The sequence below is a fragment of the Taudactylus pleione genome, unplaced genomic scaffold (genome assembly GCF_031769625.1).
Source record: "Taudactylus pleione unplaced genomic scaffold, aTauple2 ptg000184l, whole genome shotgun sequence".
In the NCBI taxonomy this organism is placed as follows: Eukaryota; Metazoa; Chordata; class Amphibia; order Anura; family Myobatrachidae; genus Taudactylus; species Taudactylus pleione.
This window is the reverse complement of record NW_028284586.1, coordinates 5,410,093-5,554,271: the sequence shown is the minus strand read 5'-3', so window position 1 is coordinate 5,554,271 and position 144,179 is coordinate 5,410,093. Positions and strand designations below refer to the sequence as shown.

The 144,179-nt window shown below is 43.4% G+C and overlaps 1 protein-coding gene across 1 annotated transcript; it reads right to left on the bottom strand.

The window, feature by feature from the left end:
- Positions 1 to 29,688: 29,688 nt before the first annotated feature.
- ANKS4B (ankyrin repeat and sterile alpha motif domain containing 4B) lies at positions 29,689 to 111,803 on the bottom strand. The gene is made up of 2 exons (XM_088476211.1): positions 111,640 to 111,803; positions 29,689 to 31,179 (listed from the first exon to the last, which is right to left on the bottom strand). The coding sequence occupies exons 1-2, from the start codon at positions 111,801 to 111,803 to the stop codon at positions 30,102 to 30,104; spliced, it is 1,242 nt and encodes a 413-aa protein (XP_088332337.1). The 3' UTR covers positions 29,689 to 30,101.
- Between the last annotated feature and the right edge of the window lie 32,376 nt (positions 111,804 to 144,179).

Here is a 144,179-nt window from a genome sequence, read left to right as displayed (position 1 = left end):
GCCCCCACCATTAGCTCATGCTGATGGAGCAACTTTCCCTGCTGCTATCGTGGCCAGTGTTGCCAACTCTGAAATGAAAATATAAGCAACCAATAAGTAAAGAACAAGCCCAAACCAATCATAAAAAGCCCAATAAAAAGCCCAATTTATGGGGGTGTCTCTTTGTCCTCACTCTCTACCTGCCTAACTTCCTTTATTCCCCCCTTCACTAATCTAAATATATTTTAGTGTATGCATTATCTGCCTATAATGCTTTTCTCCCTCTACCCCAGCCTCCATATTTTTACCTCCTCCCTCTTTTCATACCTCATTCCCTTGCCAGTCTTCAGCTGGGTACACACTTGCCGATATGTGTACCCAGAAATGCGACTCCCGACCACGCAATATATATCGGGTGGTCGAAACATACTGAGCAATGCAGTGACCGAACACCCGATATGTCGGACACCGGCTCCATCCACTATGTAAGCGTCGGCATCTGGGTCGTTCCATCTACCCTACATGCAGGCCAATGGAACGACCCCGATGGATGACCCGTGGGAGTGCGCAGGGTTGTGCATAGTGGGTACACACTGGCCGATGTGGACAATACGTCGGCCCGATCAGCAGGATCGGGTGACATATCATCTAGTGTGTGCCACGTTTCCTTTACCTGACTCACCATTCCTCTCACCACTCCTTCATTCCTGTCACCTGTCTAATGCCATTATCCCCTCTCTTAACAGCTCAGTAGTTTTTAACTCACCCAGAGGTACCTGCCTCATTTCCATCATCTAAGATACCTCTCCCTCTTGCCTGCCCCCTCCAACTTCACCCTGTCCACTGGCTACTGCTCTCTATTCCCTAGACACAACCTTCCCCCCTCCCTCAGTCACTACACACACACCCACACACACACACACACACACTAACCTCCAGTGGTGCCTCAACAATGCACAAAAAAAAACCAAGCCCAAAAACAAGCTACCTTAAAAAAACAAGCCCAAAAACAAGCAACAAGCAACCATTAAAAAACAAGCAACTCGGGTAAATTAAGAGGCCCAATTCCGCTTATTATAAGCGGACTTGGCAACTATGATCGTGACCGAAGTGGGCGCGGAGCCAATACGGTAACCCCCGTCCCCATATGACCCGCGAATTGCTGGATTACGACACGAGGGGCGGAGCCTAATGAAGGGAACAGCAGCTGCATAAAATGTAAGTGTATATGTGTTTTATTGTTTATATAGGTGTATGTATGTGTTTATGTGTATATATGTTGTGTATATGTGTTTTTGTGTACATATGTTGTGCATATGTGTTTATGTGTATATATGTTGTGTATATGTATTTATGTATATATATGTTTTTGTGTATATATGTGTATGCATTTGTTTATGTGTATATATGTGTATGTATGTGTTTATATGTTGTGTGTATATATATGTGTTTTTGTGTATATATGTGTTTATGTGTATATATGTGTATGTATGTGTTTATGTGTTTTTGTGTATGTATGTGTTTATGTGTATATACAGTATGTGTATGTGGACCCTGTTCCCGGATGGGGCCTGATTCAGAGCCGGACGCTATTTGCGCTCGCTCGTTCAGAAAAAGGGGCCGGCTATTTAAAGTGAGTGCTCGCTCTTTGCGGTCTGTTGACGCCTCTATGTCTGAGCGAGCGAACGAAACATGCGCTTGCTATTTTGTAAAGACGCCCCTGGCCGCTCGCATCCTACGTCATCTCCGCTATTTATTAGATTAATCGAGTACATCGAAAGGCGTCTGAACTGCTCGCAGTGCTTGTGGTTGGATTTTCCTACCGCAATCATGCGAACAGTTCAGGCTAAGAAACAACCAAGTGACGTGGTCGATGACGCTGCTTTGTTAATTATGCACACCCTTAAAACGCCCGTTTTGACCGTTTGGCACGCCTGCGTTCGGATCTCCACTCCCCGTTTTCAAGCACCTTCCCCTGTTACCACTCACAAACGCCTCATCCTGTCACTCAAATTAGCAGGCACTCGCTATTTTGCGAGCGCTTCATTTCCGACCACAATGACTGGTTGGTGCATGCGCATTGTGACCCATACGCATGCGCAGATGTGCGAACATCGCTCGGAGCGAACGAGCGGACGCTTACGAGCGGCTCTGAATCAGGCCCTGTGTTCTGAATGCAACAGCACAGTCAGCGCTGCGGCATAGAGCGCAGAGCGGCTCCCAGGTCCCCTCATCAGCATCACGTGACACATCATGTCCGTGTCGCTGATCACTGTTGTCGGGCCTCAGTAGCCGCTCTGCGCTCTATGCAGCAGCACTGACTTTGCTGCTGCATTCACAACACAGAGCCAGAAGTTAAGTATTCAGGAGGGATAGGGGTAGGCTCCGCGTGGAGGGGGAGGGAGAGTAGGCTCCATGTGGCTTGGTGGGGCCCCTATAACTTAGTTGCCCCAGGGCCCCCACAAGCCTTAATCCGGCCCGGAGAGAATGAGACTTAGGGGGCAGACAGGACAGAGAGGGGTAGACAAACGGAAAAGGAAACACACAAGGGAATAGATAGGAGAAAAAAATTGGAAGATGAAGAGGACATCCGCTAGCGTTAAGTACTTTTTTAAAGTTAGGGGTTGGATTCAATTAGCAGCGGTGCTTACCTTGGGCTTGAAGGTCCGTCTTTAACTCCCAGAGCTATTAAATTACAAGCCCATTTGCTTGTGTGGTAAGCCCTGTGGCTAACACGCATTAACCCATTGACTCCAGGTTAAGTGTCTGAAGCTATGGTTTAACGCACTTGCAGTGGCTGTGGTAAGGGCAGAAAGTCCTACTGACCGCAGATTTCGGTTTGCATCTCAGGAGGGTGAGAACAGAAATCCACGGTACAGTAAGTGCAGCCTGCAGGGTCACCGCAGGCTGCAGTTGAATAGTCCCGGGCACTTAACCCATGGTTATTTAAATCTGGCCCTTAGCATTACAAGTACCACAAAAAACCCCAGTCCAGGCAGTGGACCAAAGAATAACAATTTGGACACATTAAAAGGTTTATTTTTGGTTGTTTATCTTAGAAATTCTGGTTCTGTTACAGTATATTTTATTTGTGTTAATGATAGATTAGATAGATAGATAGATAGATAGATAGATAGATAGATAGATAGATAGATGTGCAACTTAAGATCACTGGAAAAACAACTTATTAGATAGAAAAGATAGGACTTTACTATTATACTTTGATGTTGCAAGTTGTGCACAACTGGGAAGGAAAACTAAAATTGTATATATACACTAATATTGACTGCCAGAGGTGAACTTCACTTATCTTTAAACTGCATTTACAAGTTCAGTAATGATCAAATCAATTTTAGTTTATTGTGGTGCATCACTAGTTTTGTCACATGCTGTGACACTTGCCTGAAAGTAGCTGCAATATTGCAATGTTTACTAGGGAAGGTGAGTGCCTGGCCAGCCCAACAAGTGGTTCCTCATGAAGACAGGCAGTTTCCTACTTTCAAAGGAGAATGAATGATAGCAGCAGTCATGGAGCTGCACTGATATACTAATACATTTACACTATTTATTTTAACTACCAGTAATTGAAAATAGATCTATAAAAAAGATTTTGAAAACAACTTACAGTAGTACTTAACATGTCTTGTAAAAGCATTTCTAAGTCTTATGAAACTCTACAGATTATTGTTATTGTTCCATGACATTAATTAACACGATCTGTAGTTTCGATCATCCATCCATATCTGTTTACCTGTCCAACTTCAACAATCTATCTGCTTAAACATTCTTTATTATACATTCTAAACAACAAAATAATTAATAACATTTCTTAGCATTTACACGTATGGCTGCTGTAATGAGAAGTGACACTTCAATAATGCGGCAATGACAGCAGTCATAGATAATGCACAAATTGTCTTAGTCCTGTAGGTTTTGAATCTTATTAAAATATGTAATGCAGGCAGTAATATTGCAGCTTATTTAGTGGCACCGAATACTGTGCTATATACAGTATTACTATTCCACAGACATTTCTAAAGCTTCTCTATTATTCCTCTATGGAGAAAAGGGTAAGAAAGAAAACACTGAATTCTTAATACCAGCTGTTCAGTTCCTTCATGTTCTTTATTTTATGTACATAATTTATAAAACATCATAACAAATGAAAAATGAGGCTTATTTATGTGGACATGTGTTATATGATATATACAGTACATCACATTTAGTATTGTACAATTGCACCGATCCACCCAACAGGATGTAGTCGGCATCCCGGCATGCGGGATCCCGATAGTCTAAATACCGGCACCAGAATCCCGACAGCCTCGGGATCCCGGCTTCAGTATCCCAACAGCGTTGGGATCCTAGCTCCAGTATCCCGACCGCCGGCATCCTGAAGGTAAGTTTTGGGGGTTAGGTTTAGGAACTAGGGGGAGGGTTAGGGTTAGACACTAATGGAGGGTTAGGTTTAGGGTGCGGGGAGGGGGAGGTTAGCCTTAGGCACTAGCGGGGGAGGTTAGGTTTAGGCATCGGGAGGGAGGGTTTGATGTAGAGTGCAGGGAGGGGGAGGTTAGGTTTAGGCACTAGGGGGGAGGATATATTTAGGCACCAGGGAGTGAGGGTTAGGGCTAGGGTAGGGGTTAGTGGTAGTATACTTACCTACAGGGCCAGTTCCAGGGTTAGCTGTGCCCTGTGCGGGACCGGGACCTGTCGCCCCCTAGCAGCACGTAACCAAATGTGAGGGTGTGGCTTAATTACCATAGGCCATGCCCCCTAAATGACGGTATTTGGGGGCCTGCCCATACAGCACGCCTCTCGTTAACGTCAGGTTGTGGACAAGCCCAGCACTACGTCAGTAGCTGGGCTGCCCCTAGCCCTCTTCCTGCAGTGAATGGATGATTCCTCTTCCCCGGGGCCAGTACCGCTGCACGGCTGCGGCGGTGGAGGTGCCCAATCACCCAACCACTCACGGGACACTTTGCCCCACAGGTGGTACAATGGGGCACTGCTGAAATCGGGAATGGTTGGGAGGGGTACGCCCTCTATGGGGTGGCACCCCTGTTCAACCGCACTGGTCGAACATGCCTCGAGCCAGCCCTGCTTACCCACCGCTGTTCGAGATTTTCACTGTTTTGATGCCGCTGTCGCTATTCTGACCAGCGGCATCCTGACCACCGGGAATTCATACCCAACTCCCCATCCAACAGGCGCATAATAAGAGTCATATGTCTCATTTTGGTACATGGTCCTATGCAAATGCTCTGTGTGACCTTTTGGGGAGATTTCAATTTGCAGTGGGATATACCTTAAATAGGGGTCTATTTACCAACAGGAGTTAAGGGTGCAAAGAGCTCATTAGACCTGAACATCCAAGTACATACCGCTTCTCAATATGTACTAATTGATGTTCAGATCTAACCTGCTGGTAGCGTTAAATCTGTGGGGTCTTATCGCGCTGCCATAGGCCTCAGAAGTTATTAAGAAGTTATCCTGCTTACCGAGTCCTGCAAGGCCGGACTGGCCATCGGGCAGTTCTGGCAAATGCCAGAAGGGCCGATGGCCAAATGGGCCGGTCCGCTCAGTGACGCCGAGCAGCCTTCCCCTCCAGCTCAATCACTGTTCCTCCTCCTCCTCGTTCACTAGCGGCCCGCCCCTCCTCTCACTCACCGTGGTGTGGCCTGCGTGACGTCCCGGCGGCTCCTTTTGCAGAATGACGTTTGAAACGTCATGCTGTTGCTGCCGCTGAGGAGCCACGAACGGCGCGAAGAGAAGCTGGGGCCAGGAGGGGACAGGATGCGAGAAGACATAGAAGGTGAGTGGGGCTGGCAGAGACTGGGCGATCAGGCACCAGTGGGAGTTGCTACCATACATACAGGGGAGGAGTGGGGGGAATGAGTGAGGTTGACACAGGACAGGGAGCTGGTGCTATAGGGAAGGGGGAGGGGGATCATCTGCTGGGAGAGGAGACAGGACGGGGAGCTGCTGCTATAGGGGGGGGATCATCTGCTGGGAGAGGAGACAGGACGGGGAGCTGCTGCTATAGGGGGGGGCGAATCATCTGCTGGGAGAGGAAACAGGACAGGGAGCTGCTGCTATAGGGGGGATCATCTGCTGGGAGAGGAGATAGAACAGGGAGCTGCTGCTATGGGGGGGGGAATCATCTGCTGGGAAAGGAGACAGGACAAGGAGCTGCTGCTATAGGGGGGGGGATCATCTGCTTGGAGAGTAGACAGGACGGGGAGCTGCTGCTATAGGGGGGGGGATCATCTGCTGGGAGAGGAGACACAGGACAGGGAGCTGCTGCTATAGGGGGGGGGAATCATCTGCTGGGAGAGGAGACAGGACAGGGAGCTGCTGCTATAGGAAAGGGGGGATCATCTGCTGGGAGAGGAGACAGGACAGGGAGCTGCTGCTATAGGGGGGGGGGAATAATCTGCTGGGAGAGGAGACAAGGCGGGGAGCTGCTGCTATAGAGGGGGGGATCATCTGCTGGGAGAGGAGACAGGACGGGGAGCTGCTGCTATAGGGGGGGGATCATCTGCTGGGAGAGTAGACACAGGACAGGGAGCTGCTGCTATAGGGGGGGGGGATCATCTGCTGGGAGAGGAGACACAGGACAGGGAGCTGCTGCTATATGGGGGGATCTGCTGGGAGAGGAGACAGGACAGGGAGCTGCTGCTATATGGGGGGGATCATCTGCAGGGAGAGGAGACACAAGACAGGGAGCTGATGCTATATGGGGGGGGATCATCTGCTGGGAGAGGGGACACAGAACAGGGAGCTGCTGCTATAAGAAAGGGGGGATCATCTGCTGGGAGAGGAGACAGGACAGGGAGCTGCTGCTATAGTGGGGGATCATCTGCTGGGAGAGGAGACAGGACGGGGAGCTGCTGCTATAGGGGGGGATCATCTGCAGGGAGAGGAGACACAAGACAGGGAGCTGCTGCTATAAGAAAGGGGGGATCATCTGCTGGGAGAGGAGACAGGACAGGGAGCTGCTGCTATAGTATTGGGGTCATCTGGTGGGAGAGGAGACACAGGACAGAGCTGCTGTTATAAGAATGGGGTTAGGTCTAGAACGAGATACTTCACAGGACCTTTGACATCACAACAATGTGACCGGTGACCAAAGGGGAGGGGCAAGGTTTAGAACAGGGGCCTAAAGTGTTTGCTCGTCATACTTTGGGCACGGTTTATATTTCCTCTCTATGCGCATGTGTCTAGTAACACTGGTAGCGGTCCAGCCCTGTCATGACGGTCACGTGGTTGTGACATCAGAGGTCCTTTCTGCAAGTTGGATCTAGCAACAACCGACAAGGGAGGGGGTATAATATGGTGGGAGAGGAGACACAGGGCAGGGAGCTGCTGCTATAGGGATGGGGTGGTTGGATTCTGGTGGGAGAGGAGACATAGGGACAGGAAGCTGCTGCTAGAGGGATGGGGGGTTTACTCTGGTGGGAATGGAGAGACACAGGGAGATGCTGCTAGAAGGACACATTGGGGGGGGGTCGAAGCTGCTGGTCAGAGAAGAGTCATATACACACTTCATGTGTTTTATAGGGGCATTACTGTGTGTGGCATAATGTGTGTTAAGGGGCATTACTGTGTGGCATAATGTGTTTTAAGGGGCATTACTGTGTGGCATGATGTGTTTTAAAATGCATAATGTGTGGAGACCTGACCATCGAAACCGGTTACACTCCCTTCCCAGGCAGAGGACACAGAGCTGGTATCCCGTGGACAGTGAGGGGTGTTTCAACCAGGCGCAGCTCCAGTCCGCACCATCAGCGTCTGTGTCCTTGTCTGGAGTCCCTGCTTCTCGACCCCCCCCCCGGTCAACCTCGTATTCCACCTTGATCACCCCGGGCAACGGACGCTTCACTGTGGCATCACAAGGACTAACAGCAGCTAGAGGGGTGAGTAGCGGGACACCGCTCCGGCTCCACACCGAAGTTCTCCAAGTACTGACTCATACTATTCTGCGCATCACCGTTCTATTTACATCAAACATACAGGGGTGGACTATAATCTACAGTGACTCCAGTGCTATATTTAAATTTTAATTTGTTTTTGTTTCCTACTCTGAACATGTATCCTACAGTTTATTGTTTTTAGTCACGACCATTGAACACTCCCTATTTACCCCTGACCTGATCTGATATGTAGTTTCAGTTTATCAGGTCAGGTTTGTAAATGTGTCTTGAGATTTGATTGCATAAAAGTTTCATCATTATACAATTTTGTAATAACCCTTTTTTTTGGTCAATTGCGGAGCTGACACGACAGGCCATCTAGCTGCATAGCATACTTCTTATACATATACAGTAGGGAGGGCACCCTTCTTTGTAGATGCAGCACACCCCACCTATTACATCAATCCCATGTGCGCAGTGTTATTACTCATTGTTTTCCAGAATGTGTTTTAAGGGGCATTCCTGTGTGTGGCATAATGTGTTTTAAGGGGTATTTCTTTGTCTGGCATAATGTGTTTTAAGGGGCATTCCTGTGTGTGGCATAAGGTGTCTTAAGTAGGGGTGAGAAATCCGAACCCCCCCGAGCCCCCCCGATCCGAGGCCGATCCGAGTCAGGCTCGACTTTTCCCGCCTGACTCGGATCTGAAATCGAGGCAAAACGTCATCATCCCGCCTTCCGGGTCTCGCTGGTTTTGGATCCTATATAAGGTACCCGCGTCAGCGCTATTTTCTCACTCGGCTGTGGACAGTGAAGAGGGAGGGTGGGAGTTAGGGCTGGCTGGGCAGTGTAGTGTAGTGTAGTGTAGTGTAGTGCAGTGTAGTGTTGTGCTGTGCTGCGCTGTGCTGCGCTGTACTGCTGTTGTCCATAGGGGCTGTGTCCACTACTTCAAAGTCCATAGCGGCTGGCTGGACTGTGTTGTGCAGTCAGTTGTCCATAGGGGCTGGGTCCACTCCAAAGTCTTGTGCAGTGTCCCAGTCCTAAAGGGGTGCTGTAGTGTTGTCCAGGGGGTGCTCTGTCCATCAGGGGTGCTCCCCCCAAGTGCTAAAGAAAAAATTATTTTTTCTGTGTTTGTGAATTGTGTGCACTGTGGCTGCACGTGCATCAACAAAGGAGCAGCGCCAAGCGTGCGCCTGTGTCCCATTAGTAAAGGGCCGGCTGGCTTGTCAGTTAAAGGGTGCTGTTACCCCCAAAGTACACTCCAAACAAAAAAAAAATATATTTTCTGTGTTTGTGAATTGTGTGCACTGTGGCTGCACGTGCATCAACAAAGGAGCAGCGCCAAGCGTGCGCCTGTGTCCCATAAGTAAAGTGCCGGCTGGCTTGTCCGTTAAAGGGTGCTGTAACCCCCAAAGTACACTCCAAACAAAATAAAAAAATATTTTCTGTGTTTGTGAATTGTGTGCGCAGTAGCCGCACGTGCATCAACAAAGTAGTGCCAAGCGTGCGCCTGTGTCATAAGTAAAGGGCCGGCTGGCTTGACCGTTAAAGGGTGCTGTAACCCCCAAAGTACACTCCAAACCAAATAAAAAAATATTTTCTGTGTTTGTGAATTGTGTGCGCAGTAGCCGCACGTGCATCAACAAAGTAGTGCCAAGCGTGCGCCTGTGTCATAAGTAAAGGGCCGGCTGGCTTGACCATTAAAGGGTGCTGTAACCCCCAAAGTACAATCCAAACAAAATAAAAAAATATTTTCTGTGTTTGTGAATTGTGTGCACTGTGGCTGCAGGTGTATCAACAAAGGAGCAGCGCCAAGCGTGCGCCTGTGTCCCATAAGTAAAGAGCCGGCTGGCTCATTTCTTAAAGGGTGGTGTAACACACAAAGTGCACTACTCTCCAGCAAAAATAAAAAAATATTTTCTGTGTTTGTGTGCACATTAGCCGCACGTATATATCAAATCGATAAAACATAAATGGAGGAAAAAACTTTCTCCGATAAAAATAAAATAGGGAAAGATCAAGAACCACTTCCTCATAGTGCTGAAGCTGCTGCCACTAGTCATGACATAGACGATAACATGCCATCAACGTCGTCTGCCAAGGCCGATGCCCAATGTCATAGTAGAGGCCACATACAATCCCAAATGACAAAGTTCAGGAAAATGACCTTAAAAAAAACATTTACATCATCTGAAGACAAACGTAAACTTGCCAATATGCCATTTATGACACGGAGGCAAGGAACGGCTAAGGTCTTTCCCTATGACTAGTGTGTGTCATACTAGTATGACTAGTATGTTCATGACTAGTGGTTCAGCTTCACATGACGATGGAAGCTCTCCTCCCGCTAAAAAAATCAAACGAGTTAAGCTGGCAAAAGCACAGCAAAGAACTGTGCGTTCTAAGAAGATATCACAAATCCCCAAGGAGAGTCCAAGTGTGGTGGCGGTTGCGATGCCTGACCTTCCCAGCACTGAACGGGAAGAGGTGGCTCTTTCCACCATTTGCACGCCCCCTGCAAGTGCTGAAAGGAGCACCCACAGTCCACTTGCTGATATGCAAATTGAAGATGTCACTGTTGAAGTACAACAGGATGAGGATACTGGTGTAGCTGGCACTGAGGAGGAAGTTGGCGAGGAGGATTCTGATGGTGATGTGGTTTGTTTAAATCAGGCTCCGGGGGAGACAGTTGTTGTCCGTGGGATGAAAAAGCCCATCACGGTCATGCCTGGGCAGAAGACCAAACATTCCACCTCTTTGGTCTGGCAATATTTCTATACAAATCCGGACAACAACTGTCTTGCCATATGTACCATATGTAAAGGTGAAATAAGTAGGGGTAGGGACGTTAACCACCTAGGAACATCCTCCCTTATACGGCACCTGCAGCGCGTTCATAAAAAGTTACTGTCAAGTTCAGAAACTTTGGCAAAGACCGTAAGCAGTCCAGGGACACCTAAATCCCGTTGTCCTGTTGTATACAAGCACCTGCAAACCACACCGTCAACTCCCTCCTCGTCAATTTCCTCCTTAGTCAGGATCGGAAGTAGTCCTGCAGGCCATGTCACTGGCATGACTGACTCTCCTATCCGGGATTCCTCCGGAGTATCCTGCATTGCTACGCCTCCTGCTGCCGCTGCTGCTGTTGCTGCTGCTGGGAGTCGTTCATCATCCCAGAGAGGAAGTAGGAACCCCGACTACTTTTACTAAAGCGAGGAGGAGGATGAAGTACGACAGCAGTCATCCTGAAGCAAAACGTATAACTGAGGCCTTGACTGCTATGTTGGTGTTAGACGTGCGTCCGGTATCTGCCATTAGTGCAGTGGGATTTAGACAATTGATGGAGGTAGTGTGTCCCCGGTTCCAAATCCCGTCTAGGTTCCACTTCACTAGGCAGGCGATACTGAGACTGTACAGAAATGTCAGAAAAAGTGTCCTCAGTATCCTGAAAAATGCCGTTGTACCCAATGTCCACTTAACCACGGACATGTGGACAAGTGGAACAGGGCAGACTAAGGACTATATGACTGTGACAGCCCACTGGGTAGATGTATCACCTTACGCAGCAACAGCAGCAGCGTCACCAGTAGCAGCATCTCAGAAATGCCAGCTCGTTCCAAGGCAGGCTACGCTGTGTATCACCGGTTTCAGTAAGAGGTACACCGCCGACAACCTCTTAGAGAAACTAAGGGAAATCATCGCCCAGTGGCTTACCCCACTTAGACTCTCCTGGGGATTTGTGATATCTGACAACGCCACCAATATTGTGCGGGCATTACATCTGGGCAAATTCCAGCACGTCCCATGTTTTGCTCACACAATAAACTTGGTGGTGCAGAATTTTCTGAAAAGCGACAGGGGCGTGCAGGAGACACTTTGGGTGGCCGAAAAATTTCTGGCCACTTTCGCCATTCAGCGACTGCGTGACGAAGACTGGAGCACCAGCAAACACTCTTGAACCTGCCCCGCCATCACCTGAAGCAAGAGGTTGTGACGCGGTGGAACTCAACCCTCTATATGCTTCAGAGGATGGAGGAGCAGGAAAAGGCCATTCCAGCCTATACATCCACCTATGACATAGGCAAAGGAGGGGGTATGCACCTGACTCAAGCGCAGTGGAGAATGATTTCCGTGTTGTGCAAGGTTCTCCAGCCCTTCGAACTTGCCACACGTGAAGTCAGTTCAGACACTGCCAGCTTGAGTCAGGTCATTCCCCTCATCAGGCTTTTGCAGAAGCAGCCGGAGAAAGTGAAGGAGGAGCTAAGACGGAGCGATTCCGCTCGGCATGTGGGACTTGTGGATGAAGCCCTTCATTTGCTTTGCCAGGATTTCAGGGTGGTCAATCTGTTGAAATCAGACCACTACATTTTGGCCACCGTGCTCGATCCTAGGTTTAAAGCCTATGTGGTGTCTCTCTTTCCGGCCGACACAAGCCTGCAGAGGTGCAAAGACCTGCTGGTGAAAACACTGTCAGCTGAAGTGGAACGTGACACGTCAACAGCTCCTTCTTCATTTTCTCCTGCAACTGGGGCTGCCAGGAAAAAACTTAGGTATCCTAAGCAACCCGCTGGCGGTGATGCAGGGCAGGTAGGACCAAGTTTGGACATCTGGTCCGGACTGAAGGACCTGGCAACAATTTCTGACATGTCTACTGTCACTACATATGATACTGTCACCATTGACAGAATGGTGGAGGATTACATCGGTGACAGCATCCAAGTAGGCATGTCAGACAGTCCATACCTGTACTGGCAGGAAAAAGAGGCAATTTGGAGGCCCCTGTACAAACTGGCTCTATTTTACCTGAGTTGCCCCCCCTCCAGTGTGTACTCCGAAAGAGTGTTTAGTGCAGCCGGGAACCTTGTCAGCGAAAGGCGTAGGAGGTTGCTTCCACAAAATGTGGAGAAGATGAAATTATCAACTCTTCCAGGGAGACCAGCCTCCAGAACGTACAGAGGGACCTGTGGTGGTGGATTCCAGTGGGGACAAGTTAATACTCTGTGAGGATGAGGATGTACACAACACTGAAGAGGGTGAGGAATTGGTGGATGAGGAGGATGAGGACGACATCTTGCCTCCATGGAGCCAGTTTGTGCAGGGACAGATTAATTGCCAGCTTGTTTTGTGGGAGCCCAAACGAACCAATCATTTCAGCCACAGTTGTGTGGTAGACCCTGGCGCTGAAATGATTGCTTTGTTAAAGTGTGCATCTCCTGTTTATACAACATAAGGGTGGGTGGGAGGGCCCAAGGACAATTCCATCTTGCACCTCTTTTTTTTTCTTTGCATTATGTACAGTTTGCGGCCTAGTTTTTCAAACTGCCATCCTGTCTGCCACTGCAGTATCACTCCTAGATGGGTCACGTGTTTGTGCCGCCCACTCGTGTCGCTTAGCATAGTCATCCAGCTACCTCGGTGCAACCTTTTGGACATAAAAACACTATTGTGAGGTGTGAAGTGTTCAGAATAGACTGGAAATTAGTGGAAATTAAGGTTATTGAGGTTAATAATAGCATAGGAGCTGAAAAACCAACACATTCTGTGATTTTAGCTGATTTTATGCTTTTTTTAAAAAAAATACAGATCCAAAACCCAGAACCCAGAACCCAAAACACGGAAGGGTGGTTTTGGCAAAACCAATCCAGATCCAAAACACGAAGAAAGATCCAGATCCAAAACCAAAACACAAAACACGAAAAGTGGCCGGTGCACACCCCTAGTTTTAAGGGGTATTCCTGTGTCTGGCATAATGTGTTTTAAGGAGTACTACTGTGTGGCATAACGTGAAAGGGCTCTGTGTGGCATAATGTGAATAAGGGACACTACTGTGTGGTGTAATTTCAATTGGAGGTACTATTGTGTGGTCGTGCCCCTTCCCAGCGAGACCAAACCTGTATTTTTTGGAGCGCGCCTACGGCGCGCACTCTCCCTGCTACAATTTTGGATAGCAGCACCAATGTTCTTTATGTACACAGGGCACCAAAATGTGTAGTTACGGCTTTGGTGGCACACGTCTCATCCTCTGTATTCAGCACCCCTGCACTAACAATTCCTACCGTGATACTATCTAATCTTATACAAATGCTAAGCTAGGGCTTGGTCAATTGGGAAAATGCCTTCCCTGATCTTTGTGTGTAACCTACACCAAATGAAGTGCCGGCTTTACCTAACAGAACGAACCAAATACCAAATGTCTGACTATGGCACATGTTTGAATCCCCTGCAGAATGTCTCCTGTTGTGTGTATTTTAATGTCTACTTATATGGTGTTCTAATATTAATTATATTTGTAACAGCATAGAATAAGAAGTGGGAGGAGTCAGGAATAGTAAGGGGAGGAGTCTGTCAGGAGCCATGTGTTCATGCGAGGTGGCCCTGTGTGCTTTAAATGCCAGGGCCTATTTTTAGTCCCAGTCCGGCCCTGGCGTTCTGTCATCTTCCGTGCCGCACTGCTTCCGCTGGCTGCCGGTAACTCCTGTCTTGTCTATACTTCCCAGAAGTCTCTGATGTATGTATTGTTAATGTGCGAATAAAGTTTATTTAATAAAAAAAACTGCTGCTGAGCTCCACAGACCACTCACAGGATGCCGGAGGTCACGCACCAGCTCCACAGTCAACATGTCAGCCGCTGGGGTACACCCCCCCACATGATAACATAGACATACATGCGCAGAAACTATGCTGCAGGCGGTAAGGAGGGGGCAGAAACCACTGAGGGGTGACCTTAACGTTCACCCTTTTCGTCAGGAGGGGCATTAACTCCACGTTATGTGGAGTGTTAGTAAATTGACCCATAGAGGGGTATTCAATATGAAACGTTAACTTCACTGCCGAAGTTAACGTTTCATATCGGAGTTTTTTTCTGCGTTAAGTCTGGTGCGCGCTCCCGCTTATCCCCGTATTCAATATAAAATTAACGAAAACGGGAAACTCCGAAGTTGGATTTGCGTAAAGTTACGAATTTTTCCTTAAAATAATTGTAAGAGCCCCTAAAGTTGTAAAAACATGGGGGAACACTATGGGTACCCCCGTTTTAGCCTTTAATTGAAAGTCGGGGATTTAAATAGCCGCAGCAGGTTTTTTTTCCCCGACATTGAAGAAGTGATGCAGAAGAGCACTTAGGTTATTTTTTTCGTTTTTTTAAGTGGTCCCATCAAATTTGGGGTACATGAAAATGGGTACTAGCATATTTTGATGTCCCTAAAGTCAGTTTTGAAAAATTCTGCATTTGTGCACCTGCCGCTATAATTCTATTCTTCAAAACACCTGCCGCATACTTGCAGAATAGCCCTGAACCTATTTCCCTATTGTTTAACAATTTTTCTCCATTTTTTTTTTTTGCACCCCGATTTTTAAGTTAATTTTTTGGGGTGTCCCTATTTTTTTAAAAAAAACTTTTTTTGACACAGTATTTTATTAAATGTCATTCTCAGGGGTGCAGGCTATTTTTTTTAAGCCTGCACCCCTAAACCCCAATTCTGCACTTTTTTTCGACACCTATTCAATGGTGAAAACTTATCACCGTTTTTTATCAAAGACTTGTCAAAACTGCGATATGTCTTTGAAATTCAATAGGGTGTAAAAGTAAAACCTGCGATAATGACGTCATAATTGCGATATTAACGCAAAAACGATGTTATCGCACCCATATTGAATACCCCTAATAGTCTTTTCCCCGTGTGGTAAACCAGGGGTTAGCGCACACTGGGGTAGATGTATGAAGCAGTGATAAAAGTGGAGAAGTGTGCCAGTGGAGAAGTTGCCCATAGCAACCAATCAGCTTTGAAGTAGCATTTATCAAGTACATTCTATAAAATGATAGGTAGAAGCTGATTGGTTGACATGGGTAACTTCTACACTGACACACTTCTCCACTGTTATCACTGATTCATCAATCTACCCGACTAACACATTGATTCCAAATATAGGGCCTCATTTATTAATGAGTTTTATCACCAAAACGAATGATAAATGTCACTGTGTATGATAATGGTGCTCCAGCCAATCAGCTCCCAACTGTCAACTGTTAAAAAAATGACAGTTGGGAGCTGATTGGCTGGAGCACCATTTATCATACACAGTGACACTTATCACGCGTTTTGGTGATAAAACTCGTTAGTAAATGCGGGCAAAAGTGCGGAATCAATGTATGTCCCTGTGCGTCAAAATGCACAATCTGTATTTCAACATGTATTTCTCCTCGCAGCACCTAAGTCTGTGAAGAATAATCCTTCCTCTGGTAATTAGCGTGTAGGGTTCCTGCAGCTAATTGAATCAGGCAAACAATCTTGTGGCTACATCTTCTCCAGTGTGTTTCTCATGTAATCAAAATACATGAAAAAAGGAACAATCTTTGTGTAATACCATCAATAAATGGAAGAACAATATTCTAATCAGCACACTTACTATACAAAGAAGCACCAATAAATGTGGGAATGGGTACCATAAATGATGTAAACTTGATTGATATATTTTAGTTTATTCAGCTTCTACAAAAAAAATAAAATAAAATAAAAAAAAACACACAAAACCTGTATTTACTTGTTGTTTTGTAAAGAAGAAATGTACAGTATTGGAAATGGAATTAATTACATGGTTTACGCTTAGAACAATAAAACATACATGGAGTTACAACCAGCAATTTAAAGAAAAATTTAAATGAGTAACTAAGTCATGTACTGTTAACAAAAAACATGTTGTGCTACATTAGTTGAGGCAATCAGGGTAGGCATGTAGGTGTGATGCACTCAGGGTAAGTGTGTTGGTGTGATGCACTCAGGGTGGGCATGGCAGTGTGACGCAATCAGGGTAGGCATGTCAGTGTGATGCACTCATGATGGGTATGGTGTTGTGAAGCAATTGGGGTGAGTGTGTCGGTATTATGCAGTCGGGGTGTGTGTGTGTAGGTGTGATGCACTCAGGGTAGGCATGTCAGTGTGATGCACTCAGGGTGGGCATGGTGGTGTGATGCAATCAGGATGAGTGGGTCAGTGTTATGCAGTCAGGGTGAGTGTGTCAGAGTGATGCACCCAGGGTAGGCATGTCAGTGTGACGCACTCAGGGTGGGCATGGCAGTGTGATGCACTCAGGGTAGGCATGTCAGTGTGATGCACTCAGGGTGGGCATGGCGGTGTAATGCAATCAGGGTGAGTGTGTCAGTGTTATGCAGTCAGGGTGGGTGTGTCAGTGTTATGCAGTCAGGGTGGGCATGGCAATGTGATGCACTCAGGGTAGGCATGTCAGTGTGATGCACTCAGGGTGGGCATGGCAGTGTGATGCACTCAGGGTGGGCATGGCAGTGTGATGCACTCAGGGTGGGCATGTCAGTGTGATGCACTCAGGGTGGGCATGGCAGTGTGATGCACTCAGGGTAGGCATGTCAGTGTGATGCACTCAGGGTGGGCATGGGAGTGTGATGCACTCAGGGTGGGCATGGCGGTGTAATGCAATCAGGGTGAGTGTGTCAGTGTGATGCACTCAGGGTGGGTGTGGCAGTGTGATGCAGTCAGGGTGAGTGTGTCGGCCTGATGCACTCATGGTGAGCGTGGCGGTGTGATGCAATCAGGGTGGGTTGGGCATTGTGATGCAATCAGGGTGAGTGTGTCGGTGTGATGCAATCAGGGTGGGCATCGTGGTGTGATGCGATCAAGAAGGGTGTGGCAGTGTGATGCATTCAGGGTGGGCATATTGTGGTGTGATGCAATAAGGGTGGGTAAATTGTGGTGTGATGCAATCAGGGTGGGAATATTGTGGTGACTGCTGCATCAGATCTCGCCGACCAAGATGTAATGATGTGAACTGCGTTATCCCCATATGATGATGCATTTTTAGTTAATTTGCTACAATGGCGGTTCCCTGCCCATTTCTTCAGCCATCTGGAGGAGTTGCATCCTCCCAGGTTATTCCAAAGAGATGATGTGTATGAGTTTGAAATGTATTGCTGCACTTTGTGTGACCCACAGTCCTGGATTTAACCTTTTCTGTTGCCCTTAGCTTCTGTAGCCGCCCTTTTCTCCAGCTCCTACTATCCCCACAGACTCTTTATGGCTTCAGTCGGGTTTGGTATGTTTTCTTGACATTCATGATGTCGACATTCGTTATGTAGACACCATAATGTGGATATGTTCAAAATGTCAACATAAAAAATGTCGACAGTTAGATTATGTCAACACCTAATGTTCAGCCTAACCCTAACCCTAACCTTATACCCCAACCCTATCTCTAAACACTAACACTTCTATTGTGATTGTTTTGGCTGTGTAGACAATTAATGTGTCGACATTTGGTGATGCCGACGTTTTGGTTGTCAACATTTTTACCATGATGACATTCTGACAGTCGACATTATGGTGTCAACATAATGACTGCATACACATAAATTCTCCTGTGTATATTGCAATAAGTTCCCCTATACATATCTTACCAATAAGTTCCCCTATAAATATATTACTTGTTTAGCTACGTAAATACTTTTCTTATCTACCATAGAGGCCTATTCATCATCAGAGGCTGTATGGCCCCCCCGATGATTAAGTATTGATAGTTTACACCGGAGGAATTTGGAGTTTGCTGAGAATGAGGTGGTCCTATCAGATAATATCGTTAACATGTCCGATCGCTATAATAGTGTGGATAATGCGGATAATAGTGTTTCTGCATGGTTACCGGGCCATTTATCGTTGATTAATAGGCCCCTTTGTGCTTTAACTCTTCATAAATAAATACATCAGGATGCACAGAACAATGGAAGTGCACTTGCTGAATACTAAAGTGAGAAGTGGTTCTGTTCAGGGGGCTGATTCTGAGCTGAGAGCAGTGACAGAATTTTCCCCCCTCCCTACCAACAGTAAAATCCACCACCGCCCCCAGTCTCCTAGTCTGTGCACTGGCAGCTGGCAGGCTTCCCATTGGTAGTCACACACTGGACTGTCAGTTCTCTCCCCTGGGTCTGCCAGTCTGGACTGCCGATTAGCAGAAAGTGCTTCCAATGGGAAGCCACTTCTGCGTTGAGTCTGACTGTGCAAGGACGGGGGCGCCCACTTTGTACATCTTTAGGCGCTACCAGTAGACGTACCAAAAACTTGCACCTGCCCCATTTTAGGTGCAGAATCTCCATCAGCTCTGTGCGTCTAAATAGCCAACACATGGTAACGCACAATACATTTCTGAGATTGTGCGTCACTAACGCAGCTGTGCCTCTGTGCATACACACTGCGGGACGCTTGCACTGTGACTTTTTAGCGACTTAGGGCCTGATTCAGAGGTGGACGCTATTGCAATTCGCACGCAGACTGAGCGATTGTATACCATTGCACGTGTGTATGCATGCCGTGCGATCCCGCACACCACGGAGGCCCATTGCAGATTGATTGACAGGAAGTAACCATTGGGGGTGTTGATGGGGGTGGTTAAGGAAACGCAGGCGTGCCTGGGTGTTTGAACGCCGTTTCATAGGCGTGCATAAATTAGCCAATGTACTGTAAGTGCATACGCAGCCCTGCATGGCAGAAGAGCTCCCTAGGCTGCAGCAAATCAGACCTACCGCAAGGGTAAAATGTCCGCCGATGTCCTTAGATGTTACCGATCTAAGGATGCGTGCATGCGGTCGCGCATGCAAGTACTAAGGCAGCAGTGGGCGTCTTTACGCTCGGGTGATCTTTGCTAACATTAGCATATTATCACAGCGTGGGAATGCGCGGCTGCGTACGCATTAGCGTCCACCTCTGAATCAGGCCCTTAGACACATGCTCTGTTGAAAAACATTGACTACAATATTTTCTTGAATATCAGCATTGCGTGTGACTCAGAACCGGGAGGGCATGTCCTAGCTCAAATCCAATATCCCCTCCATGACATGGACCTGTCCTCTGTCCCGATCTGCATACCTCCAGTGTCGGGAGACATACAGTAGTCAGATCTGAAAACTAGAGTTAGGCAACTAAAATGTGCATACATATAATAAAATGGTAACAAAAAGAGGCATAAAGTAAGCTTTATATTAATGTAAAATCCCAGGTGAACATTAACCTTTAGTACATAAATCTTACTATTTTACCAGAATAATACTAATCTACAACCCAATACAGCCTGCTTGCTAAATATGCTAATGTGCGAATCCGGCTTTGTATACTAAAAATCTGCCTCCCACTGTTCTCACACAGCCAGGGGCAATGAGAGGGGGGGGACGGGTACTAATTACAGCTCTTGGCTGCAGCAGTCTCCTATGCCTGTGGGGGGAGCAATCACGCTGATCGTGCCCCCCCGGCTTTGCCCCGGGCTGAGGGGCTCACAGCGCCCCCCTCCCCAGCATAGCGGTGCTGCAAAAATCTTTTTTTTTTTATTTAATCCTAAGGTGGTGTAGCCACACCTCCCGCAATTAGGCCACACTCCCTTCACCGGCCCCGGCCACCCTCTCTATGCCCCTTGCATACAGCCGTCATCGTTAGTATCACAACTCACGCCAGCCCCATGCTGGGTTGAAAAGATCTAGCACACTATGATCGAGACAACATTATTATTATTATTACCAGTTATTTATATAGCACACACATATTCCGCAGCGCTTTTACAGAGAATAGTTGGCCATTCACATCAGTCCCTGCCCCAGTGGAGCTTACAATCTATGGCCCTCATTCAGAGCCGTTCGCTATTTGCGGTCGTTCGTTTAAAAACAAGGGGTGGCTATTCAAATGATCCGTACGCACATTGCAGTCTGTTCACACCTCTAAGTCTGAACGAACGAGCAAAACATACGCTCGTTTATTTGTTAAAAACGCCCCCTGGCCGCTCGCACCATACGTCATGTCCGCTATTTATTAGATTAATCGAGTACATCGACCAGCGTATGAACTGCTCGCTATTCTTGTGGTTGGTGTTTGCTACCACAAATTTGCGAGCAGTTCTGGCTATAAAATAACCCAGTGACGTGGACAATGACGCTGCTGTTTTAAATATACACACCCATAAAACGCCCGTTTTGACCTTTAAGCACGCGTGCGTTCGGATCTCCACTCCCCATTTTCAAGCACCTTCCCCTGTTACCACCCACATACGCCTCATTCTGTCACTCAAAATAGCAGGCACTCGCAATATAGCGTACAAACGATTTTCGGCCGCACTGACTGGTTCGCGCATGCGTACTAAAAACCGTACGCATGCGCAGATGTGCAAACATCGCTCGGAACGAGCGTACTGCCGCTAACGAGCGGCTCTGAATGAGGGCCCATGTTCCCTAACACATGCTCACACACATACACACTAGGGTTCATTTATGTTTGGAGCCAATTAACCTACCAGTATATTTTTGAGTGTGGGAGGAAACCGGAGTACCCAGAGGAAACACACGCAAACACAGGGAGAATATACAAACTCCACACAGTTAGGGCCATGGTGGGAATCGAACACACGACCTCAGTGCTGTGAGGCAGTAACGCTAACCATTACACCGTCTATGCTGCCCAACATACACACGTAACAATTTTTTGAACAATTTAACTATAACGACGTCGTTATCGTTCAATCGTTGAAAAAAATTGTTCAGTTTCTGAGTTATAACAATGAACGATTATCGTTCATGCGCGTTCCCGTTTGTAGTTCATTCTGACTGACCAACTGAACGATTTTCATTAAGGGAAGTTACAAAAATCGTTTGTAGTTCAAAAAATCATTCATTACACTTTAAAAAAACTGTCAGAATTTGTCTTTTACAACAGCTGAAAATAAATCCCTCTACCTTCAAAATAAACAAGTATTGGAGGCTTTTCTATTGCAAGAGGCTAAACTTAAAACAGATTACACAAAAAAAATCAATATTTTCGTTGGGGGGGCAAAACAGGTCAACTTCTAGCATTTATGGCCAATCGACAAAAGAAAAGACATTACATCACTAGTCGCGACCCTACAACGGGAGAGACCATTACATCTCAATCTGATATATCAAACCTTTTGGAAGTGTATTTCCAAAATTTATATGCAGCTGAAACATCTAACTTAGAAAATGCAAACATTTTTCTTAATGAGACAGTTCTACCAAAGCTATCCACCCAGCAGAGGGAATGTTTAGAAGATAATATCACAGAGGAGGAAGTTCTCATGGCTATTAAATCGCTCAAATTGAATAAATCACCTGGCCCTGACGGCTTTACAGCAAATTACTATAATATCCTAAAAGACGACATTACACCTACACTTACCAATTTACTGCAACAAATCTACTCGGATAACATTGCTTATCCCTCATTTAACGAGGCAACAACAATCCTGATTCCCAAACCAGATAGGGATACCTCCTTGTTGTCTTCATACAGACCCATTACTTTGCTTAACCAGAATTATAAAATCTTGGCAAAGATCTTATCGATTAGATTACATAATATGATGCCGACAATCCTTACCCCACATCAACTAGGATTCACAAAAGGCCGCCAATAGGTGTTGGGCATTCGCTCGGCGGTTGCAGTTTTGGCCTCCCCAGCGGATCAGAGATCTTCCACTATTCTGTTGAGTTTGGAAGCTGAGAAGGCCTTTGACAAAATTCTGTGGGAATATCTGTTCCTAGTTCTGGATGCCAGAGAATTTGGTATGTCATTTATTAATATGATCAAATATCTATATTTGAATCCATTTACTAAGTTACTTGTCAATGGCCTTCTCGGCAACACATTACATATGTTTAGAGGTATGAGACAGGGGTGTCCGCTCTCACCCCTTTTATTCAATTTAGCACTTGACCCACTAATCCGTTCTCTTCAAGATTGGTCGCTGTTGCGTGGTGCTTCCATTGGAGATTACGAATTAAAGCTTATGGCTTTTGCGGATGATCTCATGCTTTTCATATCTAATCCAGTGGTTAGTTTGACCCCCTTGTTCGAAAAATTGGAACGATTTGGTTACATTTCTGGATTTACTATTAACTTTACCAAATCTACGGCACTAGCTTTGGGTAATAGACCTTTTAGACCTAGAGACAACTTAGGAGGCTTAAAATGGGCATCATCTAGCATACCTTATTTGGGTATACAATTACCCAAGAATATTCACAACCTATATTCTTTGAATGTTACCTCGAGATTAAATAAAATTTTTGAGGAAATAGACAGCTGGCAACATTTTCAGCTTTCTTACCTAGGAAGGGCCAATCTAATAAAAATTATAATTTTCCCTAAACTGCTATACCCTCTACAACTCCTCCCGATACTTCTCAATTTAACTGAAATTAAAAAGATAGATGCCGCATTTCGGAAATTTATCTGGAATAACAAAAAAACAAAACTTAGTTTGAAAATTCTTCAACGCACTAAGGAAGAGGGGGGGATTAACTTTCCCCATACTCTCCTTTATAACCAAGCTGCAATCTGTAGGTACATTCATGACTGGATTCTACGTAGAAATCATTTTGCCCACTATGAATTAGAGAGACAGTTCCTATCTGGTTTGGACTTAGTCTATTTCTTACATATGCCTAAACACGATATACCACCACATTTGCTTGATAACCCACTCCTGATGTCAATGTGGTCAACATGGCATTCGATACGTAACAAATTCAAAATTCATGCTTCCTACTCATTACATCTCCCTCTGTTGGGAAACAATGACTTTCAGAATGGGTCTGCAACACATTCTTTCCGAAGGTGGGATTCATTGGGCCTTCGTGCAGTCAGACATTTCACTAATTCTTCACTTAAATGCCCATTAACGATTGAACAGGAACATATACAATACGATTTTCTTCATTCTTGTAACTTGGCCTTCCTACAGGCACAACACTCACCAGTAAATAAGTAAGGGGGAAAGGGGGAAAGGGGGAATGCTGGAAAATCGACGCACTGACCAATAGAAATGAGATATAGATACTCATACATATAACCACTATTCCCTGTTCATATCATAACTAAACATATCGGGCAGTGGAGGTGCTCACTAGAGTAAAAACCTTATTGGAGAAAAAAAGAAGAAAAAGAAACTATTTTGTGAGCACTCTTTGTAAATATGAAATCGTTAAAACATAACTATTAATACAAGATAATATATAAATGATATCTATGACAAAGGACAAAAGACAAAACATTTAACATATAACATGAATCCACCCATAATACAACCAGTTAGGAAGGTCTATGGTCTATAGATATATACTAATCTACTGGAGTATTCTATCTAATAGAAAAGTCCCTTCAGGTCGACAATAATGAAATGGGTGGTTAATAGGAATGAATACCTCAAGGGTTAATTACAATCACATTTAATCAAAGAATTGTGCCCATATAGGCAAAATTCGAAAAATTCATAGCACAAGCGGCGAAAATATGAAGCAGGATAGTTGTCATATAATGCCTCAATAGCACTATTTGGAATCATACCAGTCTGTATAACATGCCTCCTAATAAGAATGAAGTATCAGGACAGTCAGGGTGATGATTTGACCACCTATAATTCTACTTCCCCTCACTTAGCAGCAAGCCATCAATGAGGAGTGAGAGATCATCCAGTGGCAGTTAAACCCTTAGAAACAACAGTGTAACCGCAACGTTACTCACTATTTCGCTTCTGCTGTTAAGGGTCTTACATAATGCATTGGACCCCTAATGTGAGAGTTACTCTGAATGAGATTGTCATCAGTTAATATAGTAGATAGAAAAAGAAGGCAAGTAAACTATCATTGATTTTAATTCTGTTAAACCATGATCACAAATTCTGCGACAAGGATACAAGATGTGAATCTCGTCCTATAACATTGCATGCAAAGGTCCTGTAGGGGTATTCAATATGAAAGGTTAACTTCCCTGGCGAAGTTAACGTTTCATATCGGAGTTTTTTTCTGCGTAAAGGTATGGTGCGCGCTCCCGCTTATCCCCGTATTCAAAATAAAATTAACGGAAACGGGAAACTCCGAAGTTGGATTTGCGTAAAGTTACGAATTTTTCCTTAAAATAATTGTAAGACCCCCCTAAAGTTGTAAAAACATGGGGGATCACTATGGGTACACCCGTTTTAGCCTTTAATTGAAAGTCGGGGATTTAAATAGCCGCAGCAGGTGCTTTTTTCCCGACATTAAAGAAGTGATGCAGAAGAGCACTTAGGTTATTTTTTTCATTTTTTTAAGTGGTCCCATCAAATTTGGGGTACATGAAAATGGGTACTAGCATATTTTTAAGTCCCTAAAGTCAGTTTTAAAAAATTCTGCATTTGTGCACCTGCCCCTATAATTCTATTCTAGAAAACACCTGCCGCATACTTGCAGAATAGCCCTGAACCTATTTCCCTATTGTTTAACAATTTTTTCCCATTTTTTTTTTTGCACCCCAATTTTTTTATAAATTTTTTGGGGTGTCCCTATTTTTTTTAAAAACTTTTTTTGACACAGTTCTTTTTTAAATGTCAATCTCAGGGGGGCAGGCTATTTTTTTTAAGCCTGCACCCCTAAACCCCAAATCTGCACTTTTTTTCGACACCTATTCAATGGTGAAAAGTTATCACCGTTTTTTATCAAATACTTTTCAAAACTGCGATAAGTCTTTGAAATTGAATACGGTGTAAAACTAAAACAAGTGATATTAACGCAAAAACTTTAAAAAGTGCGATATTAACGCAAAAAACGATGTTATCGCACCCATATTGAATACCCCTATTGGACTGGTAGGACAAATAATATGCTAGTTAATTAAGTCTATTCAGAATTTAGACCATTCGCATGCAAACAATACTGGAGACATAGTTACATATTAATAAATATGTCTTATTGCTCATAGTAAACCTGGACTGATGATCTATAAATGCAGATAACTGGTACTAAAAGCATATTTACACATTGATGAACATATTTTTTTGCTCATGATAGACCTGGACTGATGAAACAAATGGAAAGACCATGTGTAGATATTTATCATGTATTATATGCACACACACAATTCTAGAGGCATAACATTTGCTACCCATTTGTTATAGAGTAAACTTTATAGTTGTAGTGTTGGAGCAGCGTTTAACCTTGAAAAGGTCAACCAAGATACAATTCTGATAAAACAAACAAAACATCGGGTGCAATGGATATAAGGAGATAATGCCTCAAATATAGGAGACTCTTGGTAACCGGATACACTGTTACAGGAATTCATTTCTGGCACATTGTGACATTGTAAATTATAGTTACGGCATCCAAAGAAGTCCTGCAATAATTATAGCAATGTACCTCAAGATAATGTCCCAAGTATGAAATAAGTATCTCACTCTCAATATATATATTGAGTAGATAATCTGCTATCTGTAAACGGATGCATGATCTGTACTAAGCGATGTTCTAATCCAACTCACTACATACAATAATGTCTCACTATGTGCATATATAGCAGCCAGGAAACTATTTATAAACACGGTGCCTGGTATATATATTATAATGATCCAGATCATTAAAAGTTTGCTATCCAACTAAAGCAACTAATCATATCCCCAATACATGAACGGGGCAGTCGCCGCACAGCGACTCACCATGTCCACAGCACATGGGGTATGCAATCGCCAGGAAGGAGCAGCAAACAAACAACCCACATAGGTATATACTGACTGGTAGTTGGGGTGTCCTGTGTGGCGCCAACACAGTCACCCTCCCACCGACGCACGTTTCACTTGTAAGGCTTGTTCACGGAGGAAGCAGCTTCTGCAGAAGACATTATTGTATGGTCTTTCCATTTGTTTCATCAGTCCAGGTCTATCATGAGCAAAAAAATATGTTCATCAATGTGTAAATATGCTTTTAGTGCTCACAAGATAGAGTTTATTTTATTCTTTTTTTACTACACCAGTAAAATATTATCTTTTTTATCTCCCTTGGATTGGGATAATAGGTTAGATACTGCCTTCTTGTCCGCTGGCTATCCATATAGGGCTATATCTCTTTTCTACCACCTACAAAGAATTCCTTACTTTATGGGAACATTCTCCACTGGTATCACTAAGTGGCAGACTTGCTTTCCAAATCTAACGGAAACTAATATTTTGCGCACTCTACAGTATTCCCTCTAAACATTGACAGGTACAACTTACAGAGAAATGTTCTACAGACTATTCTATAGGGGCTATCTTTCTCCCAAACGTTGTCACTTGATTTGTATTGCAACCTCCAAAATGCGCCCATTTAGAGGCATCTTTATATCACTGCCTATGGGACTGTAGGGTCATCAAGAAATTTTGTATGGAAGTGAAGCAATATGTGCTAGCGGATCTAATCAATTATCTTCCATTAACACCAGAATGGGCAATATTGGGTTATATTCCAGGAACAACTAGAGTTTCTAAGGGTTGTAAAAATTTTTTATTAATTATTTCGCTGTAGCTAAAAACTGTATCCTGCAACAATGGATTGCTCCTACCCCTCCTTCATTAGCCATGTTCAAAGAGAAATTTTTTTATATTTTCAAAATGGATTGGGTCAACTCTTCTATCAATAAGGAAAAGAAAGCAGAACAATTCTTCTTCATTTGGGAAAGCTTTATTGAGGCTTTAAATCCTGAGATTAAAAGACAAATACAACAGTGTTTAAAATCAACACAAATGTATGAAACTAGAATACTGCTACAAGACCCCCCAATAACTTACACTTAGGGAAAAAAAAACAAAAACCCACAAACAAACAAGAGTAGAGTGGTGAGGGATTGACCCTGGGAGTGCATGGCTCACAACCCCCATCCCACTTTATTTCCTCTTTTTCTCTTTTTTTATATTATTTTTTTATCTTTTTTCTTCTTTCTCTTCTTATACTTCTCCCCCCCCCCACTACCCATCTTCTTTCTTCCCCCTACATTTCCTCTATTATGGTTGAAGTCACTATAATATATTATTGCTTAATTGTCTATTTATTGGTAAAAAGAGAAAATTGGGGCAAAATTATTACCTCAAAACCACAAGTGAACTGTATGCTATAAATTGTGACTATGTCATTGTTTTTTTTTGTCATATTTGCTTGTGTACCAGAGTGTATTTGATGACTTCAATAAAAACATTTAAAAAAAATAAAAAATATCTGACAGATAATCGTTCATAAAATCATTCATTAACTCGTTGGTAACACAATCGTTGTGTGTGTATGCAGACACACTGTCAGATTTTTCAGATGTGTCAGATAATCGATTGAACAATTTGAACGATCTGAACGATTTGACCAACGATTTGAACGATTTGAACTATGAACGATTTTTGACTGCATTCAAATTACTGAAATCGTCCCAAACTGACTGCAAACACATCAGATGTCAGATATCGTTATCTGACCAGCAGGAACACGCATCATTCATACATGTCAGATATGTCAGATTTTCCTTCAGATATGAACAATTGAACGATTTTTAAAATCGTTATCGTTCAGATCTGAAGAAAAATCTGACTGTGTGTATGCACCAGAGTGGTGCGTCGACAGACGTTTTAATCTGATTTTTAATGACAATCTGTTAGAAAGCGTATGGCTGATACTGCGCATGCGCAGTCGCCAATTTTTTTCCTTGGCACATGCGCACTATGCTGAAATTAGCTAGATTCGTCTGTATCTGCCAGTGGTGAATCCAGGGGGCCCATCAAGGCGATCGCCCCCCATAACATTTGTACACTGCTCACTACCGCTCTCCTGCCCACTACTACTGGCACAGCGACACATTGGGCAGGAGAGAGCAAAGACTGCAGCAGTCTCTGCACTCTTCCTGCCCAATGTGCAGGTGCACTTATCTTTATGTGGCAGTGTTTATAAATGTATCTCACTGTGTAAATGGTTTATTCCGTCCATCAGCCAGCCACTTGAATGGATCTCCAGCGTAAAGTGCGGCGAGGACTCCTGGAAGCAAGAGAGACAGATAGAAGAATTTGCCTCTCTAACGCAGAGCGCCAGGGAAAGAAGGTGACTGTGGGAGGGAAGTTAATTTAATGATGAGGGTGCATGCCAATTTTTTAATTGGTGGAACATATTTTATTGGTGGGGTAATTTATTTAATGGTGGGGATAATTTTACTTAATAGTGAGATATTAGTTAAACCCATTAATTTAAAATCGAGTGCATGGGACTTTCTATGTATTTCTGGGTGCTTGGGGGCAATTAATTGATGTGGGGCTGAATTTGCACTTAAATATTTAGTGCTCCCACGTATTAATGTCAGGGCAGTGTTAATTTTGAGTACAAATGTCAGGGCTATTTTTTTTTTTTTGGGGGGGTGGGGGGGTTGGTCTGTTTTCACTCTAGGGCTTGCTGCAGGTAGAGAGACCTAATTCTTTAATGTCTGTGTTATTGAATGAATGTCGGTGCTTGTTGAGAACAAGAATATACACTCATTGTTAGGCTGTCAGTATTTCATGTACCTACAGTATCTAATCTTTCCAAACAGGACCCAGACAAACACGAACTGAACATAAGACAAGAGGAGCCACAGGAAACAGCTTCCAAAAAATATAAGAGAGCAGAAATACCTGTCCTGATTCTGGCAGGGCAAACCTGAATTTGGGTGACTGACCTGCTTATTCAGGATTTTCATTTGACTGCAAGTACAGTTACGAGATATGTCCTGCTGCACGCCGTTCTGCTCGTGAAGGGGGGACTGCGTGCCTCTAATATTCGTAAAGGAGTGGCACTCCAAAAATGTTTTTGTCTTAGAAGGTCGATGGTCTAGCACCTGAAGTATAAAACATAGCCTGTACTAGACTTATTTGATATTTTAAATACACCACTGTACTTGTTTGTTTAATGTGTGTACAATATAAATATATATAAAATTATTTATATAAAAAAACATATAGCTGTTTTTTATGTACAGATGACAGGTACATTTAAAGATATAATACAAATATATTTGTTTTATTTAAATTAAACCAATGAAAGCAAATGTCCTAATGGTTGCTATGATTTGCGGTGTTTTGGCATTTTTTTTTACCATGGACTTTAAATGTTTTGCATAGTTGTCTTTTATCAAAGGCGGCTAATGACCATAAAGAGGTGGCCTCCTGCTTTTATGGTTTAACTACTCATCTAGAACTCTTGAATTTTCGAAAAACAGCACCTACCCAGCTAGGAACCGGTATATATTACAGTCCCAATCATATGGATTTCTCAACAAACTAAGACACCAGCAACACTATTCAGTTAGTGATCCGATTTATGTTTTCACGATCTTAACCTTCAGTTACTTGTACTAGTCGGTGCATCATCTGTTCTTCACTATACTATTACTAACAAATGTGTTTTACAACTTAGTGTCTGTGATCTTTCCAGATTTGTCCACTGCTCGTCTTCTTTTGTCTACTGCATTAAGCAACTTCTTTCTTGGTCCAAGTTGTATGTTTATGCTTTGCAGATCTTCATTAGAACATAGGAGAAGAGAATCTAAATCGATTTTTTCTCTTAAAAGGGTGACATGTAATTCAGATAAGCCATGAGATGCCAGGAAGACTTGAAGAGGAGAACTTTCTCCTTCATCATCCAATTCCATGTCTTCTTCATTCCAATTCACATTGTAATCATTCTCACCATCATTCTCGATGTCATTCGCGTCGTCTAGTGTAAACAATTTACTATTAACTTTGAAACCTATATTATCTTCAGCTGTGGAGATTTCACCAAAATCGGTGGTAATTCCTGCTGTTAGGTTCCTTCGGAATACTATGTTACCAAGACCTGGACGGTTAAAAATAGACTCCTTTTCTTCTTCTGAAGCCATGACTCCACCTGTGTCACCATCTTCATCATTTTCACTGAAGACATCTGTGACCTTGGTACGGTGGCCACTACTGTTCTCATCAATGTCAAACATCACGTTGTTCATTGTATCTCGATCAAGTGTGTTTTTATCTTTCCTTTTTAATTTAAGCTGCAATGTGTCCTTCAATCCCTTGGTTAAAGTGCTCATGGTAGATGGTGTTGAAAAGCGAGCACCAACAGAGCCTGATAAGGTTCCTTTAGAAGAATTTACTGTACCAGTCTTGTTTCTGTTATAGTTTTTGTTCATTTGGCTCTGATGTTTGTCTTGGAGCTTCTCGCACTCTTTGATCTTCCGTTCGGCATCTTTCATAGCTTGCTCTTTTAATCTTTCAACCTTCTTAGGGTTTAAGGATATTTGCTTGTTGGCTGCTCCATCCAGAATCCTGACACACTCTGTGCGTTCTTTCATGACAGCTACATCCAGCGGAGAACGGAGTCGGTTATCTTGTGCAAAAATATTTGCTCCAAAATTAATTAGGAATGCCACACAGTTCGCATGTCCTTTCTCTGCTGCATGGTGCAGTGGTGTGTTTCCCCATATGTCACTTTTGTTTGGATCTCCACTGAAAGACAAAGTAGTAGATAAACAATCAGTGAGGATCCAGTCATATAAAAGTCTACAGATCTAAAAATGAAGGGGTCGTAACCATCAAAGGTTTATTATTTAAACTGTACCCAGTAAACGGGACGTTATATGCTAGACATAAATTACCCTTTTTATTGGTTATAAGCAAATTCAGAGGACTGCAGGTTGCTACTTCTTTGGCTGCTCTCTGTCATACTGTCCATCCTTACTGGACCTAGTCTGACCACCAAAGACACCATACACAGTTCCCTATGATCTCATAGATATCTCATCCAACTACACCTCACCAAGATATTGTATTGTGCAAATATTGGTGGGAGAGCTTTAGAAGTAGATAAATGGATTATAGAGAGCAGAAATCAGCCTGTGGCAAGTATTCTGAATGTCAGGGCTTGAATTAGCTCTACAAAGGGGAGGAACTTATACCTTCCTGTTACTCCCACCCTGTTGGAGGGCACTTGTGCAATATTTGTAGTACAAAATGATCACCTCCACATTCTGTCTCACTCAGTGTTCTCCCCAGGCTTTATGTTGCAGGCGCAATGCCCCGGCAAGAAACAGCTACCGGCCGGCACTTCGCACTCGCCCCAATGCGCCGCGTCCCCTGTCCCCTGTGGCCCAGTCACCCTTAATGTTTCCTTGTGGTAATGGCTAGATCCCCTTCGCCGGAAAGACCTTTTCGACGTCAGGTGGTGGGATGGAGCTTAGGGTGGGGCCAAAGGCAGTGGTACCATGGCTGGAGTCTGAGTGACAGAGCGTCTAAGTGGGACTCCAGCGGGGGAGTATGCGGCAGCAGTAGTGGGACCCCAGAGAGGAGGATGCAGCAGCAGAGCAGCGGGAACCCAGAAGTGGGTGCGGCCAGTGACTTTCCGGCTGGCTGACAGTAAGGAGCTTGGGCTGCCTGGCAGTTGGGTGGAAGGATGCTGTAAGAGGAGCTTGGGTTTCCTGGCAGTGGGGTGGAGGGATGCTGTAAGAGGAACTTGGGCTGCCTGGCAGTGGGGTGGAGGGATGCTGTAAGAGGAGCTTGGGCTGCCTGACAGTGGGGTGGAGGGGTTCTAGGGCTGGCAGGGGGATTGAGGGGTACTATATCTGCCTAGCAGTGGGATGGAGGGGCACTAGGGCTATTTTCATTGGAGGCCTGGAGCTGTAGCTTCACCTGCCTCATTGTTAATCCGTTCCTGGGGACAGTGGGCCTGATTCAGACCCACTCGCAAGCGCTATGCGATCGCAAGCGGGTCGATGGCCGGGCAGTGCGCACGCCGAGCGTGCGCAAGTCCCAGAGCGAGCTACAAATCACTCGCTCCGGCGCTCGCATCCAAAAGGGGAGGCTGTCGATGCCGGGCCGGGGGGGGGGGGGTGGCTGGCCAAACGGAGGCATTCCCGAAGGAATGCCTGCCATTTGGGAGCGTCCCCACTGACCTCCAGAGTGATGCCAGTGGTGAGCTTCCGGCTTTATTAGAGCCAGAAGCTCACTGGGGCTTGCGACGGATGAGACCCTACCACAAAGGTCTCTTCACAAGCCCGATGGTCGCGACCATCATCTGGCAGCTTGCTAAAGTTGTGGGTGGTCACCCACAGCTTAGCGAGTGGCCAGGAGGCCGAACAAAAATAAACATGCGGCCGCCCTGTTTCAGAGCGAGCATTCGCTTTTTGCGAGCGCCTCTGAATCAGGCCCAGTATCTGTGGAGCTGCTGTATAAAAATATATTCTGTGTAGCCTGCAATGGGGGACAGTATCTGAGGGCTATTTAAAAAATATATTCTGTGGTGCCAGCAAGTGGAGACAGTGTATAAAGTCTTATTTCAAGTTTAAATCGTTATGAGGTGAGGATTTAAAACATTTTTTTAAAAATTCTTTATTTAGAAAGCACACAAAACAAATATGGAAGACATAAACAGAATAAGCCTTACACATGATCTCTTTTTTAAATAAAGTTATTGGCAATAAACCAAAACATATAAGGGGACTGGTAGTAGGGGAGGGCGGGAAAAGGCGTAGGTGGGGGGGAGGTGGGAAACAGGACTACAGGTTGAGTCTCCCATAGCCAAATATTCCCGAAATACTGAATATTCCGAAATACAGACTATTTTTAGCATGACTGAGATAGTGAAATGTTTGATTTTTGATGGTTCAAAGTACACAAACTGTGTTTAAGGCACAAAATTATTAAAAATAAAGTATAAAATGACTTATAGACAGTGTGTATAAGGTGTATATGAAACATAAATTAATTTCATGTATTTACACAAACTTTGTTTGAGCCACAAAATTATTGCATGTATTGTATAAAATTACCTGCAGGCTGTGTGTATAAGGTGTACATAAAACATAAATGCATTCTGTGTTTAGATTTAGGCAATATTCGTAAGACATTTCAATATACAAATATTCCAAAATACAGAATATTCCTATATCCAAAATAGCCTTGGTCCCAAGCAATTTGGATATGGGAGACTCAACCTGTACCTAGAGAAATAAGGTATCGTTAAGAATACCAGATATTGGACAGAAAGCATTAGAAGAAAGTGCCGCTCGAAGATCAAGAAAAGTATTCAGCTAGTTAGAGGAGTTTGCCACTTAGAGGTCAGAGCAGAGGGAGCAGAGCCATCCAATGCACATGAGTCATATATGGGTAGCAAGTGTGGAGATCAAAGGTAGAGCGGTGCCATCATTTAAGAGCCATGGAGCCCACACTTGAGAGAACATATGACCACTATCATGAAGATAGTAGGTGATAGATTCCATCGATTTAAAACATTTTATAATTGTGAAGGCCCCCACCCGGCTACTTCTTGATGCCACATGGCATTGTTTATGTTTCACTTGTTTGTCCCTTTAAATAAATTGCTTAAAGTACAGGTACAACTCTGAAATGAATGCTGCTTGGTACATTCAGATGTAATTAGAGTACCTATATAACCTGACATTCAAATTGGAATCAGGTTGTTTAGGACCCTACTGAAATCACCCCTTGCTAAAATGGTCAATGCATTTTTGATAACCATGGAGGATACATTAACTGTAATTTTAAAATTCAAATATTAAAAAATGATAAACTATAAAGTATGCAGGGGCGTTTCTAGAGAGGAGGGGACCCGTGTGCAGTCTCTGTCACAGGCTCCCTCCTCTTCGTTCGGCAGCCGACAGCGCTCTGAGCTATGCGCGGCCAGCGCCTGAGTTATAGACTTTAGGCACTAGAGTGTGCCCAGAGTCTATAGCGCATGCACAGGTCACTGGGAAAATGGCCACGGTGGCCATTTTCCCTGTACTGCGCATACACAAACAACATCTGCGGACATTTTCCAAACATTTTTATAGCGCTGGACCCCTGCGCCGACGCGGGACTCCGGAGAGGTAAGTATATTATGGGTGCAGGGTGTGCGGTGCAGGGCTCCCCTGGACCCAGGGGCCCGTGTGCCCCGTACACCCTGCACCCATTATAGATACGCCCCTGAAAGTATGACTGTAATAGATTTTTTACTGCATCATAGCAAAATAAATAACTAATAATATTCTTTTCCATCAAGTCAATAATTGTCTGGTACATAATACAATATTGCTTCTTAATGGGTTTGAAGAGGAAGGGGAGGTCAAGTAACCATTTATTAAAAGAAAAATTCTTAATTGATTATAGACAATCAAAACTGCCCTATAGCAAGATGATTTCTTTGTCCCAACTCTTTAATTTAGGAAGCAATTAAAAAGAGGATTCTACTACTGTAGCTTCCCATAGACAATTTGGAGAACCACCTATTCATGTAAACATGTTTCCACTCCTTTGAAATATATGGGTGTATTCAATTTAGGGCCTGATTCAGACCCGGTCGCAAGGCTGTGTTTGCACGCACTCTGCCGATTTTTGCAATCTGCGCATGCGTATAAGACTCAGTGCGCGTGCGTGAACCGGTCCATGCGATCGGGAAGCGTTTGCACCCAGTACACAGACGCTCTGCAAGCATGAGTGACAGGAGGTGCCATTTGTGGGTGGTGACAGGGGGTGGTCGGTGGTAACGGCGGTGTGGTGGTGCGAACACAGGCGTGTCTGTGCGTTGAAATGCCATTTCAGGGGCGTATGTAATTAAGACGCATCGTCAGCATACACGTCACGTGGCTGAATTACACACAGCAGCACTCGCAGTGCTTGCGGTAGGTTATGGTCAACCACAAGTGGTGCGTATGGGTCCGATGTCAGCCGATGTTACCGATTGTTTAATATACTTCCTGGAGATGACGTATGTTACTAAGGGAAAGTGGGCGTCTTGTGTCAGGCTGGTGGGCGTCTAATTTCATACCGCGATCGCACGGCAAAACATAGTGGGCATGCTAATGTCTTGCAATCACGGGATTTTCATACTTTGGATGCGGACAGCTGCGTGCGAACGTAGCCTTGCGACCTGGTCTAAATTAGGCCCTTAATGTGAAAATATCTGTCAATGGAGTCTAATCAGTAAAGGTATTTGAGCTGGCCATGTCTTGTTTCTCAAACCAGTTAGTTGAAACATCTGTGAACATGCTCTAAGCTGAGATTTATACATTTTAACTGGTAAATAGCAAACGTTGAGTGTGACCCAGGGCCGCTGCAAGGTTTCTGGGTGCCCTTGCTCCCACCAATTTGTCGAAGCTGAATAATTGGCTGAGACAAGTTCAGTTTAAAATTTAATCGCGGCGACGCCATCTTGCAACTGGCCGCAAGACGCAATCTTGAAAATGAGAACGCAAGACGCCATTTTGCGAATGGCCGCCTAAGCGCCATTTTAGATAAGCTCACCTTTTAGTACATGTGGCGATAATACTATTAGCACCATGCGATTGCATCTTTCACCATTTCTCATACACACATTAATACACACAATTGCGCTGTTAACTAGTCGCATACTAGCGAATGCATAGGACTTTGTATGAAACCGCTATTTTATGTGTTCCTATTGTGTTGAAGTGTGGAAAATGTAAAAACAGAGTAAAACGAAAGAATGAAACTATGATGGTGGTCAGTAATGACAATATGGCTCACAGCAATGAGGTCATGGGTTCAATTCCCACCATGGCCCTAACTGTGTGGAGTTTGTATATTCTCCCTGTGCTTGCGTGGGTTTCCTCCGGGTACTCCGGTTTCCTCCCACACTCCAAAAATATACTGGTAGGTTAATTGTCTCCCAACAAAAAAAATTACCCCTAGTGTGTATGTGTGTGAGCATGTGATAGGGAATATAGATTGTAAGCTCCACTGGGGCAGGGACTGATGTGAATGGCCAAATATTCTCTCTGTAAAGCGCTGCGGAATATGTGTGCGCTATATAAATAACTGGTAATAATAATAATAATAATAATATGTATACCGGGGTAAATATAGAACTGCATTACAACCCTGAACTAGGAAATACTATCGTTTGATGTATTATATTTAGACATGCATAGAATGTATTATTGAAATGTTATTTATAGAACACCTCAGATAATGGAAGGTCTCAATTCCCCTTCAAGACTGCTTTTATAAGACTGGTGCATTCCCACACCTTTCACATGATCTTCCAAGATCCGCGGTGTGCGTATAATAGTAGTTTTATGTCCCCACCCAGAGACACATTATTGATGGATTAAGAACCACCTTGTGCCATCCCATAATAACACTAAATAATATGTAAATGTAAGCCTAAATTGAATTCTAATAGCAGATTGTGATAGCATGCTGTCTGCTATCAAAGGGTTTACTGTCAAAGCTGAATAATTGGCTGAGACAAGTTCAGTTTAAAATTTAATCGCGGCGACGCTATCTTGCAACTGGCCACAAGACGCCATCTTGAAAATGAGATCGCAAGACGCCATTTTGCGAATGGCCGCCTAAGCACCATTTTAGATAAACTCACCTTTTAGTACATGTGGCGATAATACTATTAGCACCATGCGATTGCATCTTTCACCATTTCTCATACACACATTAATACACACAATTGCGCTGTTAACTAGTCGCATATTAGCGAATGCATAGGACTTTGTATGAAACTGCTGTTTTATTAGCTTTATGCGCACGCATCTGCCCCAAGTTAACTAGCGTCCTTATATCAAACCCCGAATACTCACACATTACGTATTCACACATAAGGTTTAATAAGCTTTAAAGTGTATGATTTAAGTTGGTTCAGTTAGTTTAAATGCTGAGAAATAAAGATATTTGATAACTAAGGTATTATACATGCTAAACAAGTCGTGTTTGGTTTTGTACTGATGCGTACTCTTTTTACAGTATTCCGGTGTTATCGGTGGGGAGATCGCATCATGCATTCTCGAGTTATGGATCGCAGAGCCTACAAGCAACAAAATGTATATTTCATGAACAACTGTTAGGATGTTGCAGGGGGCGGGAAGGGAAAGATCCCCAGCTGTTAGAGGCAGGGAGAGTCTATTTGAACCAGCCTGTTAAATGCCCTGTAACAGATGCTTCTCCCCTGGGAACCAATGACATCAGCAACAAACTTCTCTATTGTCCTGTTTATTCTGGGGGGTATAAATATGTGTGCTCAAATGCTGGTTTTTAGTCTTCATGCTGAATGCTGTATGACGAGGGGTCTCTTGCTGATACCTATCTTCAGGTCCGGAAGCGCTGCATATGTATACTGTACTTGGGTCCGTATAATTTTCTTTTGCGCCTAAATTGTGTCTGGATCAATTGCGTGTAACTGTCTGAACTTTTATTTGAATAACACTTGTGCTTTGGAACCACAGATTCCAGGTCTAAGTCTTTATTTACTGTATGACTGGGTACACAAATTAGCGTCATCCTTAGAGGTTTATAGGAAGGATTTTAGAAGGTACAGGCAGGGGTATATAGAGGTTCTGATCCAGTATCGTTAGTTGGGGGCTCGTAGTGAAGTAATTTACCTGCTCACACGGTACATACGGCTATCGATATTTCAGCAAAGGGTGGAGTGGCCACATGCAGGGTTTGCCTGCAACCGCTTTGTGCTGGAAGATCGCTATCCATCTCCGTGTGAATCAAGGAAGCTGACTAGAATCCAGGGACAAGAGAGGAAAAAGTTTGTTTTCTTCTGTTGATAGAACCTTACGTTTAAAGGGGTGCCGCAGTACTGAGTATGCAGCTAAGTAGCAGGTTTGCACATAGCAAAGACGCACTTTTGTGTACGCAGTTAGAAAGTCATTATACGGTTGTTTGGTAGTCGCATTATTGTGTATGCGGCTGGTCGCACAATAGCATATACACACTTCCGGTTATGCTGCCACGTGTTTGAACAAAGCCATAGAGGATTACATTTTTTTTTCATTACCAATATCTGGGTTAACGTGTATTTTTCTGCGCAGGAAAAAGTGTGTAACAGTGAGTGTATTATTGGTAGGGGTAATTTGTTCCCTACAGTTAAAGGTACCGTATGACCTTTAAGGGCTAGGTGCAAGGGTTAGTCTAGCCGCTCGGTAAGCAGCTTTACCGTTCTATACACAGTAGCAGGTGTACATGTTGTCTTTGTTGTAGAGAGGTGCGTGAGAGTAGCCGACATATAAACTCTCATAGGTGTGGAAGTTGCCTTACTAAATCTTATCCAGGTGTGTGGGCGACTTAAATCGTCCACAGGTAAGTGAAAGTATCTTGATTGTCTTTCACCAGTTTAAATCTTTATTGAAAAGCGTAGGAGTTGTCTCAGAATGGGAGCCATGCAAACAGCAGAGATGTTAGACAATGATGTGCTGCTAATGGAGGCGCTGATCGGATCGGCCCGTCGAATCATGCATACTAAGTACGGTACTTATGCAATAAGGTATTGTGATGTATGGTTTAATATGACGAGGAAGAGTGTTAGACCATTTCCCAGAATTGGTAGTTTTGATAAAAATGTGTTAGACAATGTCCGGGATCACATCAGTTTGATGCGCTCACGAGAGAAAAAGGTTAAATATTTTGAATGTTTAAAACTGTGGCAGCATGAAGGGGATGCATGGCTTAAAAATGTTCAAACGACGCAAACTAGCGTCGTGAGCACATTGCCAGAAAATACATCTGCGACGCTAAATTGCAATATGGGCGAGCCGCAAAATGGCACACGTGCAGCAGTGTTGCGTCGTGGAGAGTATTGCCAGCAGTTCACGCTCACCTACCCCACCTTATGTGGATGGAGGTGCAAGTACAGTTACCAAAAATACACATAAAAATGTAACAAGCAATTTGTACCCTCTCTTAAGCAACTATAAAGAACATGTTCATGATGTGGATGATGAGCCTATTGTAATGTCTGCCATTTCCCATGCTGTACAAATGATAGATACGGCATCACCACAATCACGAGTGGTGCCGCCATCTCCATCGGTAACAGCAAGGGAAGTGTTAATGCCCTCTGCACCCATAGAGGAAGTTGTTCATACCATACGTAGCAGCAGCAGACTAAACCCCCAGCCAGGTAATCAGGTCAAAGGTAGCAGCGCTACCGGTCTGCATCCCATTTGGACAATAACAGTTGCAAATGGAAATGCAGATGCAAACGGTATAGTGCCCACGAGGGAAGTAGTAATGCATTGTACTTGGACAAGAGCAGAACTAAATTCCATCATAAATGATTTCCCCGATCCCAAAAAGGAATTAGCCAAATGTCAAAGATTTTTGAGAAATTTGGGTAGTTCACATGAACCCACTAATAAAGATTGGCATGTGGTATCAAGGGCCTGTCTGCCACGCAATACCGACGTGACAAAATTTATCACGGATTGTGTATTGGATGCTGACGTTCTCTTAACAGACCAAGTAAACCAAGGTAACATTTCCCGCATTGTAACTCAATTGGGTATATATTTTCCAGTAGTAGTTAAGTGGAACAAAATTTTCACCATTAAGCAGAAGGAGAGTGAAACTGCAGAAGATTATTGCGATCGGGCTCTGCAGGCTACCACCCAGTACACTGGGATAGAGGATATTAAAGATAGCACTCACCACCGGGGAATGATAGTCACAGTACTTGTGGATGGTCTGAAAGAGAGTTTAAAAACTCGGGTTCAGACCTCACAGCCTGGCTGGCGGGGACTCACAATAGATTGAACATGATTGAACCGCCATTGAACATGATAAAAACATCTCCAAGAAGAGAGAAGCCCAGAGCGAAAAACTAATGGCTGTCAGTATACAAGCTCTGGAGGGAAGGACGGTAACATCACAGCCAACAGACACACTTGCACTTGCACACACACTCACTTCTGAACAAGTATGTGCTCTCACTAACCCCACACAACAACAAACACAACTCTATCCCACTAACCTGATGCAACCACAGGTCCCAGGCTACCCACCAACTTCTTATCCCCCACAATACCCTTACCCTCTCTATCCTTACCCATATCCACCACCTTTACCCTCTGCGCAAACCTCACAACACCACATGTCTTCACCCGAAGCACGAACATGTTTTAACTGTAAACAAACAGGACATTTAAGTAGAAACTGTACAGTAAAAAGAGTAGGGATCCCACATCAGGGAAGACCTGGATACCCCCATAAGGGATATGCACAGAGGCCAGCAAATGTTCAGCAGGCACCAGCTCCAATTGTAGCCGTAAATGCTTTATTGGAGAATGGTAGCCAACGCTAGGGGTCAGGTCATACCTGTAGTCTACAGATAGTCAGGTTAACGGGAAGTACTAGGGAAGAACTGGTCATGATGGTTGATGTGGCTGGTACTGAATATTCTATTCTTGTAGACACAGGGGCGACCAGGTCAGTGATAAAATCTCCCATTAATTTGCAGGTGACCAACGAGACAATACCAACAATGGGTGTAACAGGTAAAGTGGAACATTATCCTTTAACAAAGTCCACAGAGGTTACTATTTGGCCGTTGCATACCAGGCATTCTTTTCTCCTGGCTGCTGCGGCTCCTACTAACCTACTGGGCAGAGGCTTGTTATGTAAGATGGGATGTGTTATATATTGCACCCCTGATGGTGTATTTTTAGATATCCCAGAGAGAATGGTATACGAGGTGCGGGATATGTTAGACACTCCTCAAAGGATAATGTATCACTCTACAGTTTTAAATGAAACTCCATCACAAGTAGATGAAATGTTGTCCCTAATTCCAGATTCCCTTTGGACTAAGGATGGACAGGACACTGGATTAATGGCAAACATAAGCCCAGTAATGGTAAATTTAAAAAGCGGAAGGCAAGCTCCAAAAATTCCCCAGTACCCACTAAAGCAGGAGGTAGAATTAGGGGTTTTTCCAATAATTGAGCGATTATTGCAACAGGGAATTTTAGTTTGTACAGCTAGTGTAGCCAACAGTCCCATCTTTCCGGTGAAGAAGAGTGGTGGGAGGAGTTATAGGCTGGTACAAGACCTTAGAGGTGTTAATAAGGTAGTAGAGAGCCAATTCCCTGTAGTGCCGAATCCAGCTGTCATTTTGATGCAGATTCCACCAAATGCAACCCATTTCACTGTCATTGACCTCTGTTCTGCTTTCTTCTCTGTGCCTCTCCATCCTGACTGTCAGTATCTATTCGCATTTACATACAGAGGTTTACAATACACATGGACACGATTACCCCAAGGTTTCATAGACAGCACCAGTATCTTCTCCCAGGCATTGCACGACTGTTTACAATTTTTTCAACCTGCCAATGGATCTGTTCTTATTCAATATGTGGATGATTTATTGGTATGTTCTGACTCATTTATGTCATGTTTGAATGATACTAAACTTTTGTTGCTTCATCTCTCACAAACAGGACACAAGGTGGCTAAGGACAAACTACAGCCGTGCCAATCCAGAGTAAAATATTTGGGACACTGCCTAACCCAGGGGTTATGACACCTTACAACAGATAGAATCCAGGCCATACAAAACATGACACTGCCGCAGAATCAACGGCAAATTCGTACCTTCTTGGGAATGTGTGGATACTGAAGAATGTGGATCCCAGGTTTTTCTATTTTGGCCTTACCTTTACAGGAATTAGTCTCTTCCTCAAAGCCCGATCGTGTTATACACACAGAGGAATCAGAGCAGGCTTTCCTTAATCTTAAGGATAGTCTGACAAAAGCTCCTGCATTGGGAATACCAGATTATGAAAAACCTTTTGATATGTATTGTACGGAAGCCGATGGTTGTGCTGCAGGTGTCCTTACACAAAAACATGGTGATGCCAGTAGGCCCATAGCATACTACAGTGCCCAATTGGACACTGTGGCAAGATCACTCCCCACCTGTTTGAGAAGTGTAGCAGCTACCGCTTTATTGGTGAGTAAAAGTGAGGATGTAGTATTGGGCCATGATATGATTGTCTACACTCCCCATGCTGTATCTGCTCTGTTGAACTCAGCTCAAACCAGACACATCTCCTCGGCTAGGTTCACCAAATGGGAACTAGCTCTAATCGCTCCTGCAAATATTACTGTTAAACATTGCAGTACGCTGAATCCAGCAACATACCTACCATATGTACAACATGATGTACAAAGGGTGGAAGGAGAGGAGTTGCTGGCAGGAGGTGAGTTCAGCAGACATAATGATACGCACGATTGTATGACATATCTGAATCAGACCTTTACTGCTAGACCTGACATACATGACACACCTTTAGAGAATGTGGATGTAACTTTTTATACGGATGGGAGTTGTCATAGACAAACAGACACAGGTGAATTATGTACAGGTTATGCTGTTGTAAATGACACAGACATCATAGAAGCTAAACCTCTCGGTCCTCCTCACTCAGCCCAGGTGGCAGAGTTAGTAGCACTGTCTAGAGCATGTGAACTGGCAGCAGGCAAATCTGCTAACATTTACACTGACTCGAGGTACGCGTTCGGGGTGGTGCACGATTTTGGGGCTCTATGGCGTCTCAGAAATTTTATGACAGCAGCAGGCACACCAGTTGCACATTCCCGACACATAAAACATCTTTTAGAAGCAATCCAACTGCCCAAAGCAGTGGCAGTAATTAAATGCAAAGCCCACACATGTGAGGATGACCTGGTATTACTGGGCAACAACAGAGCTGATGAAGCTGCAAAATGGGCAGCAGGGTTAAAAATGTTTTCTCCAACTGAAACAATTATGTCATTTCAAACTATTGATATGCTGAAATTAATTGAGATGCAAAATTTGTGCTCAATTTAGGAAAAATCCATTTGGAAGTCCAAGGGATGTGGGCAGGAGTCCTCTGGGCTCTGGAGGGACGGACATGGTAAGCCAGTAGCCCCCAAGGCATATTACCCCAGCCTGGCTGGGGCAGCACACGGTCTGACTCATCTGGGTAAACAGGGTATGTGCAAGTTGGTGAGGGCATACTGGTGCGCACTAGGTTTTTCTTCACAAGCAGAAAAGATAGCAATGTCCCGTCTGACCTGCTTGAGAAAGAACATAGGGAAAGCGATCCCTACCAAACCATCCCACATTCCACCGACTGATGGACCTTTCCAGGTGATACAAATTGATTTCATCCAATTACCACCCTGCAGGAACCTTAAGTATGTATTAGTGTGCACAGACGTATTTTCTAACTGGGTTGAGGCCTACCCAGTGGCCACTAATACTGCTGCATTTACTGCAAAGAAAATAGTTCAGGAATTTGTATGCAGGTACGGTATCCCTAAAATCATCGAGAGTGATAGGGGTACCCATTTCACAGGTGATGTTTTTCAAAATATGTATAAGCTGATGGGTATTAATAGCCGACTTCATACCCCCTACCGACCGCAAGCCAGTGCCAAGGTAGAGAGGATGAACAGGACTATTAAAAATAAGCTAAGTAAAATCATGACAGAGACTGGATTAGGATGGCCAGAAGTGTTACCTTTGGTCCTACATAGCATAAGGACCACTCCTAGACCTCCTCTGAATCTGTCCCCATTTGAAATATTGTTCGGTAGACAACCTCATTTGTTATAAGTCCATAGGAAGACCTGAAGGGTAACAACGAGGTAACTGTAAGGTATCTTATATCAATGAGTAAGCAGTTAAAGCAACAGCAGCAGAAACTGAAATTGTTGTCTAATGATATGCCTGAAACTAACTGTCATGATGTTGAACCAGGAGAATATGTTATGATCAGAAATTTCTTGCGTTCAGGTTGTTTGACTGATCGTTGGAAGGGTCCATACCAGGTGCTGCTGACGAGTACTACATCTTTGAAGGTGGCCGAGAAAGATACCTGGGTCCATTCCACTCACTGCAAAAAGGTCAATCAACCAGTGGAGAAACAAGTCGGAGACAAGGCTGAGAGTGTGTACCTGTCGCTCGTGAGCTTGTTCCAGGAGGATTGAACAGGTTGTAGTGAGATACCTGAACTGAGAGAAATTTGCAGATCTTATTGTGACAATGGACAGGCCTGCTGTGTTCATTTTCATATTCTCTTTTAGAGTGTTCACCATCCTGGTCAGTTCGGGGATATCCGGTGTCTGTGATGGGAGACCGATTGAGGAAACGGGAGCTGATGGCAGTGCTGATGGAGTGGAGTCAGGAGGAGTGCAATGCCAATCAGGGGAGTGTCTGACCAATCTTAGTACTGTTATTGTTAAGAGAGCTGTCATTCCGGATACTCGGGGAAGGTGTGGAGGTTTTTCGTCCGAAGATTCCTGTATTTGTGAGCTTTGTGGGTCCCTAGTTGATGAGAACTGTATCCAATGGTGCCAACCTAAATATAGCCCGTACTGGGGTGGGTATCCTTTAGAGGATTATCATAGTATGGTAGGCAAAGTGTTAAATCAAACTGATTGCTGGGTGTGTTCACATGTGCCACAGGGACAGCATAATGTAGGGTTGGTGCCATTTCCGCTGAATATCACGGAAATTTTAGAATTGCAAAAAGGGAAAACATTCGATGGAAAATTCCTCTCATCCAAACCACCTCATTTCAAACTCTATCAATTCCAAGTAGATAGATCACTTTTGTGTTTAAACATAACCAACCCTAATAAACCCGGGAGTTGGGAAGTGACGGGGAATAATCAGACGATGACCTTCTCACAAAGAGCTGATGAGTCCATAAACCATGATCTGTTACGCTCCATTAAGTCTGGTGGGAAACATTTTAGGTATCGGTATACATTGAGTTCCACCAAAGAAATTATTGGTAAAGTGCCAAATGTTAATTGTGCTAAAATAATAGAGGCAAAAACTTGCATGTACCAGATGGAAGAACCAGAAATAGGATTGTTTGCAAGGGAAATGTGTTTAATGATGCATACCATTCCTTATGTTCTCCCTGATAATGTATATTTCACCTGTGGAAGAAAAGCGTATAAATGGCTCTCCCCGAGTTCCGAAGGTTTGTGTTACCTGGGAAGAGTAGTCCCAGAAGTTATGACCCTCACACATGTTGAAATGCTGGGTATACATAAAAACACACCGTCATCCTATCTTCATACACAATATGAACACAGAGGCAAAAAAAATATGGTACCTGGTGACGTACATAAAGCCACTGAGTTAATCAGTGAGACAACTGGCTTTCAAGTTCTGGTCGCATTGGACCCCACCAGGACCGCTCAGGGTACATTAAATTTTAGATATATCCAGGAACTTGCTAAATTGATAGATAATATCACCGAGATGTACGATGACACATTCAGGTATACAGGGAGAGAATTGCAAGCGTACAAGAAAGAACTGGTGCAACACAGGCTAGTGTTGAATTATTTAACTGCTGTTACTGGAGGGTATTGCGTAACATTGGCCACCCAATTTGGAGTAAAATGTTGCACCTATGTCACCAATGATACCAGCGACCCTAAGGAGGTGATAGACCGGAAGATTGATGAAATTCTGCAGCTAAAGTGTGAATTTTGTAAACACCATAACGCTTCAGTGGCTGAAGTAGGGGAGATGATAGAAGGAGGGGTTTCATGGCTGAACCCAGTGAGATGGTTCTCAGGTCTAGGGGAATGGGTCCAGGAAGTGATCACCAGCATAGGCAAATTCTTAATCCTTATACTGATTGTCATCATAATAATTGGCATATGCGTCTGGTGTGTTCCTATTGTGTTGAAGTGTGGAAAATGTAAAAACAGAGTGAAACGAAAGAATGAAACTATGATGGTGGTCAGTAATGACAATATGTATACCGGTGTAAATATAGAACTGCATTACAACCCTGAACTAGGAAATACAATCGTTTGATGTATTATATTTAGACATGCATAGAATGTATTATTGAAATGTTATTTATAGAACACCTCAGATAATGTAAGGTCTCAATTCCCATTCAAGACTGCTTTTATAAGACTGGTGCATTCCCACACCTTTCACATGATCTTCCAAGATCCGCGGTGTGCGTATAATAGTAGTTTTATGTCCCCACCCAGAGACACATTATTGATGGATTAAGAACCACCTTGTGCCATCCCATAATAACACTAAATAATATGTAAATGTAAGCCTAAATTGAATTCTAATAGCAGATTGTGATAGCATGTTGTTTGCTATCAAAGGGTGGACTGTCGAAGCTGAATAATTGGCTGAGACAAGTTCAGTTTAAAATTTAATCGCGGCGACGCCATCTTGCGACTGGCCGCAAGACGCCATCTTGAAAATGAAATCGCAAGACGCCATTTTGCGAATGGCCGCCTAAGCGCCATTTTAGATAAACTCACCTTTTAGTACATGTGGCGATAATACTATTAGCACCATGCGATTGCATCTTTCACCATTTCTCATACACACATTAATACATACAATTGCGCTGTTAACTAGTCGCATATTAGCGAATTCATAGGACTTTGTATGAAACCGCTGTTTTATTAGCTTTATGCGCACGCATCTGCCCCAAGTTAACTAGCATCCTTATATCAAACCCCGAATACTCACACATTACATATTCACACATAAGGTTTAATAAGCTTTAAAGTGTATGATTTAAGTTGGTTCAGTTAGTTTAAATGCTGAGAAATAAAGATATTTGATAACTAAGGTATTATACATGCTAAACAAGTCATGTTTGGTTTTGTACTGATGCGTACTCTTTTTACAGTATTCCGGTGTTATCGGTGGGGAGATCGCATCATGCATTCTCGAGTTATGGATCGCAGAGCCTACAAGCAACAAAATGTATATTTCATGAACAACTGTTAGGATGTTGCAGGGGGCGGGAAGGGAAAGATCCCCAGCTGTTAGAGGCAGGGAGAGTCTATTTGAACCAGCCTGTTAAATGCCCTGTAACAGATGCTTCTCCCCTGGGAACCAATGACATCAGCAACAAACTTCTCTATTGTCCTGTTTATTCTGGGGGGTATAAATATGTGTGCTCAAACGCTGGTTTTTAGTCTTCATGCTGAATGCTGTATGACGAGGGGTCTCTTGCTGATACCTATCTTCAGGTCCGGAAGCGCTGCATATGTATACTGTACTTGGGTCCGTATAATTTTCTTTTGCGCCTAAATTGTGTCTGGATCAATTGCGTGTAACTGTCTGAACTTTTATTTGAATAACACTTGTGCTTTGGAACCACAGATTCCAGGTCTAAGTCTTTATTTACTGTATGACTGGGTACACAAATTAGCGTCATCCTTAGAGGTTTATAGGAAGGATTTTAGAAGGTACAGGCAGGGGTATATAGAGGTTCTGATCCAGTATCGTTAGTTGGGGGCTCGTAGTGAAGTAATTTACCTGCTCACACGGTACATACGGCTATCGATATTTCAGCAAAGGGTGGAGTGGCCACATGCAGGGTTTGCCTGCAACCGCTTTGTGCTGGAAGATCGCTATCCATCTCCGTGTGAATCAAGGAAGCTGACTAGAATCCAGGGACAAGAGAGGAAAAAATTTGTTTTCTTCTGTTGATAGAACCTTACGTTTAAAGGGGTGCCGCAGTACTGAGTATGCAGCTAAGTAGCAGGTTTGCACATAGCAAAGACGCACTTTTGTGTACGCAGTTAGAAAGTCATTATACGGTTGTTTGGTAGTCGCATTATTGTGTATGCGGCTGGTCGCACAATAGCGTATACACACTTCCGGTTGTGCTGCCACGTGTTTGAACAAAGCCATAGAGGATTACATTTTTTTTTCATTACCAATATCTGGGTTAACGTGTATTTTTCTGCGCAGGAAAAAGTGTGTAACAGTGAGTGTATTATTGGTAGGGGTAATTTGTTCCCTACAGTTAAAGGTACCGTATGACCTTTAAGGGCTAGGTGCAAGGGTTAGTCTAGCCGCTCGGTAAGCAGCTTTACCGTTCTATACACAGTAGCAGGTGTACATGTTGTCTTTGTTGTAGAGAGGTGCGTGAGAGTAGCCGACATATAAACTCTCATAGGTGTGGAAGTTGCCTTACTAAATCTTATCCAGGTGTGTGGGCGACTTAAATCGTCCACAGGTAAGTGAAAGTATCTTGATTGTCTTTCACCAGTTTAAATCTTTATTGAAAAGCGTAGGAGTTGTCTCAGAATGGGAGCCATGCAAACAGCAGAGATGTTAGACAATGATGTGCTGCTAATGGAGGCGCTGATCGGATCGGCCCGTCGAATCATGCATACTAAGTACGGTACTTATGCAATAAGGTATTGTGATGTATGGTTTAATATGACGAGGAAGAGTGTTAGACCATTTCCCAGAATTGGTAGTTTTGATAAAAATGTGTTAGACAATGTCCGGGATCACATCAGTTTGATGCGCTCACGAGAGAAAAAGGTTAAATATTTTGAATGTTTAAAACTGTGGCAGCATGAAGGGGATGCATGGCTTAAAAATGTTCAAACGACGCAAACTAGCGTCGTGAGCACATTGCCAGAAAATACATCTGCGACGCTAAATTGCAATATGGGCGAGCCGCAAAATGGCACACGTGCAGCAGTGTTGCGTCGTGGAGAGTATTGCCAGCAGTTCACGCTCACCTACCCCACCTTATGTGGATGGAGGTGCAAGTACAGTTACCAAAAATACACATAAAAATGTAACAAGCAATTTGTACCCTCTCTTAAGCAACTATAAAGAACATGTTCATGATGTGGATGATGAGCCTATTGTAATGTCTGCCATTTCCCATGCTGTACAAATGATAGATACGGCATCACCACAATCACGAGTGGTGCCGCCATCTCCATCGGTAACAGCAAGGGAAGTGTTAATGCCCTCTGCACCCATAGAGGAAGTTGTTCATACCATACGTAGCAGCAGCAGACTAAACCCCCAGCCAGGTAATCAGGTCAAAGGTAGCAGCGCTACCGGTCTGCATCCCATTTGGACAATAACAGTTGCAAATGGAAATGCAGATGCAAACGGTATAGTGCCCACGAGGGAAGTAGTAATGCATTGTACTTGGACAAGAGCAGAACTAAATTCCATCATAAATGATTTCCCCGATCCCAAAAAGGAATTAGCCAAATGTCAAAGATTTTTGAGAAATTTGGGTAGTTCACATGAACCCACTAATAAAGATTGGCATGTGGTATCAAGGGCCTGTCTGCCACGCAATACCGACGTGACAAAATTTATCACGGATTGTGTATTGGATGCTGACGTTCTCTTAACAGACCAAGTAAACCAAGGTAACATTTCCCGCATTGTAACTCAATTGGGTATATATTTTCCAGTAGTAGTTAAGTGGAACAAAATTTTCACCATTAAGCAGAAGGAGAGTGAAACTGCAGAAGATTATTGCGATCGGGCTCTGCAGGCTACCACCCAGTACACTGGGATAGAGGATATTAAAGATAGCACTCACCACCGGGGAATGATAGTCACAGTACTTGTGGATGGTCTGAAAGAGAGTTTAAAAACTCGGGTTCAGACCTCACAGCCTGGCTGGCGGGGACTCACAATAGATTGAACATGATTGAACCGCCATTGAACATGATAAAAACATCTCCAAGAAGAGAGAAGCCCAGAGCGAAAAACTAATGGCTGTCAGTATACAAGCTCTGGAGGGAAGGACGGTAACATCACAGCCAACAGACACACTTGCACTTGCACACACACTCACTTCTGAACAAGTATGTGCTCTCACTAACCCCACACAACAACAAACACAACTCTATCCCACTAACCTGATGCAACCACAGGTCCCAGGCTACCCACCAACTTCTTATCCCCCACAATACCCTTACCCTCTCTATCCTTACCCATATCCACCACCTTTACCCTCTGCGCAAACCTCACAACACCACATGTCTTCACCCGAAGCACGAACATGTTTTAACTGTAAACAAACAGGACATTTAAGTAGAAACTGTACAGTAAAAAGAGTAGGGATCCCACATCAGGGAAGACCTGGATACCCCCATAAGGGATATGCACAGAGGCCAGCAAATGTTCAGCAGGCACCAGCTCCAATTGTAGCCGTAAATGCTTTATTGGAGAATGGTAGCCAACGCTAGGGGTCAGGTCATACCTGTAGTCTACAGATAGTCAGGTTAACGGGAAGTACTAGGGAAGAACTGGTCATGATGGTTGATGTGGCTGGTACTGAATATTCTATTCTTGTAGACACAGGGGCGACCAGGTCAGTGATAAAATCTCCCATTAATTTGCAGGTGACCAACGAGACAATACCAACAATGGGTGTAACAGGTAAAGTGGAACATTATCCTTTAACAAAGTCCACAGAGGTTACTATTTGGCCGTTGCATACCAGGCATTCTTTTCTCCTGGCTGCTGCGGCTCCTACTAACCTACTGGGCAGAGGCTTGTTATGTAAGATGGGATGTGTTATATATTGCACCCCTGATGGTGTATTTTTAGATATCCCGCACCTCGTATACCATTCTCTCTGGGATATGTTAGACACTCCTCAAAGGATAATGTATCACTCTACAGTTTTAAATGAAACTCCATCACAAGTAGATGAAATGTTGTCCCTAATTCCAGATTCCCTTTGGACTAAGGATGGACAGGACACTGGATTAATGGCAAACATAAGCCCAGTAATGGTAAATTTAAAAAGCGGAAGGCAAGCTCCAAAAATTCCCCAGTACCCACTAAAGCAGGAGGTAGAATTAGGGGTTTTTCCAATAATTGAGCGATTATTGCAACAGGGAATTTTAGTTTGTACAGCTAGTGTAGCCAACAGTCCCATCTTTCCGGTGAAGAAGAGTGGTGGGAGGAGTTATAGGCTGGTACAAGACCTTAGAGGTGTTAATAAGGTAGTAGAGAGCCAATTCCCTGTAGTGCCGAATCCAGCTGTCATTTTGATGCAGATTCCACCAAATGCAACCCATTTCACTGTCATTGACCTCTGTTCTGCTTTCTTCTCTGTGCCTCTCCATCCTGACTGTCAGTATCTATTCGCATTTACATACAGAGGTTTACAATACACATGGACACGATTACCCCAAGGTTTCATAGACAGCACCAGTATCTTCTCCCAGGCATTGCACGACTGTTTACAATTTTTTCAACCTGCCAATGGATCTGTTCTTATTCAATATGTGGATGATTTATTGGTATGTTCTGACTCATTTATGTCATGTTTGAATGATACTAAACTTTTGTTGCTTCATCTCTCACAAACAGGACACAAGGTGGCTAAGGACAAACTACAGCCGTGCCAATCCAGAGTAAAATATTTGGGACACTGCCTAACCCAGGGGTTATGACACCTTACAACAGATAGAATCCAGGCCATACAAAACATGACACTGCCGCAGAATCAACGGCAAATTCGTACCTTCTTGGGAATGTGTGGATACTGAAGAATGTGGATCCCAGGTTTTTCTATTTTGGCCTTACCTTTACAGGAATTAGTCTCTTCCTCAAAGCCCGATCGTGTTATACACACAGAGGAATCAGAGCAGGCTTTCCTTAATCTTAAGGATAGTCTGACAAAAGCTCCTGCATTGGGAATACCAGATTATGAAAAACCTTTTGATATGTATTGTACGGAAGCCGATGGTTGTGCTGCAGGTGTCCTTACACAAAAACATGGTGATGCCAGTAGGCCCATAGCATACTACAGTGCCCAATTGGACACTGTGGCAAGATCACTCCCCACCTGTTTGAGAAGTGTAGCAGCTACCGCTTTATTGGTGAGTAAAAGTGAGGATGTAGTATTGGGCCATGATATGATTGTCTACACTCCCCATGCTGTATCTGCTCTGTTGAACTCAGCTCAAACCAGACACATCTCCTCGGCTAGGTTCACCAAATGGGAACTAGCTCTAATCGCTCCTGCAAATATTACTGTTAAACATTGCAGTACGCTGAATCCAGCAACATACCTACCATATGTACAACATGATGTACAAAGGGTGGAAGGAGAGGAGTTGCTGGCAGGAGGTGAGTTCAGCAGACATAATGATACGCACGATTGTATGACATATCTGAATCAGACCTTTACTGCTAGACCTGACATACATGACACACCTTTAGAGAATGTGGATGTAACTTTTTATACGGATGGGAGTTGTCATAGACAAACAGACACAGGTGAATTATGTACAGGTTATGCTGTTGTAAATGACACAGACATCATAGAAGCTAAACCTCTCGGTCCTCCTCACTCAGCCCAGGTGGCAGAGTTAGTAGCACTGTCTAGAGCATGTGAACTGGCAGCAGGCAAATCTGCTAACATTTACACTGACTCGAGGTACGCGTTCGGGGTGGTGCACGATTTTGGGGCTCTATGGCGTCTCAGAAATTTTATGACAGCAGCAGGCACACCAGTTGCACATTCCCGACACATAAAACATCTTTTAGAAGCAATCCAACTGCCCAAAGCAGTGGCAGTAATTAAATGCAAAGCCCACACATGTGAGGATGACCTGGTATTACTGGGCAACAACAGAGCTGATGAAGCTGCAAAATGGGCAGCAGGGTTAAAAATGTTTTCTCCAACTGAAACAATTATGTCATTTCAAACTATTGATATGCTGAAATTAATTGAGATGCAAAATTTGTGCTCAATTTAGGAAAAATCCATTTGGAAGTCCAAGGGATGTGGGCAGGAGTCCTCTGGGCTCTGGAGGGACGGACATGGTAAGCCAGTAGCCCCCAAGGCATATTACCCCAGCCTGGCTGGGGCAGCACACGGTCTGACTCATCTGGGTAAACAGGGTATGTGCAAGTTGGTGAGGGCATACTGGTGCGCACTAGGTTTTTCTTCACAAGCAGAAAAGATAGCAATGTCCCGTCTGACCTGCTTGAGAAAGAACATAGGGAAAGCGATCCCTACCAAACCATCCCACATTCCACCAACTGATGGACCTTTCCAGGTGATACAAATTGATTTCATCCAATTACCACCCTGCAGGAACCTTAAGTATGTATTAGTGTGCACAGACGTATTTTCTAACTGGGTTGAGGCCTACCCAGTGGCCACTAATACTGCTGCATTTACTGCAAAGAAAATAGTTCAGGAATTTGTATGCAGGTACGGTATCCCTAAAATCATCGAGAGTGATAGGGGTACCCATTTCACAGGTGATGTTTTTCAAAATATGTATAAGCTGATGGGTATTAATAGCCGACTTCATACCCCCTACCGACCGCAAGCCAGTGCCAAGGTAGAGAGGATGAACAGGACTATTAAAAATAAGCTAAGTAAAATCATGACAGAGACTGGATTAGGATGGCCAGAAGTGTTACCTTTGGTCCTACATAGCATAAGGACCACTCCTAGACCTCCTCTGAATCTGTCCCCATTTGAAATATTGTTCGGTAGACAACCTCATTTGTTATAAGTCCATAGGAAGACCTGAAGGGTAACAACGAGGTAACTGTAAGGTATCTTATATCAATGAGTAAGCAGTTAAAGCAACAGCAGCAGAAACTGAAATTGTTGTCTAATGATATGCCTGAAACTAACTGTCATGATGTTGAACCAGGAGAATATGTTATGATCAGAAATTTCTTGCGTTCAGGTTGTTTGACTGATCGTTGGAAGGGTCCATACCAGGTGCTGCTGACGAGTACTACATCTTTGAAGGTGGCCGAGAAAGATACCTGGGTCCATTCCACTCACTGCAAAAAGGTCAATCAACCAGTGGAGAAACAAGTCGGAGACAAGGCTGAGAGTGTGTACCTGTCGCTCGTGAGCTTGTTCCAGGAGGATTGAACAGGTTGTAGTGAGATACCTGAACTGAGAGAAATTTGCAGATCTTATTGTGACAATGGACAGGCCTGCTGTGTTCATTTTCATATTCTCTTTTAGAGTGTTCACCATCCTGGTCAGTTCGGGGATATCCGGTGTCTGTGATGGGAGACCGATTGAGGAAACGGGAGCTGATGGCAGTGCTGATGGAGTGGAGTCAGGAGGAGTGCAATGCCAATCAGGGGAGTGTCTGACCAATCTTAGTACTGTTATTGTTAAGAGAGCTGTCATTCCGGATACTCGGGGAAGGTGTGGAGGTTTTTCGTCCGAAGATTCCTGTATTTGTGAGCTTTGTGGGTCCCTAGTTGATGAGAACTGTATCCAATGGTGCCAACCTAAATATAGCCCGTACTGGGGTGGGTATCCTTTAGAGGATTATCATAGTATGGTAGGCAAAGTGTTAAATCAAACTGATTGCTGGGTGTGTTCACATGTGCCACAGGGACAGCATAATGTAGGGTTGGTGCCATTTCCGCTGAATATCACGGAAATTTTAGAATTGCAAAAAGGGAAAACATTCGATGGAAAATTCCTCTCATCCAAACCACCTCATTTCAAACTCTATCAATTCCAAGTAGATAGATCACTTTTGTGTTTAAACATAACCAACCCTAATAAACCCGGGAGTTGGGAAGTGACGGGGAATAATCAGACGATGACCTTCTCACAAAGAGCTGATGAGTCCATAAACCATGATCTGTTACGCTCCATTAAGTCTGGTGGGAAACATTTTAGGTATCGGTATACATTGAGTTCCACCAAAGAAATTATTGGTAAAGTGCCAAATGTTAATTGTGCTAAAATAATAGAGGCAAAAACTTGCATGTACCAGATGGAAGAACCAGAAATAGGATTGTTTGCAAGGGAAATGTGTTTAATGATGCATACCATTCCTTATGTTCTCCCTGATAATGTATATTTCACCTGTGGAAGAAAAGCGTATAAATGGCTCTCCCCGAGTTCCGAAGGTTTGTGTTACCTGGGAAGAGTAGTCCCAGAAGTTATGACCCTCACACATGTTGAAATGCTGGGTATACATAAAAACACACCGTCATCCTATCTTCATACACAATATGAACACAGAGGCAAAAAAAATATGGTACCTGGTGACGTACATAAAGCCACTGAGTTAATCAGTGAGACAACTGGCTTTCAAGTTCTGGTCGCATTGGACCCCACCAGGACCGCTCAGGGTACATTAAATTTTAGATATATCCAGGAACTTGCTAAATTGATAGATAATATCACCGAGATGTACGATGACACATTCAGGTATACAGGGAGAGAATTGCAAGCGTACAAGAAAGAACTGGTGCAACACAGGCTAGTGTTGAATTATTTAACTGCTGTTACTGGAGGGTATTGCGTAACATTGGCCACCCAATTTGGAGTAAAATGTTGCACCTATGTCACCAATGATACCAGCGACCCTAAGGAGGTGATAGACCGGAAGATTGATGAAATTCTGCAGCTAAAGTGTGAATTTTGTAAACACCATAACGCTTCAGTGGCTGAAGTAGGGGAGATGATAGAAGGAGGGGTTTCATGGCTGAACCCAGTGAGATGGTTCTCAGGTCTAGGGGAATGGGTCCAGGAAGTGATCACCAGCATAGGCAAATTCTTAATCCTTATACTGATTGTCATCATAATAATTGGCATATGCGTCTGGTGTGTTCCTATTGTGTTGAAGTGTGGAAAATGTAAAAACAGAGTGAAACGAAAGAATGAAACTATGATGGTGGTCAGTAATGACAATATGTATACCGGTGTAAATATAGAACTGCATTACAACCCTGAACTAGGAAATACAATCGTTTGATGTATTATATTTAGACATGCATAGAATGTATTATTGAAATGTTATTTATAGAACACCTCAGATAATGTAAGGTCTCAATTCCCATTCAAGACTGCTTTTATAAGACTGGTGCATTCCCACACCTTTCACATGATCTTCCAAGATCCGCGGTGTGCGTATAATAGTAGTTTTATGTCCCCACCCAGAGACACATTATTGATGGATTAAGAACCACCTTGTGCCATCCCATAATAACACTAAATAATATGTAAATGTAAGCCTAAATTGAATTCTAATAGCAGATTGTGATAGCATGTTGTTTGCTATCAAAGGGTGGACTGTCGAAGCTGAATAATTGGCTGAGACAAGTTCAGTTTAAAATTTAATCGCGGCGACGCCATCTTGCGACTGGCCGCAAGACGCCATCTTGAAAATGAAATCGCAAGACGCCATTTTGCGAATGGCCGCCTAAGCGCCATTTTAGATAAACTCACCTTTTAGTACATGTGGCGATAATACTATTAGCACCATGCGATTGCATCTTTCACCATTTCTCATACACACATTAATACATACAATTGCGCTGTTAACTAGTCGCATATTAGCGAATTCATAGGACTTTGTATGAAACCGCTGTTTTATTAGCTTTATGCGCACGCATCTGCCCCAAGTTAACTAGCATCCTTATATCAAACCCCGAATACTCACACATTACATATTCACACATAAGGTTTAATAAGCTTTAAAGTGTATGATTTAAGTTGGTTCAGTTAGTTTAAATGCTGAGAAATAAAGATATTTGATAACTAAGGTATTATACATGCTAAACAAGTCATGTTTGGTTTTGTACTGATGCGTACTCTTTTTACAGTATTCCGGTGTTATCGGTGGGGAGATCGCATCATGCATTCTCGAGTTATGGATCGCAGAGCCTACAAGCAACAAAATGTATATTTCATGAACAACTGTTAGGATGTTGCAGGGGGCGGGAAGGGAAAGATCCCCAGCTGTTAGAGGCAGGGAGAGTCTATTTGAACCAGCCTGTTAAATGCCCTGTAACAGATGCTTCTCCCCTGGGAACCAATGACATCAGCAACAAACTTCTCTATTGTCCTGTTTATTCTGGGGGGTATAAATATGTGTGCTCAAAAGCTGGTTTTTAGTCTTCATGCTGAATGCTGTATGACGAGGGGTCTCTTGCTGATACCTATCTTCAGGTCCGGAAGCGCTGCATATGTATACTGTACTTGGGTCCGTATAATTTTCTTTTGCGCCTAAATTGTGTCTGGATCAATTGCGTGTAACTGTCTGAACTTTTATTTGAATAACACTTGTGCTTTGGAACCACAGATTCCAGGTCTAAGTCTTTATTTACTGTATGACTGGGTACACAAATTAGCGTCATCCTTAGAGGTTTATAGGAAGGATTTTAGAAGGTACAGGCAGGGGTATATAGAGGTTCTGATCCAGTATCGTTAGTTGGGGGCTCGTAGTGAAGTAATTTACCTGCTCACACGGTACATACGGCTATCGATATTTCAGCAAAGGGTGGAGTGGCCACATGCAGGGTTTGCCTGCAACCGCTTTGTGCTGGAAGATCGCTATCCATCTCCGTGTGAATCAAGGAAGCTGACTAGAATCCAGGGACAAGAGAGGAAAAAATTTGTTTTCTTCTGTTGATAGAACCTTACGTTTAAAGGGGTGCCGCAGTACTGAGTATGCAGCTAAGTAGCAGGTTTGCACATAGCAAAGACGCACTTTTGTGTACGCAGTTAGAAAGTCATTATACGGTTGTTTGGTAGTCGCATTATTGTGTATGCGGCTGGTCGCACAATAGCGTATACACACTTCCGGTTGTGCTGCCACGTGTTTGAACAAAGCCATAGAGGATTACATTTTTTTTTCATTACCAATATCTGGGTTAACGTGTATTTTTCTGCGCAGGAAAAAGTGTGTAACAGTGAGTGTATTATTGGTAGGGGTAATTTGTTCCCTACAGTTAAAGGTACCGTATGACCTTTAAGGGCTAGGTGCAAGGGTTAGTCTAGCCGCTCGGTAAGCAGCTTTACCGTTCTATACACAGTAGCAGGTGTACATGTTGTCTTTGTTGTAGAGAGGTGCGTGAGAGTAGCCGACATATAAACTCTCATAGGTGTGGAAGTTGCCTTACTAAATCTTATCCAGGTGTGTGGGCGACTTAAATCGTCCACAGGTAAGTGAAAGTATCTTGATTGTCTTTCACCAGTTTAAATCTTTATTGAAAAGCGTAGGAGTTGTCTCAGAATGGGAGCCATGCAAACAGCAGAGATGTTAGACAATGATGTGCTGCTAATGGAGGCGCTGATCGGATCGGCCCGTCGAATCATGCATACTAAGTACGGTACTTATGCAATAAGGTATTGTGATGTATGGTTTAATATGACGAGGAAGAGTGTTAGACCATTTCCCAGAATTGGTAGTTTTGATAAAAATGTGTTAGACAATGTCCGGGATCACATCAGTTTGATGCGCTCACGAGAGAAAAAGGTTAAATATTTTGAATGTTTAAAACTGTGGCAGCATGAAGGGGATGCATGGCTTAAAAATGTTCAAACGACGCAAACTAGCGTCGTGAGCACATTGCCAGAAAATACATCTGCGACGCTAAATTGCAATATGGGCGAGCCGCAAAATGGCACACGTGCAGCAGTGTTGCGTCGTGGAGAGTATTGCCAGCAGTTCACGCTCACCTACCCCACCTTATGTGGATGGAGGTGCAAGTACAGTTACCAAAAATACACATAAAAATGTAACAAGCAATTTGTACCCTCTCTTAAGCAACTATAAAGAACATGTTCATGATGTGGATGATGAGCCTATTGTAATGTCTGCCATTTCCCATGCTGTACAAATGATAGATACGGCATCACCACAATCACGAGTGGTGCCGCCATCTCCATCGGTAACAGCAAGGGAAGTGTTAATGCCTTCTGCACCCATAGAGGAAGTTGTTCATACCATACGTAGCAGCAGCAGACTAAACCCCCAGCCAGGTAATCAGGTCAAAGGTAGCAGCGCTACCGGTCTGCATCCCATTTGGACAATAACAGTTGCAAATGGAAATGCAGATGCAAACGGTATAGTGCCCATGAGGGAAGTAGTAATGCATTGTACTTGGACAAGAGCAGAACTAAATTCCATCATAAATGATTTCCCCGATCCCAAAAAGGAATTAGCCAAATGTCAAAGATTTTTGAGAAATTTGGGTAGTTCACATGAACCCACTAATAAAGATTGGCATGTGGTATCAAGGGCCTGTCTGCCACGCAATACCGACGTGACAAAATTTATCACGGATTGTGTATTGGATGCTGACGTTCTCTTAACAGACCAAGTAAACCAAGGTAACATTTCCCGCATTGTAACTCAATTGGGTATATATTTTCCAGTAGTAGTTAAGTGGAACAAAATTTTCACCATTAAGCAGAAGGAGAGTGAAACTGCAGAAGATTATTGCGATCGGGCTCTGCAGGCTACCACCCAGTACACTGGGATAGAGGATATTAAAGATAGCACTCACCACCGGGGAATGATAGTCACAGTACTTGTGGATGGTCTGAAAGAGAGTTTAAAAACTCGGGTTCAGACCTCACAGCCTGGCTGGCGGGGACTCACAATAGATTGAACATGATTGAACCGCCATTGAACATGATAAAAACATCTCCAAGAAGAGAGAAGCCCAGAGCGAAAAACTAATGGCTGTCAGTATACAAGCTCTGGAGGGAAGGACGGTAACATCACAGCCAACAGACACACTTGCACTTGCACACACACTCACTTCTGAACAAGTATGTGCTCTCACTAACCCCACACAACAACAAACACAACTCTATCCCACTAACCTGATGCAACCACAGGTCCCAGGCTACCCACCAACTTCTTATCCCCCACAATACCCTTACCCTCTCTATCCTTACCCATATCCACCACCTTTACCCTCTGCGCAAACCTCACAACACCACATGTCTTCACCCGAAGCACGAACATGTTTTAACTGTAAACAAACAGGACATTTAAGTAGAAACTGTACAGTAAAAAGAGTAGGGATCCCACATCAGGGAAGACCTGGATACCCCCATAAGGGATATGCACAGAGGCCAGCAAATGTTCAGCAGGCACCAGCTCCAATTGTAGCCGTAAATGCTTTATTGGAGAATGGTAGCCAACGCTAGGGGTCAGGTCATACCTGTAGTCTACAGATAGTCAGGTTAACGGGAAGTACTAGGGAAGAACTGGTCATGATGGTTGATGTGGCTGGTACTGAATATTCTATTCTTGTAGACACAGGGGCGACCAGGTCAGTGATAAAATCTCCCATTAATTTGCAGGTGACCAACGAGACAATACCAACAATGGGTGTAACAGGTAAAGTGGAACATTATCCTTTAACAAAGTCCACAGAGGTTACTATTTGGCCGTTGCATACCAGGCATTCTTTTCTCCTGGCTGCTGCGGCTCCTACTAACCTACTGGGCAGAGGCTTGTTATGTAAGATGGGATGTGTTATATATTGCACCCCTGATGGTGTATTTTTAGATATCCCAGAGAGAATGGTATACGAGGTGCGGGATATGTTAGACACTCCTCAAAGGATAATGTATCACTCTACAGTTTTAAATGAAACTCCATCACAAGTAGATGAAATGTTGTCCCTAATTCCAGATTCCCTTTGGACTAAGGATGGACAGGACACTGGATTAATGGCAAACATAAGCCCAGTAATGGTAAATTTAAAAAGCGGAAGGCAAGCTCCAAAAATTCCCCAGTACCCACTAAAGCAGGAGGTAGAATTAGGGGTTTTTCCAATAATTGAGCGATTATTGCAACAGGGAATTTTAGTTTGTACAGCTAGTGTAGCCAACAGTCCCATCTTTCCGGTGAAGAAGAGTGGTGGGAGGAGTTATAGGCTGGTACAAGACCTTAGAGGTGTTAATAAGGTAGTAGAGAGCCAATTCCCTGTAGTGCCGAATCCAGCTGTCATTTTGATGCAGATTCCACCAAATGCAACCCATTTCACTGTCATTGACCTCTGTTCTGCTTTCTTCTCTGTGCCTCTCCATCCTGACTGTCAGTATCTATTCGCATTTACATACAGAGGTTTACAATACACATGGACACGATTACCCCAAGGTTTCATAGACAGCACCAGTATCTTCTCCCAGGCATTGCACGACTGTTTACAATTTTTTCAACCTGCCAATGGATCTGTTCTTATTCAATATGTGGATGATTTATTGGTATGTTCTGACTCATTTATGTCATGTTTGAATGATACTAAACTTTTGTTGCTTCATCTCTCACAAACAGGACACAAGGTGGCTAAGGACAAACTACAGCCGTGCCAATCCAGAGTAAAATATTTGGGACACTGCCTAACCCAGGGGTTATGACACCTTACAACAGATAGAATCCAGGCCATACAAAACATGACACTGCCGCAGAATCAACGGCAAATTCGTACCTTCTTGGGAATGTGTGGATACTGAAGAATGTGGATCCCAGGTTTTTCTATTTTGGCCTTACCTTTACAGGAATTAGTCTCTTCCTCAAAGCCCGATCGTGTTATACACACAGAGGAATCAGAGCAGGCTTTCCTTAATCTTAAGGATAGTCTGACAAAAGCTCCTGCATTGGGAATACCAGATTATGAAAAACCTTTTGATATGTATTGTACGGAAGCCGATGGTTGTGCTGCAGGTGTCCTTACACAAAAACATGGTGATGCCAGTAGGCCCATAGCATACTACAGTGCCCAATTGGACACTGTGGCAAGATCACTCCCCACCTGTTTGAGAAGTGTAGCAGCTACCGCTTTATTGGTGAGTAAAAGTGAGGATGTAGTATTGGGCCATGATATGATTGTCTACACTCCCCATGCTGTATCTGCTCTGTTGAACTCAGCTCAAACCAGGCACATCTCCTCGGCTAGGTTCACCAAATGGGAACTAGCTCTAATCGCTCCTGCAAATATTACTGTTAAACATTGCAGTACGCTGAATCCAGCAACATACCTACCATATGTACAACATGATGTACAAAGGGTGGAAGGAGAGGAGTTGCTGGCAGGAGGTGAGTTCAGCAGACATAATGATACGCACGATTGTATGACATATCTGAATCAGACCTTTACTGCTAGACCTGACATACATGACACACCTTTAGAGAATGTGGATGTAACTTTTTATACGGATGGGAGTTGTCATAGACAAACAGACACAGGTGAATTATGTACAGGTTATGCTGTTGTAAATGACACAGACATCATAGAAGCTAAACCTCTCGGTCCTCCTCACTCAGCCCAGGTGGCAGAGTTAGTAGCACTGTCTAGAGCATGTGAACTGGCAGCAGGCAAATCTGCTAACATTTACACTGACTCGAGGTACGCGTTCGGGGTGGTGCACGATTTTGGGGCTCTATGGCGTCTCAGAAATTTTATGACAGCAGCAGGCACACCAGTTGCACATTCCCGACACATAAAACATCTTTTAGAAGCAATCCAACTGCCCAAAGCAGTGGCAGTAATTAAATGCAAAGCCCACACATGTGAGGATGACCTGGTATTACTGGGCAACAACAGAGCTGATGAAGCTGCAAAATGGGCAGCAGGGTTAAAAATGTTTTCTCCAACTGAAACAATTATGTCATTTCAAACTATTGATATGCTGAAATTAATTGAGATGCAAAATTTGTGCTCAATTTAGGAAAAATCCATTTGGAAGTCCAAGGGATGTGGGCAGGAGTCCTCTGGGCTCTGGAGGGACGGACATGGTAAGCCAGTAGCCCCCAAGGCATATTACCCCAGCCTGGCTGGGGCAGCACACGGTCTGACTCATCTGGGTAAACAGGGTATGTGCAAGTTGGTGAGGGCATACTGGTGCGCACTAGGTTTTTCTTCACAAGCAGAAAAGATAGCAATGTCCCGTCTGACCTGCTTGAGAAAGAACATAGGGAAAGCGATCCCTACCAAACCATCCCACATTCCACCGACTGATGGACCTTTCCAGGTGATACAAATTGATTTCATCCAATTACCACCCTGCAGGAACCTTAAGTATGTATTAGTGTGCACAGACGTATTTTCTAACTGGGTTGAGGCCTACCCAGTGGCCACTAATACTGCTGCATTTACTGCAAAGAAAATAGTTCAGGAATTTGTATGCAGGTACGGTATCCCTAAAATCATCGAGAGTGATAGGGGTACCCATTTCACAGGTGATGTTTTTCAAAATATGTATAAGCTGATGGGTATTAATAGCCGACTTCATACCCCCTACCGACCGCAAGCCAGTGCCAAGGTAGAGAGGATGAACAGGACTATTAAAAATAAGCTAAGTAAAATCATGACAGAGACTGGATTAGGATGGCCAGAAGTGTTACCTTTGGTCCTACATAGCATAAGGACCACTCCTAGACCTCCTCTGAATCTGTCCCCATTTGAAATATTGTTCGGTAGACAACCTCATTTGTTATAAGTCCATAGGAAGACCTGAAGGGTAACAACGAGGTAACTGTAAGGTATCTTATATCAATGAGTAAGCAGTTAAAGCAACAGCAGCAGAAACTGAAATTGTTGTCTAATGATATGCCTGAAACTAACTGTCATGATGTTGAACCAGGAGAATATGTTATGATCAGAAATTTCTTGCGTTCAGGTTGTTTGACTGATCATTGGAAGGGTCCATACCAGGTGCTGCTGACGAGTACTACATCTTTGAAGGTGGCCGAGAAAGATACCTGGGTCCATTCCACTCACTGCAAAAAGGTCAATCAACCAGTGGAGAAACAAGTCGGAGACAAGGCTGAGAGTGTGTACCTGTCGCTCGTGAGCTTGTTCCAGGAGGATTGAACAGGTTGTAGTGAGATACCTGAACTGAGAGAAATTTGCAGATCTTATTGTGACAATGGACAGGCCTGCTGTGTTCATTTTCATATTCTCTTTTAGAGTGTTCACCATCCTGGTCAGTTCGGGGATATCCGGTGTCTGTGATGGGAGACCGATTGAGGAAACGGGAGCTGATGGCAGTGCTGATGGAGTGGAGTCAGGAGGAGTGCAATGCCAATCAGGGGAGTGTCTGACCAATCTTAGTACTGTTATTGTTAAGAGAGCTGTCATTCCGGATACTCGGGGAAGGTGTGGAGGTTTTTCGTCCGAAGATTCCTGTATTTGTGAGCTTTGTGGGTCCCTAGTTGATGAGAACTGTATCCAATGGTGCCAACCTAAATATAGCCCGTACTGGGGTGGGTATCCTTTAGAGGATTATCATAGTATGGTAGGCAAAGTGTTAAATCAAACTGATTGCTGGGTGTGTTCACATGTGCCACAGGGACAGCATAATGTAGGGTTGGTGCCATTTCCGCTGAATATCACGGAAATTTTAGAATTGCAAAAAGGGAAAACATTCGATGGAAAATTCCTCTCATCCAAACCACCTCATTTCAAACTCTATCAATTCCAAGTAGATAGATCACTTTTGTGTTTAAACATAACCAACCCTAATAAACCCGGGAGTTGGGAAGTGACGGGGAATAATCAGACGATGACCTTCTCACAAAGAGCTGATGAGTCCATAAACCATGATCTGTTACGCTCCATTAAGTCTGGTGGGAAACATTTTAGGTATCGGTATACATTGAGTTCCACCAAAGAAATTATTGGTAAAGTGCCAAATGTTAATTGTGCTAAAATAATAGAGGCAAAAACTTGCATGTACCAGATGGAAGAACCAGAAATAGGATTGTTTGCAAGGGAAATGTGTTTAATGATGCATACCATTCCTTATGTTCTCCCTGATAATGTATATTTCACCTGTGGAAGAAAAGCGTATAAATGGCTCTCCCCGAGTTCCGAAGGTTTGTGTTACCTGGGAAGAGTAGTCCCAGAAGTTATGACCCTCACACATGTTGAAATGCTGGGTATACATAAAAACACACCGTCATCCTATCTTCATACACAATATGAACACAGAGGCAAAAAAAATATGGTACCTGGTGACGTACATAAAGCCACTGAGTTAATCAGTGAGACAACTGGCTTTCAAGTTCTGGTCGCATTGGACCCCACCAGGATCGCTCAGGGTACATTAAATTTTAGATATATCCAGGAACTTGCTAAATTGATAGATAATATCACCGAGATGTACGATGACACATTCAGGTATACAGGGAGAGAATTGCAAGCGTACAAGAAAGAACTGGTGCAACACAGGCTAGTGTTGAATTATTTAACTGCTGTTACTGGAGGGTATTGCGTAACATTGGCCACCCAATTTGGAGTAAAATGTTGCACCTATGTCACCAATGATACCAGCGACCCTAAGGAGGTGATAGACCGGAAGATTGATGAAATTCTGCAGCTAAAGTGTGAATTTTGTAAACACCATAACGCTTCAGTGGCTGAAGTAGGGGAGATGATAGAAGGAGGGGTTTCATGGCTGAACCCAGTGAGATGGTTCTCAGGTCTAGGGGAATGGGTCCAGGAAGTGATCACCAGCATAGGCAAATTCTTAATCCTTATACTGATTGTCATCATAATAATTGGCATATGCGTCTGGTGTGTTCCTATTGTGTTGAAGTGTGGAAAATGTAAAAACAGAGTGAAACGAAAGAATGAAACTATGATGGTGGTCAGTAATGACAATATGTATACCGGTGTAAATATAGAACTGCATTACAACCCTGAACTAGGAAATACAATCGTTTGATGTATTATATTTAGACATGCATAGAATGTATTATTGAAATGTTATTTATAGAACACCTCAGATAATGTAAGGTCTCAATTCCCATTCAAGACTGCTTTTATAAGACTGGTGCATTCCCACACCTTTCACATGATCTTCCAAGATCCGCGGTGTGCGTATAATAGTAGTTTTATGTCCCCACCCAGAGACACATTATTGATGGATTAAGAACCACCTTGTGCCATCCCATAATAACACTAAATAATATGTAAATGTAAGCCTAAATTGAATTCTAATAGCAGATTGTGATAGCATGTTGTTTGCTATCAAAGGGTGGACTGTCGAAACTGAATAATTGGCTGAGACAAGTTCAGTTTAAAATTTAATCGCGGCGACGCCATCTTGTGACTGGCCGCAAGACGCCATCTTGAAAATGAAATCGCAAGACGCCATTTTGCGAATGGCCGCCTAAGCGCCATTTTAGATAAACTCACCTTTTAGTACATGTGGCGATAATACTATTAGCACCATGCGATTGCATCTTTCACCATTTCTCATACACACATTAATACATACAATTGCGCTGTTAACTAGTCGCATATTAGCGAATTCATAGGACTTTGTATGAAACCGCTGTTTTATTAGCTTTATGCGCACGCATCTGCCCCAAGTTAACTAGCATCCTTATATCAAACCCCGAATACTCACACATTACATATTCACACATAAGGTTTAATAAGCTTTAAAGTGTATGATTTAAGTTGGTTCAGTTAGTTTAAATGCTGAGAAATAAAGATATTTGATAACTAAGGTATTATACATGCTAAACAAGTCATGTTTGGTTTTGTACTGATGCGTACTCTTTTTACAGTATTCCGGTGTTATCGGTGGGGAGATCGCATCATGCATTCTCGAGTTATGGATCGCAGAGCCTACAAGCAACAAAATGTATATTTCATGAACAACTGTTAGGATGTTGCAGGGGGCGGGAAGGGAAAGATCCCCAGCTGTTAGAGGCAGGGAGAGTCTATTTGAACCAGCCTGTTAAATGCCCTGTAACAGATGCTTCTCCCCTGGGAACCAATGACATCAGCAACAAACTTCTCTATTGGCCTGTTTATTCTGGGGGCTATAAATATGTGTGCTCAAACGCTGGTTTTTAGTCTTCGTGCTGAATGCTGTATGACGAGGGGTCTCTTGCTGATACCTATCTTCGGGTCCGGAAGCGCTGCATATGTATACTGTACTTGGGTCCGTATAATTTTCTTTTGCGCCTAAATTGTGTCTGGATCAATTGCGTGTAACTGTCTGAACTTTTATTTGAATAACACTTGTGCTTTGGAACCACAGATTCCAGATCTAAGTCTTTATTTACTGTATGTCTGCATACGCAAATTAGCGTCATCCTTAGAGGTTTATAGGAAGGATTTTAGAAGGTACAGGCAGGGGTATATAGAGGTTCTGATCCAGTATCGTTAAATTTATAATATGCCACGCATCAGAGTATCCAATTTATAATATGCCACACAGCACTGTCCCAAATTCATAATATACTATATAGACATTTGTCCCCCTCAGCAACGCTGCAAAGGGAGACAATGTCCCCCTCAGGAACTGACCTGGCCACTACTGTACAGTCCTCTCTTCCCTAAATAATAACCATATAATATTATGTTACATTTAGAATAATTTACATCAGTCAGGATGGCTCTATAACTAGTATCTCTTAAATCAAATGGCGAAGAAATACGTAGTCCTACCCCTTCATCAGTGTCATATCCAATTAAAATATCCAATTAAAATATCCAATTGTTACTTGTGTTCTGTTTATATTTTGGTTACTGTATTGTAATGTAATGTCCTGTGTACCCTTTACTGTATGTACGGCGCTGCGGACCACTTGTGGTGCCCTATAAATAAAATGTACTAATAATAATAATAATAATAATAATAAAAACAGACTATATAACAGAATGATGTAGCTGTGAGACTATAACAAAATGGCCACCAAATTGCTAACTCTAGTGTTGACTTTGGGCACTGAAGTTTGATTGGCTACTTGGAGCATCAATCATTACAATGTCAGGCATCAGACTAGCTGCAAACAAGAGCTGCCACAAGCTGCTAAGGAGGACAATGTGATCCTCAGCAGCTAACCTGGGCCCCTCTAACAAGCCTGGGCCAGCTCCCCCAGCCCCCCACACAAGCAGAGACCTGCTAGCACTGTGAGGACTGACAATGGAGTGTTGGGTACAGTGTGGTTGGGCCAGAAAGCTGCAGCTGATTAGATCTGCTGCCCACTCACTGTAAACAAAGATGTATTTTTCAGGACATCATATTTCTTTGTTTTTCAGACTCAGTGCTGCCCTCCAGGGCCCGGCACCCATAGGCAGCTGCCTAAAGCTGCCTAATGGTAGCACGGGCCTTGGTGTGACCAACAATTTAAAATTTCAAACAACAACTTTGAATCAGGGTTGTGAGAAAAATAATATTTAAGGAATGAAAAATGTCTGTTTTGTCTCTGTTTCTCACCACTGAACACCATAATGTCCTAATATTAGGTCTAAGGAATTAAAATATCTCACAGCTGAAAACCAATTGTTAGGGACATGCCTCACCTATGTGCACCTGACATTGGATGTGTCTGTAAAGGTGGCCATGCACGGTGAGATTCAAAAGTTGGTCAGATCAGTTGTACGATTTCCCTTGAAAATTCTTCCCTTCAGATACAGGACGATTTGTTTTTAAAATGCAACTATTTCACATAAGACCATACGATTTGATCAATCCCATCACATAATGTGTGTCAATTCCTACATGAACAGATGAGATCTCTCTGCAAAACCATCTGATCTGCGATCCAACGAGACGACGGCGGGGACGCGCATTGGGGGTCGCAGAAGACTCAAAATACAACTATTTTCAAATGACTGGTCTGTCCAACCTGTATAAACTGCCCAAATCGTGTGATCAATCATCCCGTGCATGGCCAGCATTAGGATTCTTCAAGTAATCACACTCTCATACTCACTAACCTATAGGCTACAGTTTTGCTGATTTACTCCCCAAAACATTAAGAAACGCCCACACCCATTTAATCATGGTACCTTCCACCATCAACTATTATCAATGTCAGTAGGAACCTAAGATGACTCACAAATGCACACACATCTCCAGGAAGTGTATGAATCATCGTAACATCGAGAGCCATCGGAGCAGCTCGCAGCCCTTGAGGTAGACCCTACACCACCGCAACCACTGCGATTAGTTCAGCCACAAAAACAACCAAGTGACGTGTACAATGATGCTTCTTTGCTAATTTTTACACCCATTAAACTCCGTTTTCAAACTCAGACAACCTGCATTCGCACCACCACTCCCCCGTTCACAAGCATCTTCCCCTGTTACCACCCACAAACGGCACTATCTGTCACTCAAAGTAGCACTCAGTCTGTGTACAATGAGCGCCCGCTTCCCGATCACAGTGACTGGCTTGCGCACGCGTACTGCGAATCATACACATGCGCAGATTTTTGCAGCTAATTACTCTAGGTTAACTACTTTGCTGTCTAAAGTTCAACAAACTCTTGTATCTTCTGAAAGCTAATAATTTTGTTTAGAGCACAAGGAGAAATCTTATTAATTTTTTTTCATATTTGAGAAAAAAACACTACAGTCCTTGGTTACAATCATTATGTTACAATAATTTATTGAAAAATAAAGTTTGAAATAAAAAGTGAATCCTAAAGAAAGTAAAAAACTAACATCCAAGATTATACAAACTGTGTCTGGGACTAGTGTGGAGAAGATGGACAGATTACATTCAATTGTGGTCCCAAAAGTTCTGATTATTTCTCAGAATTTCTATATTGATGTATATAGTAACCCAGTGGTTCTCAAACTTGGTCCTCAGGACCCCACACAGTTCACATTTCCCAGGTCACCCAGCACAGCTGTATTCATTACTCACTGACAGTCTGAAAATCCACAGATAGAGCTAATTATTTCACTTGTGATTCTGTGAGGAGACCTGGAAAACATGCACTGTTTTGGGGTCCTGAGGACCAAGTTTGAGAACCTGTATAGTAACCTAATTAAAACTATGCATGAGACTTATAGGAAAACTGATCTCAATTGATATTTATGAATTTGTTATTTTCAAATGAATAATATGTTATAATGAGCACATAAACCATTTGCTTTCAAAGGCCTTTGTTCTCTGGTTGACCAGACACCTGCTGAGAGACAGTCATAATATCTAGCAATGTGTCAAAATCATCTCTTCGGGACAAGACATGCCATGTAACTTCACCCAGCAGGTGAGAAGACTAGCAAACTTCCTGTCTATATTTTTATCCTTATCTCAGCATTCTACTTCATAAATGGTTCACTGATCATAGGGCAGAAGTCACATATTAAACACAGGCATGTGCTCAATTATAGATTAGATATACATACTGACATTTCAGGGCATCACCTCTTTTCATTCAGAATAATCAGAATATTATTATTGTAGAATATATTTCATTAATATTATTATTGTAGAATATATTTCATTATTATTTCCTCTTGACTATTCCCTGACCTTCTTTGGCTATTGTACCGCAAATATGTTTTCAAACTGGAATAACATTTTTGAGCATCTTCTGAACTACACAAATGGGCTAGTTCAATAAAGGTCTGAAATTCTGACACAATATTGAAGTTCCCATGTGAATTTCAAATGCAATTTATTTGTGTTTGTCCAAATGTAAAAAGCTCCCAGCAACATTGTTTTTTTCACATCAATAGAGATTGAGTTATCTTAATTTATGCTTTTAATATGGTGTGTTTATGAGTCCACTGCAATTGCTTTAATTAAGTAGTATTTAGCTTTTATAATGAGCACAATCAAAGTATTGATAAATAATTGTACCCTTTAATTAAAGAATTCCTAACCTCTATTGTTTGGGATAAAAACAATTGACATGATTATGGAGATCTGGAAACACACAAACACAAAAAATAAGGGATCATTTGGGATTCACCTAATTTTTCTGACAATTTTCTAACTAGTCCATATGATGAATGGCTGACAATTTCCAACTAACAGGTTTGATATTAATAAACCATTTATTTAAATTAGTGGTTCTCAAACTCGGTCCTCAGGGCCCCACACAGTTGATTGTTTCCAAGTCACCCAGCTGCACAGGTGTATTCTTTACTCACTGACACAATTTAGAAGATCCACACAGGGCTGGATCGAGGCACGTTCGACCAGTGCGGTCGAACAGGGTTGCCAATCTATAGTGGGCGCACCCCTCCCAACTATTCCTGATTTCAATGGGACAGTCCCTTTTTCGGGCACTGCCCTGCTGTTCCATCCGTGGGGCAAATTGTCCCGCGGGCGGTTGGGAGGTTGGGCACCGCAGAAGAGGAATGGATGTCGCACACATGCGCACGGCATCCATTCAGTGCAAGAAGAGGCACACCTCCAGTTAATGTCAAGCTGAGGGCAAGCTCAGCACTATTTAAGTAGGCTGCCCTCAGCCTGACGTTAACTGGAGGCGTGCCATACGGGCATGCCGCCAAATAGCGGCATTTAGGGGGCATGGCATATGGTAATTAGGTCACACCCCCATTTTTGGCCGCCTAAGTCCTGTTCTGCACAGGGTGCGGCTCCCCCTGGAGCCGGCCCTGGATCCACTGGTGGAGCTAATTATTTAAATGCGATTTAGTGTGGAGACCTGGGAAGCATGTAGTGTTTGGGGCCTGAGGACCGAGTTTGAGAAACTGTGATTTAAATATACCCATTAATTTCAATGGGTTTATTAGCTTATCTGTGGAAACAACCTTGATATGAATGGACCCATTTCTTCTTATAATTTTTTACTATTTCTGAGTGCATTAAATCCAGGCAATTAATTTTTTGATCTCCGAGACTGATCTCCTAAATCACCATTCATAGATTTAAGGCCCCCATACATCTGCAGTCAGATCTCGGTGAAATCATACATGTTAAATTTCACATATTTTGATCGTGATCGGCAAATCTGTGAAATCCAATGTTGGATATAATTGATCCTTCGACCTGACATGGCAGGATTGTGGCGATCCATTACAGATGTATGGCGGCCTTTACCTGTTTAATGCTAAGAAGGTGTCAATGTCTGTAATATTGCAAATTCTAGTGACTTTCATAGGGGGAGTTAGAAAACTGTCAGTTCATAGGTTGTTTTTTTCTTTAATAGGCTCAATGATTAGCAAATTAATCTGTAAATCCTTAAGAAATAGAGAATACTGAAGGAATAATAAAAACATAATAGCTTTACACAGGGCCGGTCCGACCTATACGCCGGGTACGCGGCTGCATGGAGCGCCAGACTGAGGAGAGCGCTGCGGCAGTCGCGGACATACTCATACTGTGGTGCAGGGGCCCATAGCCGCCACCAGTGTCCACCGGGCCCCACAGAATCGGAGTCGTTGCCGAAAGCACGGGCCCCGCACCCGGCCGGAGGCTCGAGTCCCTGCTGGAGGGCTCGAGTCCCTGCTGGAGGGGGAGAAGGGGCCGCTCTTCTCCCCTCTCATCTATAGAGTGACAAAGCGATCGGATTACCAAAGTAATGATCCGCGGCCAGCAGCTGGCTGCGGATCATCACTTTGGTAATCCGATCTGTGCAGTGCTGGCTGCACTGAGACCTACGCGGGAGGGGGCGGGGCCGGGTGAAGGGCCATATGCCTCCGGGCAGTTTGTGTCACTGTGACACAGCTGCCTGTGCAGGCGCGTTGCAGCGCTCAGGAGTCTGCCCGCCGACGTCACTGCCAGCCAGATCTGTTCCTGTCTTTATTCCTCTGCTGCCGCTGTTGGAGCCAGCAGGTAAGTCTGAGTAAGGGGCTGTGAAGGAGGGGGACTGTAAAGGAGGGGCTGTGATAGAGGGGTACTGTAATGGATGGGCTGTGATGGAGGTGACTGTGATGAGGGGGACTGAGAGGGGCTGTGAAGAGAGGATATGAGGGGCTGTGATGGAGGGGCTGTGATGGAGGGGTGCTGTAATGGAGGGGCTGTGATGGAGGTGACTGTGATGAGGGGGAGTGAGAGGAGCTGTGAAGAGGGGATATGAGGGGCTATGATGGAGTGGTAGTGATGAGGGTTATATGAGGGGCTGTAATGGAGGGGCTGTGATGGAGGTAATGTAGGTGACTGTGATGGAGGTGACTATGATGGGGGGGTGAGAGTGGCTATGTTGAGGGGCTGTGAAGAGGGGATATGAGGGGCTATGATGGAGTGGCTGTGATGAGGGTGATATGAGGGGCTATGAAGAGGGGATATGAGGGGCTGTAATGGAGGGGGCTGTAATGGAGGTGCTGTGATGGAGGTACTGGAGGTGACTGTGATGGAGATGATTGTGATGAGGGGGAGTGAGAGGGGCTATGTTGAGGGGCAGTGAAGAGGGGATATGAGGAGCCTGTGATGGAGGGGCTGTGATGAGGGGGATATGGGGGCTGTGATGAGGGGATATAAGGGGAGTGAGAGGGGCTATGTTGAGGGGCAGTGAAGAGGGGATATGAGGAGCCTGTGATGGAGGGGCTGTGATGAGGGGGATATGGAGGCTGTGATGAGGGGATATAAGGGGAGTGAGAGGGGCTGTGATGAGGTGGGTTGTGATGACTGGTGCTGTGGTGAGGGGTGCTGGGCTGTGAGGGGCTCCATGGGGCGGGATGAGTGAGCTAGGATGAAGGTCCACTGAGGGGCGCCAAAATCTATTCCCACTTACCAAAAAACCTTGGCTTTACACAGACAACTAAGGAAGCTACCTCAAATAAGCCTATGAATAGAAACAACCTTCCCCATAGATCTGTAGATTGCATTTTGAAAAAGTTGCTAAAATTATTTATGCATAATTATATGTTAATGTTGGTAACTGATATTATATGTATTCATTACTTTAGATGTATTTTTAAATTTTATAGCAATTTAGTTATTTAATATGTGAACGGAAATGAAGCACGTATGGGGTAGAGAACATATCCCGTGTGGAATATTTCTCATTTACAATAAATGGCAATGTTTTCCATCTTGACAGAAAATTAATAAGAGGAGTAACTGTTTTGGAAAGTGGGTTACAGGGGAAATTATGTATGTATGCCATAGGCAAGAGAGTCATTAAATGTTTGCAATTGATAGTTAACTGAGATTATAGAAATTCCTGATTATATACTTAGAATCAGCAGGGAATTTGGAACATATTGGTGCTGCTGTGACCATCCTGTTGACCGGATTGGTTATGCAATGAACATTTCAATGATCTGCCTGGCTAATAAACATTGTGCCTAATAGATGAGATGAAGACTGAACATAATGTGCCAAAATACAAGGAAGGCCCCCTGCTACAAGAGAGATTGATAAGGACCATTCTGACTACTGGTGAGAGCAGACAGAAGCTCCCACACTGAGCGTAGGAGGTAGCACTTGGCAGCTGGAAATATCTTTATCTTCCCAGGATGTGCTACAGTACTAGTCAAGGGAAAATAGAAAGGAAGTTGAAAGAAACCTGTCTGGCCAATATAGCTATCTTCTGCCTTCATATATTTCTTTTCGAACATAACATAAATAAATAATTGAAAATAAATATTAAAGTTGTTGGCAACTAGTCTACATACTGCAGTATAATAATATAATACCCACAGCAGGACATCGCCATCAAGCCCTGATGTTTACCGTAGTGTTTATATCTGCATGCATTGGGGGACACAGATGAACCGGTGCAGCAGGGATTTAAACAAAGCTTCTTTTTTTGGATTAGGTTCCTTCTGCTTTAATTGACTGGAGTGTAGTTAGGTTCTACTTACACAGCATAATACACATTCCAATTGCACGGCAGCAGATTGTATCTCCAATTTACCAGACAGCGGAAGTCCAGTTCCTTATGGTGCTGATGCATGATCCCTACATCTAGTCAGGACTGAATTAGTGATGATCGTTGCTGTATAGCTATCAGGATTGGCATTAGAATATGTCACTGGGCATTCATAGAGCTGCCAGTCTGTGTAAAAGCCAGTATTAATTTATTGCTACTTATTGTTTTTTAAATGCAATGAAATATATAAATGACCTTCGAAGGCGGCATGCATAATACTTTTCAGTGTAAGTGTTACTCTGAAATGTGGCCCTGATTCAGAGCCGGACGCTCTGACCAGAGTGCTCGCTCTGAATCAGGGCCCTCCTCCATTAAAATGGAGCGTCCTCCTGGACGCTCGTATAGCTGTGGGTCACCACCCACAGCATATACGAGCGTGCAAAAAGATGGTCGCGATGGTCTTGACCATCGCGACCATCGGACTTGCGAGGGAAACCCTGCGGTCGGGTTTCCCAGCCGCAAGGCCGGAGTGATTTTGGCTCTATCAGAGCCAAAATCACTCCCACTGACATCACTAGTGATGTAAGTGGGGCCGGCTTCAGACGGTAGGCGTTCCCATGGGAACGCCTCCGTCTGGCAGGCACGCCCCCGGCACGCCCACCAAAGGGGGCGTGCTGTCAATCAACATTGACAGCACGCCCTGTTTGGTGCGAGACCCTGAGCGATGGAAAGTCCGTCGCTCGCCAGGTCTCGCGCATGCGCACGACGGAGCTCCCTCCGTCATGCGCATGCGCAGTGGGGAACATCGACCCACTTGCGAGCGTACTGCCGCTCGGGAGTGGGTCTGAATGACCCCCTGTGCCAGTATTTACAAAACATTTCCACTCTACTGTAAAATATGCCATCTTGAGTGGAGTATAAATGGGTAGGGCATGCACAGACTGCCCTTTAAGCTGTCCTACTTAATAATATATTTGTATACATAATCAAAAATAAATCAAAATGTCATAGTTCATAGCTTTATTATTATTATTATTATTATATTGGCAATGATCAAATGAGGACTCATAACCAAACAGTAAAATTAATAAAAGTTGGCATTCAGGGACAGCCATTACTGTTGTGCCTAGAGGCGCCATGACCCCTAAATCCACCCCTGTCAATAACACTGTATAAGAGGCGGTACCTTTAGTTTTGTATCATTGCTTATTACAGCAACACATTTACAGATACAGCTGGGATTCATCAATACTTTCCTATTCTATGGCCTGTGGCAGTATCTCCCTTCTAGGCGGTATCCTCTTCTGGCTTGCCATCAGATTGATGCTGCCAGAGACGGGTCACTCTGTTCATGCATGGCAGTCATCTACGTGTGCGCATACCTACTAAGTAAAAGGTAAAGCCACCAGCGCTGCAAAGAACAGTCACTGAATATGCGCACACCACTTGGTGTGGTGCCAGGTATCTCACGCTGCTGTCATGGGTTGCCAACCATAGAAAAAATAAACAAACAAAAGGGAAAATAACAGCACTGTGATACACCTGAGACCTAAAGAGTGATGAAAAATAGTGAATAAAACGTAAAAATATATATATGATAAATGATGATAAATGAATTAAATAAAAATGTATATAGAATATAAATAATATATATGTGTGTGAATTGAGAATGATAAAATAGCTATGTCAGTCACAATTAGACCTATTTATTTATATGAATAAAAATATTACTCAAAACATGACAGACATCATTGACCATTGATAATAAATGTATAAAATATACAATATAATAAAAATAAAAAATGCAACAATATATTACATAAAAATATCCAACTGATGTCAATCAATATGAAAAAATGTATACAGAATTTAAGACCACCACAGTACTAAAAGACAGCTGCCGTTTAAGTCACTGATAATTCGCTTACCATGTGTGGGGAAATGATTAGCACTGTGTTGCCAACAAAGTTGTAACATAAATGTCAGAAAGAATGAAAAGTTCCACAAAGAAGACTCACTTGTAGCAACTTGAACAGGCTGATGAAACTGTAATGATCCTCAGGTTAATTCCTAAATGGATGTGGTCTCCCACAATGTAAAAAACGGCAATGTCTCGCTGTTATAGCAAGTGTTATGGGGGGTATCCACTTATCGATAAACAAACGAGAGCACGATTGCGACATTGCAATCGTGCTGTCGATTGTATAGCTAGTGATGTGCCTAGACTAAACGTTAACTCGTTCAGTCCTGGCACATCCCTCATCCCCGCACATGCAGAACCTGACAAGATCGTCAGGTTGACCTGCATGTACGGGCGATGTCGGATGTCGGAAGCGACCCGTGGGCACGCGCATCGTGGGTTGCTTCCGCCCAAAACATGCCCGATGCATGCACGATGCATGCGCGATTTGCAAGCGATTGCACGATAACGACATCGTTATTGTGCAATCGCTTGTTTAAATTACTAAGTGGATACCCTCCATTGGTGTGATAATATATCACTCACCAGCATACTCCAAATTATCCTGAGCCTTAATAGCAGGGGCATACAATGTATTCCACTACGTTCTGGCTCATCGCCGTGCTGAGCAAGAAAAGCCCGGTGTTGCCTGAGTATCTAGGCAATGTAGTTTAGGGTCAGACCGATGTAGCCTGTGCAGCTGGGCAGTAGCGTGGCATAGGCTCCACACACCGCTAGCTCAAAAGTGGGATATGCTGTGCTGCACGGTGTCCCGTCACAGTGATCACTGCAGTGCTCAGTCCAGGCGCGTGAATTATTATTATTATTATCCTTTATTTATATGGCACCACAAGGGTTCCGCAGTGCCTTACACAGTACATAAACGAATAAGCACACAAGAAAACAGATATTAACAGTACAAGCAATGCAGAATAGATACATGATTTATACATTGCTGCATAACATTTAGATAAGCAGCATGGTGTCTGTAACCAAGGGTTGGGTGCTGTTGTAAATTAGAGTATAAGTAAGTGAAGGAGAAGCACATGAGGGAAGAGGGCCCTGCTTGTGAGAGCTTACATTCTAAAGCGGAGGGGGCAGACAAACATGGGTGACACAGATTGGCTGGATACAAGGGTCACAGTAATCTAACATCTATGGAAAGGTTAGTCTAAACTTGAGAGGAAAAAAAAAAGAAAAAAAAGAAAAAAAATAAAAAAATAATAGGAGTACAGCAAAATTGCACCAAGCCTCATGATTTGGGGGCCACAGCCAAGGACCATTTGAGAGGTCATCTTGCTGCGTGGTTCGGTAAGGTATAGTTGGAGTGGAACCCGGGCAATGTCCACAATAGCCTGCGGCAGTGTGGCTCCACGTGATGAAAGGCAGCACTCCGCCTCAGGATAATTTGGAGGATGCTGGTGAGTGATATATTATCACACTAACACTTGCTATAACAGCGAGACATTGCCGTTTTTTACATTGTGGGAGACCACATCCATTTAGGAATTAACCTGAGGATAATTACAGTTTCATCAGCCTGTTCAAGTTGCTACAAGTGAGTCTTCTGTGTGGAACTTTTCATTATGTCTGACATTTATGTTACAACTTTGTTGGCAACACAGTGCTAATCATTTCCCCACACATGGGATGCTAATTATCAGTGACTTTAACGGCAGCTGTCTTTTAGTACTGTGGTGTTCTTAAATTCTGTATACATATTTTCATATTGATTGACATCAGTTGGATATATTTATGTAATATATTATTGCATTTTTTATTTTTAGTATCTTGTATATTTTATACATTTATTATCATTGGCCAATGATGTCTGTCATGTTTTGAGTAATACTTTTATTCATATCAATAAATAGGTCTAATTGTGACTGACATAGCTGTTTTATCATTCTCAATTCACACACACATATATATTTTATATATTCTATATACATCTTTATTTAATTCATTTATCATATATATTTTTACGTTTTATTCAATATTTTTCATCAATCTTTAGGTCTCAGGTGTTCACAGCGCTGTTATTTTCCCTTTTGTTTGTTTGCATATCTACTAAGTCTGCAAGGATCTAGTGAAGTCAAATATGCTTTGCTGGTCCCCATTGCCAGCTATAGGTAAGATATAGGTGACACCATCTCAAGATGGCTGCTCAGTAAATAGACTAAAGCCTCTATGAGTACCCTTTATTGGTCTATAATTAGAATACCCACGGAATACACAAAAAAATAACAATTTGTCCTGGTTGACTTTGGTGGGAGCTGCACTCAGCAAGAGGATGAATGCAGCTCATAGTTGGTGCACAATGGAGGCTGTCACCATGGAATCACTCATGTCCTACATTGTTAATTGAGACAACCAGTAACAATATGTGGCACATAAAAGTGACATATTTGTGTTTTGCTCAGCCTACATGAATATTAATGAGTCGGATCACTAGCTCGCCAAAGATTGAATGCAATAAGAAACCACACTGTCCAATTATATCAGGTCAGTGGCGATCTTTTCATACGGCCAAAAAGTATACTTTTACCTTATGTGGATTAACATACTAAAAGGCCAGTGGCATAAATCCGCTAATAATGCTGATAGCTTTGCTATGACTTAATTCTGTGTGAAGTATACAAAGTTGTAGAAACCTTTAGCACAGTCCTGTTTGAAGTAAACGTGTTACGGAGTTATAAAACACAGCATAATCATACTTTGAACCAAGTACAGTATGCAGCATTGGGAGAATATTAGCCCATATTTCATCTACCACAACCTGCTTTATGACATGTCATAAATTTCTGAGCTCTTTAGTTAAAAGTAGCTCCATGAATCTGTATTCCACATCATACAGGCCAGAAATCAGATTTCAAACAGGAGAATAAAGCAGGATATATTTATAATATATTTTAAGAATAATTCTTGTTATACCTTAGGGATGCCTTTTTCTATGTTACCTGCTTGCATGTGAATTATGTCATTCGATAAGGTTGTATACATGTTATTGTTTGCCTTTTATATAGAATGCATTCTTACAGCTGGAGCTGATCACAAACAATGGGCCGGATGCAGCAATCTGAGAAATGCGGTCCAACCCCCAAAATGCAGGTTTGACGCCATTTCTCATATGTACCAAGCCCCAGAATGCTCTGCACTCCGGGGCTTGGTTGCGGTGGGTAACACTATCTTCCTGATGGCGTTACCCATAGGAGCCTATGGGCTTCTTTACGTAGAGTGCTGTAAGAAGGATCCTCCCAGCACCCCCCACGTTGCGCATCCTTCTGCGCACGTGCAGAAGGACGCCGGGGGGGGGCTTGTGGGTCATAGACCAGGAAGTCCCTCCATCGCAAAGGGCCACTCTTACCAAGAGGGCGGTCCTTTGCTGTGATCGTCATGCATACCAGCGTTACCGTCAGCATGCATGCGAAGACAGGTGGGGTGCATCGCATCCCGAGTGCGATGCGTCATGCATCCTGCCCAATATGCTTCCCTGATGCTCCAAATGAATTCACAAGCCTGTAAATATTTGTACTGCCACTGTCCAGTGGCATCACAAGGGGGGTGTGGGTCACATCCGGGTGTAACCCGCCGAGGGGTGACACCAAGGTACAGACTCCCCCCTCAGTGACAGGAGCAGGGTGCTGCACTGTAGCATTAAGTGCAGTACTTGGCTCCTGACACTGTGAGGGAGCCGGCACTGCAAACAGGGCAGTCCGCACCTCCGGCACCCCCCTTCCCCAGTAATAACCAGGGGCGTTCGGGCTGCGAGGCCCCGTCCCTCCTGCGCGGCCCCTCCCCCTACCTGCAAAACCTTGCCCCCTTTTCATCGGCACACTGGACGATGTGTGTACGGAGCGATGTAAGTGCATCCACACTTGCCGATGCCGGCCACGATGAAGGACAGCGTGGGGGGGGAGGGGGGCCATGCTGCATTTGGCAGCATGGCATTGATAACGATATCCCCAGATTGAGTTGCATGTACAGCCAACTGGGGATATCGTTATCAACCCACGGGAGCAAGCATCATTCGTCTTTGAGTGCATACACAGTGGACGATATGAACAATATATCGTTGAACAATATTGTTCGAGGATATCGTCCAGTGTGTTTAACAATATTCAAATGGAGAAAAAGGGTTAATCAGGTTCATACTGCATAACATAAAAGTTTGGAACCACAAGCTATTTGCACTAGCTAGTCACTCCTGCTAACTCATATGGGACGGGTAAAAAATGCGGTATAAAGCCCAAAAATGCAGTTTTCATATGTACTAAGGGCCTGATTCAGAGCCGGACGCAATTAGCGCTCGCTCGTCCTGAAAATAGGGGTGGCTATTCAAATGAACCGTTCGCTCTTTGCGGTCTGTTCACGCCTCTAGGTCTGAACGAGCGAACAAAACTTGCGGTCGTTTTTTTATAAAATACGCCCCCTGGCCGCTCGCATCCTACGTCATGTCCGCTATTTATTAGATTAATCGAGTACATCGACCAGCTTATGAACTGCTCACTATTCTTGTGGTTGGTTTTTGCTACCACAATTTTGCGAGCAGTTCTGGCTATAAAATAACCCAACAAACGATTTTCGGCCGCACTGACTGGTTCGCGCATGCGTATAACGATCCGTACGCATGCGCAGTTGGGCAAACATCGCTCAGAGCGAACGAGCAGCCGCTTACGAGCGGCTCTGAATCAGGCCCTAAGCACGGAATGCAATATTATCACCAGTATGTAGGTACCCGATATTTTACCGATATGTACGGCATCGCGGATGCGATCCTTAGTATATCCCGCTCATGGTCACACTGTGTTTGAGCCCATATTATTGGCATAACCTATGTTGATAGGTGTCAGCAGTGTGTGATGGAGGTCAGTCCACATGATGAATAGCTTAACAAGTGATTGGTTTATTAACCAGGTAGAACAGAAGGATGTGAAACAACACAGGGTTAATGTAGCAAGTATGAGACAGATCCAACCAGGAGCAGGTTATTGTAGGTTGTTGGTGGAATACACAGTGCGGCCAGCGGTGGTAACACAGTGACCTATAGTAGCACCACTGTACATACATGTGGCACCACTTATGTGTCTACGGCACAGTCTCACTCTGGAAACACTCAGGGGCACAATCTTACTGTCCAGAGGACGGAGGAAGACGACACACGGTAATATCTGCATGCACAGTAAGCTCACTTGGTCGGAGGTTGTGCATCCGCAGTAGTGCACCTCTGTACAATGGGTAGCTGGTGTCGCAACTCTCGGATGGATTGTGGATGCGGCCCATATTAGGGAATTGGCTAGACCTATGCCCGAGTCGCAGAGTCTAATGTGCCGGAAGTATTCACCAGGGACCCTCGCAAGAAGGTATGGACTTGGCTGCGTCCGACACACAGGTCGCGGCCCTCAGGTTAGGTTCCCCTATACAGGTACTGGTGGACACTGGATCAGGTGCAGAAGAATAACGTAGTCGACAGGCCGGGTAAGAACCAACAGATGAGACGGTACCAGGGAGCAGACGTAAACGGGTCACAGGGAGAAGCCGGGGTCAGAACCAGATATCAGGAGCAGTACAAGGGGTCAGACGTATTTGGAGTCACAAACAAGCCAAGGTCAAGATCAGGATAACAGGTAAGTACTTTGGAATGCTGGAGTATGGTATGAAGCCTATAGTCTGGCACCTGTCTGGTGCCAGAGATTTCCTTAAATAGGGCGAGTCCAAATTCTCGTGCCAAACGTGACTGTCACTTTAAGTCCCCCTGCAGGTCGGCGAGCGCGCTCCTAGGAGAGCCGCGGCCACCCGCACTTCCAGCGTGAGAGGGACCCAAGGCGGACTTCACAGCAGCAGGTGCCGGGAACTCCCTGCCCGCTGCTTGCCGCCGACTGAGACTCCAGTGCTGCCGGACCCGGTATGTGGCAGCCGGTGTCGGGCGCACTGTGACATTACTCCCTCCTCTAGGGGTAGGCACCGAACACCAAACAAATGGTTTGTTAGGAAACTTCCGGTGGAATTTCTGAAGAAGCTGTGGTGCATGAATGTCAGAAGACTTGACCCAGTAACGTTCCTCAGGACCATACCCCCTCCAATCCACTAGAAACTGAACAGCTCCTCTAGAAACCCTTGAATCCAGAATCTGTTTCACTTCATATTCCTCCTGATTGTCTACCGGAATCGCAGGAGGAGGACTGCAAGGAGCTGAGAAACGATTAAGTACCAGGGGCTTGAGCAGAGAAACGTGAAACACATTGGGTATTCTCAGAGTGTTTGGAAGTTTCAAATGATATGCTACTGGGTTGATCACTTCTAAGATCTGAAAAGGACCAATGAATCTGGGAGCGAATTTCATTGTCGGAACCCTTAATCTCAGATGTTTGGTTGACAGCCATTCTTTATCACCAGGAGCCAGCACCGTACCCCTCCTCCTTCTCCTATCTGCAAATAGCTTGTCACTTGAAGAAGTTTTACACAAATTCCTTTTTATCATCTTCCAGATCCTAAAGAATCGATTCACTGTAATTTAGCAGATATGAGGCAGATGCAAGTCAGCTCGGGTTTTCCCGTCTGACAGATCTCAAAACGAGGCAAAACATCATCATCCCGCTGTTCAATTCTCGCAGGTTTTGGATTCTATAAAGGTCCTGCGATCGCCGCCATTTTTCATTCCAGGTGTGGAGAGTGAAGAGGAAGGGAGCTGGGAGCTGTGCTGCACTGCTGTCATGCATAATAGGTTGTCCTGTCCATAGGGGCTGGCTGGCTGTTGTCCATATGGGCTGGCTGTTGTCCATAGAGGCTGGCTGGCTGTTTGAGGTTGTCCTGTCCATAGGGGCTGGCTGTTGTCCATAGGGGCTGGCTGTTCTGCTGTGTTGTCCAGGGGGTGCTCTGTCCATCAGGGGTGCTCTTCTTTACCCCCAGTGTAAAAACAATAAAATACATTTTGTGTGCGCTTGCCACACCTCCAGTGAAAAAATAAAAACAATTTTTTTGTGTGTGCGTGTTAGCCACACCACCAGTTAAAAAATAAACCTATTTTTTGTGTGTGCGTGTTAGCCACACCACCAGTGAGAAAATAAAAACTATTTTTTTGTGTGTGCACGTTAGCCACATTTATCAGCTGCTGCCTCGTTCGGGTTCTCTCCCTCCCAAGTGCCCCCGAAAAATGAATTCCATCAATCAATCTGTTTTTTTGTGTGTGTGTGTGTTAGCCATGGCATCACAAAACGCCTCTGCTGAGATTTGCATAAACATTTTCAAAGGTGAAATTAGAGGATATGGTTTACATTTTTTTTAAAAAGCAGCTAAAACTGCGTTCTCTGATTACAGTATCCCTACTCCCAGTCCTTAACCATGGCCCCTCTACCTGAATTTCAGCGAGGCAGAGGGGCAACTCTATGCAACTGAATTCCAGAGGGGAAGCAGTCGGGAAGCCAATGGACAGAATCCCGACTGCCGGCTTCCCGACTGTCTAATCCTGGCAAGGGCTAAATGACAGGCATTAGGGTTAGGGTTAAGCACCTCCCCGGGAGGTTAAGGTTAGGCTAGGGGAAGGGGAGGCTAGGGTTAGGCACCCCCCTGGGAGACTTAGGTTTAGGCAGTGGGGAAGGGGGGATTAGGGTTAGGCACTGGGGGGAGCAGAGCCGTAACTAGACTTTTTTGTGCCCTGTGCCAGAAAGAGCATTGGCGCCCCCCTCATTTTTCAAAGGGACATAATACACAAAAAAGAGGAATGGCCTCATGGGGAAGGGCCAGGGAAGAGATAGAGGAGGCCAGGAGATGCTGGGGATGAAATAAGAGGAAGCTACAAGTGAGAATGATAATAAACAGAAATTTGACAGGCCCAAACAGCGCCCCCTGACCTGTGGTGCCCTGTGCGATGGCACCGGCCGCACTACCCTAGCTACAGCCCTGGGGGGGAGAGGTTAGGTTTAGGCACCCAAAGGGAAGGTTAGGGTTAGGGGGAGGTTAGGTTAGTTTATACTTACCTTAGTGCAGTCTGGATTTTCACCCATGTCGGGCTGCAGCTGTGCGGCCGGCGGCAAATCATACCGAATCCTTCCAGAGTACCTCCTGTAGCCCAGGTCAGATGATGTGTAGGGGGTGTGGTGATGATATGGACTAAAATGTAGCTCACATCCACTAAAGTGGACAATGAATCCCCAATCTAACAGGGAGCGCAGCTGTAATTTATACACAACACAGGATGGGATGACGATATAGGCTTGGGTGATGTATACATCATCCTCTTCACACAATATGAATTTGTCCCCTCTGGAATCCACCATTACAGGTGCCTCTGTAATTTTTGCATGTAATTGACGGTAAAGGTCTTTCTCATAGAATTTGTAGTTCATTTTGATGGGCATCATCTTTTCCACATTTTGGGGAAGTAGTCCCAGGCCGATCACTGGCAAGGTTTCCGCCTGTGCTGAAAACTCTTTCTGAGTACACAAAGGAAGGTGGGCAGCTCAAGTAAAGCAAAGACAGTTTTGTGTAAGGTCCTACAAATTGCCTCTTTTCCTGTCAGTAGTTATTTACATCTCTTCAGATCTGTGTCCATTGGGAAGAAAAAAAAATGTCTTCATCCCTTCTGGGATGATAATCCACGCCCAGCAGCAGGCATGGTGCTCAAGACACAACGTAAGACTTAAACCTTAGATCTTAAAAGTTGCATTTGCTACTCTGTTCCACTTGTCCACAATATCTGCTCCAGTTAAGTGGACAGTGGGTACAATGGCAGTTTGAACTGAAGACCACTAACTATGTTTTTTTTTAATGTCCCTGTAGAGGTTGGGGAATGCCTTTACCGAACGTTTGCAAAGGACTATTAAGTCAATTGTTTTTGGAAAGCACTCTTCCTGGTCCGCTTCTGAGATGAAAATCCACTCCTAGCCACAGAAGCAGGCACATGATTCTCAAGAAAGACACAATGTCCTTGAGAGCTACTAACAGTTCACATTTTCCAGACCACCTAGCAGGTGCACAGGTGTATTCATACTTAGTACCACATTTGAAAAGATCCACAGGTGGAGTTAATGATTCCAGTTGTGATTCTGTGAGGAGACCTGCAAAACATGCACTGTTGGTAGCTCTTGAGGACCAGGGTTGACTACCCCTGCCTTAAAACTAAGATCTTAAGCTTGTTCACATATCTGTGCTGGTTAAGTGGCACTTTGAGGCCACTAACTAACTATGTTTTTTTTAATGTCCCTATACAGATTGGGAAATGTTCAATGTGGAAGTTTTGCAAAGGATTATTTTACAGTCAATTGTTTTGGAGAGCAGTCTTCCTGGTCCCCTTCGGGGATGAAAATCCACTCCCAGCATGCAGACATGGTGCTCAAGAATTCCCAAGAAAGACACAAAGTAAGACTTAAACCATAAATCTGACATGTTGCATTTAATGCTCTGTTCCGCTTGTTCACATATCTGATCTGGTTAAGTGGACAGTGGGAACAACGGCAGTTTGAAGGCCACTAACTAACTATGTTTTTTTTAATGTCCCTGTACAGGTTGGGAAATGCCTTTACCGAAGGTTTGCAAAGGATTATTAAGTCAATTGTTTTTGGAAAGCACTCTTCCTGGTCCCCTTCTGTGATGAAAAAAATCCACTCCTAGCCGCATAAGCAGGCACAGGATTCTCAAGAAAGACACAATGTAAGGCCTTAAATCAGGGGTAGCCAACCTCAGTCCTTGAGAGCTACTAACAGTTCACGTTTTCCAGACCACCTAGCTGGTGCACAGGTGTATTCATTACTCACCAACACATTTGGAAAGGTCCATAGGTGGAGTTAATTATTTATTATTACACTTTTGATTCTGTGAGGAGACCTGGAAAACATGCACTGTTGGTAGCTCTTGAGGACCAGGGTTGGCTATCCCTGCCTTAAATCATAGATCTTACGCTTGTCCACATATCTGTGCTGGTTAAGTGGCACTTTGAGGTCACTAACTATGTTTTTTTAATGTCCCTGTACAGGTTGGGAAATGCTTTTTCATGTAGAAAGCACTGCTAGAAGTCTTCCTGGTCCCCTTCTTTGATGAGAAAATCCTCTCCCAGCAGCAGCAGGCATGGTGCTCAAGGAGTCTTCTGGGGCAAAGACTGATGTGAATGTGTCAAATATTTTTTTGTAAATGATTCCTCCCCTCCCCTTCTCCCTCGTAAATTTTCTTCGGAATCAAAAAATTAAATTACATTTATTACCAATCAATCCTTCCTCTCCCTGCCCTGCCTTCAACTACATACATTCTCCAACTCCCTCAGGCCTCTCTTGAATAATAAAAACATTGGATCCTTGACGTCAAATCTTTCGAGGTACATTGATTTCTTCCTGCAAACATTGGTATCACGACAGAGAAGTTTCCTCAAGGACACAATGAGCATCCTTCAGGTGATTGAAACATTGAATTGGGAGGATACATTCTTTTTGTTTGTCCGTTTATATTTATTTATTTTATTAAACTTTATTTAATTATTTCTACTTATTTTTCATCTTAAAGCCCTTTTTTCATCTTACTGTCTTTATCTCTGAATTTACTACTATTTATTTATTCATGCTTATTTCTTTATATATTTGATGGAATTATTCCTTTTTAAAATGGAGCCTCAAGAAAAACATGTGGATACCGCCTTTTTTGGGGACTTCCTGTTTTATCGCTTCCTGTTGGAGAATAAAGTTTTGTGTATTTAAGTCAGTCAAAATACAAACAGACTTATCCTTGATAAAGAACCTGTTAAAGGTTCGAAATGCGTTGGTGCACAGAGAGCGGCATCTAAGAGAAGTCTGGAAGCAAACATTTTAGTACAGCAGTGGGCGTCTGACGTCATCACACAGCGCAGCGAAAAATACACGTGGGATGCACGGACCCGGTGAAGTTACTCAGACACAGAATCTTAAGTGATTCACCTCAGAGACTACAAGCAAGTCTAAGGTAGGGTCAGCTAGGGCTAGCCCGAAATATCAGATTCCACGGACGGCTTCCATTAAGACTAAAAACGATACTGCCTATCTACATCTTATCCCAGAAGGGCTTTTAAACATTATAAATCTAATTTCCTACCTTCTTCCTTTTTTTCCCTTTCTTATCTTCTTCTTCTTTCTTCTTACCATTATTTACTAATTACGTTTCTATTTTTAATTTTTAATTTTTCCTTCTTTTTTAATTTTGTTCTGTTTTTAATTTCTATTTAGCATCATAAATTTTTTGCTTAATTCCTTTTATTTTTATTTCATTTTATTTTTACCATGTGTATTTCTGTACCAGTCGTTGCTTTCCCCAATAGAGTTCTCCTCCTTTCTTTTTGTCATATCTAATGTATACTGAGCAGCTCATATTTACACTTAGAGCGCAGAACACATATACCCCTTTTCTCTCGCCAATAAAAACATTTGTTTCATGATGTGCCATGTTGGAAGTTGAACTGCCACGTGTTTGTGCTGCCCAATGCTGCTGCTTAGCTTAGTCAGCCAGCTAGCTTGGAGCAAATTGTGGGCCTAAACGGGATAAAAACAATATAGTGAGTTGTGAGGTGGTCAAAATTGACTGGAATCGAGTGGAAATAAATGTTATTGAGGTTAATAATACTGTAGGACAAAAACAGGCCCATTTTATGTGATTTTAGCTGTTTTTATGATTTTTTTTTAGAAAAAATCCAGATCCAAAACCAAAATCGAAAAACAAAACACGGAGGTGAGGTTTTGGCAAAACCAGTCCAGATCCAAAACCAGGGGAGATCCAGATCCAAAACCAAAACACGGGGGTCAGCGCACATCTCTAATTGATACATCACCCCCAATGGAGCTTATGGTCACATACAGATGGGAACAGAGGAGGGTTTTTTGTAAGGACCTACACACACATAAAGAAGATACATTTTGGTCAATATAATGTTCTGTGACATCGAACCCCTGACATACACACACACACGCGCGTGCACACACACACACTTATCTTATGCATGTCATCCTCTTGTGTCTCTCTAGTGTTGCAACATCATTACATCATGTCCACAATACTGCCAAGAACTTGTGATCCAGGCATTGCTCCTGTTAAAGCAATTATTGCACTTAACCAATCCAGTAATAGCCCTGTGGGTTCCCATGGGGAACTACCCCATTTGCCACCCTCTCTCCCCAGTGTTAATCTATCCGGCGCAGCTGGAATCAGCCTAGGCCCTGGTTTTCAGCTGGGGTGTAGCCGCCGGAAACGCTACTACCTGTGTATAGATTTGACAAACATTTTTCCTTTGCTCATTATTCTTATTCAAAAGTTAGATTATTTTAAAAGGGCCTATACTTGATCACTCTGCAGGTTTATTTGAAATTCCTCAGAGTTGAGTTATATTTTTTATAAACAAAAAGTATGGTGGTCGCTCACATCAACTTAATGACATTGCACAGGTGCTCGTAAAGGGTGGGGTTTACACTGAGCTACAGAAAAAAAAGGGATTTTCCCTCCAGCACACTGCAGCAAAAACCAAAATACTTGAATCCTACATGATAATAGAAATTCAGAGGTATTGGTTTACATACATTTGCAAATATATGAATAAGCGCTCGGCCAAACGTCAAGGCTCCTCTATACCAGCGTCCCTAACATTATGGGGTTCACGTCTGAGACGCAGGGAACCCCAAAAGAATCCAGCCAAGGACCATCCCCAGGGCATCACACGAATAATAGAAAAAAGGGTGAAAGTGAAGTGTAAAGTATAGTTGTGTAAAGATAAATCAATAAGTGTTAATGGTAAGGGGTTAAAATGACATAAATAATAGACAAACAAATAGAAAGGTGATAAAAAAATATCTATGAGAATTAAGTGGTGATGCCCTGAAAAAAGGCCCAGCCAGAGCAAGCCTGGGGGCCCCACACCCAAACGCTCACCCCAAAATAATTGTTGCTACCTAATAGTAGCACCCACTCTGGGTCATATAATTACAAATGAATGTACTGCATAATAACAGTACATGTATAAGCTGAGAGCAGACTCACCTAGAAGGTACCCCAGAAACCTCCTAATGGCACTATTCAGACCAACACATCCTCCCAATGCTGGCTCCTTTCATGCCTCACAGAACTACAAACAAAAAGTATGGTGGTCGCTCACATCAACTTAATGACATTGCACAGGTGCTCGTAAAGGGTGGGGTTTACACTGAGCTACAGAAAAAAAGGGATTTTCCTTCCAGCACACTGCAGCAAAAACCAATATATACCAATGTATGTAAACCAATACCTCTGAATTTCTATTATCATGTAGGATTCAAGTATTTTGGTTTTTGCTGCAGTGTGCTGGAGGGAAAATCCCTTTTTTTCTGTAGCTCAGTGTAAACCCCACCCTTTACGAGCACCTGTGCAATGTCATTAAGTTGATGTGAGCGACCACCATACTTTTTGTTTGTAGTTCTGTGAGGCATGAAAGGAGCCAGCATTGGGAGGATGTGTTGGTCTGAATAGTGCCATTAGGAGGTTTCTGGGGTACCTTCTAGGTGAGTCTGCTCTCAGCTTATACATGTACTGTTATTATGCAGTACATTCATTTGTAATTATATGACCCAGAGTGGGTGCTACTATTAGGTAGCAACAATTATTTTGGGGTGAGCGTTTGGGTGTGGGGCCCCCAGGCTTGCTCTGGCTGGGCCTTTTTTCAGGGCATCACCACTTAATTCACATAGATATTTTTTTATCACCTTTCTATTTGTTTGTCTATTATTTATGTCATTTTAACCCCTTACCATTAACACTTATTGATTTATCTTTACACAACTATACTTTACACTTCACTTTCACCCTTTTTTCTATTATTCGTGTGATGCCCTGGGGATGGTCCTTGGCTGGATTCTTTTGGGGTTCCCTGCGTCTCAGACGTGAACCCCATAATGTTAGGGACGCTGGTATAGAGGAGCCTTGACGTTTGGCCCAGCGCTTATTCATATTTTTGCAAATGTATGTAAACCAATACATCTGAATTTCTATTATCATGTAGGTTTATATTTTTTATACACTGGGCCTGATTCAGAGCTGCTCGCTCGCGCTGTGCGTTCACAAGTGGCCCGATGTTCTGTGTACGCTCATGCTTCGTTCTGCGTGTGCGCAAACTACACACTGCGATCGCAACACTCTTGCTCGCCCAGCAAAGGCAGCCCAGGGTAATGAGTGACAGGAGAGGCCGTTTGTGGGTGGTAACAGGGGCAGGACACTAAAAACGGGGGGTTGGAGATGCGAATGCAGGCGTGCCTGACTGTTTCAATGCCGTTTTAGAGGCGTGCAAAATTAACAGGCAGCGTCATAGTACACGTCACTTGCCTTTTTTTTTACACTGATTTCCTTGCAATGCTTGTGGTAGAGTAAAGCTACCTCAAGCACTGCGTTCACATCCGATGGTGCTCAGTGTACCAATGTTTTAATACACTTCCTGGAGATGACGTGTTGCTGGTGGGCGGCTCTGCCTGTGCGATTGGGCGTACGCATACACAAAGTGGCAGCTCGCTAAGACATGGTGGACGTGCTTATGCCTTGGAGAGCGATCGCTTCCCGTGGCGTCACTTTGACAAATTTGCATACGCATCTAGCGAGCGTACGCAGATAGCGAATGAGTCTGAATCAGGCCCATTATTCTGAGGTATCTACAGTACAGTGCAAATACAGGGCAAAACCAGAACTGCTCATTTGCGCTTGATGCAAGCAATACCGTAGTAGCAACCAATGCAGGTGGCTGAATTACACACTGAACAGTGGCAAACGCAGAATTTCTAGAGGGGGGTTTCCAAATGCTTGATTTTATAGTGAGTGTGGCCGCTCCATGAAGAGTGCATAATTAGTACATATCCAGCTTTAATATGTTACATACAAAGTATATTGTGTTGCATAATTTCAGCATATACAGGACCAGCGATCACAGAATGCCATTTTATACGGCAGTAGGTCCATCATGTCTGAGGAGAATGATTTTTTTCATATGTGGGCTCCATTCCTGAGCATTGGAGCAAGTCCGGGAGTCTGAGGGAGCAGCAGAAGACCTTAGCACTGCCCTGGACATATACTGTATGTACATATCGGTTTCCTTATGTACTGGATAGTGTATTATTATACAGTATTAATTATTAACCCTATTGATGGTCTATAGCAGTGCACCCCTAACAGTGCAGGTTTTCCACATCTCCTAGTTGGTGCACAGGTCTATTTATTACTGGCTGACACATTTTAAAAGATCCACAGTTGGTGCTAATCATTTCATTTGTGATACTGAGAAGAACATACAGCACTAGTAACACTCTATTATATTACTATTTCTATTGTGGTCATGGTGTGTGCTGGGGAGGGGGGTTTCCAGGCACCCCCCCCCCACCTGAGTTTGCCTATGCTGAAGCACTTGCAGTGCTTGTGGTAGGGTATGGTCAGCCACAAGTGCTGCGTACGGGTCTGATGGTACTCGATGTTACCGAATGTTGCATACACTTCCTGGAGATGACGTGTATCACTAAGGGAAAGTGGACGTCTTATGACAGGCTGGTGTGCGTCTAAATACACACCACGATCTCATGCCAAGACATAGTGGGCGTGCTAATGCCTTGCCGTGTGATCGCGGGATTTGCATACTTTGGCTGCAAGTGGATGCATCTAGTGAGCGGGTCTGAATCAGGCCCAGAGTTCCATCAAATTCCTCGCTGCTCCTGCTGGCTCACTCAGCTACTGCCTGTGTACTGCTCAGTGGGGGAAGTGAGAGGAGGAAACATGAAGCATGACTGAGAATGTGGAAGTTGTGGAGAAAATAAGATGGGAAATAACATGATAGCTGAGATGAGGACAAAATGCGGTTGTAGTGTGATATTTCCGACTACGGGCCGTATTCAATTAGAAGCAAAAAGTCTGTTGCCGGACTTTTTGGCCATCATCGCTGGTTTTGGGTGTGCGAAAAAGTATCGCGCTCGTCTCTGCTTATCCCCGTATTCCATTCCAAAACGGTGAAAACTGGACCCGGCGAAACTGAAATCGGTGAAAAGTTCTGTCAGTTTTGAGGAAATAAGCCTGACATCCCCCAAAAGATGCTCTGACATGGGGGATCACTCTGAGTACCCCAGAATAGCCCTGCTGAAGGTATTTGGCCACTTTAAATAGTCTCAATAGGTGCTATTTTGCGGTTTTTTTTTAATTGGTAAAGAATAGCATTTTGAGGGTTTTTTTGGAGGAAATAACTAGTCCCAACAAATTTGGGGTACATGAGAATGGGTACTAGCATATTTTGAAGTTGCTAATGTGATGTTTTAAAAAATTAGAAAAATTCACCTGCCGCGACCACCTGCAATCATAAAAACACCTGGGACCTACTTGGGGACCCCCCTGGAGTCTATTTTGCTAGTTTTTAACTTTGTATCCCAAACTTTTGTTTTTTTTCGCCCCCAAAATTAAAGTACTTTTTTGGGGTGTTCTTAATTTTTTTTTTTACATTTTTTTTCCACATTTACTTTTTGGGGACTGTCCAAAGGGTGCTGGGTAGTTTTCCCACATTTGCACCCCAAAACCCCATTTCTGCACTTTTTTCCGCCTGCTGTTCATAGGCGAAACTTTTTCGCCGGGTCCATTGCATTGACTCTCCGCCTAGGCGAAATGTATTTGGAATTGATTACGGGGATAAGTTGAAACCGGGGAAAATTACATCATCGGCAAAAAGTATCGCCGAAACTGACTTTTCGCTTCTAATTGAATACGGCCCTAAATTCATATTGCGAATTTAGGAAATATCACATGGATGTACTAACATCCGCATGCAGGGACAGAGCTTGCGACAAAGCTCTGGTCCCTGCTAATTCCGTCCGCACACTTCTCTTTGTATTTTCCAGAAAAAATACAGGGAGAATGTGTCTGTGCATGTGCCGCTGCCAGATATTGCAACTATCCCCCACCAAAGATGATCACAGGGGGCCGGCTCCCGGCTCTGCTCGTTAGAGCAGAGCAGAAGTCGGGGAACCGGGAGAAACCCTAGATAACGCCATCTCCAGGTGGCGTTATTATCACAGGGCTTCCCCCGGTATTTTTCCATAATTTATTTTTAGTAACTACCAGACCGATCGCATTTCCCATTACAGGTAAGGGAAATGTGATCTGCTTACTAAAAATATGTGAATTGAAGAGATTGGTGTCATTTTTCACGAATACTATTCCAATTGCCCTTTAATAAATGTATGGGATACTAAAATAATGTGAAACGGGTGTGAAAACACCCGTTTTCACAGTATTTTAGTAAAAATAATGTTAATAAATATGCCCCTAAGTGTAAGGGGAGTAGCAGGAGAGGCGAGAATATCAAGATGAGTGAGAGTAAGTGCCTTTTTGTAGTGGTACTCGAGGGTACACAGTACTGGCACCTTTTATTTGGTACAATTTTTTATTCTAGTAACAAGTTCCATAAACAGATAGACGTCTGTGTAAATATTTATTTCTGAAATAATTTCACTATCACCTAAGTGCCAAAGTCAGTAACTCTCATTTCCAATCCCGAAAACATGTCAAATTGCAGATCATCCTTTCTCCAGTAAGAGTGACTTGTTAAAAATAACTTGCATTGGACATGAGTTCTGGCTGATATTCCTATAGGAATACCCTTATAAACAATTTCTTTTTCGAGCCATTTGTGTTATTCTCACATTTACATTTTTTGCCTGGAGAAAGTATGGTATCAACATTTTACACAATAATAATTGTTCTTGCAAATGATTTCACCAGAAATGTATAGTATATATCTTAGCTTGCTGCAAGGTGGTAAAATTGTCTTGTCCTTTGTAAAACACTAATGTCAAATAAGGAATTTCTGAGTGAAATGCGTGCGATTCACTGAGCCGTTCTTATGCTGCAAATGTTATAAACAATTAATTTCCTTGTCCTGATGATTATGGGACATGATGTCAAAGAATCTTGTGTGATTTATGGGACTCAGTTAATGTCATTATTACAAAATGCCGGGAGCTAAGATGAATTTATTCTTGTCAAACATTTGCTGGTGGAGAAACCGCTATCTTTTCCACCAATATTAGCTTTGCAGCATAGCTGCTTGCTCATAGTTTGGTAAACATTCTCATTTCAATTCAGATAAGTAATAAAGTAAGTAAGTAATTTTATCATGACATCCTAATCACATGGATGGATTTTATGCTTCTGGAAATGAAAATAATGACATTGTTTGCATACTGATTTGTATGTGTTTTAAAACTGCATGGCAAGGGCTGTAACGCAAATTAGTGGTTTTAAGATGTTTCTAGAAATGCCTCTGCTTCTCACGAATGTAGCAATAGTATATATATATATATATATATATATATATATATATACAGTCAGGTCCATAAATATTGGGACATTGACAGAATTTTCAGATTTTGGCCTCTGTTCACCACCACAATGGATCTGAAATGAAACAAACAAGATGTGACTTAACTGCAGACTTTCAGATTTAATTTGAGGGTAATTACATCCAAATCAGGAGAACGGTGTAGGAATTACAATGGTTTCTATATGTGCCTCCCACTTTTTAAGGGGCCAAAAGTAATGGGACAAACTAAACAATCCTAAATCTAACATTCACTTTTTAATACTTTGTTGCAAATCCTTTGCAGGCAACATCACCAGACGCTGGGTTTCATCCCTGGTGATGCTCTGCCAGGCCTCTACTGCAAATGTCTTCAGTTCCTGCTTGTTCTTGGGGCATTTTCCCTTCAGTTTTGTCTTCATCAAGTGAAATGCATGCTCAATCGGATTCAGGTCAGGGGATTGACTTGGCCATTGCATAACATTCCACTTTTTAGCTTTAAAAAACTCTTTGGTTGCTTTTGCAGTATGCTTTGGGTCATTGTCCATCTGCACTGTGAAGCGCCGTCCAATGAATTCTGAAGCATTTGACTGAATATGAGCATATAATATTGCCCCGAAACACTTCAGAATTCATTCTGCTGCTTTTGTCAGCAGTCACATCATCAATAAATACAAGGGAACTAGTTCCATTGGCAGCCATACATGCCCACGCCATGACACTACCACCACCATGCTTCACTGATGAGGTGGTATGTTTTGGATCATGAGCAGTTCCTTTCCTTCTCTTCTCTTCCCATCACTCTGGTACAAGTTGATCTTTGTCTCATCTGTCCATAGGATGTTGTTCCAGAACTGTAATGGCTTTTTTAGATGTTGTTTGGCAAACTCTAATCTGGTCTTCCTGTTTTTGTGGCTCACCAATGGTTTGCATCTTGTGGTGAACCCTCTATATTCACTCTTGTGAACTCTTCTCTTCATTGTTGACTTTGACACATATACATCTACCTCCTGGAGAGTGTTCTTGATTTGGCCAACTGTCGTGAAGGGGTTTTTGTTCACCAGAGAAATAATTCTTTTGTCATCCACCACAGTTGTTTTCCATGGTCTTCCATGTCTTTTGGTGTTGCTGAGCTCTCTGGTGCGTTCTTTCTTTTTAAGAATGTTCCAAACAGTTGATTTGGCCACACCTAATGTTTTTGATATCTCTCTGATGGGTTTGTTTTGATTTTTCAGCCTAATGATGGCTTGCTTCACTGATAGTGACAGCTCTTTGGATCTCATATTGAGAGTCGGCAACAACTGATTCCAAATGCAAATGTCACACCTAGAATCAACTCCAGACCTTTTACCTGCTTAATTGATAATGAAATAACGAGGGAATAGCCCACACCTGTCCATGAAATAGCTTTTGAGTTGATAGTCCCATAACTTTTGGCCCCTTAAAAAGTGGGAGGCACATATTGAAACTGTTGTAATTCCTACACCGTTCACCCGATTTGGATGTAATTACCCTCAAATTAAATCTGAAAGTCTGCAGTTAAAGCACATCTTGTATGTTTCATTTCAAAACCATTGTGGTGGTGAATAGAGGCCAAAATCTGAAAATTCTGTCAATGTCCCAATATTTATGGACCTGACTGTATGTGTGTATATATGTGTGTATATATATATATATATATATATATATATATATATATATATATACAGTACTGTGCAAAAGTTTTAGGCAGGTGTGGAAAAATGCTGCAAAAGTAAGAATGCTTTCAAAAATAGAAGTATTAATAGTTTTTTATATCAATTAACAAAATGCAAAGTGAATGAACAGAAGATAAATCTAAATCAAATCAATATTTGGTGTGACCACCCTTTGCCTTCAAAACAGCATAAAATCTTCAGTTCTCCTAGGTACACTTGCACTTGAAGGAGGTTGTTCCAAACATCTTGCAGAACTAACCACAGATCTTCTGTGGATGTAGGCTTGCTCATATACTTCTGTCTCTTCAGTAGTATGTAATCCCAGACAGACTCGATGATGTTGAGATTAGGGCTCTGTGGGGGCCATATCATCCCTTCCAGGACTCCTTGTTTTTCTTTACGCTGAAGTTTTTAATGACATTGGCTGTATGTTCGAGGTCATTGTCCTGCTGCAGAATACATTTAAAGCCAATCAGATGCCTCCCTGATGGTATTGCATGATGGATAAGTACCTACCTGTATTTCCCAGCATTGAGGAGACCATTAATCCTGACCAAATCCCCAACTCCATTTGCTGAAATGCAGCCCCAAACTTGCATGGAACCTCCACCATGCTTCACTGTTCCCTGCAGACACTCTGCCACTAATTTTAAGTCCTGTAAGTTGTGAGGTGGGACCTCCATGGCTCGGACTTGTTTTTCCAGCACATCCCACACATGCTCGCCTAAATTGAGATCTGGGGAATTTGAAGGCCAAGTCAACACCTTGATCTCTTGGTGATGTTCCTCAAACCATTCCTGAACAAGTTTTGCAGTGTGGCAGAGTGCATTATCCTGCTAAAAGAGGCCACTGTCAGCAGGGAATACCATTGCCATGAAGAGGTGTACTTGGTCTGCAATAATGCTTAGGTAGTTGGTAAATGTCAAAGTTGCATCCACATGACTGCCAGGACCCAAAATTTCCCAAAGCATCACACCCCTTTGAAGAGATCCTTAATGGAAGAAAAGTTTTAAGGACAACCATACTACTTAATACGAGACCGCTACTGCTGGTGGACAAACCAAGCTCCATGTGACCCCCTGTTTTTCCTCCTTTGATCACCGCTGCATATAAGAATTCGAGGAACAGAGTGATCCGCAGAATGGACTGACCTCTAGAGCAGAGGCACGACTTGGACTCCTACTGGTCCCTGGTTCACTGCATGGATCTTCGGCACAGTGACAGAGCGAGCAGCTATACAAGTGAGTTCCAGACACAGCGGCATCACTTTATCTTATTCATTAAGTGGAGCCACAGATATGATCTAAAAGCACAGCGCTGCAGTACATCTATAATACTCTAAATACAAGTGGATCATTAAATGCAAAGGAGGTAACATCACCATATGTTTACACCTGCACCCTGTAAAAATCCTGCACCTGCACCTTGAACTATTATTAAAGGGTACAGTAATACACAACATACAATAATATATGTGACATTGGGCCACCCTTACTGTAGTGATTATGTAAACAGCGGGTCTTTAAAAATCTGTATATACGGACACACTAAATAAGACTACTGGCGGGCTGATATATATGTTTTTTGATTGTACAATTTACAGATTCTACTGAAGAGGCAATCTGGACTAAAAAATATTTTTTAACAGCCGGACGCAGCTGCACAATTTAACAAAAAAGTATTTGGCTTTATTTACGAACACACAGCCACGGAACTTCTTTCATTTTTCTTCTCATGTGTTATTTTATTGTGTCTATACTGTGTGTGTGTATGTGTGTGTGTGTGTGTATATATATATATATATATATATATATAGTATGTGGTTTCAATGTGTATACTTAGAGCTTTTTATGAATAGCATTTTGTTTTCTATTGCATCTTTTCTATCATTATTATCTTTTATTATAATATGGAACACAAGGTCTGATTCAGACCCAGTCGCAAGCGCTGTGCGCTCGCAACCGGGTCGAAGGTGGGCCAGTGAGCATGCGCGAGACCCGGATAGCGATGGGCACTATGTTGCTCCGGGTCTCGCAACAAAGGGGGCGAGCTGTCGATGTTGAGTGACAGCTTGCCCCCTTTGGTGGGTGGGCCGGGGGAGTGGCTGCCCAAACGGAGGCGTTCCCATGTGAATGCCTCCGTTTGGGGGTGGCCCCACTGACATCACGACTGATGTCAATGGGAGAGATTTCGGCTCTGTTAGAGCCAAAATCTCTCTGGGGCTTGCGGCCACGAGACCCTACCACAAGGGTCTCATCACAAGCCCGATGGTCACGATGGTCTTGACCATTGCGACCTTCAACCTAGCCGCTCGCTATAGCTGTGGGTGGTCACCCACAGCTATGCGAGCGGCCAGGAGGCCGTTCTAAAAAAAAAAAAGACAGGCCCTGATTCAGAGCGAGCGCTCTGTCAGAGCGTCCGGCTCTGAATCAGGGCCACAGTGTACACTACATCTTTACTCGGCATATTTTTAAGCGCGGTTAATTTTCTCCTTTTTTCTTATATGTCATTGGCTAGTAACCATAATTACTGCAGCTAAAACATTGCCGAGTATATAGAGAATTGTAAATTTATATAATTATAGGGTCACTATAGCTCTATTGTTCTGTTTTTTAATGCCGAGGCTATATATATTTTATTTGTGTTTTCCCAAAGCATCACACTGCCTCCGCCGGCATGCCTTCTTTCCATAGTGCATCCTGGTGTCATCCATCTTCAGGTAAATGGCGTACTTGCACCTGTTCTTTCAATAATGTAATAGAAAATGTGATTCATCATACCAGGCCACCTCCATTGCTCCATGGCTCATTTCTGATGCTTATGTGCCCATTGTAGGGCTAATGGTGGTGGACAGGGGTCAGCATGGGCACTCTGGCCAGTCTGCAGCTATGCAGCACCATAGGCAGCAAGCTGTGATGCCATGTGTGTTCTGACATCTTTCTATCATAGCTGGCATTAACTTTTTCAGCAATTTGTGCTACAGTAGCTCTGTGGTTTAGGACCAGATGGGCTAGCCTTTGCTCCCAGCGAGCATCAATGAGCCTTGGGTGTCCATGACCCTGTTACCAGTGAACTGATAGTCTTCCTTGAACCACATTTTGTAGGTACTAACCACTGCATACTGGGTACACCCCACAAGACCTGCCACTTTGGAGATGCTCTGACCCAGTCATCTAGCCCTCACAATTTGGCCTATGTCAAAGTTGCTCAGATAATTACAGTACGCTGCCCCTTTTTCCTGCTTTCAACAAATCAACTTAAAGAACTGATTGTTCACTTGCTGCCTAATATAATTCACCTCTTAATAGGTGCCAAGGTAACAAGATAATCATCAATGTAATTCACTTCACCTGTCAGTTGTTTTTAATGTTATGGCTGATGGGTGTATACACACACACACTGTTTTGCTGACCAATAACACAAACATGCTGTTTAAAACATTTAATACAAATGACAATGAAGCACAGTAAATAGAAGATTTGCAGTCTCCTGGCCAATGATTCATACTCCTGTTCTGCTGACCAATAACCCAGACATGCTCCTGTTCTGCTGACCAATAACCCAGACATGCTCCTGTTCTGCTGACCAATAACCCAGACATGCTCCTGTTCTGCTGACCAATAACCCAGACATGCTCCTGTTCTGCTGACCAATAACCCAGACATGCTCCTGTTCTGCTGACCAATAACCCAGACATGCTCCTGTTCTGCTGACCAATAACCCAGACATGCTCCTGTTCTGCTGACCAATAACCCAGACATGCTCCTGCTCTGCTGACCAATAACCCAGACATGCTCCTGCTCTGCTGACCAATAACCCAGACATGCTCCTGCTCTGCTGACCAATAACCCAGACATGCCCCTGTTCTGCTGACCAATAACCCAGACATGCCCCTGTTCTGCTGACCAATAACCCAGACATGCCCCTGTTCTGCTGACCAATAACCCAGACATGCCCCTGTTCTGCTGACCAATAACCCAGACATGCCCCTGTTCTGCTGACCAATAACCCAGACATGCCCCTGTTCTGCTGACCAATAACCCAGACATGCCCCTGTTCTGCTGACCAATAACCCAGACATGCTCCTGTTCTGCTGACCAATAACCCAGACATGCTCCTGTTCTGCTGACCAATAACCCAGACATGCCCCTGTTCTGCTGACCAATAGCCCAGACATGCTCCTGTTCTGCTGACCAATAGCCCAGACATGCTCCTGTTCTGCTGACCAATAACCCAGACATGCTCCTGTTCTGCTGACCAATAACCCAGACATGCTCCTGTTCTGCTGACCAATAACCCAGACATGCTCCTGTTCTGCTGATCAATAACCCAAACATGCTCCTGTTCTTCTGATCAATAACCCAGACATGCCCCTGTTCTGCTGACACAAACACACTGGTCTGTTGCTGACCAATGACTGCAATTCTATTGACCAATTACCCATGTTTCCTCTTGTTCTGTGACTGAAGGCCAATATATATTACTATTCCACTGATTACCCATATATGCTGCTCTACTGTTGAGCAATTGCAGCATATCATTAACATTGTTACATTTTATGTAGATAGCACCTACATATTACAATACAAAGCTCTGTGCAGAAAATATTTATTTTGCATTCGCACCATTCTCTGCTTCCGTGAATCATCCATCAGATGCCAGTTAACCTACTAATATGTTTTTGGATCATATAAGCAGCTGTTTAGCTGATGACTTACTGATACATGCCACTTTTCTGCTGACCAATGACACATTCATGGTATTATTCTACTGACCAATGACACATACATGGGTGCTAATCTACTGATCAATGACACACACATGGGGCTATCCTACAGATCAGTGACATAAACATGTGGCAATTTTACTAAACAATGAACAGGCCCAGCGCCGGGAGGACTAGGGGCACAGCTGTACTTGGCCCCAAGATTCTAGGGGCCCACAGACAAACCTAATGGAACTGCTGCCTGCTGCTACTGCAGTGATGCAGGGTGCACTGCAGGCATGTTCGGGCCCTGTCACTGCATGGTCCATCACAGGCAGATGGTGCCTGAACATGCCTGCAGCGCACACTACATCAGTGGTGGAATGTCTGGCGGCAGTACACTGCTGTGGGCCATAACACAGAATGAGGAGGTGGTCTGACCACCCTCCTGCCCTCACGTCTCCTTCCCTCTTTTCCCCTCCCGTCTTCTCCGTCCCCTCCTCTTACCTACCCTCTCACACTCCTGTTGCCGGGGACCTGACGTCACACTCTAATGACCGGCATCAGCATAAAAATCAGTGTTCCACTTCCTGTATGCAGGAAGGCATGCGCCCTGCTGCAGTGATAAAAGTACTTTCTGCAAGAAGCAGAGGAAAAGGACAAATATGCCTTTGTAGGGGCACTCTTATAACAGATAATTGTTTATATATGGATGATGATGGAATGATTAGTGTGAATAAAACTTAACGTTTAATATACACCTTTAAAAGGAAGTTCTCCCCAGAGGGTGATGTGTAGATATAACATAGAAATCTACTAAGGACAAAAAAGAACAATATAAACGTCCTTTGAAGTGTAAATGAGTATTATTATTTATTATTGATAAAAATTCAATGAGTAATCAGCTCCTGTTAAGGGTAATGAATATTCTAATTAACCCTAATTCAATCTACAGGGAGGCACATATGATTACTTTATACAGTACATATCTGACGAACTATAGTAGTTTTTAATTAGATCTCTGTTGTGATCGACATACACATAAATGATAGTCGGTCAGAAACAATTATATATTGTAAGAAACCACACTCTTATAACTAAGAAAGATGACTTATTAGGATAATCCAGCAGCTTTGAAATCTGTGTCCCCTGTAGATGAGTGAGGGATATATATTGTAATTAAATATCAGTACACATATATTGACATTGCTGATAGTGATAAAGTCTGTGTCCCCATATAACTAAGAGGATTGTGCTTGGGAGGACTTTTATCCCAAGTATGTTAACTCATATTGGTTTTAGCAGATATGCTAGGTAAAGAATAGTACACCTTGGAGTAGTGATAAATGCATATATTCAATTGCCATATAATATCAGCAGAGTTTGCACTATGAGAAGCAAAGTGATATCCCAAAACAGAAAATATATATGAAAAAGGAAAAAAAGAAAAAAATCCAAACAATAATGGTAAGAACACAATGACAGTGTTACATGTACTGAATAATGTCTTCAGTGCAATAAAGAAAAATAATAACAGAAAAATTACACTTGTACTGAACATCAACCTAAACCATGGACAAATGCAACATGTTTGTGTACATATGTAATGAGGATGTGCCCTGAAAAAACAGGGTTATGTACCACAACACAAGGGTAAGTCCTGCACTATGAGAAACAAAGTGATATCCCAAAACAGAAAATATATATGAAAAAGAAAATAATCCAAACAATAATGGTAAGTACACAATGACAGTGTTACATGTACTGAATAATGACTCTCTTCAGTGCAATAAAGAAAAATAATATCAGAAAAAAATTATGCTTGTACTGAATATCAACCTAAACCATGGACATATGCAACATATTTGTGTACATATGTAATAAGGATGTGCCCTGAAAAAACAGGGTTATGTATCACAACACAAGGGTAAGTCAATGCATAAGGTGAGTGTCACTACTCAGTATATATACTATTGCTTCTCTTTATTCATTAACATTTTTTGAATTATTATAAATGATTTTTTCTTTATATATTGTAATTCACCTTATGCATTGACTTACCCTTGTGTTGTGATACATAACCCTGTTTTTTCAGGGCACATCCTTATTACATATGTACACAAATATGTTTCATATGTCCATGGTTTAGGTTGATATTCAGTACAAGTATAATTTTTTCTGTTATTATTTTTCTTTATTGCACTGAAGATAGTGTCATTATTCAGTACATGTAACACTGTCATTGTGTACTTACCATTATTGTTTGGATTCTTTTCTTTTTCACATATATTTTCTGTTTTGAGATATCACTTTGCTTCTCATAGTGCAGGACTTACCCTTGTGTTGTGGTACATAACCCTGTTTTTTTCAGGGTACATCCTTATTATATATGTACATAAACATGTTGCATTTGTCCATGGTTTAGGTTGATATTCAGTACGTGTCATTTTTCTGTTATTATTTTTTTTTATTGCACTGAAGACAGTGTCATTATTCAGTACATGTAACACTGTCATTGTGTACTTACCATTATTGTTTGGATTTTTTTCTTTTTCATATATATTTTCTGTTTTGGGATATCACTTTGCTTCTCATAGTGCAAACTCTGCTGATATTATATGGCAATGGAATATATGCATTTATCACTACTCCAAGGTGTACTATTCTTTACCTAGCATATCTGCTAAAACCAATATGAGTTAACATACTTGGGATAAAAGTCCTCCCAAGCACAATCCTCTTAGTTATATGGGGACACAGACTTTATCACTATCAGCAATGTCAATATATGTGTACTGATATTTAATTACAATATATATCCCTCACTCATCTACAGGGGACACAGATTTCAAAGCTGCTGGATTATCCGAATAAGTCATCTTTCTTAGTTATCATAGTGTGGTTTCTTACAATATATAATTGTTTCTGACCGACTATCATTTATGTGTATGTCGATCACAACAGAGATCTAATTAAAAACTACTATAGTTCGCCAGATATGTACTGTATAAAGTAATCATATGTGCCTCCCTGTAGATTGAATTAGGGTTAATTAGAATATTCATTACCCTTAACAGGAGCTGATTACTCATTGAATTTTTATCAATAATAAATAATAATACTCATTTACACTTCAAAGGACGTTTATATTGTTCTCTTTTTTTCCTTAGTAGATTTCTATGTTATATCTACACATCACCCTCTGGGGAGAACTTCCTTTTAAAGGTGTATATTAAACGTTAAGTTTTATTCACACTAATCATTCCATCATCATCCATATATAAACAATTATCTGTTATAAGAGTGCCCCTACAAAGGCATATTTGTCCTTTTCCTCTGCTTCTTGCAGAAAGTACTTTTATATGTGTTTAGCACAAACCTTTAGGGTGCACCACCAACTTAGAGTCATCCAAAAATTATTTTGATTGTGATGAACCATGATGTTGGTATCAATTATGCAATAGCAATTTTCCATTCATTTCAATTGTATTACTAGTGTGTACTCACAACTTTGTCATATATAACCCTGCTGCAGTGGCCAGGAGAAGTTTCCTTCAGCAGCTCTGCAGAAGAACTAGGCGAAAGATAAGAGAGAGTCATTCTGAGTTTGTTCTCTCTCTCTCTCTCTCTCTCTCTCTCCCCACTACCCTTCACGCTCTCCTTTTTGCCCTTAGCATATCACCCTCTGTTTGTCACCCTTTCCCTGTCATCCAATGATTCTCCTCATAACCCTATAGGTGTGTACACATGGAACGATGGAACTGGGGATGGGGAGCCCATAAAAAAGTGTGTACAGGGCCCCATGATTTTTGTTGCCGGCCCTGACAATGACACATACATAAGGCTATTTTACTGACATCTGACACATACAGTATGTGGGGCTATTCTACTGACCTCTAATACATACAGTATATGGGGCTATTCTACTGACCTCTAATACATACAGTATATGGAACTATTCTACTGACCTTTGACACAAACAGTATTTGGGACTATTCTACTGACCTCTGATACACACAGTATATGGAGGTATAGAACTGACCAATGACATATACATGGTGCTATTCTACTGACCAATGCCACATACATGGGACTATTATACTGACCAATGTCGCTAACAGGGGGCTTTTCTACTGATGAATGACACATACATGTTGCTATCCTGCTGACCAAAGACACATAGAAGGGGCTATTCTATTGACCAATGGGACATACCTGGGGCTATTCCACTGATCAATGAGACACACAAGGAGTTATTCTACTGACATACAGTATACATGGTGCTATTCTACCGATCAATGACACATTCACGGTGGCACCAATTTGATAACATCAAATTTTTCACATTTCTTGGATCATTTATTAAAGCCAATGGTATCTAAGACTTCAGCTTTTCTATACAATTTCTATGATTAATCATTTATCTAAAGTAAAATGGTACCCTGACTGTTGGATTGTTACGGTGGATGTAACTTAATTATAAACAGTTATTCAACACACTAAAGATTAGATGGGTTAACCTTTTTCCTAGATAAGGAAGATTTTTCGGATGATTTAAATAATTTTATATTGGAAGGGATTTCCTTTATTTTAATACTTTTTTCTGGTTTTTAAACTCCATTTACCTGCAGTTACAGGAACCACAATGGGCACCAGACTGGCACCAAGCTATGCCAATCTTTTTATGGTCCATTATGAAACCAAAAGACTGTAATTCCTTTATAGACTGCAAGAGCAACCATCATAAGAATTGGCTGAGTAATATACCTAAAAGACAATTATAGCAGAATTGTATAGAAGATGAGGATTACAACAATCAGTTAGAGTTCCTTCAAAATAGTTTAGGGATATGAGGTGGAAATAATAGAAAAAACTAGGTAGGAAATTGGCAAAGTGGATAGAACTTTTACTGTAGTAGAAAGAGAATTGTAATGAAAATCCCATTTACTACCAGCAGTGGCAGCTCTAGGCATGGGCTAGCAGGGCTGTCGCCCGCAGTGCAGCCCTGCTCCCTGCCTGAGGTTGCCTTCAGCTGGCTGCAGTTGAAAAGCCCACTCTCCCGCTGGCGTTATTGGGTAAGTGCTCAGGGGGAGGGAAGGGGCATGGCCATGCAGCACAGGATGGCGCTGGGTGCATGGAAGCCTAGTGCCGGTCCTGATTACCAGTTATAATGGGTAACACAAGCAAGTGGAGAAAATTATTCGTAACAACTGCCAAACAAAGAATTGTATCTATCTTTTAGAGTGTACCTGTGAGAAGCAATATGTGGAGAAAACCAGTAGGATGTTCAAAAAATAAGGCTAGCTGAACACCGCAGGAACATAAAAAAAGGGCTTAGAGACACATTGCGTCTCTTCACATTTTGAAAGAGAACATAATTGTGATATGTCCGGTCTATTCTATTTTTGTGGGATCAGGATTGTCAAACCAAATTGGTGAGATAATGATATAGAAGGCACACTAGCCATATTGGAGTTGAAACAAAATGCTTTTTATGATCTCTATTGACAGACAGACAGTTTTTTATTATATGGATAGGTTGTATAGTATCCCTACTATATATGTCTCTTTATTGGTTTTCTCCACTTCTGGTGTAAATGTATGTTTTTTTATTATTTTAATTGTTATAGGAAAATTCCCCAAAGATGTCTCCTGTCTTGAAACTTATCTCTCCCCCCTCCTTTCTTTGCTCTGCCAGCTGCAGAACCAGTGCCAGTGCTCACCACACACACACTTGATCAAAGAATAGAGATTGCTTCCCCCGTTTCCTGGGTCAATTTACAGCCAGACTATATATGTGGTGAACAAAGGCTGTGAGGACACATGTTCACAGATTGCTGCCCGAACAACATCCAAGCCAGGCCTGTGATCTCCAGGAACCTAAGTATAATTTCCGTATATTATATTGTTTTTATGTGTGTAATTGAATATATTGTTTTGTAGTTAATTGTAACAGGGTTATGTATGTACTGTGTAATCCTACTTGGATAGACTAATATTATACAGATAACTCTATGGTTTTTTATGTTATTTCATGTGATGATAGGACTTATATAGTGGGGACTAAGATTTATAAAGCAAAGAACAGTATAAGGAATTAAAAGGGAAAAGTATCCCTTATCACTAATATATGTTTTTTTTGTTTTTTTTTACATATTTGTTTTTAAGTTGCATATGTTCAAAGAAATGGAAAACACTGTAATGAAACAAGTGAACCAATTATACAGACACCATAAAAAGTTAAAAAGAGGCCACACACTTTTTCTAACTTCCAATTATATTGATTAATTTAAAAAAATCCTCCAAGGCAGCTGACAATTTAACTGCATAGTTATCAATGGGAAATAATCCTTTGATGAGCAGATTACATTTCATTATCAAACAAGGGCAGAACTACAGTGATTGCGGCATAGAATTCCCTATTTTGCTGAGGACCAAATAGCACCACAGGTGGTCAGCAGAAGTCATAGCACTAGCTATTTGACTACAGTAAATTACTAGGGAACCAGTTGAAGGGCTTCCACCACAGTGCTATTTTTTTGGAAAGGAAGGGGATCTAGTAAAATTCATATTTAAATATTCTCCTTCCCAATTTATTTGGGAACCCCGTTTGGCCGATGAGGCTGTAGACTTCTTAGATGTCCCTTTTACAGAGGAGGAACTGGATATTGCTCGTTACCGAGCATTTCAACCCTGGTAACGAGCAGGGTTGAAGACGAGTTCAACCCGGCTTGCGATGCAGTGTGGATGGGTAATCCAGGTTGATGCAACCTGGGTCCCGTTCACAGCATAGGAAGAGCTCAGCATGTGATGGTGGTGACGTTATCGACCTGGCAATAAGCCAGGTCAGGCCACCAGTCTGAAAGGAGTCTCAGCCGGATCATACCTGGGATGGACGCGCAAACAAAATCCCGGGTGCGACCCAGCAAGGTGAAAGGGGGTAGGAGAAACTAACGTTATAGGTGGGCTAGGTGACTAAGATCCAGATCTCAATTTACCCAGACTGCACTCAGGGATGCTTTTCAATGCTCACCAATAATTATTTGACCAAATACATAAGGCTTTTTAAAATTGCAAATTAAAAAAGTCCACATAGCGATAATGAAAGCATAACACAAGGTAAAGGTAATCAATAAATCCAGGTGGCGACCTAGATATATATTATATACCTTTACTCAGAACATCTAGTAACCCTACTTAGTTTGAATACAATGGATTTTGGAAAGCATATTTGTAATCCAAGTTTAACATGAACTGAATATAGTTTATGAGAAAAATCAGGACAGGTAAAGTGGCAGAAATTGATCTCAATCAAAATCAATATGTCTTTGTGGGAGGAATAGTGAGAATTGCATGAATTCTTAGGTGGGTTAAGGCCCTCACCATGACAGATACTTCTGTTCATTATAAGATAAGATATCATCCTGACAGGAGGAAAAATTACAGCAGACACACATACAGTACTCATCAGCCTTTGTGCTTTCCCATGGCTTTCCCTTGCTGTCAGCCCATCTGTAGGAAGCCATCTGTCTACAGTTAACCAGAGAGATAGTCCCAAAGAACCATAAGAGGTGCAAAATAACTGAATAAAAAAATAGGGAAAAGAAGATAAAAAGTAAAAATAGAAAAAAAGACAGAAGATAGAACAAAATTATTAGCTTTTCCATGGTAACACTACTGGCCAGGGGTAGAGAATGTGGCCCGTCTGGTGCAGTAATACTAACAAGGGAAGGTACAAATGAGCATATTTGTTTATTTATTTATTAATTTATATCTACGACCCGATAATTATAGTATAATTACAGTATAATTTCTTATTGCTGCTATTCATTGCCAGGACGTATTAGGATACACCCGCAGGGACATGGGCTCTGAAAGGAGCTCATCCCTGCTGTGTGTTAAGAGAGAATGTATCACTAACGCGGGTGTTTTCAAGGGATATCCCGCAAGTATCAATTGATAAATAGGCCCTAAAGAGAAAAAGAGTAGAAATAAACCATCATCATAAACCAGAGCATAACCATGGCCTAGACCAAATATCAGCAACCCACGGCACATGTGCCAGATGTGGCATGCGGAACAGTTTTAAGTGGCACGCCGACGGTTTGGAAGATTTACCAGCTAGGACCAATATGTAAGTTTCAGACTTAAATGTAGACCTCAATATTTTATAACTAAAATAGCAATGTATCAGGTTACAGATAGAAAAAAGTACCATGTTAATTGTAGAGTTTATCAGGATTATTTGGAATATCATTGTTCTTAGTACTTAGGGTGTGCGGGATGCAGTCGGGAAGCCGGCTGACATTATACCGACAGCCGGCTTCCCGACTGTCATATCCTGGCGAGGGTGAAATGACCGGCGTCATTTCACCGACGCAGGGAGACCGGCGCCCGGCATCCCGATCGTAGGGATGCCGGGCGCCGTGAGTGGACAGCCGCGGGGGGGAGGGTTAGGTTTAGGGCTCCTGGGGGGGACTTAGGGTTAGGCAGCCCCCTGGGAGGTTAGGGTTAGGCTACGGGGAGGGAGGGTTAGGGTTAGGCACCCCCACGGGTACTTTAGGGTTAGGCACCTTCCTGGGGGACTTAGGTTTAGGCAGCGGGGAAGGGGGGGGTTAGGTTTAGGCACTTAGAGAGGGGATTAGGGTTAGGCACTTGGGGGGGGAGGTTAGGGTTAGGCACCCCTAAGGGAGGGTTAGGGTTAGGGGGGTAGGTTAGGTTAGTTAGTACTTACCTGGGGACGATCGGGATTTCCAGCGCTGTCGGGCTGCCGCTGCCGGGATCTGTTCCTCTGTCGGCCTGCCACTGCCGGGATTCGAACTGCCGGCCATGCGGCCGGCGGTGTTACATACCGATTCCGAGTGTGCACCTGTATTTTCTTTTTCCTGCATCGATGTACTGGTCTTGCCAGCTGCCACTAACTCTTTGATTCTACCGCTCTCACTATCTCCTGTAATCTTGGCGTGGTAGCTGTCAATAAGTCAGTGTGTTGATTTCAGCTTTGTAGCAACACTAAGGGGTAAATTTACTAAAATGGCAGTTCTATTTAAGAATTGATGTTGCCCATAGCAACCAATCAGAGTCTACTTCTCATTTATCTAGCACCTTCTAGAAGATAATACCTGGAATCTGTTTGGTTGCTATGGGCAACATCACTTCTTAATAGAACTCCCATCTTAGTAAATTTATCCCTAAGTGGCTTAGGCCCTAATTCAGCTTTGGGAATAGAGTAAGATATAGCAAGTAACTGTGAGCCTGGACAAACCATGTTGCAATGCAAAGGGTGCAAATACATACATGTTTTTTCATTTGCAGGAAGGGTAAATACTGGCTGCTTTTTTGCATGTAGCCCACAAATACTGCACAGCATTATTTTCACACTGCACTTGAGATGTCAGTTTGGACACACCCCTCCCAAATCTAAATCTCTCTGCACATTTTACATCTGCCCCACCTGCAGTGCAGCATGGTTTCACCAAGATGCACAGTTATTTTCTATATCTTACTCTATTGCCAAAGCTGAATAAGGCCCTTAGTTTGATCATGGTCTTATACGCAAACTGTGTGTTTTGTTGTGTTTGGTTGTAGACAAATAAAATGTCTTGCTCTATATTACATAATACTATAATTAAAAATATGCGTCAAGTTTTTTGTTGGACCCATAATTAGTAATCAATCTGTGATTGGCATGATAAAACAAAAAAGAAGTACTTAAATGTCTATCTATCTATCTATCTATCTATCTATCTATCTATCTATCTATCTATCTATCTATCTATCTATCTATCTATCGCTGGCACACCTAAGCCGAAGACTGTCAGAGTGGTGTAATAACTTCAGTTATGGCAGGACATCGAAGATAATAGAACATATTCCCCAAAACGATTATTAAAATAGAAAGTCAGTGTTTTGTTGCATCGTGTTATAGTAACAGATTGCTCGTTAACAATTTGTGAAAAACGACATTGACAGCGAAATTTTTTAAATAACATTACTTTGTGTAAATACTGTATGGTTTCTGGCTCTGACTGATTGAACTCATTGTGTTGGAGCTGCACATATTGATCACACCGTCATAGACAATATATTTGGCTCTTTAAAACAGTTGTGCGTAACCTTTCTTCAGCTGGGAAAAAAAATGGTCATTTGGGACCTCAGTGGATCTGAAATATAGGTTATGGGAGGTTGCTCACCTCTATTCCATATCACATAGGCCAGCTAACAATGACAATATAGTTTCTCTTTACATAGGCTTGCCATATTATTATCGGGACACATGTGAATTACACATGTTCTTCTGTGGCTGATTAAAAACCAGGTGAAATAGAGATTCAAAGTTAGCCAGAATCTGTGTATCTCATATGTGTCCCAAATTAAATGGATGATCTGGTAATAAATGGTGAGATCCCAATGTTTACTTACCCTCTGTGGCACACAAGTTCAAGGACATCCAGGTGCCCATGATAAGCTGCTAAGAGAGTGGGTGTCATTCCATCACCATCAGCTGTGTTAACATCCTTTTTGGTGGCTTCTTTCAAGATATCCAAATAGCCATCAATGGCAGCTTGGTGATACCTGGTGGACATCCTTACTGTCTCCCTGGGCTCAGCAGGACTGTTATACAATATCCAGGTCTTTGCAGTAATAGGTTTCTAGCCCAACATCATAAAGCTGGTTAATAAATGATTACACTCTGGAATGGCTCATTTACTGCCGGTGGATTGGGTTCAAAGTCCTTAGAAATTACTAGCACAGGGAAGAAACCTTAGGTTCTGTATTATATGTAATAATGAGGAGCCTTCGACTGGAACATCTGCTTTACGATAAGATGACTCAAAGTCCTTCATCCAATATCAGCAGCTAAACCTGTAGGGGTTAGGGTGACTCATGTCTATTTCATGCGGACTGTATTTAACAGTCTGCAGTAACTAGATTATATTTAATTCGTGCAAGTTAGACATTGAAAACAAAGGTTGCTTTGTGTTTAGTATGGATTTGCATCTAAGGACAATGGGCCTGATTCAGATCCACATACAAATTCCAATATTTATGCAGACTAAGTGATTATTAGCCATTGCGCAAGCACGAAAGCCACACTATGCACACACAGCAGTTGAATTTTGATTATGCTCACACAGAGGATTCACTGTATCTGCCATTGGCTGTGCACGATATGTCTATGAGCGACATTGTTCACAAACATATCGCAGGTACACACTGGTCGATGGGCACCAGATATATTGGCCGAACAATTGATCAGCCAATATATCTTCAGAGGTATTAGTTACATACATTTGCAAATATATGAATAAGCGCCAGGCCAGCGTCAAGGCTCCTCTATACTGGCATCCCTAACATTAAGGGGTTCACGTCCATCACCATCACTTAATTCACATAGATACTTTTTCATCATCTTTCTATTTGTTTGTTTATTATTTGTCATTTTAATTCTTTCTCATTTTATGAACACTTATTGATTATCTTTGCACATCTATACTTTACACTTCACTATCACCTTTTTCCCCTTTTCGTGTGATGCCCAGGGGATGGTCCTTGGCTGGAATTTTTTTGGGGTGCTCAGCACCTCGGACGTGAACTCCTTAATGTTAGGGACACCAGTATAGAGGAGCCTTGACACTGGCCTGGCATTTATTCATATATTTGCAAATGTATGTAACTAATACCTCTGAATTTCTATTATTATGTAGGAAGTATTTTTGTTGATATTGCTGCAGTATGCTGGAGGGAATCTCCCTTTTTTTCTGTGGTTCAGTGTAAACCCCGCCCTTTACAAGCACCTGTGCAATGTCATTAAGCTGATGTGAGCGACCACCATACTTTTTGTTTGCAGTTTTGAGAGGCATGAAGGGAGCCAGCATTGGGGGGATGTGCTGGTCCGTATAGTGCCATGTGGAGTTTTCTGGGGTACCTCCTAGGTGAGTCAGCTCTCGGCTTATACATGTGTTGTTATTATGCAGTACATTAATTTGTAATTATATGACACAGAGAGGGTGGTACTATTAGGTAGCAATAATTATTTTGGGCTGAACGTTTGGGTGTGGGGCCCCCGGAGTTGCTCTAGCTGGGCCTTTTTCAGGGCATCACCACTTAATTCACATAGATACTTTTTCATCACCTTTCTATTTGTTTGTTTATTATGTATGTCATTTTAATTCTTTCTAATTTTATTAACACTTATTGATAATCTTTACACATCTATACTTTACACTTCACTATCACCATTTTTCCCTTTTCGTGTGATGCCCTGGGGATGGTCCTTGGCTGGAATTTTTTTGGGGTACCCTGCACCTCGGTTGTGAACCCCTTAATGTCAGGGACGCCAGTATAGAGGAGCCTTGACGCTGGCCTGGCACTTATTCATATATTTGCAAATGTATGTAACTAATACCTCTGAATTTCTATTATTATGTAAGACTCAAGTATTTTGTTGATATTGCTGCAGTGTGCTCCCTTTTTTTCTACAGCCAATATATCTGCCAGTGTGTACCCAGAATTAAGGAATTGTCCAAATTGGACAATCCCTTTAAATCCCAATCATTAATTAGCAGTTATGTGTGGTGAGGTCAATGGCTGGGGAGGCACACATGGAGATGGCTCTGAGTGCTGGGAGCCTGTCTCACCTCCTGCTCACTGTAAAACTGCCCTCACTACACTAATACCCCTTTTCCACTACCTCTAATAACCATGAGCATGCAGCAACCCGGGTTATTGTGCTGTGTGAAAGGGCAGGGTTGAAATATGCTGGGTCGAGTGACCCGGCATTTCAACCCTGGTCATGAGAAAGGTTGAACGCGTGTTCAACCCTGCTCATGATGCAGTATGAATGGGGAACCTGGGTCCCGTTCTCTGCATAGAATGAGCTGGCGCTTGGATATGAGATCATCTCCCAGCGTCGGCTCATCACGTGATGCTAATGGAATCATCGACCCGGCATTGTTACCAGGTCGGGCTGCCTGTCTGACAGTGGCAACCCTGGGCTGGTGCCTCATGTGTCTAATGGGAAATTTACCACTGCTGACAGGCACATCCTCTCTTTTCCCCAGACTGTACAGATGTAAGGAGTACTATTCCATCCTGTTATCACCTGGAAGCAGTGTGTCCCCCTTCCCTCAGAAGCCCCACACCCCACACACACCTGCAAGGTATGCTGGGTGCAAGGACTAGTGACCATTTGGAATGGTGAGTCCAAAATACTAGTATACCATATTTTTGGTGTGATAAATGCAGCTATCTGCAACACAACTAAATTATGATTGTTACATAGTGTGAATGAGCTTTTAGGTATCTGCAAGTGCAAGGAAGCAACAAATGTTTAGCCTCTATAATACCACAGTCTTCATTCACCATGATTCCAATCAGTCTTACGCCAGTTGGCACCAGAGCTTGGTATATACCTAGGAGGTTGAACATTTTTGTAGGCCCGAACCCCCCATAGCTCTGGTGCCAACTGGCCTATGGTTTTTTGGAATCACGGTGGATGGACCCCATTGCAGGTCTCCCATCTATGATTCCACCAGCCCTTGCTGGTCAAGACGTGCTGATTAATGGAATTTGGAGGGAGGGGGGGGGCACTCTCTTTGGTACTTCTGACCTCTAAATTTACTACAAACGCACCTACCAAAGGCAGATAATTTTTTGGGAGCGGGTTTGTCGTTGGGATTGTAAATCTGGAGTTTGTATACAGTAGTTTTACTGTGGGAAAATATTGTTTTTTGTTTTAAAGTGTGTTATCTATGCGAGATTGCAGCGTTTTGAGTTTAGTGACTCATGGAAATGACATCCTACCGGTGAAAATGCTGCTGGTATTTAAAAATTAGTGAATATACCATTTAGAGAGGAAACAATGGGCCTGATTCAGACCCGGTCTATGCCATCTATGCAAATCACGTGCTCGCTCTTTGCGGTGTAAGGACGCCTCTATGTCTAAGCGAGCGACGGCATATTGCACTTGCAAGTGTTTAAAGACGCCCTCTTGCCATTCGCAACACACATCATCTCCTGTATTTGAAGGATTAATCGGTAACATCGAGAGCCATCGGAGCTGCTCGCAGCGCTTGAGGTAGCCTTATCCTCCCGCAAGCACTGCGAGCAGTTCAGGGTAAAAAACAACTAAGTGACGTGTTCAATGATGCTACTTTGCTAATTATGCACACCCATTAAACTCCGTTCTGACGGGCAGACACGCCTGCGTTCGCAGCACCACTCCCCCGTTCACAAGCACCTTCCCGTTACCACTCACAAACGGCGCTATTTGTCACTCATTCCAATGGGCCGTCTTTTCAGGGCGAGCGAGCAAAATGCGATTGCTCATACTAGTTTGCGTATGCGCACTGCGACTTATGCGCAGATGGACGACCATCGCTCAGAGCGAGCGCAACTTAGCGTCTGTGTCTGAATCAGGCCCAATGTCCAAATATATTATCTATATAATTTCCAGTCATGCTTGCGCAAAGGTGCTGTGCTGCAGATCCTGCTTCCGGGTGTTCGCAGCTGCCCTGAAATGAGCATCAGTAAGAGGCATGTGCTGGTTGGCAACCATCGCAGTCATGACACCGAATAGTAAACCACTTCCATCAACCTGGAACCATCGATAGTTGGCAACCATCACCTTCTATTGTCCATTCCATTCTTATTTCAACTTGTTATATTTGGATAGAAATAGAACTCAAAGAGACAGTAGGTACAAAGATTACTTAGTTCACCTTCCAAACACAAATCACAGTGCCCCCACAGACTGCTCTCACACATTGTAAAACACTTAGGGTCTGATTCAGAGGTGATTAGTAGGTCGATGCTGCACGCATAGGCCCAATGTTTTCAGTCTGCACATGCATCCCGATGGATGCAAACAGAGGCAATTTCAGTGGGAATTTCCTGATGGCAACAGGGGGTGGCTAGCCAGAAGCATGCGTGTAGTGTGTCTGCTGAGATCAGTGACTGCAAAATCCCATCGGTGCAGCATAAGCATAAAGCTGCAGTCACACTGTGGTAAAAGATGCAGTCACAAAATGCACTTCTTAATCAGGCCCTCAGTCACATGGCTATGTCAGCAGATCCAATGGTGTATGTGATTGTTCATACCCGTGTTTCTTGCCAATGTTTCCCTAGCCCCCCATTCCCGTACAAGCAGCCTGCACATATCAGTGAGATACAATTTGAATCTGGTGCCGGTTGCGAACCAATAGGAGCTTGTGGACCGGAAGCCAATAATGAGCCGCCACTGGGGATTGGCTGCCGGTCCTCATGCTCTGATTGCCTCGCGTCTGGTGGGGCTGTCTCTCTATGACTTCCAGCCAGTGCATCAGCTGTAATTAACTGGCAGGCCACCACCAAATCAACACCGCTGACAGCCGGGCCCCCCTCAGAGCCCTGACTGGACTGGCCTCCCTTGTGTGTGTGACTGGGTGCAGTGAGAGCGGCGGGCCACAGAGGCAGCTGGGGCACCCCTTGCACCCATGGTAATTAGGCAACTGTTTGCATGGATATTAGCAAACAGTGGGGTTCTTTTCAGGATCAATGGAATGGGGTTATAGGTGGGGACAATTTAAACAAATAAAGGCTGCAGATGTACTTCAGGGTCCAGTCTTCAACCTAGGCAACACATGGTATCCCAGCTAGTGATTAAATAAATGGTTACTTTAATAAAAACTTATGTGGGGTCCCCCTCCCAAAAAAACCCATAACCAGCCCTGGGCTCTGGGCTCAGTCCTAGTTCTAAAACTACGGGGGAAAAAATGTGTAGGGCTCCCCCCGTATTTTATGAACCAGCACTGGGCTCTGTAACCCAGTCCAGGATTTAAAAATACGGGGAAAAATTGTGTGAGGTTCCCCATATTTTTAAAACCAGCACTGGACTCAAACTAGCAGAGTGTAATGCCACAGCCAGGGGATCCTTTCACCGGGTCACACCGTCCAAAGCATTAACACCCCAAACTAGTTAGCTTAGGGTGGGGATTCCAAGGAAGATGGGGACCCCCCAATAAAGCCCCCCCTCTCTTGAGCACCCCATGCCTGGGCTGGTGGGTGCAGGGGTAATAGTGATAATATTTAATGTATACTATTGTTTTTTAAAGTGGGACTAGAGGTGTCAGCATGCCTGCCCTTTGGCACTTGTGGAACTACAAGTACCAGCAGGCGGCCGGCACTGGTACCCCCATTGTAAAACAAATAGTAAAAAATGGCAGTACACACACACCGTGTAATGTACAAGTTTATTACACACAAAACACACACATACATACTCACCTTCTCCCTGGTGATCGTTCCCCTTATCCAGTAGTAATCCACGGTTATCCCTAAAAACAATAATTGCGCAGAAAAGATGTACCCGCGAATAAGGCGCCATTTTCCCGGAGACCCGCGCATGTGCAGTAGATTCTGGCATTAAGCTAGAATCTACTGCGCTCAGTCCGCTGCCAGAGAGGAGGGGGCACAAACAGAGGCTGCACACGGGCCCCCTCCTCTCTTAAAAATGCCCCTGGATGGTGGTAAAGTTCTCACCACCCCCATGTAAACTTAGAACAATTAAAAATACTTAAAGGTAGATTCCAAGGTACTTCTATATTGATTAACCAGTTTTGTAGGCTAAACATCAGATATACAGTTAATTAGTGTGAAGGCCAGCACTTCAGTATAACAGACTGCAAAACTTCATCTTTGGAACACAACTGAATGAGCCAGTTCACTGGCAGGAATAATCTTTAGTAGGGAAATACTGTAACACAGGCTTAGCCAACATACATTTTTAAGAAATGAAAAATACAACTTAAAGGTTACCTAAAGATCAAAATGACTATAGAGCAGGACCATATATAATACTGAGATATCACCTGTAATACAGCTCTACTCCAAAACGCATTCAAATTGGACAAAGCAAATATTGAGGGAGTTTGGGAATTTGCCAGACTGTACTCTACATTTTGCCTTGATTAATCCTCATTTCATAAACATGATGGATCAGTTTTACCCAGACGTTAAGTTGCAACTTTATTAACAACTAGTATATAAATGGTTTCCGGGTCACCTCAGCTGCTGCAGTCCTCCTGTCCTCTCCTGTTCCTGATATACTACTTACCCCCCAGTACTCTTCATTCTTAAGAAAAATAAACAGGTGCTAATCTTCTGGGCAATCTGTATGTTTGTATCTACAATATATACTGTATATATACACATCGATTCTCAATATAAAATTATATATAGCAAAATAACTGACAGCAAACACTGCACAAAAATGGGCAGAACTGGACACCCCAAAAAGACAGGACAATGACACCAAAAAGAAGAGGCACTAGTCAGTTATAATGTATATTAAAAACACGAAAATACTAGTTCACACATATGTAACTGGAAGAAATGGAGTGTATGCGCTTGACTAATTAGCTGCTTAAAATTAAAATAGTAATAGTGCAAAAAGTGTTTAAGCGCTTGTGGTGATCTGAGCGGACAAACAAAACAAACATACAAATAACACATATATGTTTATGCTCTTTTGTTACTAATGAGAGTGGCAGCTTGCTGGTATCTTATCAGCGTTGCTGTGGGTGGGAGTCCGTATGCCCGTTCCTCTCCTAACTGTCCCTTACTATACCTCAGAGTGTCCGGTGATAGCGGCGGTCTTCTCCCTTGCACGGGGTGCCTTCTCACTCCGGAACACGACTCTGCTTGCAGCGCTGTAAGTGCGGCCACGGCAGCTGGGTATTTGCAGGCTCTAGCGGTGAGGACTGTTCCACGTGACTCCAAACTCTCCTGCTCCAACGCGTTTCGGACCTCGCTGGGTCCTTTGTCATGGATAGGGATTGGGCTGCTCATTGCCTCTATTTATACTGTTCTTTATTAAGTGCTAAGTTAAAACAGGAAGTCTGTACCTTGTGACTTCCTTCTTTTTTTGGTGGCAACCATGTGTTGTCAAATTTTTTTTTTTAAATAAAATCCACTTTAAAATCCATATATTAGTAATTTGTATTTCTTGCCGGTTCGCCGCTCATTCTATAAATACTATGTGTGTGTAAAATTATTAAAAGGATATTGTCATGTATGAAGATATATACTAGGAATTCTATGTCATTTTTAAAATTTATAAAAAAGCTTTTAGTTCAATGTCTATATTCAACCCATATGGGTCCAAAGTTCTCAACATATAGATCCATTTTGTTTCAGTTTTTTTCAATAAAGTGATTATGTCCTCACCCCTCCAATTGGGGGTCACTTTTTGAATGCCCATAAATTTCAAGCCTTCTGGGTTTCTTCTATGATGTTGGTGGAAATGGGCTGATACGCTGTGAGTCATTAATCCTTTCTTGATGTTTACGAACACATCAATAACATCAAGAAAGGATTAATGACTCACAGCGTATCAGCCCATTTCCACCAACATCATAGAAGAAACCCAGAAGGCTTGAAATTTATGGGCATTCAAAAAGTGACCCCCAATTGGAGGGGTGAGGACATAATCACTTTATTGAAAAAAACTGAAACAAAATGGATCTACATGTTGAGAACTTTGGACCCATATGAGTTGAATATAGACATTGAGCTAAAAGCTTTTTTATAAATTTTAAAAATGACATAGAATTCCTAGTATATATCTTCATACATGACAATATCCTTTTAATAATTTTACACACACATAGTATTTATAGAATGAGCGGCGAACCGGCAAGAAATACAAATGACTAATATATGGATAGTAAGGGACAGTTAGGAGAGGAACGGGCATACGGACTCCCACCCACAGCAACGCTGATAAGATACCAGCAAGCTGCCACTCTCATTAGTAACAAAAGAGCATAAACATATATGTGTTATTTGTATGTTTGTTTTGTTTGTCCACTCAGATCACCACAAGCGCTTAAACACTTTTTGCACTAGTTCACACATAGTATACAATATTGACACAAAAAGACACATAAAAACATAAATTGCACCCAATTACTTAATAAACCAAAATGATGTTTAGCTCAGAGCATATAAAGCAAGCTTTACTCAGATATGCTTCACATACAAACTTAAATGTCACCAATTGAGTATAAAAACCAACATGAAATAAAAGCGCACACTTAGCAGCAGATAATATCAAACAGCTTAAATAAGCGCATGAAAGCTGTGGCTAGATAAGAAAAAAAGATGTTACTTTGAAGTAGCAGTTACATTTTGCTTGGTTTGTAGCAGCAGTATGTATCTGAAAGCCCAGCTACAATGATCATTATTGTATCCAATCAAGGATACCAGTATATCCTTAGGTGATAGGCAAAAAGCTGTAGCAATAGGTTTGTGAGCTTCAATTCATATGCTTTAAAGCAGGTGTTTTAGCCTCTGCAATTTGTCAATAAAGCACATCCAGTATTGATTAATTGTTTTTATTTGGGCTGTAATAAGCAAACTGAGAGTAAAGCTGTGTATCCACTTGCAGATATAAATGAGCGATTAAACGATTATGACATCGTAATCTTTCAATTGCTCATTAATCGTGCATAAATCGGGCAGTTTAATGTTGTAAACGACCAGTGATGCGTGCCCCATCTGGTCATTTCCGACATCAATCATCACCTGAACATGCTGGTCAATCTGATAACGACAGATTGACCATGTTCAGGGATGAGGGAGTGTGTCTGCACTGAACGACATATCATTCAGTGTAGGCACTACAGAGGAAGAGGAACGACTGTACGATTACGATGTTGTAATCATACTGTCGTTCCACTATCTGCAACTGGATACGCGGCATTAGTGGGTAGCAGGGTGGCAGGGAGTGTTAAGTTTTAGCAGATTGTAAAAGCATGCACGCAAATTAAATTGCCCATCTTTTTGCCACCTGTAATGTGGAATAATTATATTCCAACATACCTCATGAAGGAAGATTGGGAGCAGTAGGGTATTATCTAAAGAAAGATCATAGTATGTCCACAGCATTATCTATCTATCTATCTATCTATCTATCTATCTATCTATCTATCTATCTATCTATCTACATAAAAATATGGTTGCGGTATCAAAATAAAGGTCTTACCATGTAGATGTGCAAGTCGAAGAGAAAAATGAGATTGGGGCAACGGTTCGGGCGTGGCGGAGTGGCAAAGTTACCATGTAAAGTAGTGTGTTATAATGACAGCATGAGCATTCCCACTAACATGATTGAATACACTAGATCACATGACTGCATTATTTCCCAATGGCCGCACACTTCCCAGCGTAACCGCTCATCTTAACAACTTCCAACTTCCCATGACAATCTGTAAACAAATCCAACTGTAAACAACAGCATCACTCCTGTGTCATACCAATGGGTGGTTAATTGGCATGACACTTCTATAGCATTATTTATATGTTAGCACTAGTCACTGTTATATTGACGGAAAACGGGGATAGTTATTATTGGTGTTTTTGTTTTTATTGGGGGTTATTAATAGGATAATTAGTATACTAATATAGAACATGGCATTACACCATGATATAATACAATATAATATAATACAATAATTTTGGATTAATTTTCACATAATTTATGAATTTATTTAATATGGATATATATGTCTACACCTACATGATTCTTAACAGTGTGTAATTTGTTTTCTTTTCTTCCTTTTTCTTATGACAGATAAAAGTATATACTTATGATAATATAGAGTTATTAGTAGGATGCCACTTTATTTAGAATATTGTAAAAATTATTATCATGATTGAATTAGAATACTATCTATTTTATCTTTTTACGGGATGTGTAATGTATTTTCTCCATAAAGAATGGCTATATAATGAATGAGTAGCTTTTAGGATAGTCAATCATTAAGAATGAGAAGAATTGCTATAAATATAGTTAAGAATAAGGAGTGATCAATATGACTCCATCCGAATAACATGGTAAAAACGGTGCAACAATAATGAGTGGAACACATAGATTAATATCACTTACTGTATTCGCCTGTCTGTAACAGTATTCTTTCTGCATGGAACGACTAGCCAATGAGAAAGCTGACAGGCTATGCTGATTGGCTCTTAGGAGAATCAATCATGGAGGAGGATAGTAATTGGCTGTGCAAAATGCCTATCAACGGAATTGAACATCTGAGTAGTTGAAACTCAGTATTTAAGAAACATCAACCTAGCATACTGGTTGACCCTATAGGCCCCCATACACCTACGTGATTTCAAGATGATCACACGATTTTTGACTCGATGTACGTTCAGTCTTGTTGAAATTGTGCATTTTTTTAATCCGTGGGTCCTTCAATCGTATCTTATGATCATATGTGCAGCACATATGTTCCATCGTATCGTGTTCAGATCGTGGCATTTTCTTTTTACATGCAATCCATCGTGTGGTAATTCAAGTAATTTCAATGACTGTTTGTCCCTATTCCCTAATGAGCACATGAGGCACAGGGTCGATCATACGACTGATCCTGTGCTAAGAAAAAAAAGAAATGGTGACGACGGGACTGCAGGGTAATCTGATGTGAATCGGATCGGATGCTGATAGCGTAAGTGGGGCCTATTAGACTAAGCTTCTGAGCGAAACGTGCGTCAGGGAGACACGCGACACACGCTCTTAGCGTGTCTTTGCTATTTTAATCTTGATATGTTGTGATTATAGACGATCTCTTTTCCCACATACAGGTGACATACACTTTGGTCTCAATTAAACCAGATACTCAGAAGGATGACACAAATCATACTACTATGCTAATGATACTGTAGCGGTATTACTATCAACACTAAATTACGAGGCACCATAGGAACTCAATGGGTGGCTTTGTACATGGTACACTGTATCAACAGACCTGTTAATCACTGGGACTGATCTCTATTTGGCAAGCTATGCGGCTGCTGAATATGAGTGGAAGTGCTACAATGTATGGTTATTATCATTGAATAAAACCCAGGTGCAACTATTATATACCAATTTGCTGCAGCGGTATTACTAATTTGCTGCAACAATATTACTATAAATACTAAATTACGAGGCACCATAGGAGCTCTATGGGTGGCATCATATATGAGACACTATGTCAATAGATCTGCTCATTACTAGGGCTGATCTTAATTTGGCATGCTATGCGGCTGCTGAATAAGGATGAAAGTGCTACAACGTATGGTTATTATCAGTGAATAAAATCTGGTTGCAATTACTACATACTTATTCTAACAGTAAATATTGATAACCACTAGATAGGTGCCACAGTGTCACATTAGTACACACCTCTTGGTGTGTACTAATATCTGTAATATCATATATATATATATATATATATATATATATATAGTATACAACAGTGAGAGATTATAAATCAACTGTATGATAATAATTAACTTCTTCAATTGCGGTAACAGTGATATAGATATAAATATCCTGCACTACCCAGAGGTCTATTCAATGAAAACAAAGATACAGGTGGGCTGAATTTGTGGTGAAATATCATTAGTCCCAGTAGCCCACGTTTTGTCTATTAATAAGATAAATCACCTATTTTGGGCCCAATTGAGTGTCATTAGTTATATGTGACTTTAAGAACCTTACTATATCTCGGGATGAATGCAATTTATAGAGATATTCATCTCATTGCATGAGGAGATTATTAGTCAAGCACCTGTAGAAATCGATATTTAGCGACCGTGACCTGTCACATATATATAATTATTTTGAAAGACAATATATGAGACACGGTCCATTTGAGTAGTCATCACAACTGTTTTTAATATATATTCTTTTAGTATTTTTCATATTTACATTTATTTTCAGTGATCACATTAATGCACATTTTGTTTACTATGATTTATATTTTGCTGCTGCCCATTTTAGGATAATACAATAAAGGTTATGTTTTAAATTAATTCTGTTTTTGTGGATTGGCAATATCTTCTGACTGACAAATTATTGTTATATAATACGATTTTAGTCCATGAGTGCCCCATATAGGAATATCTTTCCTCTGACTTGTCTTGTTACAAATTCGTCATCTTGCCATCTTCCTTACAAATTTCACCCAGAAACATGAGCATGCATTACCAAGATGGTATGAGTTTATTCTTTTTATTTTTTTTTTATCAAATGAACTGACGATTTTGTCAGGTTTCTAGTAGTTAATTTTATTTTAAAACACCATTATTTCACTTTTGATTCACTTTTTACTTACAGACACTTGGTTCTGCCATAGGAACCAAGTTTGCCTCGAGCTTTGCAAACCTCTATATGGGGAGGTTTGAGGATGTACTGTACATACTGTATATGGGGTTGCGAGCTTGGGGCAGACCTGGTTCTCTGTGGCAGATACATAGATTACTTATTTTTCATTGGGATGGGGATGAGTGTTCACTTAAATCATTTTTGATGATTTCAATCACAATTCTTTTGGTTTACGTTTCACAAGTACAATTATCTCTATTAATTATTAGGACATAGCACTGTCGATGGTGTCTGATTGTATTATAATCACCCAGACATACATTAAAGAAGTGGATCAGAATAGATACATCAACTTTAAAAGTAAAAATCTCAAAGTATGCAAAGAAAATATCCCCAAAGGACAGTTCCTTAGGGGTAAAAGGAAATGTTCCGCGCCAGAGGATTACAAAAAGCAGGCTGGAATAAGCATATAGAGAAGTAGCTGTCCTGGATAGAGATTCTCTGAGGTAAATAAGGCTAGAGATTAAGGCAAAGATAGATCACTGGCCTTTGTTGCTACCTGTAATTCCTATACCCAGGATATTAAAAAGATTATTAAGAAAAATTTCCCATTGTTGAAATTAGATGTACATATTGCTTCATACCTATTGCTAGAGCTTTCTGCCTGTCGCCTAAGGGCATACTGGTATCCTTGATTGGATACAATAATGATTATTGTGGCTGGACTTTCAGATACATACTGCTGCTGCTGCTAACCAAGTAAATTGTAAATGCTGCTTTAAAATAACATATATATTTTTTTATCTAGCCACAGCTTTCATGCGCTTATTAAGCTGATTGATATTATCTAATGCTAAGTGTGCGCTTTTATTTCATGTTGGTTTTTATACTCAATTGGTGACATTTAAGTTTGTATGTGAAGCATATCTGAGCAAAGCTAGCTAATTAAGGAGCTTTATATGCTCTGTGCCAAACATCATTTTGGCTTATTATGTAATAAGGTGCAATTTAAGTTTTTGTGTCTTTTTGTGTCAATATTGTGTACAATGGGCCTGATTCAGCAAGGATCGCGTACGCAGGTCTGCTGCGAAAGTAGGCTAATATGTGCAATCGCAAAGCACTTACACGGACAACATGCAGACGCCCAATTCTTCTTTCGCACATCCGTAAAACCTTGCAATCCAGCCAAAACATCAGTAACATCGAAGTACATTGGAGCCGATCGCACATTTACAGCAGGTCAGACCTCACTTATAAATTGCTAACTTTCCTGTACGCAGTGAGCACTCAAGCTGCGTATGCCTTCATAGTGGATCATTTATGTACACCCCTGTAATGGCGATCAAACGCACTGGCACGCCTGCGTTTCTCTGAACTCCGCCCACGTCACCACCCAAATGGCACTTCCTGTCAATCACTCTGCGATGGGTCTGCGTAGTCACTACGATTGCAGTCCCAATCACAGTGAGGTATTTGTGCACTGCAATGCATACGCACGTGCATTACGCAATAATCGACCGTCTCCATACGCGATCTCATCAGCGATCCTTGATGAATCAGGCCCTATGTGTGAGCTCGTATTTTTGTGCATTATAATTGACTAGTGCCTTCTCTTTTTGGTGTCATTGTTCTCTTCATTCTTGTCACTGCTGGGGTGCGTATGGGGCACATTAGGTGTGAGGGGCACATTCCACAGCCGCTATTAGGCCAACATGCAAATTTAAGTGATGACCTAATTTATATCGGGCTCCTCTTTTATAATGATTGATGTAAATAGTCAAAACAATTGCAAATTATTATTTCTTTGAATTACTGCATGTAACCCTTGTTTGCATGTATGTGTGATGCTAGCGTGTCTCCTTTGACCTGCTGCAGTTCAGTCTCTCATTCTAGGAGGTAAATTTACTAAAGGTAGATTTTAATCAATTAAAAATCAATCTAAATCAATCAACATTGATGTTGTGTTTCAGGGGCAAAATCACACATTTACTAACACTTGAAAATTGCTAAAAAATTTGTCTGTTAGGAATTGTGTGATTTAGCCCCTGTACATGCAGTAATTATATAAAAACTTAGTACATAGACCCCTAAGCCCTGAAGAGAGAAAAAGTGGATGAATATATAGCACCAACCAAGCAGCTCCTAAAGCCTTACAGGAGCTGATTGGTTGTTACTTTATCACTGTCTACTTTATGGGGGTCTATTCATTATCACTTAATTTCTACAAAAGCAGGTGAAAATTAACATTTTTCACCTGCTTTTGTAGAAATTAAGTTTTGGGGCCATTCATCAAAAAGGTAATGCAGGAGATATCACAGATATCTCCTGCTTACCTTTCACTTGCGATGTGGCCGGGTGTCCCCATACATTAGTATAGGGACGGAAATCCATTAGGCTCCAAAAATACAATATTTGTGTGGGGGCATTTGCCATTTTCAGGTGGCGCTTGCTCTCGCACACAGCGCTCACCCTGCTCCTTCCCTATGGGAAGGAGTCCCGGGTTGCAAAGAGGGATCCTTTCGGATCCCTCCACCCAGGGCCAGACTGCACATCTGGTAATTCTAGCAAATGCCAGAAGAGCCAATAGCCAAATGGGCCGGTCCGGTGTCAAACCCCGGCTGAGGAGCTCCACCTCCAGGCGCTCTGCTTTGGCAGGGATACTGAAAAACCGGGGCATGCAGTGAGGCCAGGCCCCGTGAGTCACGGCACACCCCTTTTGAGGTGAGGCCACACCCCTTTTGAGGCAAGGCCACGGCCCTTTCTGTGGGCGCTTGCTTAGCAGCCCCAGTCCGTCCCTGCCTCCACCCCTGTCCGGCTCCTTCCTCTGGATGCTGGGGCTTTGTTCGCCTTTGTAGACTCTAGTTCACGCAAGCACATTAGCACTGCTGAGTTGACTTGGCAGTGCTAAGTTTCACTGCTCCTAAAAGGAGCAGTTAAGCCACTTAGGGGGAAGCAGCTGATATTCGGATCAGCTGTCTCCGCCCGGTGAGTTAGTATGTTATTTATCGGACCCCGATAATTAACATAATGAATAGACCCCCTATCTCTCTCCAAGGGCTCTATTTACTACAATCCGCATATTGAATGCGGATTGTAGTGTGATATTACCGAGTGAATTCGCATTGCGAATTCAGGTAATATCACAGGGATTTACTATAAATCCCTTGCAGGGACAGAGCTTGCGATAAAGCTCTGTCCCTGCGGATCCCATCCGCACTCTAGTCGCGGTATTTTCGGAAAAAATACCACGACTAAGAGCACGCGCCGACCGACCACCGCTACTACCCCCCCACCGATGCTAAGCCCCACCCCCCGCGATCGCGGACCCCCGCTACCCCCCCTCCCCCCCCGTGACCCCCCTCCCTTCATTACACTTACCTGCATCCTCCTGGCCTCCGGTGGTCTTCTCCGGGCTTCCCGATCAGGTGATCTCCCATACTGCACTGGGACCCGATCACCTGATGACCGGGCCCCAGTGCACTGTGGGAGACCAGCTGACCGGAGAGGAGCCATCACCAGAGGCCCGATCACCGGTCCCTGGATTCAGGTAAGTAAAAAAAAAATGTTTAATTTTTTTTTCTTTTTTTTACAGCAATCAGCTTGTGGTCTCTTTAGACCACATAACTGATTACTGGTACCGGCTCCCGCCTCTGCTCTCCCCGTTAGAGCAGAGTGGGAGCCCGGTAACCGGGGGAGACCCTGGATAACGCCACCTCCAGGTGGCGTTATTATCACAGGGCTTCCCCCGGTATTTTTTTACAATTTATTTTTAGTAACTTGCACACAGATCACATTTCCCATTACAATTATGGGAAATGCGATCTGCTTTACTAAAAATAAGTGATACTGGGGGTTGGAGTAGAATTTTACTAATTCTACTCCAATTGCCCTGTAATAAATACAGGTGAAACTAAAATAATGTGAAAAGGGTGTGAAAACACCCTTTTTCACTTTATTTTAGTAAAAATAATGTTAATAAATAGAGCCCTAAGGCTTAGACCTGATTCAGTATGGATCACAACTGTGATTGCAATAGCGATTAGTCACACTGCGAAGATATGCTAATCCTCTGCGATCGCTATGCCATCGCAGCACAACATAAGGACGCCCACCTTACTTTATACACATCCGTAATAATTAGCAAGACTGCGAAACCATCGGTAACATCGAGTACCATCGCAGCCTCACGCACACTTGCACAAGGTCAGACCTTACTCAGAAATTGCTAACCTTCCAGTACGCAGTGAGAGCTCAGGCAGCGTATGGCATCGCAGAGGCTAATTTATGTACACCCCTGTAACGGCGTTCAAACGCCCTGGCAAGCCTGCGTTTCGCTGACCACCCCCATCACTACCCCCAAACGGTACTTACTGTCAATCACTCTGTGATAGGTATGTGTAGGCACTGCGATCGCTGTCTTGATCACAGTGGAGTGTTTGCGCAGAACGCAACAATCGCCCGTCTGCATGCGTAATCGCACTTGCAATCCTTGCTGAATTAGGCCCTTAGTACATAGACTCAGTGTCTTGATCAGTACCAGGTTAAGGTGCACATGGGCCTGGAGCTGACACTTTTGAAGGGCCTATTGTGTGCCGCTCAGTGGCGTAACTGGGGTCCTGGGCCCGGACAATCGGGGGGCCCACCCGCCCTCTACTACCACCCTGCTGCAGCACACTAGAAGTGAATGACTGCCAGCCCGCTTCTATTACCTCGATAGTGAGTGACGACAGGTCAGGTCGGGGGCCCGCTCCTAACAGCGAGCCGCCCACTACTACCGCCCACCAGCACACACTAGAAGTGACTCGTCATCAGTCACTTCTCACATAGCGCCCCAGGCCCGCCCTCCATCTCCGCTTTGCTCCCAACTAAGCCGCAATAAAGTTTGGTGAGCCTATGCGGCGTGACGTCATGACATCACGCCGTGCCGCTGATTGAGAAAGGAACCGCAGTGTTTGGTGTGAGGACTGAGGAGCCAGAGCAGCCAGAACAGGTAAGTGTCTGATTCAGCTTTTATTATTGCAGCATGTCATTTTTTGCAGATGTGGGAAATGGAACTGGCTAGGGGGCTGCTTTGTGCTTTGATTACTTTCTCCCAGCCAGTAAGGGGAAGGGGGGCTTGAGTGGGGGCTGGGGGGCCCTGCCTATTTTATTAGTCCCGGGCCCCACAATTCCTGATGGCAGCCCTGGTATGCTGCAGACAGGGATAGGGTCTGCATTTTGTGTGTTGGGGACAGACATGCTATATAAAATGCAGAGATGTGGACATGCACAAATTAGATAGAAATAGAAATATTCTCTTATGTAGCTGCTGTATGTGCTTTTTAAGAGCAGTACAACTGTTTTGATCTTAGGGCCTGATTCAGACCCGGTAGCAAGGCTGTGTTCACACGCAGTCTGCTGATGTTTGCAATCTGTGTATGTGTACAATACATATACACAAGAGGAATAGAATAAACTATTCCACTTGAGGGTGCGCGATATCATAGATTAACTAAGACACAGATGTAAAAAATCATTAATATTTAATAATATAATATAAAAGTACCTAGTTCTTGGCTAGGCTTGCATAAAACCATACACCACACAATTCCAATAATACATATATATATAATTATAATGGAACAATATGGATTACTGACCTTCTGAAGAAACTGCCATTTGAACCAGGCAGAGAAACGCGTCAAGGACATTTATAGGGACACTGTTTGGACCAGTCCTGACCCCTGGCATATCTGTGGATACTTACTGGATGATATTCGTGGAGACTCAGATGCTGGATGCGATTCCCTTTATACACGCTATACGCTAAAAAGATTAAACACCGGAGCCAGCCAGGAGTGTCTGATACAAGACTGTGAGTACGCCCATTATTATTCAATATGGAGTGATACATGACTTATGAATGATAGTAAATATCCATTACTCCTTGGCAAAATACGGCGGGTGTTGCGCTAACAGCGGTGAAGACTGATGTCGGATTGAAAACGGGATACGGCCAGTGAGAGCTCTATTATATCGGAGCAGTTGATACCATTATACCCTACTGCTTTTTGTTTCTTTTTTTTCCACAAGAAGAAGCCACTTAAGAGGTTCTATTCCTCATTTGATAAAGGACCTTTCATATTTTCTCCATAAATGAATAAGAGATCATCAATTGATATTGGATAAGATATATGAACAATCCTGGCAGCATTGTAGCATTGCTACCTAGAGTGAGATTGTGAAAGAATATATCGGTTACTTGCTCTAGTGGTTTCTAGGCACGTTATTGTTTATCAACAGTCAAGTGGGGATATATCAGGATATTGTTCCATTATAATTATATATATATGTATTATTGGAATTGTGTGGTGTATGGTTTTATGCAAGCCTAGCCAAGAACTAGGTACTTTTATATTATATTATTAAATATTAATGATTTTTTACATCTGTGTCTTAGTTAATCTACGATATCGCGCACACCCTCAAGTGGAATAGTTTATTCTATTCCTCTTGTGTATATATATAATCTCTAACCGTTAAGTAGTAACAGATCTACTTTATTGGGGAGCGGCGTACTATAGATTATGATATTATTAACAATCTAACATCATCAGATCAATTTAATAGCGCCTGGAGACTGAGTTTGTGGTTAACTCATTTTTTGCTCTAAAATGTGTACAATACGCAGTGTGTGTGCGCGAACCAGTCAATGCGATCGGGAAGTGTTCGCAGCCAGTACACAGATGCTCCGCAAGCATGAGTGACAGTACGTGCCAGGAGGAGGAGGAGGAGTGGGGGACCCCCGTGGCACGGTGGAGAGGTCCGCTTGGATTGCGGAGGGTGTCTCCACCGTGCTAGGGGATGTTTTCCAGGGTCTGGATACCTCTGCTGTGATTCCGATAGGTGGGCAAGGGCGCCCGGTGCGGACCGGGGGAGAGGGGACGAGAAGGGCGCAGGCAGATGTGGAGACTGGTTTCCCTATTGGGCCAACGGGTCCTGTGGTTTCCTCAGGGTCCGTGGTGGCTACGGGGACGGTTAAAGATACATTGAAGGTGGCAAGTAAAATGAAATCTGGTAGTCTGGTGCAAGGAATGCCATGTATGGTGAAGGAACTGCTACAGCCCAAGGAAAGGGCCCTGCTGGATATAATGTACGGGGAGTTGGAGACCCCAGCAAGGGTTAAGGCTGCTTTAGAACTTATCAGTAAAAACCAAGCACGGAAAGAGATGAGCAGCAGTGACGTTAATAAAGGAGCATCTACGTCTAGTTTAAATAAGACTGATGCGGGGCAGCATGCTGGGGCTTGTGATTCCATGAATGGACAAAATGTGAAAAAAAATCCTATGCTGGTGCATTATCAGGGGAGAAAAGTGAAGGGAGGAAATTTTTCTCCAGAGTTGAGAGCGGGAAGGGAATAAAGAGAAGGAACGTAATTCAGTTCAAATGGGAAGGGGAGGGGGAGGTACCAGGGAAGGAAGTTTTTCTAAACATGCTATTTACATTGAATATCTCTGCTATGGATCTGTTTGCATGTATTCATCCCCCTAGGTCGAGAGACTTTGACGTTAGTTTCCAAACTAATTATGGTATGCAAAAGTTTTGGGGTATGTGGATGACTGAAAAAACTGAGAAACCGTACTGTGATTATGTTGCAACATTAATTTCTAGGCAGGATGTTGTGAAACTGACAGTACTAGTCCGGAATGAATCAATTCCGGAAAATGATATTAAATATTGGTTGTCTAGGCACTGTGAGGTTCTGTCAGGGTTAACGAAAATAGACTATACAAAAGGGGTGTGGGGAGGTGCCTATATGGTCCAGGTGAGAATTTTAAGCACGGCTTTTGGGGCAGATCATTTACCATCTGCCACTTTATATAGGAAGGGACAGAATCCAGGTATTCTATCAAGGCCAACCTAAAACGTGTTTTAGATGCGGAGATACACGTCATTTGAGTGGAGACTGCGGTGTAACCAAATGTACACTGTGTGGGAAAATAGGGCACACTTCGAGGATGTGTAATAATGTCAGATGTAACTTGTGCGGGCAGGAGGGACATCCATACAGCAGGTGCCCAGAGGCAGACATATGTGAGAAAGTAGGGTCAGAACAAGAGGTAGAGGTAGAAGGTAGGTGGAGGTTCAAGAAAGGAGGGTAACGAGGTGGAGGATAGCGGAGCAGAGGAAAGAAGAAAGTAAGGTGGAGGAAGGGTTTCAGGAAGTTAAGAAGAAAAATAAGAAGAAAAGGAAGGTGGACGAGGGTTTAGTTTTGGCAAATAGATTTGATGTGTTCTCAACAGATGAGGAAGAAGAGGGGGAAATAGTAAGACAGAAGGGGGAGTTAGTTTTTTCTCCTAAAGTAGCTAGAAGGAGGGTGAAGAAAAGTGGTTTGAAAGAGAGTGTGGGGGAAGGATCAGGGACTGGGAAAAGAAGGAAGGAAGGGGAGAAGGAGGAAAAAAGCCAGGGGAAGAAGGGGAGGGCGGAAGAAGAACCGCAAGAATTAGAATGGGATGAAATGGGAACAGAGCTGCAGGGTAATGTAAGAAGAAGGGAAAGTCAAGTGGCAGAAGGGGAGGAGGAGGAGGCAGTTCCTCAAAAAAGGAACGAGGAAGGAATTGATGTAGATCCTGTCGAGGAAGTTCCTCAAGGGTCAGTAGACCCTAAGCCTCCGGATCCAGGAGGGCTGGGAGTGGTGATGTGTGTTGGGGATGGGGAGGGGGGTGGTGATGGTGATGGTGATGGTATGAGAGTGGAGGGTGTGGGGGAGGGGGATCCCCCTAGGGAAAAGTAAGGAAAAGGTAAGGTCGGTTCTGCTTTCTATAACTTAGAAATATGGATCCCCAGCCCATACGATGTGCCACGATTAATGTGGCTTCCGTTATTTCCGATTGTGCTCGCTTTATGGCCTTTGATTTTTTCAACACAGTTGAGGTTGATTTTTTATTTTTGCAGGAGACAAGGATAAGTAAGTTGGATGCCCTCCATAGGATTAAGAGGGAGTGGAGGAGGGGTCCATCTTACTGGTCTCTTGCGGCCGAGCCGTACGGTGGGGTGGCAGTGCTTTTTACTGACATGGTAACCATACACAAGGTTATAGAGTTACAGGTAGGCAGGTGTATCATTTTGGATGTCACTCTGAGGGGGCATGACCTAAGGTTGATTAACATCTATTGTCCTCAAAAGCCATATGATAGGAAGTGCCTCTTTAGAGAGATAAAACCATTCCTCTTCACAGCTCAGCAAATTGTCTTTGGAGGTGATTTTAACACCGTGATTCGGCCTAAGGACAGGGGAGGCGCAAGGACAACGTTGAGCTATGATTCAAATTACTTAGTTAGGATGATTAGGGAGGCTGGTCTGGTCGATGTGCATATTCGCCATTTCCCAGATCTCACTGGGTACACATATTTCAGTGGTAGTCGTAGGTCAAGAATAGATAGGTTTTTTGTTAAGGAGACTCTGAAGACCTTGCCTCCTGAGGTAAGGTTGGTGGAGTTTTCGGATCACCGTTTTCTGAGTGTAACCTTGAATGCGGCACAATCCCTTCAGAAGGGCAGGGGGATGTGGCGTCTTAACTCAGACCTCCTAAAGGAGGAGGGAGTTAGACAATCCTTTAGAGATTTCTTCCAGGCACAGGAATCGCTGTTGGAGGCAGGATGGAGTAGATCGGAGTGGTGGGAGGAGGTCAAAAAGAGAACTCAGAGTTTCTTTAGGCGATCTGTAGCGAAAAAGAACTTGAGAAATAATAGTTCCTACTATTTTTTGAGAAGGAAATTGGACCTCTTAATCTCTGAAGAGGGAGATAGTGGGGAAATCTCCCGAGTGAAGGCTCTGATGAAAGATTTTCAGTACAACCGGTTGGAATCTTTGGTTTTGGAGAGGGATTATGGGAATTACCACTCACCAGATCCCTACCAGAACTGTAGGATGACGTCTGAGATGAGAGAGATCAGGGGTTTGCATGATAACCAGGGTACCCTTCAGGAAACAAAGGAGGGTATTTTGGGGGTCATTGTGGACTATTACTCTGACCTTTTATCGGAGAAATCACTTATTAGAGAAAGGATGGAGGTCTTTCTGAGGGGAACACCTGGGCTTGTGAGGCCTGATGTCTCTTTCGACTGCTTGGAGAGTGATATAGGGGTAGAGGAGGTGAGGATAGCGATTGAAGGGTTATCTGTTAAAAAATCTCCTGGGCCGGATGGGTTAACGTCAGAGTTTTATAAAACCTTTTCAGATATTTTGGCCCCGCGCCTTGTGGAAGTGTTTAATGAGTGTTTGGGTGAAGAATGTCTTCCCCCTTCCATGAGGTTGTCTGCACTTATATTGCTCTCCAAGGGTAAGGATCCCCTGTGTGTTGAGAATTGGCACCCCATAGCTCTTCTCAACACAGATAGGAAGATTTTGGCAAAAATAATTTTTAACAGACTGACTGAATTCACAGAATGGCTGCTTTCAGCCTCTCAGCATTGTACGGTGAAAGGCCGTAGTACCTTTAGTGCTGTCCTTGGTGTCCGGGAGGTCATTGAGCGGTGCCGTGCTGAGAGGTGGGGAAAGTATTTGCTAGCATTGGATCAATCCAAGGCTTTTGACAGAGTCAATCATGAATACCTATGGAGGGTACTGGAATGGTATGGATTTCCAGCGAGGGTGGTGAATTGGCTAAAAACAATATACAGCAAGGCCGAAAGCTTCCCACTTGTGAATGGTTGGGTGGGTGCTACTTTTGGTGTAGGTTCTGGGGTTCGTCAGGGGTGCCCCTTGAGCCCTCTTCTGTATGTATTTGCTATTGACCCCTTTATAAGGAGGTTAGAGTATGGTGCAGTGGAGGGGGTGCAGCTGGGCCCTGGACCTGCACTGAAGGTGGTAGCCTACGCTGATGACGTCACGGTGTTTCTGTCTGAAGAGGCAGAGGCACGGCGGGTGGAAGAACTCATCAGGATGTATTCTGAGGCATCGTGCTCCAGGATAAACCAAGAGAAGTGTGAGGCTTTCTGGATGGGGGAGGAAGGGACAGAATTTGACCTTCCGGACAACCTCCCTCGGGCCAGTCCACAGATAAAAATTCTAGCCATTTATTTCAACCACGGTGATTATGGCACCCTAAATTGGGAGAAAAAGTTGGAGATTGCATCCAGGAAGGTATCTGTTTGGAGAAGATGGAAGTCTTCCTATAGGGAAAGGGTTGATTTATGCAAAACCTACTTGATTCCAGTGTTTCTGTATGTCAGTTATGTCTGTTTTTTGCCTCAGTCCATGTGGTCCAAGATAAATTCATTGTTTTTCCTGATGTTTTGGGGAAATGGGATGAATATTATCAAAAGAGGCATCACCTACAAATTGAGGGAAGAGGGAGGCCAGAGTATGGTCAACCCCGTAGTATTTTTTGTGACAACTTTTGTAAGCTAAACATAGGGAGTCTGTTTTTAGAGACTCCCCCTCAATGGGTAGAAGGTCTCGGGGAATGGGCGTTTCCCTTTCTCAAAGAATGGATAGAGGGAGGTCGAATTAAGATACCCCGAGTTAGGCGAGGCTACCTCCCGATCTACGTGGTCCTGTGTCTGAAAGTGATGAGACGGTGGGGCTTGGAAGTTGGTGATGTGAGAGGCTTGGCCAGGAGGGAGATGGGGCTAAGAATTCTGCAGACCTACTTCTATGTTCCGCTGGCCCTAAAGGATTGCCCGGGTGAGATGTGTTCGGAGGGATTGGCTCTGATTAATTCTCAGAGGATTCCTCTGAAATTTAGAGACATCGCCTGGCTCTCCTTCCATGGAAGGCTCTACATTAGAGGTAACCTTAAAGTAAGAAGTGCCGATGATCGTGGTTGTCTACGTGAGGAGTGTCTAGGGGAGGAGGAGACGATGGACCACTTCTTCTGTAAGTGTCCCTATAACATAGAGGTTTATAAAGGAGTTTCAAGGTGCTTGCGTATCCCTTGCCTTTCGGGGCTGAGTTACCCTGAATGGGCTTATGGGGCATTCAAGGGGTATGGTAGATTTGATTTGTGCACTATTTTTTTAGTTAGCTTAGTAGTACGGTATTACACATGGAACGCACGGTGTCAATTGGGTATTAGGGGTAAAGTCCTTCCCTGGATATCGGTTGTTGGGGAAATCTTGCATGAGGTGAAGCGGATGATGGACATGGACAAAGGAAGAATGGACGCCGTCAGTTGGTCACGGTTGTGGCGACATCTGAGGCCCCCTTGAATGGGTAGCGAAAGTTCGGTCCGGAGTCCTTGGTAACTGGTTTCTGTCGTTTCCTGTCCTTCATTTTGTATTAACTAAATTACAGAGGAATGCTTTACATACATCTGGATGATTGACTTACCTTTTCGATACTTGGGTTGGTGATGGTGGGAGGAGTTGGTGGTGGGGGGTGAGAGGGAGGGGGGATGGTCATTGGGTGTGAAGTTGGGGGCGGTGAAGGTAGGAATAAGGGTTATTGACATAAGGTATTGAGATGCATTGTTGATTTGATGGAATATATATTGTATTATATGTAAATATGTAAATACTGTAAAAAGTGTTTTATGTATAAATTATACGGTTGCATTTTGTGTAATAAACACAGACAGTACGTGCCGTTTGTTGGTAGTGACAGGGGGTGGTCAATGGTAACAGGGGTGTGGTGGTGCGAACGCAGTCGTGACTGTGCATTGAAACGCCATTTCAGGGGCGTGCATAATTAAGACGCATCATCAGCGTACACATAACATGGCTGAATTAAACACAGCAGCACTCACAGTGCTAGCGGTAGGGTATGGTTAGCCACAAGTGGTGCATATGGGTCCGATGTCAGCCGAATGACGTAATTTACTTAAGGAAAGTGGGCGTCTTGTGTCAGGCTGGTGGGTGTCTAATTTCATACCATGATCGCACAGCAAAACATAGTGGGTATGCTAATGTCTTGCTAGCGATCGCAGGATATGTATACTTTGGCTGTGGGTGGCTGCATTCAAATGCAGCCTTGCGACTGGGTCTGAATTAGGCCATTAATGCAAAACACCCATCAGGGTGAGAAGGGAGAGGGCTCTGCTAGTGCTGCTGCCCTGTATGTGACATGACCCACAGCCTGAGAGAGTGGAGATGCATACCTTTCAATGGTCACTAAATCAGGGATACTAGACTACCTGCACAAAAAAGTGTACATTGCACCATGCACACTGCCATAAAATCAGCAATGTTTAACTCACGACTGTAATGCTGATGTGGTTGGGAGCAAGCTTATACACAAAGGACTGGCACTCAGTGATGGGGGAGGGGAAGCAGCAGAGAAAGTTTAGTGTCGAAAGCAGAGCCAAATAAAATGAATAATTGCTGACCTGGAAGGGAACGTGTGCTGGGTCCATCTTTCTCCTGTTTGGTGCTGCTGCTAGCAGACTCTCTCATGCACTGTACGGCTCCGCCCACCTCACTGAAGTGATCTGCACATCATATGTCAGATTACAGACCAGCCGCCCGCTGCCAGTATATTAAACGAGGCAGTTTACAGGCAGCCGCGGGTGGCACAGATGAGCGTGGCGGCACACCCAAGGCTCCGCCCCCCCTGTATTAGTGGGTGTAGATTCAAGTCAGTGATCATTTACCAAGAGACTGCTCTACCGAAGAGCAGACGAGACTGTATCCTTCCCCTCCCAGTAGAGCTATAATCCCACCGGGGATTTAGATGGGCCACTCTGACACTGGCTAGGCCACGCCCTCCCATAATAGAGGGCATGACTATGACACAGCAGGGCCCACCAGGGATTTCACCGAATCCCCAACACCCCAGACCGAACCTGCATGGAACGATGTGCTCACGATGCAATATCATGAATGATTTCCCTTGAACACTCCCCGGCACTCCAGGACATGATATGGTGCTTAAACAGCACATTTGACTTAGGAACTATCGTGCAAGATCTAAAGATAGCTGACTGCATATATGGATCAATGAGATCTGTGATACAGGCATCTGTGTAAAATAAATGATTCAGAGATGCAGGCACGGATCAGTGCGATCCATGTTTTTTTGCATCTGAAAAAAAAAAATCAATAAGACACAGATGCATGGACGGATCAGTGAGATCTGTCCATGCTTCTGTGTTAAAAAAATTAATAAAAGTATATTTAAATAAAGAAAACCTGTGCCCCCCCTAAAAGGGAGCAACCAGCCCGGGCTCTGGACACGCAGTACTGGTTGTGCTAAATACAGAGGACAAATGACGTAGGGGTCCCCCGTATGAGGCACAACCAGCACCCGGCTTTTCAGAAACAGTCCTAGAGGTCCCCTGTGTTAAGCGCAACCAGCACTGGGCTCTGAGCCAGTCCTGGTTCTGGAAATACAGGGGAAACAAATGTGTAGGGTCCCCCTGTATTTACCAGAACCAGCACCCGACCCTTTCTAGTTGGGGGGTAATGTCACAGCCAGGGGAGCCCTATCTCTGGGTCGTCCCTCAGCCAAAGCATCACCACTATTCAGCCCGGGCCAGGGATCCCTGGGGAACTTGGGACCCCCCCCAGTAAAGGGGTCCCCCTCTCCAGGTCACCCCAGGCCCAGGCTGATAGCCCAGGGCTATCCCCGGCACCCCTGGCTGGTGGGTGCCGGGTTGATTGTGAATAGTGTGGTGCATTTGTTGATAGTCAAAATATTGTCTTTTACTGTGGAACTGCAGGACCCAGCAAGCCTCCCCTGCATGCTGGTACTTGGAGAACCACAAGTACCAGAGCCCAGTGCTGGTTGCGCTGAATACGGGGGACCCCTACATCGTTTGTCCCCATATTTTGGAAACCAGGACTGGTTCTGAATAGCTCAGTGCTGGTTGTGCTTAATATGGGGGACCCCTACGTCATATGTCCCCTGTATTTAGCACCATCAGGACATGGTAAGCAACGCCCTGTGCTGGTTGTTCATATTGGGGGGGCACGCTGTTTTCCCCCCCCTCCGGGTCCTGGCTGCAGCTAACGGCCGCTTCTTTCCCCCAATTCCCACCACCGCTACCACCTGCAGTGGCCAGCCATCTTGGTGCACCCAAGTGAAGCCACAGTGAGTACACCTGCTGAAGGCACCTACTGAGTTGAAGCTTCCTATCTCTATAATGGGGCTTTCGTGAGGTAATAGTTTAAAAATTGTAACTTTCTAATTTACCTGAACCCCAAAAGGTCCTACTCTGGAACAATAGCTACCTAATAAAATAAACCCCAAGTCTAAATTCGCCCCGACCCTGAGTTATGCCTTCCCAAAAATCCCCCATAGAGAACAGCAGAAAAGTGGTCCTAACTGTCAGAAAAAACTGGTATGCAGCACCAAGCGACAGTTTTACCTGTACATGCCAAATTTCAGCTCGGTACCCCCTATAGCTTTTGAGGTGTAGCCCCTTAAACACCATGCCCCCCCACTCCAGAATTCTCTATGCAGAATTTCTTTTTAATTCAGCCTTAATATAAGGGCATGACTGTGCCCGTATTATATATAAACTCTGCAGCTGCAGCTCCTCCCTTCAGTTCTCCCATCCATGCTGCTCCTGGCCCTAACTTCAGACAGTGCCGTGTACGCCTGCCCCCTACTCGGACTCTGCCTCCATCATTCCTCTCCTCAATTTATTTCAGATTGAACCAGAGCTTTACTAAACACTGTAGCTGCAAACAAAGGTTGGGGGGTTCTTAAGAGAGGGGGACTTAATATACTCTCAACATGCTCTGGGCTGGCAGATAGCTCATCTGCTACAAAGGAACGGAGGCGAGAGAAGGGGAGGAAGGAGCCGGGGGCCATGCACCAGCACTGCTACACAGCACACGTCAGTGCTGACAGCCGTGGTGCCCGAGGAAGATACCTGCCACTCAGTAACCAGTGAGTTCATGTGTGCAGTGATGCCATGGCCGGGTCACGGTGGGGTCGGGCTGGTTAGCATAGCGGTGACTGCGGCTGATTAGAGCCGCAAGTGCAGCCAGTGACATATATATATATATATATATATATATATATATATTTTGTTCTTAACACACTCAGTGGCTCACTCCAGGGGCCGATGCCCTAGGCAGCTGCCTAAAGCTGCTAATGGTGGCGCCAGCCCTGGCAGGGTTCAATGCACAGTCATTGAACAGTCACTGCAGGGTTCAATCCACAGCCATTGTGCTCCTCAGTCTGGTTATCATGAAGTACCGAGGCTGGAGGGTAAGTGGATGGACTGGTCAAAGCATCCCTGCCAGTGCTGCTACAGTCAAAACTACAATCGGGATGGCAGGCCCAGGTAATGAAAATCAGCAACTGTCTTAGTGTGAAATAACTGTAATTATGCTGTATGTAATGGTAGGGCCGGCCCTGCGTACAGACCACATGTGCATGCCCATTCTGCACTGTTGGAGACATTTTTGCTACCTAATGTGTGTTTCAGTGTAGTGGTGTATCTAATCTGTGTAGGGTTTGCGGTGCACATACATTCAATATACTTACCTTGTGCAGCTGCTAGCACAATAGAAAAATTCCCCGGGAAAATGGCGTTAGCACAGTGCAAAAGTCTATCTACCATGCACATGTCTGGCACAAGGGGGGAGGGGCTCTCTTGGACATCGCACATGGGCCCCCTCCTCTGAGATGTCCCTGGTCTCGAGTGGATATGAGCCAGTTATGTGATTTGTAATGCACTCATATGTCTCCGTCTTCTGTGGGTGCAACCCCACTGCTGCTGAGCTTTCTGGGTGATAGCATAAATAATATAATAGTATGTGATATCCTTTCCTTTTAATAAAAACCTTAAAACCAGCCTAAATAATTTCCATTTAATGGTTCTTTGACTTCCCAATTTTACTTGCTTCATTTTATCCAGTACAGAATACATGTGTTAGGCAAGGTTTTATGTTATATCTCTGTGCAGGCCAGGGCAGTAACAAGGGTGTGCGAGTGGTGCTGCTGGGCAGGGCCTAGGGGTCAGCACCGTTGCTCCCCTCTAGCACCAGCATTTGGCTTGCAGCTTGTGTAGAATGACAACCTGAAGCCTAGAGAAGACCAGAGTGTCCTTGCTTCTTCTTGGCCCTGGCAGCAACTGGCACAAGTTCTAAGGAGGGGCCAGCACAAATTTGGGGGTGGGGGAGGCACAGGGCGGAATTTTGTCCTGATGTGGCTGTAAGGAAAGATAAGGTGTTATGGGCCCCATTTACAAACAAACGAAATACCAGCGGCAATATTCGTTTAGTATAACTGTGATAGAAACGAAAATTCCACTGGTATTTAGTAAGTCCGGGTCCTCGGTGAGGTCCTCCGCTGGGCTGCTGGCAGCCTAACCCTGCCAGCAACGGGGCTCCAGTGTAATGCGCATGCACAGGGCCGGCCCTAGCCAATTTGGTGCCCTAGGCAAGAGTTTGGCTGGTGCCCCCTAGAAGATAATCCCACTACCAATTTTAAAGTGGGTACACACCTGATAGTCAATCTGCAGATTATGGTTGTTCATACACACTGAACAACCATCATTTGGGTCTCCGGTGGCCGGCCGTCACATAGCGATCCCCTTTCCGCCGGCCACTGCAGCAAGTGTAAGGGCGATCGGCTGAACGCCTGTACACACAGCATGATGAGCAGATATATCTGCCAACGGCTGTGCTGCACAGCTGACGCAATATGTCTGTGGAAGTTGTTCACGGACATATTGTGTGTACGGGATATGTTCGGCATCTCAGCGGACGAGATGCGAAGATTATATATATATATATATATATACACATATACACACACATTATATATATATATATATATATATATATATATATACACATACACAGTATATACATATATATAAACAGCATGCGGTAGGGCACTCAAGGAATATGGTTCTACTGCCGGGGTGCCTTCCTGTATGCAGATATTCACATAGCAGTTCTTCCCTAATAGAAACAGGCGGCACTCCATCAGACTTATTTAATAAAGTATCTTTTATTCATCCTATGTTTCAAAGCCTACACGGCTTTGTCATCAGGGTGTGAAAAACGAGCACCGGAACCCGTTGCTAAGGTAGAACTTCTACTCAGACGGAACCCGACTGCGTCCCTACTTACTGCCCCGCATTGCCACTATCTGCCTCGCGCTGCTGTGTGATGTCACTGACCTGTGGCACCCGGCACCCGGCACCCGGAGGAGGAAGAATGGACGCTGAACTAGCACTGTCACTTGTATCGTATAAAGGTAAGCACTTGCACTTTTGTCATTTTTCACACCCTGATGGCAAGGCCGTTTAGGCTTTGAAACATCGGCTGAATAAAAGATACACTACTTTTACACATTAATGCCACGCAGCAATGCCCGGCCTTATACACATCAATGCCACGCAGCAATGCCCGGCCTTTACACATTATCCCATGTAGCAATGCCCATCCTTTATACATTATGCCACACAATAATGCCAACCATTTACACATTATGCCACACAATAATACCCATCCTTTACACATCCTTTACACATTATGCCACACAGCCATGCCCATCCTTTACATATTATGCCACACAGCAATGCCCATCCTTTACACATTATGCCACTGCAATGCCCATCCTTTACACATTATGCCACACAGCAATGCCCGGCCTTATACATATCAATGCCACGCAGCAATGCCTGGCCTTTACACATTGGGCCTGATTCAGAGTCGGACGCAATTAGCGCTCGCTCGTCCAGAAATTAGGGGTGGCTATTCAAATCAACCATTCGCTCTTTGCGGTCTGTTCACGCCTCTAAGTCTGAACGAGCGAACAAAACTTGCGGTCGTTTTTTGAAAAAATACGCCCCCCTGGCCGCTCGCATCCTACATCATGTCCGCTATTTATTAGATTAATCGAGTACATCGACCAGGGTATGAGCTGCTCGCTATTCTTGGGGTTGGTTTTTGCTACCACAATTTTGCGAGCAGTTCTGGCTACAAAATAACCCAGTGACGTGGTCAATGACGCTGCTGTTTTAATTATGCACACCCTTAAAACGCCCGTTTTGACCTTTAAGCACGCCTGCGTTCGGATCTCCACTCCCCGTTTTCAAGCACCTTCCCCTGTTACCACCCACATACGCCTACTCCTGTCACTCAAATTATCAGGCATTCGCCATTTTGCCAGCACATGAATTTCGACCGCACTGACTGGTTCGCGCGTGTGTATAACGATCCGTACGCATGCGCAGTTGGGCAAACATCGGTTGGAACGAACAAGCGGCCGCTTACGAGCGGCTCTGAATCAGGCCCATTATCCCATGCAGCAGTGCCCATCCTTTACACATTATGACATTCAGGAATGCCCATCCTTTACAGATTATGCTGCACAATAATGCCCATCCTTTACACATTATGCCACACAATAATACCCATCCTTTACACATTATGCCACACAGCCATGCCCATCCTTTACATTGTATGCCACACAGCAATGCCCATCCTTTAAACATTATGCCACACAGCAATGCCCATCCTTTACACATTATGTCACATTATGTCATACAGCAATGCCCATCCTTTACACTTTATACCACAGCAATGCCCATACTTTACACATTATGCCACACAGCCATGCCCATCCTTTACATATTATGCCACACAGATATGCCCATCCTTTAAACATTATGCCACAGCAATGCCCATCCTAGTTTATACATTATGCCACACAATAATGGCAATCCTTTACAGATTAGGCCACACAGCAATGCCCATCCTTTAGATAGTATGCCACACCATAATGCCATCCTTTACACATTATGCCACACAATAATGCATGGCCTTAGACATTATGCTGCTTTCCCCTCCCTCCCCCCTCCCATTTACCCCAGTAGCCTCTTACCTAGCTGTGTACCTCTAGCAGCCCTCACCTACATCAGCTGGCTGGAGCCCAC

Excerpts from the sequence above, each read along its gene's own strand:
- ANKS4B (XM_088476211.1), bottom strand. The coding sequence starts at position 111,803 with ATGTCCACCAGGTATCACCAAGCTGCCATTGATGGCTATTTGGATATC. Across the intron at positions 31,180-111,639 it reads GAACTTGTGTGCCACAGAGG|TGGAGATCCAAACAAAAGTG; the intron begins GTAAGTAAACAT and ends TTTGTCTTTCAG.